Raw genomic sequence first — 144,179 nt, forward strand, 5'->3', positions numbered from 1 at the left:
AAAATCCTCATCATCCTTTTTCTTGGATGGTTTGGGAGGAAAGGGCATGGGTTTCTGAACCCATGGTTCCCTTTCTTTACCATGCTTCCTAGCAGCGAAGTCATTCTTATCGTATCTCTTATTCTTAGGCTGTGGGTTATCAATATCAACAGGTTCAATCTCCACATCCTTATCGTTGCTAGGTTGAGCATCATCATGAACACCACTATCGATATTATCGTTAGGCTCATGTTCATCACCAGATTGTGTTTCAGCATCAGAGATAGAGACATCGTTTGGACTCTCAGGTGTAACAGCATTAGGGTTGCTAGCGTGCAGGTTCCTATCATCTCTCTTCGTCTTTGTAGGATGACTAGGTGCATCAGTTCTAACTCCTTGAGAATCTTGTTCAATTCTCTTAGGATGACCCTCAGGATACAAAGGTTCTTGGGTCATTCTACCACCTCTAGTGACGACTCTGATAGAATTGTCTTTCAACTCATTGAGCAAGTCATTCTGAGCCTTAAGTACTTGTTCTACCTGAGTAGTAACAATAGATGCATGTTTACTCAGAAGCTTATGATCATTGACATTTCTGTCAACACAAGCACTTAAATGACTAAGCATACGAGCATTCTGTTCCAATTGTCTGCTAACATAATCATTGAAACTTTGTTGTTTGGCAACAAAGTTATCAAATTCATCTAGGCATAAGGTAGTAGGTTTATCAAAAGGAATGTCACTCTCATTGAATCTACGAACAAAATTTACTTCTACTACCTGTATCGGGTTATCAAGACCATGGATCTCTTTGATAGGTGGTAGATTTTTGACATCTTCAGATTTATTAGCTTCTTGCATATTCCAAGATTTGTTAGCTTCTTGCATATCTTCGGGACTAAGGAATAGAATACCTCTTTTCTTTGGAGTTGGCTTTGGAGGTGGTTCGGGAATAGTCCAAGCATTCTCATTGCACAAGATATTATTCAATAGGATCTCAACTTGTTTCACAGTTCGTTCCCGAAAAACACAACCAACACAACTATCAAGGTGGTCTCTAGAAGCATCGGTTAGTCCATTATAGAAGATATCAAGTATTTCATTCTTTTCAAGAGGGTGATCAGGCAAAGCATTCAGTAGCTAGACGAGCCTCCCCCAAGCTTGTGGGAGACTCTCTTCTTCAACTTGCACAAATTGTATATTTCCTGCAAGGCAGCTTGCTTCTTATGGGCAGGGAAATATTTCTCAGAGAAGTAGTAGATCATATCCTGGGGGTTACGCACACAACCAGGGGCGAGAGAAGTGAACCAAGTCTTAGCATCATCCTTTAGCGAGAAAGGAAACAGCTTAAGGATATAGTAGTGGCGGATCTTTTCCTCACTCGTGAATAGGGTTGCTATATCATGCAGTTTGGTATGATGGGCTACAACCGTTTCAGACTGATAACCGTGAAAAGGATCACATTCGACCAGAGTGATTAACTGAGGGTCGACAGAGAATTCATAATCCTTGTCGGTCACAAAGATAGGCGAAGTAGCAAACTTCGGGTCGTATTTCATCCTAGCGTTCAAAGTTTTTTCTTTCCACTTGCGCAGTAATTTCTCAACATCATAGCTATCCTTACACGCAAGAAAGTCCTCAGCTATCTCTCCCTCCATAACATAACCCTCAGGCATATCAGGCAATTCATATCTAGGAGAGCTAGTTCTAACAGGCAAAATAGCAGGTTCTACTTCAATAGTATCAGCAGTTTCAGAAGTATCATCACATCTAGCAGCAACTCTAGCAATTTGTGCATCAAGGAATGCACCTAGTGGCAAAGCAGTATCAAGCATAGCATCATCATAAGCATGATGGACAGCAGAAGTAGCATCATCAAGCGTAGGCGACAAATATAAATTTCGAGCAGGAGGTGGTGTCGCAAACTTACTCATAACTGAAGGTGAATCAAGTGCAGAGCTAGATGGCAGTTCCTTACATGTCCTCGTAGTTGAGGGAAAGACTTTAGTTCTTGGATCTTTCGGATTCCTCATAGTGATCAGCAGACGTAAATCCCAAGTGACTCAGAGAATATAGCTATGCTTCCCTAGCAATGGCGCCAGAAAATAGTCTTGATAACCCACAAGTATAGGGGATCGCAATAGTTTTTGAGGGTAGAGTATTCAACCCAAATTTATTGATTCCACACAAGGGGAAGCGAAAGAATATTCTCAAGTATTAGCAGGTGAGTTGTCTATTCAACCACACCTGAAAGACTTAGTATCTGCAGAAAACATCAGTAGCAGAGTAGTATGATAGCAACAGTAGCAACAGTAACCAGTAGCAGCAAAGTGACAACAGTAGCAACAGAGTAACAGTAGCAGCAGTGACAACAGTAGCGGCAAAGTACGTAGCAAGGACCAATACGAAAAACTCATAGGCATTGGATCGGTGAAGGATGATTATGCCGGATGTTATTCATCATGCAACAATTATAACACGGAGAGATATGTAATGAGCTCCAGTTCGTCAATGTAATGTAGGAATGTATTCCGTATGTAGTCATACGTGCTTAGGGAAAAGAACTTGCATGACATCTATTGTCCATTCCTCCCGTGGTAGCAGGGTCCTAATGGAAAATACAGGATATTAAGGTTCACCTTTTAATAGAGAACCAGAACAAAGCATTAACACTTAGTGAATACATGAACTCCTCATAGTATGGTCATCTCTCGGAGTGGTTCCGGCTATTGTCACTCCGGGGTTGCTGGGTCATAACACATAGTAGGAGACTACAACTTGCAAGATAGGATCAAGAACACACATATATTGGCGACAACATAATAGGTTCAAATCTGAAACCATGGCACTCGGGCCCTAGTGACAAGCATTAAGCATGGCAAAGTAGTAGCAACATCAATCTCAGAACATAGTGGATACTAGGGATCAATCCCCGTTAAAACTAACTCAATTACATGATAGATCTCATCCAACCCATCACCGTCCAGCTAACCTACGATGAGATTACTCACGAACGGTGAAGAGCATCATGGAATTGGCGATGAAGGAAGGTGGTGATGACGATGGCGATGATCTCCCCTCTCCGGGACCTAGAACGGACTCCAGATCTGCCCTCTTGGGGAAGAACAAGAGGTGGTGGCGCCTCCGTATCGTAAAACGCGATGAACTCTTCTCCTTGATTTTTTTCCGGACGAAAGGGACTAAATAGAGCTTGGATTGGAGGCGGTGGAGAAACATGGGACCCACAAGCCTGCCAGGCGCGGCCGGGGAGGGGGGGGGGCGCCTGGTGGGCTTCTGGGCTCCACGCTCAACCCCTCCGGTTGATTCCTGCGCCAGTATTTTTTATATATTCCACAAAAAATCCTCGTAAATTTCGAAGTCATTCCGAGAACTTTTATTTTTGCACAAAAACAACACCATCGTAATTCTGCTGAAAACAGCGTTAGTCCGGGTTAGTTCCATTCAAATCATGCAAATTAGAGTCCAAAACAAGGGCAAAAGAGTTTGGAAAAGTAGATACGACGGAGACGTATCAGTCACCGCACGATATGAACCCAAAACCAAGCACTTCTCCCATTGCAAGAATCATAGATCAAGTTGGCCAAACAAAACCCACAACTCAAAGAGAATTGCAAGGATATGAAATCATGCATATAAGAGTTTAGAAGAAACTCAAATAAGATTCATAGATAATCTGATCGTAAATCCACAATTCATCGGATCTCGACAAACACACCGCAAAAGAAGATTACATCGGATAGATCTCCATGAAGATCATGGAGAACTTTGTATTGAAGATCCAAGAGAGAGAAGAAGCAATCTAGCTACTAGGTATGGACCCGAAGGTGTATGGTGAACTACTCACGCATCATCGGAGAGGTAATGTTGTTGATGAAGAAGCCCTCCGTATCCAAATCCCCCTCCGGCAGGGCACCAGAATGTGGCCCAGAGGGGATCTTGCGGAGACAGAAGCTTGCGGTGGCGGAAAAGTATTTTCGTGGATCTCTCTCATGGTTTTGGATTTTTTGGGGATTTATAGGCGGAAGAAGTAGGGTAGATGAGCCACAGGGGGCCCACAAGCCTGCTAGGCACGGGCCCCCCTGGCCGCGCCTAGGGGGCTTGTGGCCTCCCCTAGTGGCCTCTGCCTTGGTTCTCACTTCCCCTGCGTATCTTCTGTTCCGGAAAAAATCATTTTAGAAGTTTTATTCCGTTTGGACTCCGTTTAATATTCTCCTCTGAAAAGGGTCAAAAACAAGGAAAAACAGGAAATGCCACTTGGCAATAAGTTAATAAGTTAGTCCCAAAAAAGATATAAAAGGCATACAAAACATCCAAAGTTTGACAAGATAATAGCATGGATCCAACAAAAATTATAGATACGTTGGAGACGTATCTAATACCGCCATGTAACTCCAAAATATGCAAAGAAGTTCGCCCTCAAGCCTACTTGCAAGAGGCCTCCTCTGGGTAATCAACAAGCTGCACATCCCTCAAGTGTTGAAACAATTGAGGATTACCGTAAGGACAAAGAAAAACATTTGTCTAAGCTACAGAAGAAAGCAGAAGTTGTAGTGAAGAAATTCAATGAGGACTCTGTAGCTGCTGCCCCTGTCGCCACCTCTTCAGCAGCTGAAGCCTGTCGTACAACAGTTCCTTAGAAGAAGACTGTGCCAAAGAAACCAAAGGCCTTGCTACCTCTTGAGCTTGCGTTGGTTTTTCCCTTGAAGAGGAAAGGGTGATGCAGCACAGTAGCAGTAAGTATTTCCCATAGTTTGAGAACCAAGGCATCAATCCAGTAGGAGTATCAAGCCAAGTGTCCAGAGTACTTGCGCAAAAACAAACAAGCTTGCACCCAACGCTATAAAGGGGTTGTCAATCCCTTCAATATTGATTGCAAACTGAGATCTGAAGGCGGAAAGTGCAACAAAGTAAAAGTGTAGGGCTGAAAATATGATGTGAAGTAGACCGGGGGCCATAGTGCTCACTAGAGGCTTCTCTCAAGATAGCAAATATTCCGGTGGGTAAACGAATTACTGTCGAGCAATTGATAGAACCGCGCAAAGTCATGACGATATCTAAGGCAATGATCATACATATATGCATCACGTCCGAGACAAGTAGACCGATACTTTCTGCATCTACTACTATTACTCCACACATCGACCGCTATCCAGCATGCATCTAGTGTATTGAGTTCATGACAAACAGAGTAACGCCTTAAGCAAGATGACATGATGTAGATGGATAAATTCATGCAATGGATATAAACCCGATCTTTTTACCCTTGATGGAAACAACATGATGCGTGCCTCGCTACCCCTTCTGTCACTGGGTGAGGTCACCACACGGTATGAAATCAAAACTAAGCACTTCTCCCATTGCAAGAACTGTAGATCAAGTTTGCCAAATTAAACCCACAACTCGAAGGGAATTACAAGGATATGAAATCATGCATATAAGAGATCACAAGAAACTCAAATAAGATTCATAGGTAATCTGATCATAAATCCACAAATCATCGGATCTCGACAAACACACCGCAAAACAAGATTACATCGGATAGATCTCCATGAAGATCATAGAGAACTTTGTATTGAAGATCCAAGGGAGAGAAGAAGCCATCTAGCTACTAGCTATGGACCCGAAGGTCTATGGTGAACTACTCACGCATCATCGGAGAGGCAATGGTGTTGATGAAGAAGCCCTCTGTGTCCGAATCCCCCCTCCGGCAAGGCACCAGAACGTGCCCCAGACGGGATCTTGCGGAGACAGAAGCGTGTGGTGGTGGAAAATTATTTTCGTGGCTCTCTCTCGTGGTTTCAGATTTTTGGGGGATTTATAGGCGGAAGAAGTAGGGTAGAGGAGCCAAAGGGGGCCACAAGCCTGCTAGGCGCAGGCCCCCCAGGCCGTGGCTAGGGGGCTTGTGGCCTCCCCTGGTGCCCTCGGCCTCGGTTCTCAAGATCCCTACGTATCTTCTGTTTCGGAAAAAATCTTTTGGGAGGTTTTATTCCGTTTGGACTCCGTTTAATATTCTCCTCTGAAAAAGGTCAAAAACACGGAAAAACAGGAACTGGCACTTGGCACTAAGTTAATAAGTTACTCCCAAAAAATATATAAAAGCCATACAAAACATCCAAACTTTGACAAGATAATAGCATGGAACCATAAAAAAATATAGGTACGTTGGAGACGTATCAAGCATCCCCAAGCTTAACGCCTGCTCGTCCTCGAGTAGGGAAGTGATAAAGACTGAATTTTTGATGTGGAATGCTACATAGCATATTTGTCCTTTGTAACTTCTTTCATGTGACATCAATGTTCAGATCCGTAAGATTCAAAACAATAGTTTTCTATTGACATGAAAACAATAATACTTCAAGCAAACTAGCAAGGTAATCATCAACTTTCGAAATAACAAGGCCAGAGAAAGTTATCCCTACAAAATCATATAGTCTGGCTATGCTTCATCATCACCACACAACGAATTTAAATCATGCACAACCCCAGTATTGGCCAAGTAATTGTTTTCGCACTATTACTTTCTCAAACCTTTTTCAACTCTCACGCAATACATGAGCGTGAGCCATGGATATAGCACTATAGGTGGAATAGAGTGTGGTCGAGGTTGTGAGGCAAAAAGGAGGAGATGGTCACATTGACTCGGCGTGTCAAAGGTCTATGGAGAGGCCCATCAATAGATATCAATGTGGATGAGTAGGGATTACCATGCAATGGATGCACTAAGAGCTATAAGTGTGTGAAAGCTCAAAAGGAGAACTAGTGGGTGTGCATCCAACTTGCTTGCTCACAAAGACCTAGGGCAATTTTGAGGAAGCCCGTCATTGGAATATACAAGCCAAGTTACATAATGAAGATTCCCACTAGTATATGGTGGTGACAAAACAAGAGACTCTCAATCATGAAGAACATGGTGCTATTATGGAGCACAAGTGTGGAAAAAGATAGTAGCATTGTCCCTTCTCTCTTTTTCTCTCTCTTTTTTTGTTTGGGCTCTTTGGCCTCTTTCCATATATTTTTTGTGGGAAACTTTGGCCTTTTCTTTTTATTTCCTCACATGGGACAGTGCTCTAATAATTATGATCATCACACTTTTATTTACTCACAGCTCAATGCTTAGAACAATGATGACTCTTATAGGAAATGCCTCCGGCAGTGTACCGGATGTGCAACGATCTAGCTTGGCGTATGACATTGAAACATCTCGCTAGATATCTTTCGATCAAGCAATGGCAATATGTAAATGACGGCACAAGTCATGAGACGGAATGGTGGGACTTGCTTGGAAATATATCTCGGAATGGCTATGAAAAGGCCATGATAGGTAGGTATGGTGGCTGTTTTGAGGAAGGTCTATGGTGGTTTTGTGTGCGGGCGAAAGTTGCGCGACACTAGAGAGGCCAGCAATGATGGAAGGTGAAAGTGCATCTATACCATGGACTCACATTAGTCATGAAGAACTCACATACTTATTGCAGAAGTTTTTATTAGTAATCGAAACAAAGTGCTAAACGCATACTCTAAGGTGAAGGGTTGGTAGGTGTTCACCATCGCGTGATCCCGACCGCAACACAAAGGATGAGAATAAATAAATCAATTATGCTCCGATTCCTAACATAGCGGTTCACCATACGTGCATGTTACGGGAATCACTAACTTCAACACAAGTATTTCTAGATTCACAACACCCAACTAACATGACTCTTAATATTACCAAATCCATGTCTCAAAACTAATTGAGAGGAATCAAACTTCTCTTTCTAATCAATGCACGAGAATATGGAAGTTTTATTGTATCCTCTTTGGATGCCTATCATCTTTAGGACTACTTTCATACCACAAGCCAACTACGAAGTTACTCAGAGAGAGCACTCTCAAAAAGGTATAAGTGAAGATCGAGAGTTCTTATTTCTCCAAAATATGACACCGCCGTGCTCTAAAAGATCTAAGTGAAGCACTTAGAGCAAAGTTATCAAGCTCAAAAGATATAACTGAAGCACATGTGAGCTAAATTGCCTAACTCAAAAGATATAAGCGAAGCTCAATGAGTATTCTAGCAAATCCATGATGAGTGCATGTCTCTCTCAAAAGGTGTGCAGCAAGGATGATTGTGACACAACAAAAATAAAAGACTCCTATAATACACGACGCTCCAAGCAAAACACATATCATGTGGTGAATAAAAATATAGCTCCAAGTAATGTTACCGATGGATTGAAGACGAAAGAGGGGATGCCTTCCCGGGGCATCCCCAAGCTTAGGCTTTTTGGTGTCCTTGAATTTGGCTTGGTATGCCTTGGGCATCCCCAATCTTGAGCTCTTTCCACTCTTTATCTCATAGTCCATGAGAACATCACCCAAAACTTGAAAACTTCACAACACAAAACTTAAACAGAAACTCGTGATATCATTAGCACAAGAAAACAAACTACCACCTCTTTAGGTTCTGTAGCAAACTTGATTTCTATTTCTATTGGTGTTAGATTACTGTATTCTCACTTTTCCAAGGCTAGTACCCCCTGATACTATCCATAGTTTCATCAAAATAAGCAATCAACACAACAAAAAAAGACTAGTGTGTAGCAATCTGTATACTTCGTATACTTCTAGTATATCAAAAATTATGAAACATTACGACAATTTGGGCAATTGGCATATCAACCAGCATCAAAAAGAATCAACTCAAAATCTCTTTCTGGATAAAAATGAAAAATAATTTCGTGAGCGAAAAGTTTCTGTCTTTTTCCAGCACGATCAAACAACCATCACCAAAACTAGTCATAAAGGTTTTACTTGGCTCAAACACAAAAAGAAACACAAAAAACACAATCATCCATGCCCTTCTTTAATGGAAATTGAAATCTAATATTCCCTTCCTTCATATCGATGATAGCAGCAATAGTCCTTAGGAAAGGTCTACCAAGAATGATAGGACATGTTGGATTGCAATCAATATCAAGAACAATGAAATCTATGGCTACATAGTTCCTATTTGCAATAATAAGAACATCATTGATCCTTCCCATATGTTTTTTAAAGTAGAATCTGCAAGATGCAAATTAAGAGAGCACTCATCAATCTCATTGAAGCCTAGAACATCACATAAAGACTTTGGAATCGCGGAAACACTTGCACCCAAATCACACAAAGCATTGCATTCATAGTTTTTGATATTGATTTTGATAGTAGGTTCCCACTCATCATGAAGTTTTCTAGGAAAAGAAACTTCCAATTCAAGTTTATCTTCAAGAGATTTCATCATAGCATCGACGATATGATCGGTAAAGGCCCTGTTTCGGCTATAAGCGTGTGGAGAGTTTAGCATGGATTGCATCAAGGAAATAAACTCAATCGAAGAACAACTATCATAATTGAATTCCTTGAAATCCAAAGTAGTAGTTTCATTACTACTCAAAGTTTTGATATCCTCTACTCCACTTTCAATGCTTTTAGCATCAAGATAGATGGACTCCGAATCATTGGGGCGTTTTTCAACCAAAGTGGATTCATATCCAGCCCCATCATCATTAGGTTTGATACTAGAAAACAAGGATTCAATGGGAGTCACACCAAGCACTTTAAGATCTTCGTGATTCTCATCACGAGAACACGCCTTTTTAAGCCATTCATGTCAAGCACGAATTTGGGCGGTTCTTTCTTTACTCTCATTCATGGAAACACGCATAGCTTTCAAAGTTTCATCTATATTGATTTTGGGAGGAGCACATCTCACTTTCAAAGCATCAATATCAAGAGACATTCTATCAACACTCCTAGCCAAATCATCAATTTTGAGTAGTTTTTCTTCTATGGATGCATTGAAAGTCTTTTGCAAGTTGATAAACTCTTTAATATTACTCTCTAGATCAAAGGGTAATTTATTGTAATTTCCATGAGCATTGTTGTAGGAATTGCCAAAGTTATTGGAGGGATTACTAGGAAATGGCCTAGAATATAGTTTCCTCTAAAAGCATTGTTGTTGCCAAAATTATTCCTACCAACAAAATTAACATCCAAGCTCTCATTCCTACTCTCAATCAAGGAAGACAAGGGCATATCATTTGGATCTAAAGGAGCACCTTTACTAGCAAACAATTTCATTAACTCATCCATCTTAGCACCCAACGAGTTAATTTCTTCTATAGCGTGCACTTTTTTACTAGTAGGTGACCTTTCAGTGTGCCACTGAGAATAGTTTGTCATGATATTTTCTAGGAGTTTTGTGGCTTCTCCTAATGTGATTTCCATGAAAGTTCCACCGAAGGCGGAGTCCAAGATATTTCTAGAAGCAAAATTCAAACCAGCATAGAAGATTTGTATAATCATCCAAAGACTCAAGCCATGAGCGGGACAATTTCTAATCATCAATTTCATTCTCTCCCAAGATTGTGCAACATGTTCATGATCTAGTTGCTTAAAATTCATGATATCATTACGGAGAGAGATAATCTTAGCTGGAGGAAAATACTTTGATATATAAGCATCTTTGCACTTGTTCCAAGAATCAATACTATTTTTGGGCAAAGATGAAAACCAAGTTTTTGCTCGATCTCGCAATGAGAACGGAAATAGCTTCAACTTAATGACATAATTATCCACATTTTTCTTCTTTTGCATATCACATAACTCAATGAAGGTATTAAGATGGGATGCGGCATCTTCACTAGGAAGGCCGTAGAATTGCTCTTTCATAACAAGATTCAGCAAAGCAGCATTGATTTCATATGATTCTGCACTAGTGGCGGGAGAAATCGGAGTACTAATAAAATCATTATTATTAGTATTCGAGAAGTTACAAAGTTTGGTGTTTTCAGTCATGGTGACTTCAGCAAGCACACAAGCACACAAGCGAACAGAAAGCAAGCGAAAGAAAAGGGCAAACGAAAAAGGAAAATATTTTTGTAATTTTTTTTTCAGAAGTGGGGGAGAGGAAAACGAGAGGCAAAAAAGTAAATGCAAGAGATGAGTTTGCGACGGTTACTTGGATAAGCTTCACTTAGAATAATGCCCGGTGCTAGAGACTGACACGTTGGAGGAAGACTATTCTTGACTTGATGCTCCCCGGGAACGGTGCGAGAAATTCTTCTTGCTACCTCTTGAGCTTGCGTTGGTTTTTCCCTTGAAGAGGAAAGGGTGATGCATCACAGTAGCAGTAAGTATTTCCCTCAGTTTGAGAACCAAGGTATCAATCGAGTAGGAGTATCACGCCAAGTGGCCAGAGTACCTGCGCAAACACAAACAAGCTTGCACCCAACGCTATAAAGGGGTTGTCAATCCCTTCAAGATTGATTGCAAAGTGAGATCTGAAGGCGGAAAGTGCAACAAAGTAAAAGTGTAGGTCTAGAAATATGATGTGAAGTAGACCTGGGGGCCATAGTGTTCACTAGAGGGTTCTCTCAAGATAACAAATATTACGGTGGGTGAACGAATTACTGTCGAGCAATTGATAGAACCGCGCAAAGTCATGACGATATCTAAGGCAATGATCATACATATAGGCATCATGTCCGAGACAAGTAGACCGATACTTTCTACATCTACTACTATTACTCCACACATCGACCGCTATCCAGCATGCATCTAGTGTATTGAGTTCATGACAAATAGAGTAACGCCTTAAGCAAGATGACAAGATGTAGAGGGATAAATTCATGCAATAGATATAAACCACATCTTTTTGCCCTTTATGGCAACAACACGATGCGTGCCTCGCTACCCCTTCTGTCACTGGGTGAGGTCACCGCACGGTATGAACCCAAAACCAAGCACTTCTCCAATTGCAAGAACTGTAGATCAAGTTGGCTAAATGAAACCCACAACTCGAAGAGAATTACAAGGATATGAAATCATGCATATAAGAGATCAGAAGTAACTCAAATAAGATTCATTGATAATCTGATCATAAACCACAATTCATTGGATCTCACCAAACACACCACAAAAGAAGATTACATCGGATAGATCTCCATGAAGATCATGGAGAACTTTGTATTGAAGATCCAAGAGAGAGAAGAAGCCATCTAACTTTGTATCATAAATCTACTACTCACGCATCATCGGAGAGGCAATGGAGTTGATGAAGAAGCCCTCCGTGTCCGAATCGCCCTCCAACAGGGCACCAGAACGTGCCCCAGATGGGATCTTGCGGAGACAGAAGCTTGCGGTGGCGGAAAAGTATTTTCGTGGCTCTCTCTCATGGTTTCGAATTTTTCGAGGATTTATAGGCCAAAGAAGTAGGGCAGAGGAGCCATAGGGGGCCAACAAGCAAGCTAGACGCGCCCCCAGGCTGCGGCTAGGGGGCTTGTGGCCTCCCCTAGTGCCCTCTGCCTTGGTTCTCAAGCTCCATGCGTATCTTCTGTTCCGGAAAAAATATTTTCGGAGGTTTTATTCCGTTTGGACTCTGTTTAATATTCTCCTATGAAAAAGGTCAAAAACACGGAAAAACAGGAACTGGCACTTGGCACTGAGTTAATAAGTTAGTCCCAAAAAAGATATAAAAGGTATACAAAACATCTAAAGTTTGACAAGATAATAGCTTGGAACCATAAAAAATTATAGATACGTTGGAGACGTATCAGGCCTCAGTGCCAAAAGAGCAATTGCCTCAGAAGGCTGCACCAGTTCCAAAACCTTCAACAACACCACAGTCCTCACAGCCTCAACAAAACCAGATAGTTAAGCATCAACCTGCTCATTCGAGCTCCTTAGTGCCATCTGCCACGAGCTTTCCTGCAAAGTCTTCACCGACTCTCTTGAAGACTAAAATGAGTGCTCGAAGAGGCATCAGGCACACTCCGAGCAAAGTCATCAACATTCCTTCTGCATCAAAAGGAAGTGACGAATTCGATGATGAAACCCTTCAAGCAATCATCAGAAACAAGAAGGAACGAGTTGCACAAGCCTCAGACATCTCTATTCTTCTTACCATGGACCCCAAAGTTCTACTAGACTTCATCAATCTCTGGTATGAAGATCCAAATACTCCTATTGATGACTTGAAGCTTCCCCCTGGTGTCAGTCACATGGTTGCCACATTCATCAATGAGGCAAAATGGAAAGAACAGCAAGCCAAGCAAGCAAAGGCTGCTAAACTGAAGAAGGAGAAATTCCTCAAGAAGAATCTCCTCAATCTGACGCCTGAAGCTCTTGTTTCAACTCAGGTTGAACTGAAAACCTTGACAGATAAATACACAAGCCTATGTGATCGTCAAAGTGCCAAGGTGAATTTCATCAAGCTTGCAATTGACGCAGTTGATGAATACAACAGGAAAATTGTTCCTCTTATGCGGCAAAAGCTACCTGAGTCTAGCTACACGGTTCAGCCGACATAAGCTGATGAAGCTTATGAACCTGCTGCTGAGGAAATTCCTCAAGATGCTCCAGCTGATGAATCTGCTCCAGCTGAAGAAAATGTTCCAGCTGAAGAAAATCCTTCACCTGAGGAAACTGCCAGGACTGTTCCTGCACCACCTCCTGAAGAAACAATTCCTTCACCTCAACCCTCAAATCTGAAGAAGATGATTCCGTCTGCATCACACGTGAAGAAGACCAAAGCTGCTGAGAAAGAAGAAAAGAAGAGAAAAGCTTCAATGACCTCAGAATCCTCAGAGGCCAAGCGCCCAAAGGTCAGTCAGACAGAGTCTTCAACTGCCCGAGTGGATGCTACGCCTCTGAATGTAGCTCCATCCTACTCACTGGTTCCCTTCGGAGTTGACTATGTCATCCCTGAAGATGATAGAAAATGGAAGATGCTAAAGTTGAAGAAATCATGGATGAGGAAATTAAAATTGATGACATTCCTCAACCCTCCATTCCTGAAAAGTCCTGTGATGACATTGCGGGTGACGATGAAACTGTGTACACCACTCCAGTCGTTCATGATGATTCCTGGGAAGAAACTCATCGCTCACCAAGGTCACCCAAATCCCTCCTACTCCTGCTGCAACAGAAATCCTCACATGATTTGATGGGAAGACCTTCCGTGAGGAATGTGCTCAAGAATCAGTTGCATCAGCTGAACATAATGGAGCGACCAATGCTACAACCGCCTCCTCTTCCAAGCAAATTCCTCAAGCTAAGGAAAATCCTCAAGCTGACGAAAATCCTCAACCTGAAGAAAAAGCTCAAAATGAAGAAAATGCTCCTGCCCCAAATACCGAAATTGCTATTGTTGTGGTCAACACATAATCAACAATGATAGTAGCTTCTCTTGAAGAACAGCATCATAATATTCAACCATAGCAAAATCAGCCTTTTTCAAAAAGGCCAAAGTTGCAAAAGGAAACATTCTATGAAGAACGGATGTACTTCACGCACTACTAGAATTGAGAAATTTGTCGTCTGCCTAGCCTTTGCCGTCTGCTGACGCATGGCAAAGATAGTCTTTGCCGTGAGATGGCACAATGGTGACGGCAAAGAGGTGGCTGATGGCAAAGGTTTTATGTGCCGTCGGCCACCTCTTTGCCGTCTGCTGGCACACGGCAAAGGGCCCCTATAAGGACGGCAATGGGCGGGCAGACGACAAATGTCCCCCCCCCTAAACGGCCGAAGCCCAACCCCCACCCACCCCACCCCTTTGGCGTCCGTCGTCCACCCTTTGCAGACGGAAAAGGGGATGTGGCCCTAACGGCTCCCCATGCCCCCGCCTGCTTCCCTAACGGCCGGCTCGCCCCTGCCCGCCCACCCCTCTCTCTCTCTCTCGCCATACCTCAAAGCCCTCCCGGCCCACCCACTGCCGCCGCCGCCCCTGTAGCTGCTCATCCCTAGCCACCCGCTTCGCCACCCTCCCGGCCACCGCCCCCTCACACCTTCCACCCGGCCTTCGCCACCCCCTCCCACCTCCCTCCCGCCCCCACCCACCTCCCTCCCGGCTGCCGCTCCCCTCCCACCTCCCTCCCTGCCGAGCCCCCCTCCCACCCCCCTCCCGTCCGCCGCCCCCTCCCACCTCCCTCCCGACCGCTGCCCCAGCCCCACCTCCCTCCCGACCGCCACCCCAGCCACACCTCCCATTTGCCGGCGACCCCGGCGCCCTCCGGTGAATGTTTTTCTTCTTTTTTGTTTTTGTTGCTATTTTTCTTCTTCTTTTTTGCTGCTTAATTGTTAGATTAGATTATGTATGTAGTTTAGTGCTAGGTTTAATGTTAGATAACATTAGGTTTGTGTTAAGTTTAGTGCAAGATTAGTTTAGTGCTAGGTTTAGTGCTAGGAAGAATAAGTAGAAGGAGGAAGAAGAAGCTGAAGGAGAAGAAGAAAAAGTAAAATAAGTAGTGGCCGACCCCGACGCCACTGACCCCCGACCCCCGACCCCCGACGCCCGACACCACTGACCCCAACCCCTGACACCCGACGCCAATGACACCCGACCCTCGACCCCCTACAACCGACGCCACTAACCCCCGACCCCCGATTACTGACTCCCGACCCCCGACGCCACTGACCCCCGACCCCCGACTCCCGACCACCGACCCCCGACCCCCGACGCCACTGACCCTCGACCCCCGACCCCACTGACCCCCGACCCCCGACCCCCGACGCCACTGAACCTTGACCCTTGACCCCCTAACCCTACCCCCGATCCCTGACGCCACTAACCCCCAACCCCCGACCCCCAACACTGATGATCCACAAGTGTAGGGTATCTATCATAGTCATTTCGGTAAGTAAGAGTGTCGAGCCCAACGAGGAGCAGAAGGATCTAACAAGTGGTTTTCAGCAAGGTAATCTCTGCAAGCACTAAAATTATCGGTAACAGAAAGTTGTGTGATAAGATGATTCATAGCAAGTAGCTAGTAACAAAAGTAACCACGATGCAGAAAAGTGGCCCAATCCCTTTTGTAGCAAGGGACAAGCCTGGACAAACTCTTATAGGAGGTAAAGCGCTCCCGAGGACAAATGGGAATTTCTGTCAAGCTAGTTTTCATCATGTTCATATGATTCACGTTCACTACTTTGATAGTTTGATATGTGGGTGGACCGCGCTTGGGTGCTGCCCTTACTTGGACAAACCTCCCACTTATGACTAACCCCTCTTGCAAATATCCACAACTACGAAAGAAGAATTAAGATAAAGTCTAACCATAGCATTAAACTAGTGGATCCAAATCAGCCCCTTACGAAGCAACGCATAAACTAGGGTTTAAGCTTGTTTCACTCTAGCAACCCATCATCTACTTACTACTTCCCAATGCCTTCCTCTAGGCCCAAATAATGGTGAAGTGTTATGTACTCAATGTTCACATAACACCACTAGAGGAAAAACAACATACAACGCATCAAAATATCGAACGAATACCAAATTCACATGACTACTTATAGCATGACTTATCCCATGTCCTCAGGAAAAAAGTGACTACTCACAAAGCATAATCATATTCGTGACCATAGAGGTAATGAATAGCATCAAGGATTTGAACATATAATCTTCCACCGAGTAATCCGACTAGCATCAACTACAAAGAGTAATTAACACTACTAGCAACCTTACAAGTACCAATCGGAGTCGGGAGATGCAGATTGGTTACAAGAGATGAACTAGGGTTTGGAGATGAGATGGTGCTGATGAATATGTTGATGGTGATGAGTCCCCTCCGATGAGAGGAGTGTTGGTGATGACGATGGTGACGATTTCCCCCTCCGGGAGGGAAGTTTCGCCGGCAAGACGACCCTGCCGGAGCACTAGATTGGTTCTTCTCAAGTTCCGCCTCGTGGAGGCGGCGATTCCTCCCAAAAGTCTCCTCTTGAGTTTTTCTGGAACGTAACCGTCCTTATAGCAAAAGAGGGGGGGGGGCAGAGGGCCAACTGGGAGCCCACAAGCCCCCTAGGCGCGGCCTGGGGTGTAGGCCGCGCCTAGCAGGCTTGTGGCCTCCTGTTGGCTCCCCTCTGGCACTTCTTCGGCCCAGTATTTTTTTATAAATTCCAAAATAAATCCTCGTTGATTATCACGGCTTTTGGAGTTGAGTAGAATAGGTATCTCAAACTTGCTCCTTTTTCAGGCCAGAATTCTAGCTGCCGGCATTCTCCCTCTTCATGTAAACCTTGCAAAATAAGAGAGAAAACACATAAATATTGTTCCGTGAAGTGTAATAACATCCCATAAAGCAATAAATATCAACATGAAAGCATAATGCAAAATGGCGAACCAACTCCCCCAAGCTTAGACCTCGCTTGTCCTCAAGCGGGAACCGTGATCAATAAACATGTCCACATGTTTAGAGAGAGAGGTGTCGACAAAACAAAATACGGACATGCAGGCATCATGATCATAGTCAGAAGGACAATACCATCATATAATATATGATGCTAAAGTGATAATTCCTTCACAAATAAAGTGAGGATCAAGAACCTTAATGAGAATTAACAACCGATAGCATTTAGTGATTGAAGCAATTGCAATTTATCATAACATCAAAAAGAGTCAAATAAGAGCTTGTAAAGCAAATCCACATACTCAATCATCTTTTCGTCCTCTACAATTGCTACAACTCACATGGTACTCATGAGATCAAAGTTTCAGTCGGACACAGAGAAAGATAGGGGCTTATAGTTTTGCCTCCAAACTACTTACCTCAAGGGTAATGTCAACAATAATAATTCATGAATACTTACTTCCAAGTTGACATATGAACATAGTTCTTTCCCTACCATATGACGTTAGCCAAGATAAAGGTGAAATAAGGAATTGGTGTGGATCACCATGACTCTTTCAAGGGCAAAAAGTGAAGGTACAAGATAGGCCCTTCGCAGAGGGAAGAAGAGGTTGTCATGCGTTTTTGAGGTTTGGATGTGTGACCTCTTAGTGTAAAGGAAAGTCACTCTATATTGCTTCCTGTGATATGGAACTTTATTATGCAGTCTGTCTCTTTTATGTCCTCCTCATCACAGGTTCGTACAAAGCAAATTTTCCACACACTAATAGATCATACATATTTAGGGAGCAATTTTTATTGTTTGCACCGATGACAACTTACTTGAGGGATCTTATTCAATCCATATGTAGGTATGATGGACTCTCATGGCAAAATTGGGTTGAAAGTTTATGGATGCACAAGTAGTATCTCTACTTAGTGCGGAAGTTTTGGCTGATATGGGGTGGAAGCAAGCGTCACATGCTAAGGGATCTCTAGTCATATAACATTTTTCGAAACCAAGCAAACATAATTCATTATGTTGTCTTCCTTGTCCAACATCTACTTCTAAGCATGTAATAGTTTAGTGAGTGTTTACAATCATATATGGTGTCAAAGATGATATATTTATATGTGAACCTCTCCTTCTTTATCACTTCCTATTAATTGCAACAATGACCAAGGTCTACGTTTGTCCACCCTCAACAAGGTTCAATCAACATTCTTTTTATATGTGAATCCATCACTTCCCATAAGATCATTACATGATCTTTAATGTTTTTGTTCTTTTATCATTCTCTTGAACATGGCATGAGGCAAGGCCCTTAACTAAAACACTTCTTATTATATGACTCGCGAACTCGAATACATCGGGGGTGACACAAAGCAAAACTCAAGCCTAAAACACTAATAACTTTATTCTACTTGAGAAAGATCAAACCAAAAAGGATCGAACTAAGAAAAGGTAAAGGCAAAAGATGTGATGGTGATACGATACCGGGGAACTCCCCCATGCTTGGCACAAGCCAAGGGGATGTCGGGACCCCGATCCTAAGCCATAGGAATCCAGCCTGTAACACATCGCATCCCTTTGCGGTCTCACGCACGGTTAACTCCACAGCTGCAGCCTTACCTTAGCCGGGACCGTTTGCGTCTTTTGACTCATGTATGCAATAGTGTCGCTAGCATTCCAACGTCAAAGAACCCGGATCAACATGTTTAGTCATAAACCAAAGTGGCAATACCGCACAAGGACAGGCATACATGACCCAACAAAGCAGGTGTCGGTCATCAACGAATGTAGACTAGTCGTAGCAAGCTACAAGGACTCCATTACATCACGTGACATTTCCCCAAAGGGGACAGACTCATCAGCTAAGAAGGACACATGCCGGTCAACCAATGTGTCCGGAGCAGTAGCGAACTACCAAGGCTCATTGGATCACAAAGGGGCATTTCCTTGTAAGGAGTGCTACTAAAGTTCATGACTAAGTAATCGAACCCCATACATATCAAGTACGACACACGTACGCATGGCATACCGATATGTATAGATACATCGATGGCATCACAACATAACCATAAACATACAACCTTTATTTAAGAGGCTCGGAAGAGCCACACATATAATATTACACATTAAAGTTCTCACGACCCATAATAGCAGTCATTCAGTTACAAGCCAGCGGAAGAATTTAAACTGTCTGAGTACAGACAGGGCAACTAGAAGGCACATGGCCTGACTATACTACAGATCCAACGTAGGGCCAGATCGTAGCTGGGACACCAGCTACTCGACGTCGTCGATGTCTACGAAGAACCCTCCATTAGGGTCATTAGCAACCTCTGCAACATTTATTAAGCAAACATGAGTACGAAGGTACTCAACAAGACTTTAGGGTAACTATCTCCTCATGCAAAGTGTCAATAAGGTATTGTGGGGTTTCATGCGGAAAGCCAGCATTTGACTCCTGGCTAGACAACTTGCATTTTGAAATTATTTTTGACAACTTGATTTCTCGCACACGTGTCCACTAACACCACAACAATACACCATCGTGGAATCATTCCGTCTCCATACGGAAAAGCCGTCCACGACACTCACGCTTATCTTGGCAATTTTATGAGTAGCCATTGAAGTTATCTATGAACAACATATGTCTCCAAGTAGTCCATATCCGCGGACGCGGCTATTCGAATAGATCATAACCCTGCAGGGGTGTACTTCGTCACACACGCTCTCGCCACTTATCGCCATGTGCACGTCATGCACCTCGGCAACCTTCAAGCGGAAGCCCAGCGAGGGAGTCAGCCACGACCGTTAACCACAGTAGTACCTAGTCCAGGTTTATCGCCTATCTGAGAGTAACCCGTACGGAAGTCCGGTCGAGGTTTCCGCCACGGCCTCAAACGATGTGCGTAGGGTTCCCAAGACCACCATCCGGGTGCCACTTGGTACACCGTGCCACTGCCTACCGCATCACGGCCCACCTCTCAGGTCAGCACCATGCACGGGCTCCAGCATTACTATAAACACCAGAAACTACTTGCAACTCCTGGACCGAGTACTACGCGATTAATAGGCCGAGCGGGGTCATATCTCAGGGCCCAGCATGTGGTAGTATCTAGTCTTGGATTACATACATGGAACTCAGTTCCTAAGGACAGTTCCAATGAAACAACCCGCCATGTACTCCTACACAGCCTTTCACCGGTACCTTTACCAAGTCAGGTTCAACACACAACCTTTGCTTACCGAACACATTCTCACAATTCTGTTCATCTCCCAGATGACAGACCATACACAACTCTAAGCATAGCATGCATAGCAGGATAAGGCACAACATAGCTCAAGCAACTACCAGGTATGCTAGGTTGCAAGGTTCGGCTATTTACTGTGACAAGCTTAGGTCATGCAAAGGAGGTGGGTTCAACTAACGTGGCAAAAGCAGTTGAAGCATTTGATCCTAATGCAATAAACAAGTGCAGGAGCAAGAACATGGGAATTATCGGGATGATCAAAAGGGTTGCTTGCCTTGTTGCTCAGAGGAGGGACAATATCCGTCAGACGGATATTCGGTGGAATCCGGGGGTGCGGAGCAACCGAAATGAATGGCAACAATCAATAACAATCATATGCAAGCAAGATGATGCATGAGCATGGCATGCAAGGTGATTAACTATTGTAATTAACATGTATTAGGTTTGTAATTGATTTGAATCATATTCGGATATCAAGTCAAACGAGGTATTCCCGGATACCTATTTAATTGATTCGACCTGATGCTCAGATCAACTTGATGTTAATATGCATGAAATATCATGTTAGGGTGCTGATTTGTAATTAGGACAGTGTGTGATCATGTCATTCATAATGAAATTTGAATATTTTTCCAAATTCCATTTATACAGTGATTATAAGAATTGAATTATTCATTATTCTACATGTTAGGGTTCTGTAACTTTTTCAAACATGCATTAAAATAGCATATTCAGATTCCTTGAATTTTTCTGATGCTTTTTCATATATAAATTATTTTCATTGGGGTTACAGATTAATTTCTATGATTTTTACAAGTTTTAGCAATTTCCTGGATTTATTTTATAAACAGAAATACTAATATTGCATCAATACTGACGTTAGCAGGTCAATTGCGCCTGGGCTAGGTCAAACCTGACCAGTGGGGTCCACTGGTCAGTGACCCAGGGGCTAACCCCGCGCTGACCAGCCCCTAATTGGGGTTTGACCAGGCGTGGGGCCCTCTGGCAGTGACTGAGGGAAGGGCAATTACGCCCTAATGGTCGGCCACGTCGACGCCCACCTGGAGGTGGTCGCCGGTGACCAAGCCCGCGGCGGAGGGCTCGCCGGAGACGACCTAAACGGCGCTACACGACACCAAATCGAGCACGGTTTGCAGCTACGGGACGCTGGCGAAGCAGCCGATCTGGCAGGGGCATTAGGAGAAGCTAGGGTCGCCGGGAGAGGCGCCGGCGACGAGCCGAAGCGGCGGCCGAAGCTCGGCCTTCTGCGGGTGATGGTTCCAGGGCACGGGGTTGGCAGCTGAAGGGCCCATCACCTTCCTGGCGGCTCCAGGAGTTCGATCCCTAGCTCGAGCACGTGGAACAGACACCACAGCGACGGTGACGACATGACCGGCGGCGAGGGGCTCTCGGCCTTGGTGGGGAACGGGGCTACGATGCACGGAAGAGCGTGGGGTGAGAGGGGAAATGATGACGAGCTCACGGCGGTTCTGATGGTGTTGTAGTAGGGATCGGGGGTGCGCCGGAGGGAGCGAATCGACGGAAGAGGTCCGGCGGCCGGAGGTGGAGAAGATGGCGGCAAGGCGATGACAGGGGGCCTCCAGGCTTGATTCCTTCTTCCAAGGGACGAGGAGGAGCACGGCGAGGCTTTGGAGCACAGCAGCTGGGCTGGAGGGGGCTCGTGGCCACGGCTATGATGATCGGCGGCGACAAGCAGGCTCGGCCATGGTGGGAGAGGGCGAGAGAGAGATGGAGGGGAGCCAGAGATGGGTGGAGAAGGGAGAGACGTGCACGGGGTACTCATCCCCGCCGTCTGCGTGGCTCGGGCAAGCAGGAGGTGGCCAGGCGACGTGGCCGCGCTCGCCGGCGCGTCGGCACGCAGCTGCTTCTCCTCCTGGCAGGAGGAAGAAGACAGCCGTGCCCCTAGTGGGTTGGGCCTCCTCAGGCGATAGGTAAGGGTTTTCTTTCTCTTATTTCTTTTCTATTTTGTTTCTGTTTAGCTAACTACTGTTTTGCTATTATTTCAGTTCCAAAATGGGTTGTAAAACTATTTTAAACACACCTGAATATTTGTTGGATTATTTCCAACTATTTCCAAAGTTTTCAACATTTTTGAAAATTTAAAGTTTCTGTTTTCAAATTTAAAACTTGAAACCAGTAGCTTTTTGCATTATTTTAAAATTCTTAAAGTGTCAAGAAAATAGTTTTCTCCAATGCTCATTTACTTTCATGATTTATCAGAAAGTTTGAACATTTCTTGAGGCCATTTTGGGTTCATTGATTTTAACTAGTTTGAGATCTCCTTTATTTAAAGTAGTGGCTAGGGTTTTGAGTTTTTCCTTCACCTCTTTCTTTGATCTTGTTGAAAATTCTTAGATGCAATGCCAAGAAGACATGAGCACAAGACTAACTTGCTTAAGGTGTCAGGGATGTGACAGGGGATTGCCCATACCCATGCTTAGTTGTCTTCCTTTGGAGGTGATGGTGGTGGAGTTGTTGCAAAGGTCTTGAACTTGTTTAATTTCCTCTTGAGCATAAAATTTTGTTCCTTCAGATCATTAATTTCCTCTTCAATACTCAACACCCTTTGACATAATTCATGCTTACTCTCCTGCAAAAGATGAGAAGGACTAAACAAAATCTTAGGCTTCTTCCTTGAGTAAGGGAGGCTTGACTTCTTGAACTCCACATGTGTGTCTCCAGGTGGGGGTAGAGGAGCCTCCTCTTCATCGGAACCTATTCATTCCTTCCCCTTGGGATCATAATCTTCTTCCTCATCAGTGGCCCAACCATCCTCCCCTCTGAATCTTGAGAAGACATCTTGCTCTAAATCTGCAGCAGAAACATGATCAAAACGAAAACATAGGAAATTTGTGTGATACGAGGGTCAGACCTTTCGGGAGAATATATAATGATTTTTTTCCGACCAGAAGGGGTACTCCACAAGAAAATGGAGTCCCGGAGGCACACGAGGTGGTCACAAGCCCCCCAGGCGCGGCCAGGGGGGTGGCCCGCGCCTGGCAGGATTTTCGCCTCCTCGTGCGCTTTCCGGACTACTTTAATTTTTTCTAATGTTCTAGAAATTCCTAAATGGAGAAAAATTCCTAGTGGAAAAGTTTTGGAGTCTGTTTAGTTACTGAATCACATACCTCTTCATTTTCGGAGTCTAAAACAGGCTGATAAATATCCCTTATGTACTCCTCCAGAGTTGTGGTATTGATAATATTGCTTTCAACATTTATGGGAGTACTTGAGATATAATGCTTGATTCTTTGCCCATTTACCACTCTCGGAAAATTACCTTCCGTGTTGTTGATCTTGATGGCACCGGAACGATATACTTCCTCAACAATGTAAGGACCTCCCCACTTGGAGAGAAGCTTGCCTGCAAAAAATTTTAAACGAGAATTATATAGCACGACATGAACACCTACATTGAACTCACGTTTTTGTATCCTTTTATCATGCCACCTCTTAACCTTTTCTTTGAACAACTTGGCATTTTCATATGCCCGAGCACTCCATTCATCAAGTGAGCTAATATCAAATAACCTCTTCTCACCAGCAAGTTTGAAATCAAAGTTGAGCTCTTTGATTGCCCAATAAGCCTTATGCTCTAACTCAAGAGGTAAATGACATGCTTTACCATAAACCATATTGTTCGGACACATGCCCATGGGATTCTTATAGGCAGTTCTATAAGCCCACTGTGCATCATCATGCTTCTTAGACCAATTCTTTCTAGACCTATTGACAGTCTTTTGCAGAATCTATTTAATCTCTCTATTGCTTAGCTCTACTTCACCACTGGACTGAGGATGATAGGGAGAAGCAACTCTATGGTTGACATCATACTTAGCAAGCGTTTTACAGAAAGCACCATGAATGAAATGTGAACCAGCATCACTCATTAGATATCTAGGGACTCCAAATCTAGGGAAAATAACTTCTTTAAGCATCCTGATAGAGGTGTTGTGATCAGCACTACTAGTTGGGATAGCTTCTACCCACTTAGTAAGGTAATCAACAACAACTAGGATATGAGCATACCCGTTGGATTTTGGAAAAGGTCCCATATAATCAAAGCCCCAAATATCAAATGGTTCAGTGACAAGTGAATAATTCATAGACATTTCCCGACGTTTACTGATATTACCTATTCTTTGACATTAGTCACAAGACAAGACAAACTTACGAGCGTCCTTCAAGAGAGTGGGCCAATAGAAACCTGATTGCAATACCTTGTGTGCAGTTCTGTCTCCCGCATGGTGTCCTCCGTAAGCCTCGGACTGACACTTCTGTAGAATCTATCCCTGTTCATGTTCACGTACACAACGTCTAATAACACCATCTACTCCTTCCTTATAAATGTGAGGATCATCCCAAAAGTAATGTCTCAAATCAAAGAAGAATTTCTTCTTTTGCTGGTATGTGAAACTAGGTGGTATATATTTGGCAACGATATAATTTTCATAATCAGCATACCACGGTGCACTACGTCAAGTATTGATGACATTCAGTTGCTCATTAGGAAAGCTATCATGCAAATCTAGAAAAGTTATCTGCTACTGGGTTCTGAGCACCCTTCCTATCGACAACATGCAAATCAAATTCTTGTAGCAAGAGAACCCATCTGATAACTCTAGGTTTAGCGTCTTTCTTTTCCATAAGATACTTAATAGCAACATGACTAGTGTGAATAGTGACTTTGAAATCAACAATGTAAGACCTGAACTTTTCACATGCAAACACGACTGCTAAAAATTCCTTTTCCGTAGTAGCATAGTTTCTTTGGGCACTATCTCGAGTTTTACTAGCATAGTGAATAAAATTCAACTTCTTATCAACTCTTTGTCCTAGGACAGCACCAACATCATAATCACTAGCATCACACATGATTTCAAAAGGTAAGTTCCAATCAGGTGTTTGAACAATAGGCGCAGTTATCAAAGCCTTCTTAAGTATTTCGAAGGCTTCCTCACAATCATCGTGAAAAACAAAAGGGATATCCTTTTGCAAGAGATTGGTAAGAGGCCTAGAAATCTTAGAGAAGTCTTTAATGAATCTTCTATAGAAACCAGCATGACCAAGGAAACTTCTTATACCTTTGATATCTGTGGGGCATGGCATTTTCTCGATCGCATCAACCTTAGCCTTATCAACTTCTATACCTCTTTCAGAAATTTTATGTCCTAAGACGATGCCTTCATAAACCATAAAGTGGCTCTTCTCCCAATTCAAGACAAGATTGGTATCTTTACATCTCTGCAAAACACGATCAAGGTTGCTGAGGCAATCATCAAAAGAAGACCGTAAACGGACAAGTCATCCATGAAAACCTCAACAATCTTTTCACAAAAGTCAGATAATATAGCCATCATACATCTTTGAAAGGCAGAATGTGCATTACATAAGCCAAAAGGCATACGTCTGTAAGCAAAGGTACCGAGAGGGCAGGTGAAAGTGGTTTTCTCCTGATCAGATTGTGCAACAGGTATTTGGGAGAACCCAGAATAACCATCTAGAACGCAAAAGTTTGTGTGTTTAGACAGTCTTTCTAGCATTTGGTCGCTAAACGGCAAAGGGTAATGATCTTTCCAAGTGGCTTTATTCAATTTCCTAAAATCGATCACCATCCCATAGCCAGTAATAATCCTCAGTGGGATCAATTCATCCTTATCATTAGGGACACCGGTAATACCTCCCTTCTTAGGGACGCAATGCATCGGACTCACCCAATCACTATGAGCAACATGATAAATAATACCCGCTTCTAGGAGCTTTAGTATTTATTTTCTTACTAACTCTTTCATCTTAGGATTTAATCTCCGTTGATGATCAACAACTGGTTTGGAATCAGGATCGGTTTTAATTTTGTGCTGGCATAGAGTGGGACTAATTCCCTTAAGATCATCAAGAGTATATCCAATAGCAGCACGGTGCTTCCTCAGAGTTTTTAGTAACTTCTTTTCTTCATGCTCTGAGAGGCTAGCACAAATAATAACATGATATATCTCTTTTTCATCAAGATAAGCATACTTAAGAGTATCAGGCAGCTGTTTAAGCTCGAACACATGATCACCCTTTGGTGGGGGTGGATCTCCAAGCAGTTAAACAGGCAAATTATTCTTAAGGATAGGACATTGTTCAAAGATAACTCTATCTATCTCATCCCTTTCATCCATATGCATATCATTTTCATGCTCAAGCAAGTATTGCTCTAAAGGATCAGTAGGAGGCACAGCAATAGATGCTAGGGCAATAGTTTCATCCTTACTAGACAACTCTTTTTCATGAGGTTGTCTACCAAACTTGGAGAAATTGAACTCATGTTACACACCTTCAAAGCCAACAGTGACAGTTTGCTTCTCACAGTCAATATGAGCATTGACAGTATTGAGGAAAGGTATGCCAAATATGATGGGACAAAAGCTATCTTGTGTGGTAGAAAGAACGAGGGAATCAGCAGGATACTTTGTTTTACCACACAAGACTTCAACATCTCTAACAATTCTCAAAGGGCAGATAGTATCTCTATTGGCAAGCTGAATAGTGACATCAATAGGTTCTATCTCGACAGGTGCAATCTCGTCTTTGATTTCATCTTATAAGGATCAAGGTATTGCACTAACGCTAGCACCCACATCACATAAACCATGATAACAATGATCTCCTATCTTAACAGAAACAACAGGCGTGCCAACAACAGGCCTATGTTTGTCTCTAGCATGAGGTTTAGCAATTCTTGCAGCATCTTCACAGAAGTGAATATCATGGCCATCAACATTGTCGGATAGGAGGTCTTTGATAATAGCAATGCTAGGTTCAACTCTAATCTGCTCAGGGGGTGTAGGTTTTCTAATGTAGCCCCTACGTATCACAGTTCAAGCTTTAGAATGATCCTTTATCCTAACAGGGAAAGGTGGTTTCTCAATGTAAGCACTAGGAACAATAGCATCATTATAGGCAATGACTTTCTCTTCAACAGGATTGGGTTTAACTACATTTACTTCCAAGGGAAGATGATATTTAAACCATTTCTCTTTAGGAAGATCAATATGAGCAGCTAATGATTCACACAATGAAGCTACTATCTCAGAGTCAAGTCCATACTTAGTGCGGAAATCACAAAAAGTATTTGTTTCGATAAAGGATTTAACGCAATCAAACTTGAAATTCATACCTGACTCCTTAACTTAATCAAACTCCCAATCTTTAGAGTTGCATTTAATTCTTTCGAATAAATTCCATTTGAAGTCAATATCTCTCTTCATAAAAGAACCGGTACAAGAAGTGTCGAGCATGGTGCGATCATCATAAGAAAGCCGAGCATAGAAGTTCTGAATGATAATTTCTCTCGAGAGCTCATGGTTGGGGCTTGAATATAACATTGATTTAAGCCCCCCCAAGCTTGAGCGATGCTTTCTCTATCACGATGCCAAAAATTATAAATATAATTCCGATTACGATGTACTAGATGCATAGGATAAAACTTTTGATGAAATTCCAATTTCAACCGATTGTAGTTCCATGATCCTGTATCATCACATAGCCTAAACCATGTCAATGCTTTATCCCTCAAATATAAGGGAAAGACATTCTTCTTAAACTCATCCTCGGGGAAACCTGCAAGCTTAAATAAACCACAAACTTCATCTACATAGATTAGATGCAAGTCTGCATGTGATGTTCCATCTCGTGTAAAAGGATTAGCCAGCAGTTTCTCAAGCATACCCGAAGGAAATTCATCGCGAATATTTTCAGTAGGTGCAGCAGGTTGAGGAGCAAATCCTTGTGCTTCCGTTCCAGGTGAAGATACCCTGAACAAGCTCCTCAAAGCATTAGTTTCCATAGTAACAAGTGAAAATAAATTTCAGCATAATATATAAATGTTTCCTTACCAAATTCCACTTACCAAAGGCAATTCACTCCCCGGCAACGGCGCTAGAAAAGAGTCTTGATGACCCATAAGTGTAGGGTATCTATCGTAGTCCTTTCGATAAGTACGAGTGTCGAACCCAACGAGGAGCACAAGGATCTGACAAGTGTTTTTCAGCAAGGCAATCTCTGCAAGCACTGAAATTATCGGTAACAGAAAGTTGTGTGATAAGATGATTCGTAGGAAGTAGCATGTAACAAAAGTAACTGCAGTGCAGCAAAGTGGCCCAATCACTTTTGTAGCAAGGGACAAGTCTGGACAAACTCTTATAGGAGGTAAAGCGCTCCCGAGGACACATGGGAATTTCTGTCAAGCTAGTTTTCATCATGTTCATATGATTCGCGTTCGCTACTTTGATAGTTTGATATGTGGGTGGAGCGGCACTTGGGTGCTCCCCTTACATGGAAAAACCTCCCACTTATGATTAACCACTCTCTCAAGCATCCGCAACTACGAAAGAAGAATTAAGACAAAGTCTAACCATAGCATTAAACTAGTGGATCCAAATCAGCCCCTTACGAAGCAACACATAAACTAGGGTTTAAGCTTCTGTCACTCTAGCAACCCATCATCTACTTACTACTTCCCAATGCCTTCCTCTAAGCCCAAATAATGGTGAAGTGTTATGTAGTCGACGTTCACATAACACCACTATAGGAAAAACAACATACAACGCATCAAAATATCGAACGAATACCAAATTCACATGACTACTTATAGCATGAGTTATCCCATGTCCTTAGGAACAAAAGTGACTACACACAAAGCATAATCATATTCATGACCACACAGGTAATGAATAGCATCAAGGATCTGAACATATAATCTTCCACTGAGTAATCCAACTAGCATCAACTACAAAGAGTAATTAACAGTACTAGAAACCTTACAAGTACCAATCGGAGTCGGGAGACGGAGAATGGTTACAAGAGATGAACTAGGGTTTGGAGATGAGATGGTGCTGGTGAAGATGTTGATGGTGATGAGTCCCCTCCGATGAGAGGAGTGTTGGTGATGATGATGGCGACGATTTCCCCCTCCGGGAGGGAAGTTTTCCCGGCAGGACGACCCTGCCAGAGCTCTAGATTGGTTCTGCTCAAGTTCCGCCTCGTGGCGGCGGCGATTCTTCCCGAAAGCCTCCTCTTGATTTTTTCTGGAACGAAACCCTCCTTATAGCAAAAGAGGGGGGCCAGAGGGCCAACTGGGAGCCCACAAGCCCCCTAGGCGCGGCCAGGGGGGTAAGCCGCGCCTAGCAGGCTTGTGGCCTCCTGCTGGCTCCCCTCTTGTATTCTTCGGCCCAGTATTTTTTATAAATTCCAAAATAAATCCTCGTTGATTTTCACGTCTTTTGGAGTTGCACTGAATAGGTATCTCAAACTTGCTCCTTTTTCAGGCCACAATTCCAGCTGCCGGCATTCTCCCTCTTCATGTAAACCTTGCAAAATAAGAGAGAAAAGGCATAAGTATTGTACCGTAAAGTGTAATAACATCCCATAAAGCGATAAATATCAACATGAAAGCATGATGCAAAATGGACGTATCAGACACCTCTTCGGCCTCTTGTTGACCGAGAAGACCCCCGACCCCCGACGCAAGTGACCCTCGACCCCCGATGTAACCGACACCCGACTACCGACGCCACTAACCCCCGAGGCTGACGTGGTCATAGTTTTGTAAATTATGAGTTAGGTCAGATATTTTCCGATTATGTTAATTATTAAAACATCATATTTGTGTTGACCGGGTGAATTTGAATGTGCAGTTGTTCGACAACCTCCACATCCGTTGGACGAGATCCACCCTTGCGTTTGTTGGTGAGCACAAATGACTTCTCCAGTTTGCTCTGTTCCGGTCTTCGTGCCGATGAAACTTGCTAGCTATAGGTTTCTTCAATCACGAGTATGCATGACCAACATGCGTCTCCCATTCGAAAGGGCGACATCTATAAATATGCATGTCTTTGCATATTTATAACCGTCATCCTTTCGAATTGTCCAACGTTATCCATGGACAACCCGAGTATGTGTAGATTGGGTTCGTTTTCCCGTATGTTGTGCTTCGGACCCGATGCGGAATTTCGTCAATGCCTCCCTGTTGTTCTCTGGGTACACATCCTCCCTACTTATTGCCGAGACTGAGTATCAGGAGAACAACGGGGAGGTGCTGCCAAAATTCTGCGTCGGATCTGGAGCAGAGCATGGGAAAAGGAACCCAACCTACACATACTCGAGTGGGATTAGGACCTATCTTTACCTATTAGCGTGTAGGTTGCATGGACGGAATAAAACCGACAAACTTGATTAGCGGACGAATATAGATGATGAATTATATATTTATTTCTTGTGCGTCCATAGGTAGCTAGGCAACACGAGTGATTGTGCTTGGATGTACACTGGTCACCCTAGTCAGAAAGACATGACCAATGAATGGTTAACAAAAACCAGGGGGTTTGTGAGAGCCGCATTTGCAAATGGCCAGCAAAAAACATGGTGTTGCTGTCCCAATTGCGACAACTGGAAAAAGCAGATAGAGTTTGGAATGGGTAAACACCTACAGAAGTGGGGTTTTATGCCTAATTATACATTGTGGACTTCTCATGGTGAGTCTGACCAACGTGCTGGAGCTGAGGTGATTCGTCCTCGCACCGATGAGTATGGTACCGGGATCGAAGACATGGTGCAAGACTTTGATGATGCTCGGGATTCGGACGATGAGATGGAGGAATCTTCAAAGTCCTTCTATGAAATGTTGGAGTCTTCAAAACATCCTCTCCACGAGCAGACTGAGCTTTGTCAGCTAGATGCCATCGCGCAAGTAATGGCTCTGAAGGCTCACTTCAACCTAGGCAGAGAATGCTACGACGCGATGATGACGATATTTGGACGCTTTCTACCCAAAGGCCATGTACTACCTGCAAACATGTACTAGTCAGAGAAAATCCTCCATGTACTTAAGATGCCCTATGAGAAGATACATGCCTGTGAGAATGGATGTGTCTTATTTAGGCTTGAGTATGCGACCTTGAGCTATTGCCCCATTTGCAATTCTTCCAGGTATATTGTGGTAGACAACGGTATGGGTGAGAAGAATCAGACCAAAATCCCCATTAGTGTTCTTTGGTATCAGCCAATCGTACCAAGACTTGAACGTCTTTTCATGGTCGAAGAGACGGTCAGACAGATGGCATGGCACAAATAGGGCAAAAGAACCGAACTAGATGCGGATGGGAACAAGGTGCTTGTACACACTTCAGATGGTTTTGCATGGAGGCACTTCGATGCATTACATAAGGATAAATCAGAAGATCCAAGGCATCCTAGAGTTTCCATCAGCCCGGATGGGTTCAATGTGTATGGTATGACGGCAACACAATACAGTTGATGGCCAGTATTTGTCATTGCACTCATTTTCCCACCCGGAGAGATTATGAAAAGAAAAAACATTTTCCTGACGTTGATAATTCCAGGGCCCAACTATCCGGGGAAGAATATGAATGTGTACATGCATCCGCTTAAGGATGAGTTGCAACAAGCCTGGGATAATGGGATCAAGACCTATGACGAGGCTACCAAAAAAATTTCAAAATGCATGTGTGGTACATATACTCGACGCATGATTATCTGGCGTTTGTGCTATTCGCTGGCTAGTGTGTGCATGGAAGGTTCCCGTGCACCACATGCAAGGCACCTCTTCGGTTCCTTGGTTGCAGGATGGTCGCAAGTTTTCTTGCTTCAACATGCATAGACAATTCCTAGATCCAGACCATAAGTTCAGAAAAGACAAGAAGAATTTCATCAAAGGTAGAGTTGTCAAAAACACTGCACCAGGTGCGTTGATAGGCCAACAGACTCTTGATCAGTTAAACGCTCTCGAGCCTGATCCTTTGCGTCGAGGATACTTCAAAGGGTATAATATGGAACATGCCTGCACTCACAAGTCATGCTTATGGGATCTGCCTTACTTCAAAGACTTCCTTTTCCCACACAACATCGACGTGATGCACACTAAAAAGAATATTGCGGAGGCCATTTTTGGTACATTGTTCGACACAGAGGGGAAGTCAAAAGATAATCCTAAGGATAGTATCGACCTAGAGGCTCTATGTGATAGACCGTTACAAAACATGCGACAATGAAAAGGAAAGCAAAGCATAGCGAAGCCAAAGACATGGTTCAATCTTGAAAGGCCAGCTATGAGTGAAATGCTATTGTGGGTGAAAATGCAGTTGATGTTCCCCCGATGGGTATGATGTGAATCTAAAGAGGGGAGCGAGTCTTGAAAAATTTAAAATATTTGGTCTCAAGAGTCATGATTGGCACATATGGATTGAGCGGGTAATGCCGGTGATGTTGCGTGGCTTTATCCCTGAGGATGAATGGCTAGTACTGGCAGAGCTGAGCTATTTCTTCCGTTCTCTTTGTGCGAAAGAACTATCGCCTGACGTGCTAGATGAAATGGAAGAGTTGGCGGCGGAGTTGATTTGCAAATTAGGAAAGATCTTTACACCGGGCTTTTTTAATCCAATGCAGCATTTGATTTTGCATCTCCCGACCGAGGCAAGATTGGGGGCCCCGTTCAAAATCGATGGTGCTACTTAACTAAGAGAATGCAGAAGACGCTTCGAGCTAAGTGTAAAAATAAATTTAGAATTGAAGCATCGATGGCCGAGGCATTCATTACTGAGGAGGCGGCAAACTTCGTGATAGCACACTACAAAGCTAAAAATCATCATTTGCAAAACCCGAAGCTTCGGTACAATGATGGCGATCCAAAAAAAGTTTGTTCCAACCTCAGCCTATTCAAAGGGAAGCTCGCACCATCCGGTGCTTCGAAAGGGAAATCGTTGGATGTCGAAGAATGGCGGACCATTTCATTGTATATCTTCACAAATCAAACAGAAGTGTGGCCGTACATCAAGTAAGTTCTCGGTAAATTATTGTTCCGCAACTTCTAATTCCTTTCAACTAGTCTTATTCCCGGATATTTGATATAGTCGATACATCACCGAATTCTCGATGGAGCGGTCATCGAAAAGGATTCCGTCGGAGAGTATGAGCTTCTCGCAAAGTATGGAGGTGACTATCCCGGTTTCATCTCTTTGTTCAAACAAAGGGTTATTAATTACCATTAATGTCCCATTTGATTTCTTGGTCCAATTTGCGGCTAATGCATCCATTCTTTCGTATTAAACTTGTAGGCTGATGCAGATTCTATGGACGCCGAGTTGAGACAAGTCGCTAATTGTTTTGACTATAAGGTCCGTTCATTTGACAAATACAACATCAACGGGTATCACTTTCGTACCTTTGGCAAAGAGATATCTATGCCCGACCTAAAGACTACAAATTGTTCTGTCTCTGCTATCGGGGAAGGAGGCACCGAGTATTATGGAAGAGTTGAAGCAATTTATGAACTTCTATTCTATGGTGAAAACCCACCGACCGTCGTAGTCCTCAAATGTTATAGGTTTGAGCCGAGGGAGACTAGAAGGACTCATGAACATATAGGACTAGTCGAAATCAACCAAAACACCCACTTAGATGTTCCCGATGTCTATATTAGGGCTCAACAGGCAACACAAGTTTTCTATCTACCGTGGGCCTGCTAAACTGATCCAATTCTCAAAGGTTGGGATGTCGTTTATGAAAAGCCACCATATTTTAGACCACCTACCCTCAATGAAGAGGATTACGAACCTCACATTAACCCAAACACATATGAAGGAGAATTCTTCCAAGAAACACGTATGTCCAAGAAATGTTTCAAGAACCGCTCTAGTTCACCCCACAACATTGAAGTAGATAGCGACAGTGAATCCGTCTTAACCCCCGAGCCCGAAGAGGAAGAGTTGGAAGAAGAAGAGGTTACTGCTGCGGATGACCTGTCACTTCTTGACTGATTACATAATTGTGGCCTTCCACATGTTCTTCCTGATAGTGATTATGATGATGCATTTATTGATGATAGTGATGATCATGATGCATTTATTGACCCCGAAGCATATATAGACGAGCACGATTGTTATTAGTTCATGTCAGGTATTCAACTATTACTATATATAAATTTTGAGTTCATCTTAGGTATTCAATTTTTATTAGTCATGTTGGTATTTATGACGATGATACACTTAAATTATATACATTTTATTACTCATGTTGGTATTTATGTTGTACTAATTTCATTTACTCTTTGTTATGACAGGTGTTGAAAGATGGTGGGAAAGGGTCAAAAGCACTCTGCGGCTCCTTCTTCGTCGGCGGGTGGTAGGATGGGTACTTCCATTCCTGCCCCGCCTCTTCGGAGAACGTTGCTCTCTACTCTGCATGGAGTGGCCGCTTCTTCGACTCTCGCGGCCCCCGTGAGAGGAGGTCGACCCCCCGCGAAGCCGAGAGGTACTAAAGGTATTACTCATGTTGGTATTTATGTTGTACTCATGTTGGTATTCATGTTGTAGGCATATTGGTATTTATATACATTTTATTACTCATGTTGGTATTTTTGTTGTACTAAAGGTACACGTGGCCGCAGGAGAGGTAGGTCGGTGGCTGCCACGCCTTCCTCGCCGCCACCCCAAGCTGATTCACCTGAGCACATGACTTCTAGGGTGGATTCGTCTAAGGTGGAGGCTACACAGTCTCCGGTTCACAAGCCTCAGGTCGATGAGCCTTCGACCCACGAGACTCGTGTCCCAGAGGCTTCGTTCCAGGCGACTCTGGAGCAAAGCAGGGATGAGGGTACGTCCCCAGAGACCCAGTGGGATACCTGGGTTGAGCCAAGTGGACATGCTGATAGTGACGAGGAGCTCGGTGAGGGGGCTACCATCTACCAGCGTGGTAGTTCATGGCTCCCGCTCATGCCGGCGACCCGCGAGCAAAGGTGGTCGATTAAGCCAAATGGGGACAAGTAAGTTAATTTACTCTTATTTAACCTTTTGCCTTCACGTTTTCTTAAATATCTAATGTTTTGGCTATAATTTGTCATACTCAGGGGTTGGATTGTTGCCAAAGGTGACCGCAAGCCGAACACCGTCCTTGGTGTGCTTTTCTGTCAAAACTTCCCAGGGTTTGTTACGTTGCCCGGTCGGGAGCGAGAGGTAGGAATGACCTGGGAGCACTACTTGGGTGCCCCGACATGGTTTTGTGCCACACGAGGGCCGACATGGTGATCCGACAGTTCTGGGTAATTTCTCATTTACATAATTATAAATCAACCATAGCTAGTTATTGTACTAATCGGTGTTGTCTCGTTTGCAGACGTACTACAGGTGTGAGGAGGGATACAAGGAGGATGCGGCAAAGGTTATCGAAACCGAATGTTGCCGCCTACTTCAAAACTTTCGGCATGAGGCTCGGGTGCAGGCTGTTTGAGACTACTATGCCTCGCGACGTATTAGGAAGGACAAGGCGAACTGCTGTGATTCGAAGATGGAGAAGGAGCATTACATGAAGGTAATTTCATATTATTTAGGCTTTGTAGTTAGTTTCTTTGATTTGGTTCTTACGCGCTCAAATTTCTCTTTATTAACTTAGGTGCCCCCGAGATGGTGTGTGGATAAGATGGATTGTTGGGAGGCCTTGGTGGACCAATGGTGCTCCGAAACGTGGGAGGCCAGCCACAACAACGCCAAGGAGAGGCGTGGCAAAATGGTTGGTGTGGCACACCATCAAGGGGCATCAACTTAATCCAATTTGGCGAGAACTAGGTATGTGGTTTGCTTCATGCCTCATGCAATTCATTCTTAATGCTATCTTGAGCCCTTTACTAATACAATTGTCCCCTCTCTCTCTCTCTTTTAGGCGCATCACAATAAGACGGAGGTGCCATAGATGTACGACCTGTATGCGATGGCCCATACTGCCTCGTACAAGAAGGTCAAGGCATTCTCTGAGTCTGACCTCGAGCATCCAGAAAACTTCACCAACATCTCCTCCCTCCATAGGCTCGTGAAGTACAGAGATCACGGGAAGGCAAGGAAAGGGGAGGACTTTAACCCGAGCGAGGGGCCTATTGGTCCGGAGCTGGTGATGATAGCTAGCAACGGGAGGCCCCATGGCTATATCTCCATTGGAGACGGCCTTATACGTTGTCGTAGCACTCTCTGGCAGATAAAGGCACGCCCAACGAGCTCTGTCCTGAGATAACACCTCGTCCACGGCCATCGAGCTCGCCATCGAGGTTAGTTCAATGGACTCAACTATCTTTCCGCATTATGTTGTGCGTTGGAACCAATATGATTACAATTCTAACAATGAGTTGTGTTGCAGGCTGCTATTCTGAATGAGAGAGGCAATGCAGGCGGTTTTGGCGGAGAAGGAAAAGGAGATGAAGGAGATGGAGGAGAGGATGACTGCATTTGTGGAGGCTGAGAGCGCACAGAATGATGCGTCTAACAGGGCCATATACGAGCTCTTCGTGGTAAGTTTCTTCTTCATATTATTTCAAATCTTGCATTTTAATGTCCGTTTCATTAATAACTAAAAAGTTTGACTTGTTGAACCCAAATGTACAGTCTATGTGCGAGAAGACCGGACAAGTCCCTCCGGCGATGCCAGTCATTAACATGGCAGGGACGGTGAGTTTCATTTCAATGCAGTGATCTTAAGAGTGTCATCATGCTAACGACACATTGCAAACGATGTTTGGTGCACAATATCTCACGAAACGCATCGCACGGACCTTCTACAGTGAGCCTTCTCCAAGGCAGCCTTCTCAAGGTGAAACAAGCCAGAGCCACCGTGCTTCACCGCCGTGATGACGATAATGGTATGTTATCCTCCTTCTTCTCTCCTCCTTCCTTTCCTTCTACTTCTCCTTCTTTTTTTCTTCTTCTTCTCCCCTTCCTTATCCTTCTCCTTCTCCTCCTCCTCCTCCTCCTTGTTCTTTTTCTTCTCCATCTTCTTCTCTTCTTGCTTCTTCTCTTTCTTCTTCTACGTAGCTTATTTTCCCCAACATAGACATACTTAGCCAATTGTCCTCCAAAATGACATAATTAGCTTAGTTAGGTAAAAACATCATAAGAACTTTGGTTAGGTCATTAAAATGACTAATTTAGCTCCAAAATGACATAATAAGCGCATAATGGCCTATTTAATAAAAAATGACCTATACTTACCTAATTATCCTCCAAAATGACATAATTAGCTCCAAAAAGGCATAATTAGCTAGTTTAGCTCGAAGAAGAGGACAAGAGGAGAAGAAAGAGGAAAAATGAAAAGAAGGAAGAAGAAGAAGAAGAGAAGAAGAAGAGAAGCCGAAGGAGAAGGAGAAGAAGGAGAAGGAGCTAGCCCCCTCCTTCTTCTTCTCTCCTCCTTCTTTTCCTTCTTCTTTTCTTCTTCTTCTCCTCTTCCTTCTCCTTCTCCTTCTCCTTCTCCTCCTCCTCCTTCTTTTTCTTCTCCTTGTTCTTCTCTTCTTCCTTCTTCTGTTTCTTCGTCTACGTAGCTTATTTTCTCCAACATAGACATAGACATACTTAGCTAACTGTCCTCCAAAAAGACATAATTAGCTTAGTTAGGTAAAAACATCATAAGAAACTTGGTTAGCTCATTAAAATGACTATTTTAGCTCCAAAATGAAATGATAAGCTCATTATGCCTATTTAATAAAAAATGACCTATACTTTCCTAATTATCCTCCAAAATGACATAATTAGCTCCAAAAAGGCATAATTAGCAAATTTAGCTCGAAGAAGAGGACAAGAGGAGAAGAAAGAGGAAAAATGAAAAGAAGGAGGAAGAAGAAAAAGAGAAGAAGAGAAGAAGAAGGAGAAGGAGAAGAAGGAGAAGGAGCTAGCCCCCTCCTTCTTTTTCTTTCCTCCTTATTTTCCTTCTTCTTTTCTTCTTCTTCTCCTATTCCGTCTCCTTCTCCTTCTCCTCCTCCTCCTCCTTCTTTTTCTTCTCCTTCTTCTTCTCTTCTTGCTTCTTCTCTTTCTTCTTCTACGTAGCTTATTTTCCCCAACATAGACATAGACATACTTAGCTAATTGTCCTCCGAAATGACATAATTAGCTTAGTTAGGTAAAAACATCACAAGAACCTTGGTTAGCTCATTAAAATGACTAATTTAGCTCCAAAATGACATAATAAGCTCATAATGGTCTATTTAATAAAAAATGACCTATACTTACCTAATTATCCTCCAAAATGACATAATTAGCTCTAAAAGGCATAATTAGCTAATTTAGCTCAAAGAAGAGGACAAGAGGAGAAGAAAGAGGAAAAATGAAAAGAAGGAAGAAGAAGAAGAGAAGAAGGAGAAGGAGAAGAAGGAGAAGGAGCTAGCCCTCCTTCTTCTTCTCTCCTCCTTCTTTTCCTTCTTCTTCTCCTTATTCTTTTTTCTTCTTCTTGCTTCTTCTTCTTCTTCTCCTTCTTCTTTTCTTCTCCTTCTTCTTTTCTTCTCCTTCTTCTTTTCTTCTTATTCTTCTTCTCCTCCTCCTCCTCCTTCTTATTTTACTTCTCCTTCTTCTTCTCCTCCTCCTCCTCCTTATTTTACTTCTCCTTCTTCTTCTCTTTTTGTTCTTCTACGTAGCTTAGACTCATCCAACAAAGACTAAATTGGCTAATTATCCTACAAAATGACATACGTAACTTAGTTAGGTGAAAACTTCATAAGAACCTTGGTTAGCTCATTAAAATGACAAATTTAGCTCCAAAATGAAATAATAAGCTCCAAAACGAAATAATGACTAATTTAGCTCATAGTTGGCTCGAAAATGACATATTTTACCCAAGTTAGCTCTAGAATGGCCTATACTTAGCTTGGCTTCCACCCAAATGACATAATTAGCTTAGTTATCTCCAAAATGGCATATTTAATAAAAACTGACCTATACTTAGCTAATTATCCTCCAAAATGACATAATTAGCTCCAAAAAGGCAAAATTAACTAATTTAGCCCGAAGAAGAGGACAAGAGGAGAAGAAAGAGGAAAAATGAAAAGAAGGAAGAAGAAGAAGAAGAAGAGAAGAAGAAGGAGAAGGAGAAGGAGGAAGAAGAAGGAGAAGAAGGAGAAGGAGGAGAGAAGCTCCTTCTCCTTCTTCTCCTTCTTCTTGTCCTTCCTCTTTTATTCTTCTTCTCCACTTGCTTCTCCTTCTCCTCCTCCTCCTCCTCCTCCATCTCCTTCTTTTTCTTCTCCTTCTTTTTCTCTTCTTGCTTCTTCTGTTTCTTTTTCTACGTAGCTTATTTTCCCCAACAAAGACATAGTTAGCTAATTACCCTCCAAAATGACATAATTAACTTCATTAGGTAAAAACATCATAAGAACCTTTGTTAGCTCATTAAAATGACTAATTTAGCTCCGAAATGACATAATAAGGTCAAAATGCCTTAATAATCATAGTTGTCTCCAAAATGACATATTTTTATCCAAGTTAGCTCTAGAGTGACCTATACTTAGCTAAGTTCTCTCCTAAATGACATAATAATTATATGTAGCTCCAAGATGACCTATTCCACCTAACTTAGCTATTAAATGTCCTATACTTAGCTAAGTTCTTTCCGAAATAACCTATACTTCTCTTCTTCATCTAGTATTCTTCTTCTAACTTTCTTATTTGTCATTTTGCAGATTACATTCACTTCACGGGAAGCTTGGATTATATTGATGGAATGCTTGAATATGGTTTCTTGTACCATGGCTTCACGGAATCTTGTATTGAAACTATTGTAGTATATGGATATAAATGAAACTTTGTATATGCATGGATGAAACTGGTGTAATATATGGTTTGGTACAGATGCAACTTGCATAGTATGTATGTACTATGGATGAAAGTTATTTTAATATGGTTATGAGTACGGAACCAAATTTTATTCTGTCAAATATATATATATCCTAATTATTGTGAAAATTGCTGGATATAATAGAAAATAAAATAAAAAGGGGCTGTTTTGAGCCTTTGCCGTCCGCCCACCGACGGCAAAGGCCATAGCGCAGACGGCAAAGGTGGGAGGGGCTGGGTGCAAAGGTGGAGGGGCTGGGGGCAAAGGTGGAGGGGCTGGGTGCAAAGGTGGAGGGGGAGAGGGGCTGGGTGCCCCCTTTGTCGTCGGCCCTAAACATGGCTCACAGCAAAAGAGGAGGGCAGACGGCAAAGGGAGGAGGGCTGACGACAAAGGTGGGAGGGAGAGAGGGGCTGGGTGCCCCCCTTTGCCATCAGCCCTAAACATGACTGACCGCAAAGAGGGTAGGGCAGACGATGAAGAGGAGAAGCCTGCCGTTACCACTTGACGAGAGCGGGTGTGGATTTGCCGTCCCATTTTATTTGTCGTCTCCCCCTCATGGCAAAGATTCTTTGTCGTCCGCCTTACAAAAGCAGACGGCAAATTACCTCTTCACCGGATATTTTTTTGCCGTCTAGTTTGCCGTCCGCTGATGGACGACAAAGCCTTTGTCATCCGGGGTTCGCCCCTTTGCTGTTAGCCATGGCAGACGGAAAATTCTCAGATTCCTGTAGTGACAGGCGCAAATCCGTATGATAAGATTCGCATCAGGCACCGAAAGTTTTGGACGAGGAATCAGCTCAGCTACTATGCCTCTGTGCTCTGTGGGAGGAACAAAATATTTCAGCACAAGCATATTCCTCACTTTGACATGAAAGAAGTTCCTTGCTTCACTCCAGTCCTCAATGTTCTCCACAAGCTGGACTGCTGCCTCTCTGCACTGACATAGGTGACTGGAAATGTGACATAATTCTTCAGTTTTACGCCACTCTGCATATCTCTGGCGACCCAAAGGATGTCAACACTTGGGTTTTGGACTGGATGACTCAGCACACACACTACAAAGCACCTATCACTGAATTGCTTTGAGCTCTTATAGTCTCAATTCCCTCAGAAAATGCGGTGCTGATGTATGATGAACGTGAGCTGCCCAACAAACTGATGGAAGTCCTCATGAAGCCTTTGGCCAAGGACCAACCTCCAAGGACTCGCTTTATGGTTGAAGACTTGAAATATGAACCACGAACAGTCTATAAAATCCTGGCGAATGTCATCGCTCCTATCAAAGGCCATGATGATGAAGAAGATTTCGTAGGCATCATAAAGAATATCCTTTTCAATATCATCCATTGCATACCAATAAACCTTCGTGACTTCTTCCTGAGGACTTTGGTTGATAATGCACTGTCGCCTTTTGACATGAAGATTTATGCTCCGTAGATCATGAGATTCATTAGAAGCAGGTCAGGCATCAAATACCATGCTTATTTTCCTAATCACATTGGATATCTGCCACACATCAGAGTCATCAAGAAGACATTTGAGCTTGTTGAAGGCAAAGGAAAATATGTTATTGATAAAGAAAATCGGCCCCTTGATGGCCAGTTTCGTGAAGCAGAGTCATATTCTTCATATGATGACACTGCTAACCAATATCCACCAAGCCAAACTACCCCAAGAGTGATGAATAACAGATAGCTACTCCTCGGTCTTCATCATAAGATCGATCTCTATCACAAATGGGTCAAACATTAATTCAGTGCCATTGTGAAAACCCTCAACAAGACTCAGAATGCAGTGAGGAAAAATCACTATTATCTTCATGAGGTGTTTGATCGTACCTGGGCCAGCTTGGCTCATCTGGAGACTCAACAGGAACTTGAGGAATTGGAGTTTACTCAATACTTCGACTGGTCGTGGCCTCCCAAGAAAAATTCAAGCCAATTCCAGTTCCTGACCTTGAGGACAGTTCTTTTTCTTCATTCCATAGTGCAAGGTCTGATGAAGAACCAGAAGACACTGCAACTGGTCCAAGGAAGAAGCCTGTCGCCAAGAATCATAACACCTCTTCATCAGCCAAGAAGTGAAAGTCTTCATGGGGCATTAGTCCTTAGTTTTGTCCATTTTCGTCACTTGATGACAAAGGGAGAGAAATCTGAGTTAGTCTTCACGCGGAATATATTTTTGGGCTTATGAACTATATTAAGTTACAAACTCTTGGTTCTTCTAAAGTGTTTTATGTAATAAGTTGTAACTTAAGCCCGATCGTACTCTGACTCTTTTGAACATTTTTCTTCGCATGCTTATTCCTCAAAATATATTAATGCAGGCATGCTGAAATTCGTCAGATACCATTTCTCATCATGCATTCTCAAATTCCTCATTTTATATATCAAATGTATGCAAGATTTACAAGATATAGGGGGAGATCTCCATGATATAAATCATCAATGCGCATCTACTGTGAAAAGCAATTTCCTCAAAATATGCACATCTTCAGGGGGAGTCTCTCAGTATCCTAATTTTCAAATTCCTCAAACTCAGTATTTACACTTCATATTTTTATCCCCGTTGAAAACTTAACCAAATTATCATCAACCACCAAAAAGGGGGAGATTTTAAGTGCATCTAGTGCCCTTAGTGATTTTGGTGGTTTGAAGATTTATAGGTTAACTAAGTAATGTGTTTATAAGTGTACACATGCTCTATAAGTCGTTGAGGAGTTTGAGTTATACGATGAATATCGAGCCCTAAAAATTTATGTCTTCGGCTGAAGAAATTTGTCTTATACTTAAGACTTTGATCGCGAAGAAATTGCGATGAAATTGATATTCCTCATGAAGATATTGAAGATGAGAAATTCGGTGTGTCCTGAAGAAAATCAGTCCGAAGACTTTGAAGCATGAAGATTTATCCTGTCTGTTTCATTTTCTTCACTCTTGAGTCATAGGAACACCATACTGTTAAAGGGGGTCAAGGTAATACTACGGAATGAATTTTTCATGATGCTCAACCCAAGCCTAAACCTACAAAAGCCTCAACTAAGGAAATACCCCAAACACCAAACCACAAACCAAAACCAAGGAATTTCCTCACAGTTGAGAGTTCCGACCGTTGCCGCGATTCGCGCCACCTCACCGATCTTATCCACACCAACGGTCATAATATTTAAGGGCATTTATGTCAAATCATGTCGGGATGCTCCCAGGCTATAAATAGCCACCCCCACAACCACTAGCTGGTTGGATGCTCCGTGAGAAACTGACACTTGTCATTTAGAGCAACCCAGATTACTCAGAGTCTTCGGGAGTAAATCATCAAGTGAGGAAATACCCCAAACACCAAACCACAAACAAAAACCAAGTGATTGAGCATCACTGAAGAATTTGTTCCTGTGTGGATCTGAAGCCTTTTACCTTTGAGGACTGTGCATCCTCCAAACGGTTAGGCGTCATGGTCTAAAGCATCCAGCAGTCAATTGTGGATTGCTGGGTGACCGAGTTTGTTAGGGTTTGGAAGTCTGCCCTGAAGACTTACCACAAGTGTTGGGCGAGGACTGTGTGTCCTTAGCTCAAGGATAATACGGTAGGAACTGTGTGTCCTTTGGTTTCAATACCAAGCCGCTATAAACCAGACATACGACTGTCACAACAGTTGGAACTAGGTCATCAACAACTGTCTTCATCGTAATACGGGTTCTATTTCTTCAACTCTTTCAATTCGTCAATATTGTATGTCGAAAACTTTCATTGTCACTGTTTGAAGAATTTGCTGAAGACTTTCTCTAATTTCCTCAACCTCAAATTCTTCATACGAGTTAATCTTCGCCTGCTTATTCTGTGCCTGCATACTATGCAAACCGATTCTCATAATCTTCATCAAGTAAACCGCTGTTGTAATCGTTCCACCTCTGATCCTGCGCTATTTCCGCTGCACCTTATTCATCAGTGAGGAATTTACTCAAAAGGAATTTCCTCAACTATGAAATTCTAAAAATCTCCTATTCAACCCCTCTAGTCGATATAACGCACTTTCAATATGCATGGTGATGATAACACGGAGTTGGTATCAAAGGTTTTACGAAAACCCCCTCGGGTGCCACTAATGCCCGAGGGTGATGGTGTTGAGGTGGATATCCACTTGAGGATGTAGTGGTGTACCGAAAGGTTTTGTGTGAGTGGTTTCAGAAATGGGATTAGATGTATGATGTGTCGACGATCCCAACCTTACATGTGCGACCACGATACCGCTTTATGGGATGGGGCTTTGTTGATTACGTTGGTCGGTGCTAGCAAAGAGCCCGCATTAATAGTGGCGGGAGTGATGTGGTCACTATCATGACGGGGTCGTACCAGGTATGTCGACTATGCCGTTTTTACGTGTTTCGGGCAAACCGTTGGTCCCCACATGGATGATACGGTCCACAGTTGGTGCTCGTAAGATGTACATCATGTGGGCTGGGTACCAATCATGTGGTATCTTTGTCTAGTGTCATTAGGGGAAAGGCAATGATCGGGTAGTTACCTCGGGTATGTTATATACCATGACTTGTGGATGACAAGGAAGTTTCTCGGATCTCATTGGTACAACGTACAACCTCTGTAGAGTGTCAAACTATTCGAATAGCCATGTCCACGGTCAAGAACAGTTGGGTAATCCTGCTTAAATTACGTCTAGTCATTTTCGTATAAACCAGGTGTGTGTGTGTGGTTGAAGAAAGTTGATATTGTCAAGTTCAGTGACTTGGCATATAGGCTGAACCTTAGGTGTTCGGCCCTCAGCAGATATATTTATATCTGTAACCCGTTCTTATGATTACCATCTAGCTTATGATGCATATCCATACAAGTAATTGACCATGCTTATTCTAGAGTAAAGCATGCTTTCCGCAAAGGAAGCTTATTACTTATTATCGTACCAACTACATTATCCATATCATGGGCTGTTTGCGAGTACATTCAAAGTACTCATTGGCTTGCCACTGGTTATTTTATTGACCAGACATGGAGGAATTAGAGTATGGAGAAGAATTCGTCGTTGGAGACGGACACAGAAATTAGGACCCTTCTCAGTCTGAATGCCTATTGGTTAAGGCTGATGGCATGGGTTCCCGTTTACTACCAAGTATTCCGCTAGTAGTTGTGACGGTGTCATTGGCCTTCTAGGCCCTATCTATGTAAGACTTGACCATGATGGTCCTTTATTCTGTCAGACGTTAAATTTGGATGTAAGACTCTTTATATTCAGTATCTATGTGATCAGTGAGCATTGATCTTTGGGATCGCTCTACATGTGCATTCGGCGATCTCGACGCGTAAGTTGGGGTCCCCACAGAGCTGGTATCAGAGCCATCCTGACTCAAGGAAGCCTTTGGTGACATGGACGATAGGTGAGACAAATAACACTCTCAGCCCTTACGCTTGAGATTTTCTACACCACTAACTTTTCATACCATCCAGAAATTTCTAACCCTCTCCTAAAAACCTTGTAGATGGCCGTCTTACCTGAGACGCTTGTGGAAACTGGCTTTCCCCTACTCTTGGGAGACAGCTTGGAGAAGTGTCAAGTACGGTGCACACCCATTTTTCTCTACCACGAGCACACGGTCAACGCCGACACAAAGGAATATCACGTAGATGTGATTATGAAGGAAAACGACTCCCCAGCTAGTTGGTTCTTTGAAGGACCACATATGGAGACTATGGTGTTGGCAGTGGGGACAGCAGCACGAGAGGCGCTCGTGCATATCCGCGATATCCTCCCCAAGATGGCCAATGAGCTGACTACTCGTCACCTAACTTTTGTTAAGGACGGACTTGACGGGAGCTGGACAATCAACCCATCCTCTGGGGACAGAACGCCACTCAGGTTTCAGACCTACTAGAGCCTCTCCGCCTAGACTCTAGCTCACATTCTGATCAAGGAATCCGTGACGCTCCGCCAAGAACTTGTCCATGTCAAGGACCTACTCCGCTTGGAGAAGATGAAGACGCGCAAGGTTACGAAAGAAGGAGCATCCGGAGGGAAACCTTCCATCGCCTTCCGAGGAGAAAGACCAGCACTTAAGGCCACTCCTATACAGAGTCGTCACCTGACCGTAGAGGAATACACCGATGAAACGTCACCGTGATGGAACTCTTCCTTCCCTCACATCCCTGAAGGAAGAAGATAACCACATAGATGAGGATCGAGAGGAAGATCATGAAGAACCTGCGTACGAGACCGAGCAATCCTTCGCTTAGATGGATGCCTTAGGACAAGTTAGGAGTCCCCCATACGAAGTCGAGTCCATGTAATGGTTCATATGAAACCACACATGTTTGTTGTATGTGTGCTTTCTGTTTGTTTCTCGATGCAAGCCGCGCTTTTGCCTTAGGCAACATGTAAGCGACTCCATCGTCTATCTTAATTAATGTATTGCATAGGGTTCTTCGACCCTTCTTGTTTGACACAATTGCACTATACCAAAGCCCCCTTATATAGGCACATCACCCCTTTATGCTTTCCTCTTGACCAATTCGGAGTATTGACCTGTCTGCTCCAAACAGGATGGTGATTTCTACTCGCACTAGTACCTTCGGCAACCCCAACACTGGCACTTCTAGCCAGCAGCCAGGAGCCGGTGGGTCTGCCCAAGTTGGAGATCACCCCGAGCATCAGCAAGGCGACATTCCCCTGCAACCGCCTCCTCCAGAGAGCATGACTGTGGCTCAGTTCCTCCAAGCTCTCCGAGAGGAACACCAAGCCAACAACGCCGCCATCCAGCAGATAGCTCAGGCCCTAGTGAACAACCCGCCACAGGGCGGAAATGGCATTGGTCCCTCCACTCTGTGTGAGTTGATGAGGACTATTCACTAAGAAAACTGAGCCTCTAGATGCCGATGACTGGATCCACACCATTGAAGACCTCCTAGTGTTGGTTAAGTGCACCTACGATCGCAAGAAAGTCCTTTATGCTTCTCACTGTCTCGGAGGCACAACCAGGGCTTGGTGGGACGGGTTCCAGATTATGCCAGAAGAGCATGCTATCGCTTCGGTTGTCTTCAAGGACGGATTCCGCGTTGCTCACATTCCCCCTAGAATGATGACTATCAAGAAGCGGGAGTTCCGTGCTCTGAAGCAAGGCAGCGGAACAGTCAAGGAATACTTGTAGAAGTTCAACCTCTTGTCGAGGTATGCGCGAGAAGGCATCAACAGAGAAGCCGCTAAGGTGGAACACTTCATGGAAGGGCTTCAGCAGTCGCTACAATATCAGCTTGTTTTCTGTGACTGCCGAACCTTCTATGATCTGCTAAACAAGGTTGTCATGCTCGAAGACAAGCGTCGTGCAATGGATGGTACTCGCAAGCGTAAGCTGATGGGCAATGGACGTTCCAGCAACCAGAAGACACATCCGTGCCAATCCGCCCTGGCAAGGCCTACCTATTAGCAGTAGCAGTATAACACTCCTGCATTTCGCCCAAACTATCAGCCTCAGCAGCATGCCAACCCATAGCCAACAATCAATCCGCACAACAACAGTGGGGTCAAGCCCAACATCCCACAGCAGGTCACCTGCTTTGGATGTGGTCAGCCTGGACACGACTCCAGGCAATGCCCTAACAGAAAGCCCGATTCACCGCGCCCCAATGCGCCAAATCAAGGACAAGGTCATGGAGCACCAAGCAGGAATCAGGCTCCCCGCAACCAGCTGTACTACAACAGGGGATGTGTGAATCACATCTTCTCTGAGGAAGCCCAGGTGAACCCGGACTGCATTCTGGGTACGTTCCTTGTCAACTCCACCCCAGCAGCACTATTGTTTGATTGTGGTGCTTCACATTCTTTTGTCACCCAAAAGTTTGTTGCAAAGTGTCGTTTGAAGACTACCCTCCTTAATGGGAAAATGGCAGTACATACCCCGGGAGCAGTGCTAAGGACCAACCTAGGATGTAGAGGAGTTGGGATCAGCATTAGTGGGATAGACTTCATAGCAGATCTCATCGTCCTTAAGTCGCAAGGCTTGGACGTGATCCTTGGTATGGATTGGTTGGCCAAACACCAAAGCATGCTGGACTGCACCAAAAGGGCTATTACGATGATAAGTGACCAAGGGGTCAAAGTCAAATACGTCCCTTAGCCTACCTCCTCTCAAGTCCCTCTGTTTAATTACCTTTCGGAAAAAGGTTTGGACCAAGTACCAATGGTATGCGAATACCCGGACGTCTTTCCTGATGAGCTTCCTGGGATGCCTCCTGACCAAGACATCGAGTTCATCATTGAGCTCATGCCTGGGTCAAGGCCTATCTATAAGAATCCCTATAGGATGTGATCCGAAGAACTGGCAGAATTGAAGAAGCAGTTGGATGAGGAACTCAAGACGGGATTCATCCATCCAAGTGCATCACCTTGTGGATCACCTGTTCTGTTCGTGTCCAAGAAGGATGGTATTATCATGCTCTGCATCAATTACCATTCCCTCAATGAAGTCACGATAAAGAACAAGTATCCACTCCCCAAGATTGAAGACCTAATTGACTAGTTAAATTGTGCCAAGGTATTCTCCAAGATCGATCTCATGTCTGGGTATTACCAACTAAAGATTCGGCCCAAGGACATACCTAAGACGACATTCATGACCAGGTACGGTCTGTATGAGTGCACGGTCATGTCATTTGGGTTGACCAATGCCCCAACATACTTCATGTACCTCATGAACAAAGTCTTCATGGAATACCTGGATTAGGTTGTTGTCGTCTTCATAGATGACATATTAATCTTCTCCAAATCCGAAGAAGAACATGAGCAACACTTGCGGCTAGTGTTGGAAAAACTTCGAGAGCACCAACTTTATGCCAAGTTTAGCAAATGCGAATTCTGGCTGTAAGAAGTTGGATTCTTGGGTCGTACCATGATGACAAATGGATTGGCAGTCAATCGCACCAAGATTACTACGGTAACCAACTGCGAGTCGCTAATTGACATGAAGGAAGTTAGAAGCTTCCTCGCACTCGCGACATACTACCGAAGTTCGTGGAAGGGTTCTCCCGCATCGCCCGAGCAATGACTCAACTCTTGAAGAAGGGCAACAAGTTTGAATGGACGTTAGAGTGTGAAGAAAGCTTCCAGGAGCTGAAGAAGAGATTGACCACCGCCCCGGTACTAGCCACTCCAGATATCAACAAGGAGTTTGTCATATACTGTGATGCCTCAAGAATAGGGCTCGGTGGCGTCCTGATGCAAGACAGCAGGGTCGTGGCATATCTGTCATGGCAACTACGCCCGCATGAAGAGAACTACGCTACTCATGATCTCGAGTTGGCAGCTGTAGTGCACGCCTTGAAGACATGGCGACATTACCTTTTGGGGAAGCGATCTGAAATATACACCGACCACAATGGTTTGAAGTATATTTTTACCCAAAGAGAGTTGAATATGAGGCAGTGAAGATGGTTGGAACTGATTAAGGACTACGACCTCAGCATTCAATACCACCCCGGTAAGGCCAACATGGTGGCCGATGCCTTTAGCCGGAAGGCTTGCACCTTGAATGCCATGAGCAAGGAAAGGCTACCCACCATGTATGAAGAGCTGGAGAGCTTCGGTTTAGAGCTGGTTGAACCAGGATTCCTGGCTAACCTCGAAGTCAAGCCCACTCTGGTTGATGACATTAAAGAGGCCCAGAAGGAACACGAGAGCATTGAAGGCAACAAGAAGAAGATCACGGAAGGCAATGCCCTAGGATTACCAATGGATGAACAAGGAGTTCTATGCTTTGGGAAACGTTTATGCGTACCCAACAAGGATGTACTCAAGGACTTAATCTTGCAAGAGGCCCACAACACACCCTACTCAAGCCACCTTGGTGGAACCAAGATGTATCAAGACCTCAGAGAAAGATTTTGGTGGCTCGACATGAAGCGGGAAATAGCCTCATATGTCACCAAGTGCGACGGATACCAGCGGGTCAAGGCTGAGTACGAGCGACCTGCTGGGCTGCCACAACCTCTCCAATTGCTCGAATGGAAGTTGGATAAAGTCTGCATGGACTTCATCACTGGTCTATCCAGATCCAGCAGAGGCCGTGACTCCATATGGTTCATTGTCGATCACTTGACCAAAGTCTCACACTTCATTCCTGTCAACACAACTTATGCTGGCGACAAGCTGGCCACTACATTGAGCGTATTGGGAGCCTCCATGGGGTTCCCAAGGAAGTTTTGTCCGATCGAGGCATGCAATTCACCTCAAGATTCTGGAAAAAGTTCGAAGAAGCTCTGGGAACCAAGATCTCCTTCAGCACCGCCTTCCACATGCAGACGGGCGGACAGACGGAGCGAGTGAATTAGATACTTGAGGATATGGTCGGTGCTTGTGTCTTCGCACATGGGACCAAATATGAAGATTGTCTGCCATTCGCTGAGTTCTCTTACAACAACAACTATCAGTCCAGTCTCCAAATGGCCCCATTCGAAGTGGTATATGGACGTAAGTGTCGCATTCCGCTAAACTGGTCCGAAACTGGTGAAAGATTGATTTTCAGGCCACACGTTCTCCATGAATCTGAAGACAAGGTGCAACTTGTCAGGGAACACCTAAAGGCTGCCAAGTCGCGGCCAAAGAGCCATGCGGATTCCCACTGCAGAGAAGTGGATTCAACCCCGGAGATCAGGTGTACCTCCGCGTCACACCTCTCAAGGGGACTAAGCGTTTCCACGTCAAGGGGAAACTTGCTCCAAGGTTCATTGGACCTTTTAAGGTCATGACAAGGCGTGGAGAAGTTGCTTACCAGTTGGAGCTACCTCCAGAACTTTCGGGTGTGCACAATGTCTTCCACGTGTCACAACTTCGGAAGTGCCTTCAAGCACCAAACCGTCCAGATATTTATAAGGACATGGACCATCAAGCCATTGACCTTCAACCTCACCTCACTTATCGTGAGAGACTGATCCGCATCCTAGACGAAGCCGAGTGTTCTACTAGAAGCTGCACCATCAAGTACTTCAAGGTTCAGTGGAGCAACCACACCAAAGGAGAAGCAACATGGGAGCGTCAAGACTATCTCCGATCTGAATTTCCGTACCTTTTTAGCACCTAGCTTAGGAATCTCGGGGATGAGATTCTTGTAAGGGGGATAGGTCTGTCACACCCTGTTTTCACTCCGTCTCAACTGTAGTCTTTTCAAATTTGTAGTTTATTAAAACTTTTTAAGAAAATGCTGAGTGCCATGATTGTCATAATTTCAGTATGCTTGAGTGTATGGATCTAAAAATAATTTTTATAACATAATATTTCCATAAAAATCCTTTTCTCATTTTTGTTAATTCAAAACCTTGCTTTGGGGTTTGCAGTATAAGTCCCTGATTTCAAGGGGGTGCCTTCACCCAAAGATTGTATTCTGATTTGAGCACTATTATAACTTTCCAAAATCATAAAATAATTATTTTATAAAATACTTTTCTATTTTATTTGCATGTCCTTTCCTGAGGCCAGAAAATATATTTGTGGGTTGAAAATTATTTTTCTACCTTAGAAAAATCTAAGAAAATTTGGAGATACTCAGAGGACATATATTTTCCCTACATAGGATTTTCAACCCCTATTTATGTTCAAAATATTTGAGCAAACCTTTGAAAACCTATTCTTTCTATTTTGGCTTTTGGAAATATTTCCAACGGAAATATTCTCAATAAACTCCGAGAAAAGTCTAGCTTGTTCCCCAAGCTATATTTGGTGATCATACCAAGTTTCAACTCATTCCAAGGTGGTTTGGTTCGCCAAATAATCCTAAAACGCTTCTTGTCCAGAATCAAGTTGAAGCTACTATGTATAGCAAAGTTTGTCCAAATGGCCTAAATATTTACAGGAGTGCTCAATACCCGAAATGAGGAGACCATGCCAAGAATTGGATTTGTGGGTATTAAATTGCTCACATTCTCTTTTAATAAGGCCTAAGTGTCCATTTGGGGGTGTTTTCAAGTTTACATTGTCAAACTTGTCCAATGGAGCTCAAATTTGGTAGAGCATCCTAATATTGCCTAAAACCCAAACCTATTAACTTCCAACATCATTGGTGAAGGTTAGCTGCCCCAAACCCATATCAAACACCTTCAACCAGATTGGTCAAACATCATCTAGCACTCTCTACACCCACACCCTTCTCTCCAAACTCCCAGCATAGGTTGCCAGCACCACTCCTCAACTACAGACAAGTGGCCCCTCCTTCGTTTGATGTGAGTAAGCAAAAATCACCAATTTAGTTTCTGGTTCAAGGCTGACAACATCTCTTTAAGGCACTCCCTGACCAGCCTTGCTCTTCTCGGTTCCTACTAATCGAGGGGCATCAAAGCCACCCCTCACGCAAGCTAGATAGGGCCAAAGCACGCCAGAGCGCGCCAACATGTCGTGGCATACCAAAGCTACACTCTCGGCATGCTACAGGGCGCACCCGAGGCAAAGGAGGCCAGCCCCGGCGGGTTCTCACTTCCCCTCGGTGTGTCTCCTCGTCCGCGACAACCACCCGACTCAGGGCAGCGTTAGGGGCCCCTTCTCCCCCTATCCGCTAACTCATGAGGCGCGTGCCCGCACGTGCCCGATTTGGTCAGTAGTGCGCGACCTCGCAGCATGCGCGCACAAAGGCTATGCTCCTCCCGTTGAGTCTCTCGAGTCTCAAACCACGTCCGCAAAACCGTGTGTTCGGCCACGAGCTCTCTCCCTCCCCTGCTGCCGTGGTAAAAACACCGACGCTCCCCCGCTCGACGCACCTCTGCTGGCCTATAAATAGGCCCTCCCCTTCACTCCAGCACCTCACCCCTCTCCTCCAGACTCTCAATCGGTCCCCTAGCCACTTCACTTGAGCAAGGAGAGCCCCGGTGCTCGAGATCGACCGAGGAGCCTCCGCTTCGGAGCTCAGTCGATCTAGGGGTACAATATAGCTCTCGCGCTCCTCTCACCTCCGCTGTGACCGTAGTGAGCTTGGGAAGCTTCTCCACCACTTCCCCGAGCTTTTCCCTGCCTGTAGCGCCCATCTCCACTGCCACCTGAGACATCTCCGCTGCGGCCACGTCGTCACCGGTGACTCAGGTCCTCCCCATCGGTCCTTCGACCCCCGCCAGGTAGGCGGTGATGCCCCGGTGTCGTTTCTCCATTCACCTAGCCACGAGGGTGTCGGAGCCGTCGCCGGCGTGCCTACCCTCCCTTCTGTCCAGAGGTTGAAGATGACCCCGATAGGCAGGCCCCAACTGTTGGCGGCCTGTCTCACCCCCTCTCTCCCCTCTCTGCCACTGACCGCAGGGGGGCACACGTCAGGTTTAAACCTGACGGCACGCGCGCACCTAGGTTGGCGGGTTGGCTAGCTGGCAGGTTGGCTAGTTGGGCCGGCCCAGCTGCTGACCGAGCCAGACCAGGGGTGAGCCCTCTTATTTATTCTTTAAACTGAGTTTTTAATTAATTTCTACAAGATTAAATATTTAGTTAAATTCAAATATTTTTCCACCATAATTCTTCTAAAAATGTGTAGAATTTATTAATGCCATTGTGCAAATTTTTACAAAGACTTTTATGCGCAACTTTAGTTAAATACCTAGTTTGAGTATTTTTAGCTTGTGTTAAATAGACTTTAAAAATATCTTTTTTACTTGAAAAACAGAAACAAACATTTTTTAAACTAAAGACATGATTTCTAAGAATAGGTTAACATTTTTAAAATGAGTTTCTGCTTTATTTTTGAGTGTGCTTCTTCTTATTATTATTATTACGACCCTAGATCACGCGTTTGACGAAGGACTTGGGCCCGAAGACCCGGAGACCCGGGATACATAGCTGATCAAGGCAAGCAGCCCTTTGACCATGTGTTAGAAAATGTTTTATGAATGACATGTTGATTATTTTATTCCAATGCATATGGTCAAGATTAATCAGTACACCCCGGCATGGTGTTACCGATGGCTCCTCCGGAGCACTTGCATTGAGCATGACCTTACCATCTATGAAGGTCACATTGACAAAAGTCGACAAGTAGATAGTAGTGCTATCCAAAGGATGAGAATATGCATCGTAATGGTAACACAGAGTTGATATCAAAGGTTTCACGAAAACCCCGTCGGATGCCACTAATGCCCGAGGGTGAAGGTGTTGAGCTGGACGACCACTTGAGAAAGAAGTGGTGTATTGGAAAGGTTTTCTGTGAGTAGTTTCGGAAATGGGTTTAGATTTATGATGCGTCAACCGACCAAACCTAACATGTGCAACCACGACACCCCTTTATGGGACGGGGCTCTGTTGTTTACTTTGGTCGAAGCTAGCAAAGAGCCCGCATTACTAGTGGCGGGAGTGATGTGGTCACTCTCGTGATGGGGTCGTACCAGGTAGGTCAACTATGCCGTTTTTCCATGCTCCGGGCACACTGCTGGTCCCCGCATGGATGATACGGTCCAGAGTTGGTGCTCGTAAGACGTACATCATGTGGGCTGGGTACCAATCAAGTGGACTCTTTGTCTAGTGTCGTCATGAGAAAGGCAATGATCGGATACTTACCTCGGGTATGTTATATACCGCGAGTCGTGGATGATCTCGTGGGTACATCGTACAACCTCTGTAGAGTGTCAAACTATTCGAATAGGCGTGTCCATGCTCAAGGACAGTGGGGTAATCCTGCTTAAACTACGTCTAGTCGTTTCCGCATAAACCAAGTGTGTGTGTGTGTGGTTGAAGAAAGTTGATATTGTCAGGTTCGGTGACTTGGCATATAGGGTGAACCTGAGGTGTTCAACCCTCAGCAATTATGTTGATATCTATAACCTGTTCTTATGATTACCTTCAAGCTTATGATGCATATCCATGCAAGTAATTGACCATGCTTATTCATAAGTAAAACTTGCTTTCCGCAAAGGCTGCATATTACTTATCATCGTACCAACTGCATTATCCATATCATGGGTTGTTTGCGAGTACATTCAAAGTACTCATTGGCTTGCCACTTGTTATTTTATTGACCATACATGGAGGAACCAGAGTATGGAGAAGAATTCATCGTCGAAAACGGACACGCAAACTAGGACACTTCCAAGTCAAAATGCGTGTTGGTTAAAGCTGATGGCATGGATTCCCGTGTACTACCAAGTATTCCGCTAGTAGTTGTGATGGTGTGATTCGAGTTGTAGGCTCTATCTATGTAAGAGTTGACCATGATGGTCCTTTATTGTATCATACGTTAAATTCGGATGTAAGAATCTTGCTATTCAGTATCTGTGTGTTCAGTGAGCATTGATCTCTGGTATCATTCTACATGTGCATTCGATGATTTCGATACGTAAGTCTGAGTTCCCACAACATGCGCTGAAACCAGAGGTGTCATCCATTCGACACTTTATCTAGATGTTCGTGATTGGATCACACGATGGATCATTATTGGATCACGAAGACATTCGACTACATCAACTGCCATTTCTCAACACTTCCTCTTAGTGATATACAAGGGTATGTAGATGCACTCCCCCTCTCATAGATGTTGTTCTCCATAGATTGTTCTTGGTGAGCATAGGAAAGTTATTGTTTCCCATGCGACGTTCCTGAACACTACATATATTTGACACACGAATAGTTCATTGTCATATGATTTTGTGAAAATAGTTGGGTCGAGTGAACTAGGTTTTAAGCCATTCTTCATGAGGAATTCCTTGAGAGTATCATACCACGCTCGAGTGGCCTGCAAAAAGTGCAAAAATTTCATGAAAATCAATTCCCTCAACCTGTGTGTAGCCATGTGCTACAAGACGAGCCTTATTCCTTAACACGTGACCATTTTCGTCTTGCTTGTTGCGGTAGAACCACTTGGTATGGATGATAATATGCTTTAGGGATTAAGCCGCTTGACAAGTTCCCACACATTGTTGAGCTTGAATTGATGTAATTCCTTTTGCATTGCTTGAATCCACATAGGCTCCATAAAGGCTCCATCAACTTTGAGGGTTCCGTGATAGACAGAAAAGAAAAGTGCCCACAAAAGTTAGTTAAATGTGAAGCTTTTGAGAGTGTGAGGGGACCTGGTGCATTGATTTCATCGAGGATTTCGTCAATGTGCACTTCATTTACCACCCTAGGATGAGAAGGTTGACGACTTTGTTGGGTTTGAGGATTTTCATGAGCGTCAAATTCCTCAGGTGCACCAATATGTTTTTCTTCATTGTTAGGGATGACTTCCGCACCAGGCAGAGACTCTTCAATGGGTATGATATCTTCAGTAGCCTTGAACGAAATGGATTCGCCAGGAGGCATTTGATCTAACAAAGGAGGCAGGTGCTCTGTTTGCTAGCTATTAGTTTCATCGAACCACACATCTACAGTTTCAACAAATTTGTTGTGGTGGTTGTTGAATACTCCGTAGGTATGCGAGTCCTTTCCATAACCAAGCATAAAGCTCTCATGTGCTTTCGGTGCAAATTTAGAACTATGGTGAGGATCTCTAATCTAGCATTTTGGACCGAAGGCTTTGAAATAAGTTACATTGGTTTCTTGTTAGTGAGGAGTTCATATGAAGTCTTCTTGAGGAATTTGTGCACATATACCCTCGTGATGATATGGCAGGAAGTATTGATTGCCCCAGGCCAGAAATGACGAGGGGTCTAATATTCTTCGAGCATAACTTGAGCCATCTCAACAAGAGTCCTATTCTTGCGCTCCATGATGCCATTATGCTCAGGAGTATATGGGGAAGATAGCTCATGAGTAATACCAAGTTCATCAAGATAATCATCAAGTCCAGTGTTTTTGAACTGAGTCCCATTATCATTCATGATGTTCTTGATCTTGAACCAAAATTCGTCGATGCCCTTGAGGAAAATCATGTGAAGACTTCCTGCACTTCATTTTTGTAACACATAATATGCACCCAAGTGTAACGTGAATAATCATCAACAATGACAAAGACATATAGAGATGAGGCATTGGTTAGTGTGGCATAATGAGTAGGGCCAAAGAGGTCCATGTGAAGCAATTCAAAGGGACAAGTGGTAGTAATGATAATCTTTGAGGGATGCTTGAATCTGGTCATCTTTCCAAACTCACAAGCCCCACACAAATGGTTCTTGAGGACTTTGACACCCTCGATGCTAATGACACGCTTCTTCTTCACGAGAGTATGCATGTTCCTCATGCCAGCATGACCAAGTCGTTAATGCCATAGCCAATCCTTTGAGGCTTTTACATGTAAACACATGGCCGGCTATGGACTTGTAGAGAAATCAACACTATATCGATATCCTCTCCTAAAGCCTTCGAAGACTTTGGATTTGTCAGATTCCATGATGACTACGTAACTATATTTGCCAAAGATGACAATCATATCAAGATCACAAAGCATTGAGACTGACATGAGGTTGAATCCAAAGGATTCAACAAGCATGAATTTGTCTATGTGTCGGTCCTTAGAGATTCCGACCTTACCTAGACCCAATACCTTGCTTTTTTCCCTTTTCTACGTAGGTGATATGCTTCAATCATGATGGAGTTAATGGAATGTCCATCAATAGATTCTTGTCACCTGTCGTGTGTACATCCACTGTCGACAACCCACTCAGTGTCTTTATGGGTATCATCATGCGGATGAATTAGTACAACTTACCATCACATATGCTTTAGAGTGAATAATATGATATCAAATTCATCAGACTTGAATTTCATCAAATAGTGTACAGTTAAGATAACATGAGGACGTGTGAAATGATTATCATTTCATCATGATTAGCATGCGTACTTTCAAGCATTTCCTTAGGTCTCCAGCAAATTCTTGAGACATTTAAGTTCGCGTGGAGACCTAACCTACATAAATGGTTAGTTCAATTTCTTCACCACCCACATCTGAATGGGTGGCAAAGAGTTCATCATTCTGCGAGCACCATATGAAAATTTAGGCATTGAAGTTAATGCACTTCGTTTCACAGCAGGGGTTATTGTACTCGAATGGATATGCATAGAAATTCTTCAAGGATTTGTGAACACAATGATTTGAAGAATAATGCACATATTCATGACCCTTGTAGTTTCCTTGCATAATAGAAGCATTAGCACGAGTATGACAGAAAATGACCATATGAGGAATTTGATCGTTGTGAAGACTTTGGTCCACTTGAGGAATTTGATTTGGGGTTCCTGTTCTACATGGGCGATGTCAAGAGGACATTCACCTAATGAATTTGCAAGAAGCTTTTGGGAACCGAGATCTTCCTCAAGGATGGTTTGTTCTAGCAGTTAGTTCCAACGTATCTAGCGAATACTTCACCATTCTGATTTTTGAATAGTTTATAGTTGGTGTCAAGTGACTCATCAGAGGAATATGAAGATTCACATGTGAATCCAGATATTGTAGATGGATAAACATGAGCTCCTTTTGTAGAAGACCAAGAGGTTTTGGGGTACAGCTTAGGTTTCTAGTATGATCCATCATCATTCAATTTCCTCTCAAATGCCTCCATCAGCATGGCAAAGTAGTAGCAACATCAATCTCAGAACATAGTGGATACTAGGGATTAATCCCCATCAAAACTAACACGATTACGTGATAGATCTCATCCAACCCATCACCGTCCAGCAAGCCTACGATGAGGTTACTCACTAACGTTGAATAGCATCATGGAATTAACGATGAAGGAAGATTGGTGATGACGATTGCGATGATCTCCCCTCTCTGGAGCCAAGAACGAACTCCAGATCTGCCCTCCAGAGGAAGAACAGGTAGTGGCGGCGCCTCCGTATCGTAAAACGCGACGAACTCTTCTCGCTGATTTTTTCCGGACGAAAGGATGTAAATAGAGTTGGAGTTGGAGGCGGTGGAGCTCCATGGGCCCCACAAGCCTGCTAGGCACGGCCGGGGGGGGCGCCTAGTGGGCTTGGGAAGCTTCTCCACCTCTTCGCCGAGCTTTTCCCTACCCATAGCACCCATCTCCACTGCCACCCGAGACATCTCCGTTGCGGCCACGTCGTCACCGGTGACTCAGGTCCTCCCCATCGGTCCTTCGACCCCCGCCAGGTAGGCGGTGATGCCCCGGTGTCGTTTCTCCATTCACCTAGCCACGAGGGTGTCGGAGCCGTCGCCGGCGTGCCTACCCTCCCTTCTGTCCAGAGGTTGAAGATGACCCCGATAGGCAGGCCCCAACTGTTGGCGGCCTGTCTCACCCCCTCTCTCCCCTCTCTGCCGCTGACCGCAGGGGGCCGCACGTCAGGTTTAAACCTGACGACGCGCGCGCCCCTAGGTTGGCGGGTTGGCTAGCTGGCCGGTTGGCTAGTTGGGCCGGCCCAGGTGCTGACCGAGCCAGACCAGGGGTGAGCCCTCTTCTTTATTCTTTAAACCGAGTTTTTAATTAATTTCTACAAGATTAAATATTTAGTTAAATTCAAATCTTTTTCCACCGTAATTCTTCTAAAAATGTGTAGAATTTATTAATGCCATTGTCCAAATTTTTACAAAGACTTTTATGCGCAACTTTAGTTAAATACCTAGTTTGAGTATTTTTAGCTTGTGTTAAATACACTTTAAAAATATCTTTTTACTTCAAAAACAGAAACAAACATTTTTAAAACTAAAGACATGATTTCTAAGAATAGGTTAACATTTTTAAAATGAGTTTGTGCTTTATTTTTGAGTGTGCTTCTTCTTATTATTATTATTACGACGCTAGATCACGCGTTTGACGAAGGACTTGGGCCCGAAGACCCGGAGACCCGGGATACATAGCTGATCAAGGCAAGCAGCCCTTTGACCATGTGTTAGAAAATGTTTTATGAATGACATGTTGATTATTTTATTCCAACGCATATGGTCAAGATTAATCGGTACACCCCGGCATGGTGTTACCGATGGCTCCTCCGGAGCACTTGCATTGAGCATGACCTTACCATCTATGAGGGTCACATTGACAAAAGTCGACAAGTAGATAGTAGTACTATCCAAAGGATGAGAATATGCATGGTAATGGTAACACAAAGTTGATATCAAAGGTTTTACGAAAACCCCGTCGGATGCCACTAATGCCCGAGGCTGAAGGTGTTGAGCTGGACGACCACTTGAGAAAGAAGTGGTGTATCGGAAAGGTTTTCTGTGAGTGGTTTCGGAAATGGGATTAGATTTATGATGTGTCGACTGACCCAACCTAACATGTGCAACCATGATACCCCTTTATGGGACGGGGCTCTGTTGTTTACTTTGGTCGAAGCTAGCAAAGAGCCCGCATTACTAGTGGCGGGAGTGATGTGGTCACTCTCGTGATGGGGTCGTACCGGGTAGGTCAACTATGCCGTTTTTCCATGCTCCGGGCACACTGTTGGTCCCCGCATGGATGATACGGTCCAGAGTTGGTGCTCGTAAGACGTACATCATGTGGGCTGGGTACCAATCGAGTGGACTCTTTGTCTAGTGTCGTCATGAGAAAGGCAATGATCGGATACTTACCTCGGGTATGTTATATACCGCGAGTAGTGGATGATCTCGTGGGAACATCGTACAACCTCTGTAGAGTGTCAAACTATTCAAATAGTCGTGTCCATGCTCAACGACAGTGGGGTAATCCTGCTTAAACTATGTCTAGTCGTTTCCGCATAAACCAAGTGTGTGTGTGTGTGGTTCAAGAAAGTTGATATTGTCAGGTCCGGTGACTTGGCATATAGGGTGAACCTGAGGTGTTCAACCCTCAGCAATTATGTTGATATCTGTAACCTGTTCTTATGATTACCTACAAGCTTATGATGCATATCCATGAAAGTAATTGACCATGCTTTTTCATAAGTAAAACTTGCTTTCCGCAAAGGCTGCATATTACTTATCATCGTACCAACTGCATTATCTATATCATGGGTTGTTTGCGAGTACATTCAAAGTACTCATTGGCTTGCCACTTGTTATTTTATTGACCATATATGGAGGAACCAGAGTGTGGAGAAGAATTCGTCGTCGAAAACGGACACGCAAACTAGGACACTTCCAAGTCAAAATGCGTGTTGGTGAAAGCTGATGGCATGGGTTCCCGTGTACTACCAAGTATTCCGCTAGTAGTTGTGATGGTGTGATTCGAGTTCTAGGCTCTATCTATGTAAGAGTTGACCATGATGGTATTTTATTGTATCAGGAGTTAAATTCGGATGTAAGACTCTTGCTATTCAGTATCTGTGTGTTCAGTGAGCATTGATCTCTGGGATCATTCTACACGTGCATTCGATGATCTCGATACGTAAGTCTGAGTCCCCACAACATGCGCTGAACCCAGAGGTGTCATCCATTCGACACTTTATCAGGATGTTCGTGATTGGATCACACGATGGATCATTATTGGATCACCAAGACATTCGACTACATCAACTGCCATTTCTCAACACTTCCTCTTAGTGATCTACAAGGGTATGTAGATGCACTCCCCCTCTCATAGATGTTGTTCTCCATAGATTGTTCTTGGTGAGCATAGGAAAGTTATTTTTTCCCATGTGACGTTCCCGAACACTACATATATTTGACACACGAATAGTTCATTGTCATAATATTTTGTGAAAATAGTTGGGTCGAGTGAACTAGGTTTTAAGCCATTCTTCATGAGGAATTCCTTGAGAGTATCATACCACGCTCGAGTGGCCTGCAAAAAGTGCAAAAATTCCATCAAAATCAATTCCCTCAACATGTGTGTAGCCATGTGCTACAAGACGAGCCTTATTCTTTAACACGTGACCATTTTCATCTTGCTTGTTGCGGTATAACCACTTGGTATGGATGATAATATGCTTTAGGGATGAAGCCGCTTGACAAGTTCCCACACATTGTTGAGCTTGAATTGATGTAATTCCTCTTGCATTGCTTGGATCCACTTAGGCTCCATAAAGGCTCGATCAACTTTGAGGGTTCCGTGATAGACAGAAAAGAAAAGTGCCCACAAAAGTAAGTTAAATGTGAAGCTTTTGAGAGTGTGAGGGGACCTGGTGCATTGATGTCATCGAGGATTTTGTCAATGTGCACTTCATTTACCACCCTAGGATGAGAAGGTTGACGACTTTGTTCGGTTTGAGGATTTTCATCAGCGTCAAATTCCTCAGGTGCACCAATATATTTTTCTTCATTGTTAGGGATGACTTCCGCACCAGGCAGAGACTCTTCAATGGGTATGATATCTTCAGTAGCCTTGAACCAAATGGATTCGCCAGGAGGCATTTGATCTAACAAAGGAGGCAGGTGCTCTGTTTGCTAGCTATTAGTTTCATCGAACCACACATCTACAGTTTCAACAAATTTGTTGTGGTGGTTGTTGAAGACTCCATAGGTATGCGAGTCCTTTCCATAACCAAGCATAAAGCCCTCATGTGCTTTCGGTGCAAATTTAGAACTATGGTGAGGATCTCTAATCTAGCATCTTGGACCGAAGGCTTTGAAATAAGTTACATTGGTTTCTTGTTAGTGAGAAGTACATATGAAGTCTTCTTGAGGAATTTGTGCACATATACCCTCGTGATGATATGGCAGGAAGTATTGATTGCCCCAGGCCAGAAACGACGAGGGGTCTAATATTCTTCAAGCATAACGTGAGCCATCTCAACAAGAGTCCTATTCTTGCACTCCATGATGCCATTATGCTCAGGAGTATATGGGGAAGATAGCTCATGAGTAATACCAAGTTCATCAAGATAATCATCAAGTCCAGTGTTTTTGAACTGAGTCCCATTATCATTCATGATGTGCTTGATCTTGAACCAAAATTCGTCGATGCCCTTGAGGAAAATCATGTGAAGACTTCCTGCACTTCATTTTTGTAACACATAATATGCACCCAAGTGTAACGTGAATAATCATCAACAATGACAAAGACATATAGAGATGAGGCATTGGTTAGTGTGGCATAATGAGTAGGGCCAAAGAGGTCCATGTGAAGCAATTCAAAGGGATAAGTGGTAGTAATGATAATCTTTGAGGGATGCTTGAATCTGGTCATCTTTCCAAACTCACAAGCCCCACACAAATGGTTCTTGAGGACTTTGACACCCTCGATGCTAACGACACGCTTCTTCTTCACGAGAGTATGCAAGTTCCTCATGCCAGCATGACCAAGTCGTTAATGCCATAGCCAACCCTTTGAGGCTTTTACATGTAAACACATGGTCGGCTGTGGACTTGTAGAGAAATCAACACTATATCGATATCCTCTCCTAAAGCCTTCGAAGACTTTGGATTTGTCAGATTCCATGATGACTACGTAACTATATTTGCCAAAGATGACAATCATATCAAGATCACAAAGCATCGAGACTGACATGAGGTTGAATCCAAGGGATTCAACAAGCATGAATTTGTCTATGTGTCAGTCCTTAGAGATTGCGACCTTACCTAGACCCAATACCTTGCTTTTTTCCCTTTTCTACGTAGGTGATATGCTTCAATCATGATGGAGTTAATGGAATGTCCATCAATAGATTCTTGTCACCTGTCGTGTGTACATCCACTGTCGACAACCCACTCAGTGTCTTTATGGGTATCATCATGCGGATGAATTAGTACAACTTACCATCACATATGCTTTAGAGTGAATAATATGATATCAAATTCATCAGACTTGAATTTCATCAAACAGTGTACAGTTAAGATAACATGAGGACGTGTGAAATGATTATCATTTCATCATGATTAGCATGCGTACTTTCAAGCATTTCCTTAGGTCTCCAGCAAATTCTTGAGACATTTAAGTTCGCGTGGAGACCTGACCTACATAAATGGTTAGTTCAATTTCTTCACCACCCACATCTGAATGGGTGGCAAAGAGTTCATCATTCTGCGAGCACCATATGAAAATTTAGGCATTGAAGTTAATGCACTTCGTTTCACAGCAGGGTTTATTGTACTCAAATGGATATGCATAGAAATTCTTCAAGGATTTGTGAACACAATGATTTGAAGAATAATGCACATACTCATGACCCTTGTAGTTTCCTTGCATAATTGAAGCATTAGCACGAGTATGACAAAAAATGACCATATGAGGAATTTGATCGTTTTGAAGACTTTGGTCCACTTGAGGAATTTGATATGGGGTTCCTGTTCTTCATGGGCGATGTCAAGAGGACATTCACCTAATGAATTTCCAAGAAGCTTTTGGGAACCGAGATCTTCCTCAAGGATGGTTTGTTCTAACAGTTAGTTCCAATGTATCTAGCGAATACTTCACCATTCTGATTTTTGAATAGTTTATAGTTGGTGTCAAGTGACTCATCAGAGGAATATGAAGATTCACATGTGAATCCAGATATTATAGATGGATAAACATGAGCTCCTTTTGTAAATGACCAAGAGGTTTTGGGGTATAGCTTAGGTTTCTAGTATCATCCATCAGCATTCAATTTCCTCTCAAATGCCTCCATCAGCATGGCAAAGTAGTAGCAACATCAATCTCAGAACATAGTGGATACTAGGGATCAATCCCCATCAAAACTAACTCGATTACGTGATAGATCTCATCCAACCCATCACCGTCCAGCAAGCCTACGATGAGGTTACTCACTAACGTTGAATAGCATCATGGAATTGGCGATGAAGGAAGATTGGTGATGACGATTGCGATGATCTCCCCTCTCCGGAGCCAAGAACGAACTCCAGATCTGCCCTCCAGAGGAAGAACAGGTAGTGGCGGCACCTCCGTATCGTAAAATGCGACGAACTCTTCTCCCTGATTTTTTTCCGGATGAAAGGATGTAAATAGAGCTGGAGTTGGAGGCGGTGGAGCTCCATGGGTCCCACAAGCCTGCTAGGCACGGCCGGGGGGGGGGGGCGCCTGGTGGGCTTGTGGGCTCCTCGCTCCACTCCTCCGGTTGATTCTTCTGCCAGAATTTTTTATATATTCAACAAAAAATCCTCGTAAATTTCCAGGTCATTCCGAGAACTTTTATTTCTATGCAAAAACAACACCATGGCCATTCTGCTGAAAACAGCGTTAGTCCGGGTTAGTTCCATTCAAATCATGCAAATTAGAATCCAAAACAAGGGCAAAAGAGTTTGGAAAAGTAGATACGACGGAGACGTATCACCTCCCACTTGCACTAGAGTCAATAATCTAGGTCACATCACTATGTGATTGTAATGAACCTAACACCCTTAGAATTATGGGGTTTGATCATATATCTTGCTTGTGAGAGAGGTTTTTAGTCAATGGGTTTGAACCTTTCAGATCCGTGTGTGCTTTTCAAATCTCTATGTCATCCTATAGATGCTGCTACCATGCACCATTTGGAACTATTCCAAATGACTGCTCCACTATACAAATCCGGTTTACTACTCATAGTTATTAGGATTAGTGTCAAAGCTTGCATCGACGTAACTCTTTACGACGAACTCTTTAATCACCTCCATAATTGAGAAAAATTCCTTAGTACACTAGTCAGTAAGGATAGCTTTTGACCGCTGTCCAGTAATCCATTCCTGGATCACTTCTATACCCCTTGACAGATTCATGGCAAGGCACACATGAGGTGCGGTACACAGTATAGCATACTATAGAGCCTACGACTAATGCATAGGGGATGACCTTCGTCCTTTCTATTTCTTCTGCCGTGGTCGGGCTTTGAGTCTTACTCAAATTCACACCTTACAAACAACCAAGAACTCCTTCTTTGCTGATCTATTTTGAACTCCTTCAAAAACATTTCAAGGCATGCATTTCATTGAAAGTTTTATCAAGCGTCTTGCTCTATCTCTATAGATCTTGGTGCTCAATGTTCAGGTAGCTCAATCCAGGTTTTCCTCTGAAAACACCTTTTCAAACAACCCTATATGCTTTCCAAAAAATTTACATCATTTCCGATCAACAATATGTCAACCACATATATTCATCAGAAATTCTATAGTGCTCCCACTCACTTCCTTGGAAATACAAGTTTCTCACAAACTTTGTACAAACCCAAAAGCTTTGATCATCACATCAAAATGCATATCCAACTCCGAGATGCTTACTCCAGTCCTTAGATGGGGTTAGAGATTGCATACTTGTTAGCATCCTTAGGATCAACAAAACCTTCTATTTGTATCACATACAACCTTTCCTCGAGGAAACCGTCGAGGAAACAATGTTTTGACATCCATCTGCAAGATGCAGCAACTGCTAACATAATTCCAATAGACTTTTAGCATCGCTACGAGTGAGAAAGTCTCACCGTAGTCAACTCCTTGAGCTTGTCAGAAACCTCTTTGCAACAAGTCGAGCTTTCTTAATGGTGACTTTCACCATCATTGTATGTCTTCTTTTAAAGATCCATCTGTACTTAATAGTCTTATGACCATCAAATAGTTATTCCAATGTCCACACTTTGTTTTCATACATGTATCCTCTCTCGGATTTCAAGGCCTCCAGCCATTTGTCGGAATCCAGGCCCACCATCGCTTCTCCATAGCTCTCAGGTCCATTGTTATCGAGCAACATGACCTCCAAGACAGGATTACCTTACCATTCTGTAGTAGCGCGTATCCTTGTCAACCTACGAGGTTTGGTAGTAACTTGATCCGAAGTTTTATGATCACCATCATTGGCTTCCACTTCAACTGGTCTAGGCACCACAGGAACAACTTCGTGCGCCCTTCTATCTCTGGTTGAAGTGTTGGTTCAATAACCTCATCAAGTTCCTCCATCCTCCCACTCAATTCTTTCAAGAGTAACTCTTTCTCGAGAAAGGACCCGTTTTTCTGAAACAAACACGGGGATCTGAGATAGGAGGTATACCCAACTATTTTGGGTATCTTATGAAGATGCATTTATCCGCTTTGGGTTCGATATTATCAGGCCGAAGCCTTTTGACATAAGCATCGTAACCCCAAACTTTTAAGAAACGACAACTTAGGTTTCTCCAAACCATAGTTCATACGGTGTCATCTCAACGGAACAATGTGGTGCCCTATTAAAGTGAATGTTGTTGTCTCCAATGCATAACCCTAAAACAATAGTGGTAATTTGATAAGAGACATCATAATATGCACCATATCTAATAGGGTGCGGCTATGATGTTCGGACACACCATCACACTATGGTGTTCCAGGTGGCATTAGGTGTGAAACAACTTTCACATTGTCTTAAATGTATACCAAACTCGCAACTCAGATATTTACCTCGACAATCACATCGTAGACATATTATCCTCTTGTCACGATGATCTTCAACTTCAGTCTGAAATTTATTGAACCTCTCAGTAATTTAGACTTGTTTTTCATCAAGTAAATATACCAGTATCTACTCAAATCATCTGTGAAGTAAGAACATAATGATATCCACTGCGAGCCTCAACACTCATTGGACTGCACATATCAAAATGTATTACTTCCAACAAGTTACTTTCTTGTTCCATCTCACTGGAAAAACGAGTCCTTCAGTCATCTTACCCAAGTGAGTCCAAACGATCCATCTGCATGGAGTTTCTTCATGCGTTTATACCAATAGGCATGGTTTGGATGTCTCAAACGTTTCAAAAATGAGTGAGTACTACGATCCATCAGTATGGACCTTCTTCATGCATTTTATACAAACATGACTCAAGCGGCAGTGCCACAAGTAAGTGGTACTATCATTACTACTTTGTATCTTTTGGAATCAATAGTATGAACATGTGTAGCACTACGATCGAGATTCAATAAACCATTGAAGGTATTTATTCAAGAAAATAGAATAACAATTATTCTCTTTAAATGAATAATTGTATTGCAATAAACACGATCTAATCATGTTCATGCTCAACAAAAACACCAAATAACAATTATTTAGGTTTAACACTAATCCCGATGGTAGAGGGAGCGTGTGATGTTTGATCACATCAACCTTAGAATTACTTCCAACACACATCGTCACCTCACCCTTGCTGGTATCCATTTGATCTGTAGCTATAATTTCGAGTTACTAACACTTTGTTATCTAATACCCTGGTGCTACTAGTAGTACTAGTAAGGTACACATCGATATCAGGTATATCCAATATACGTTTGTCGACTTTGCCAGCCTTCTCATCTACCAAGTATCTAGGGTAGTTCTGCCTCAGTGACCGTTCCCCTCATAACAGAAGCACTTAGTCTCGGGTTTGGGTTCAACCTTGGGTTTCTTCACTCGAGCAGCAACTGGTATGCCATTTCATGAAGTATCCCTTCTTTCCATTGCCCTTCTTGAAACTAGTGGTTTTACTAACCATCAACAATTGATGCTCCTATTTGATTTCTACTTTCGCGATGTGAGACATCGTGAATAGCTTAAGGATCATCATATCAATCCTTGATATGTTATAGTTCATCATGAAGTTCTAGTAGCTTGGTGGTAGTGACTTCGGAGAACCATCACTATCTCATCTGGAAGATTAACTCCCACTCGATTCAAGCAATTGTAGCACTCACACGATCTGAGCATATGCTCAACGATTGAGCTTTTCTCCCTTACTTTGTAGACAAAGAATCTTGTCGGAGGTATCATACCCCTCAACAAGGGCACTAGCATGAAATCCTAATTTCATCTCTCGGAACATCTCATATGTTCCGTGACGTTCAAAACGTCTTCGATGCCTTAATTCTAAGCTGTTAAGCATTACGTACTGAACTATCATGTAGTCATCAAAAAACGTGTATGTTAGATGTTCGCAACATCCACAGATGATGCTCGAGGTTCAGCACACCGAGCGGTGCATTAAGGACATAATACTTTTGTGCAGCAATGAGGACAATCCTTAGTTTACGGACCCAGTCTGCATAATTGCTAGTATCATTTTTCAACTAAATTTTCTCTAGGAACATATAAAAGACAGTAGAGCTACAACGCAAGCTACAACATAATTTGCAGAGGCCTTTTGACTCGGTTCATGATAATTGTGTTTAGCAAATCATATTACTAATAACTCCCACTCAAAATAGACATCCCTCTAGTCATTGGAGTGGCGAATGATCCAAATCCACTAACTCAAGTCCGATCATCGCGCGAGTTGAGTATAGTTTCAGTGGTGAACATATCCATGTTGATCATATCAACTATATGATTCATGCTGGACCATTCGGTCTCTTGTGTTATGAGGCCATGTCTATACATGCTAGGCTCGTCATGTTTAACCTGAGTGTTCCGCGTGTGCAACTATATTGCACCCGTTGTATGTGAAAGTTGAGTCTATCACACCCGATCATCACGTGGTGTCTCGAAACGACGAACTGTCGCAACGGTGCAGAATCGGGGAGAACAAAATTTTATCTTGAAATTTTAGTGAGGGATCACCTTATAATGCTACCGTCGTTCTAAGCAAAGTAAGGTGCAAAAAAGGATTAACATCACATGCAAATCATAAGTGACATGTTATGGCCATGATCTTGTGCTTCTTGATCTCCACCACCAAAGGACCGGCATGATCTTCATCGTCACCCGCGCCACACCATGATCTCCATCATCATGATCTACATCATTGCGCCACCATCGAGGTTGTTATGCTATCTATGCTATTACTACTAAAGCTACATCCTAGCAATATAGTAAACGCATCTGCAAGCACAAACGTTAGTTTAAAGACAACCCTATGGCTCCTGCCGGTTGCCGTAGCATCGACATGCAAGTCGATATTTACCTATTACAACTTGATCATCTCATACATCCAATATATCATATCATGTCTTTGGCCATATCACATCACATGCATACCCTGCAAAAACAAGTTAGACGTCCTCTAATTTGTTGTTGCATGTTTTACGTGGCTGCTATGGGTATCTAGTATGATCGCATCTTACTTACGCAAAGCCACAACGGTGATATGCAAATTGCTATTTAACCTTCTCCAAGGACCACCTTGGTCAAATATGATTCAACTAAAGCTTAAGAAACAGACACCCGTGCTACGGCAACAAAAGTCCTTCCCTGGCGCTTAGGAATTATTCTTCTTACTTCTCTGGTTTGCGTAGGTTTTTCCCTTGAAGAGGAAAGGGTGATGCAGCACAGGAGCAGTAAGTATTTCCCTCAGTTTGAGAACCAAGGTATCGATCCAGAAGGAGGGCCTCGTCAAGTCCAAAGTACCTACGCAAACACAAACAAGCTTGCACCCAACTCTTCAAAGGGGTTGTCAATCCCTTCAAGATTGTTTGCAAACTGAGAAATGAAGGCAGAAAGACCAACGAAGTAAAAAGTGTAAGGCTGAAAATATGGTGTGGAGTAGACCCTGGGGGCCATAGTGTTCACTAGAGGCTTCTCTCATAATAGCAAGTGTTACGGTGGGTGAACAAATTACTGTCGAGCAATTGATCGAACCGCGCAAAGTCATGACGATATGTAAGGCAATGATCATGCATATAGGCATCACGTCCGAGACAAGTAGACTGATACTTTCTGCATCTACTAGTATTACTCCACACATCCACCGCTATCCAGCATGCATCTAGTGTATTGAGTTCATGACGAACAGAGTAACGCTTTATGCAAGATGACATGATGTAGAGGGATAATCTCAAACCAATGATGAAAACCCCATATTTTTTACCCTTGATGGCAACAACACAATGCGTGCCTCGCTACCCCTTCTGTCACTGGGTGAGGTCATCGCACGGTATGAACCCAAAACCAAGCACTTCTCCCATTGCAAGAATCATAGATCTAGTTGGCCAGACAACACCCACAACTCGAAGAGAATTACAAGGATATGAAATCATGCATAAGAGAGAGCAGAAGAAACTCAAATAATATTCATAGATAATCTGATCATAAATCCACAATTCATCGGATCTCGACAAACACGCCGCAAAAGAAGATTACATCGGATACATCTCCATGAAGATCATGGAGAACTTTGTATTGAAGATCCAAGAGAGAGAAGAAGCCATCTAGTTACTAGCTATGGACCCGTAGGTCTATGGTGAACTACTCACGCATCATCGGAGAGGTCATGGTGTTGATGGAGAAGCCCTCCGTGTACGAATCCCCCCTCAGGTAGGGCACCAAGACGTGCCCCAGATGGGATCTTGCGGAGACAGAAGCTTGCGGCGGCGGAAAAGTGATTGCGATCGTCTCTTGATTTTTTGGGAATATTTGGGAATATATAGGCGCAAGATCTAGGTCATGGGACCTCCAGGGGGCCACAAGCCTGGATAGCGCGCCCCTCTTGGCCGCGGGGTGGTGGCTTGTGGGGCCCCTGGCGCTCCTGTGGCTGGGCTCGAAGTTCTCTAACCTTCTTCCGTTCAAAAAAAAAATCTTTTCAGGGATTTTCTGTCTTTTGGACTCTGTTTCAAAATCTCCTCTGAAAGGGGTCAAAAACATGGAAAAAACAGGAACTCGCACTTGGCACTATGTTAATAAGCTAGTCCCAGAAAATAAATAAAAAACATGCAAAACATCCAAAGTTTGACAAGATAATAGCATGAAACCATAAAAAATTATAGATACGTTGGAGACGTATCAAGCATCCCCAAGCTTAACTCCTGCCCGTCCTCGAGTAGGGAAGTGATAAAGAATGCATTTTTGATGTGGAATGCTACCTAGCATAGTTGTCCTTTGCAACTTCTTTCATGTGGCATGAATGTTTAGATCCGTAAGATTCAAAACAATAGTTTGCTATTGACATGAAAACAGTAATACTTCAAGCAAACTAGCAAAGTAATCATGAACTTTCAAAATAACAAGGCCAAGGAAAGTTATCCTAACAAAATCATATAGTCTAGCTATGCTCCATCATCCTCACACAACTAATGTAAATCATGCACAACCCCGGATTTGGCCAAGTAATTGTTTTCGCACTCTTACTTTCTCAAACCTTTTATAAATATCACGCAATACATGAGCGCGAGCCATGGATATAGCACTATAGGTGGGAAAAAGTGTGGTGGTGGTTGTGTGACAAAAAGGAGGAGATGGTCACATTGACTGCGTATCAATAGGCTATGAAGATGCCCATTAATAGATATCAATGTGAATGAGTAGGGATTGCCATACAAGAGATGCACTAGAGCTATAAGTATGTGAAAGCTCGAGAGGAAAACTAGTGGGTGTGCATCCAACTTGCTTGCTCACGAAGACCTAGGGCAATTTTCAGGAAGCCCATCATTGGAATATACAAGCCAAGTTATAAAACGAAGATTCCCACTAGCATATGGTAGTGACAAAGCAAGAAGCTCTCAATCATGAAGAACATGGTGCTAACATGAAGCACAAGTGTGGAAAAAGATAGTAGCATTGTCCCTTCTCTCTTTTTCTATCATTTCTTTTTTTATTTGGGCACTTAGGCCTCTTTTTTTCTTTTCTCTTTTTTTTTGTTTTTGGGATCTTTGGCCTCTTTTTTATTATTTTATTTCCTCACATGGGACAATGCTTTAATAATGATGATCATCACACTTGTATTTACTCACAGCTCAAAGATCACAATGATGATGGCTCCATAGGAAATGCCTCCGGCAGTGTACCGTGATGTGCAACGATCTAATACGATGATGCAATGGCAATATGAGAATGACGACACAAGTCATGAGATAGAACAGTGGAAGTTGCATGACAATATATCTCGGAATGGCTATGAAAATGCCATACTAGGTAGGTATGGTGGCTGTTTTGAGGAATGAATTTGGTGGATTTGTGCACCGGCCAGGATTGCGCGGCACTAGAGGGGCTAGCAATGGTGGAAGGTGAAAGTGCGTATAATCCATGGTCTCAACATTAGTCATAAAGAACTCACATACTTGTTGCGAAAGTTTTTATTAGTATTCAAAACAAAGTGCTAAACGCATACTCCGAGGGGAAGGGTTGGTAGGTGTAAACCATCACGCGATCCCGACCTCAACACAAAGGATGACAATCAATAGATCAATTATGCTCCGACTTCCTAACATAGCGGTTCACCATACGTGCATGCTACGGGAATCACTAACTCCAACACAAGTATTTCTAGATTCACAACACCCTACTAACATAACTCTCAATATTATAGAATCCACGTCTCAAAACTAATTGAGAGGAATCAAAACTTCTCTTTATACTCAATGCACATGAAGATGGAGGTTTTTGCATCCTCTTTGGGTACCTAGCACATTTGGGACTACTTTCATAGCATAAGCCAACTACCAAATCATGCACCGCCGTGCTCTAAAGATATAAGTGAAGCACAACAGCAAAATTATCTAGCTCAAAAGATATAAGTGAAGCACTAGAGCAAAAGTATCTAGCTCAAAAGATATAAGTGAATTACTATGAGGATTCTAGCAAAATCATGATGAGTGCATGTCTCTCTCTCCCAAAAAGGTGTGCAGCAAGGATGATTGTGACACAACAAAAATAAAAGACTCCTAAGATACAAGACGCTCCAAGCAAAACACATATCATGTGGTGAATAAAAATATACCTCCAAGTAATGTCACCGATGGATTGAAGACGAAAGAGGGGATGCCTTCCCGGGGCATCCCCAAGCTTAGGCTTCTTGGTGTCCTTGATTTCGGCTTGGGATGCCTTGGGAATCCCCAAGCTTGAGCTCTTTCCACTCCTTATCTCTTTGTCCATAAGAACGTCACCCAAAACTTGAAAACTTCACAACACAAAACATCAACAGAAACTTGTGATAACATTAGTACAAGAAAACAAACTACCACTTCTTTGGGTACTGTAGAAAACTTGAATTCCATCTATGTTGATGATGGGCTACTGTATTTTCACTTTTCCATGGCTAGTACCCCCCGATACTAACCATAGTTTCATCAAAACAAGCAACCAACTCAACAAAAACAGAATCTATCGAAAACAGACCAGTCTGTAGCAATCTGTCTACTTCGTATACTTCTGTTACCTCAACAAATCAGAAAAATTACGAAGGCCTGGGGAAAAAGTATATCAATCAGAAGAAAAAAGAATCAACTTAAAAGCTCTTTCTGAATAAAAATGAAAAATCATCTCGTGAGCAAAATGTTTCTGTCTTCTTCCAGCAGGATGAAACAACCATTACCGAGACTAGTCATAAAGGTTTTGCTTGGCTCAAACACAAAAAGAAACACAAAAAACAAAATCACAACAGAATTGTGAAAGTGTGGATGCACAAAAACAGAAAGAAAAACATAAATTCATTGGGTTGCCTCCCAACAAGCGTTATTGTTTAACGCCCTTAGCTAGGCATATAAGCGATAGAATCATGTATCGTCGTCTTTGGTGCTCAAACCATAAGTGGCCCTCATCATTTATTCATAAGGCAATCTTATTTTCTTTCTAGGAGATGTTCCATGCCCTTCCTTAAAGGAAATTGAAATCTAATATTCCCTTCCTTCATATCGATGATAGCACCAATAGTCCTTAGGAAAGGTCTACCAAGAATAATAGGGCATGTAGGATTGCAATCAATGTCAAGCACAATGAAATCCACGGGTACATAGTTCCTATTTACAATAATAAGAGAATCATTGATCCTTCCCATGGGATTCTTGACAGTAGAATCAGCAAGATGCAAAATAAGAGAACACTCTTCAATCTCATTAAAACCCAGAACATCACGTAAAGACTTTGGAATCGCAGAAACACTAGCAGCCAAATCACACAAAGCATTGCACTCATAGTTTTTGATTTTGATTTTGATGGTAGGTTCCCACTCATCATGAAGCTTTCTAGGGATAGAGACTTCCAATTCAAGTTTCTCTTCAAGAGCTTTTATCATAGCTTCGACGATATGATCGGTAAAGGCTTTGTTTTGGCTATAAGCGTGTGGAGAGTTCAACATGGATTGCATCAAAGAAATGCATTCAATCAAGGAGCAACTATCATAATTGAATTCCTTGAAATCCACGGTAGTAATTTCATTATTACTCAAAGTTTTAACGTCTTCTACTCCACTTTTAATGCTTTTAGCATCAAGGTAGATGGACTCCAAATCCTTGGGGCACTTTTCAACCAAAGTGGATTCATATCCAGCCCGGTAATCTTCAGGTTTCACACAAGAAAACAAATATTAAATGGGAGTCACACCAAGAACTTTAAGATCTTCGTGATTCTCATCACGAGAACACGCCTTTTTAAGCCATTCATGTGTAGCACGAATTTGGGCGGTTCTTTCTTGGCTCTCAATCATGGAAACACGCATAGCTTTCAAAGTTTCATCCATTTTGATTTTGGGAGGAGCACATCTAGCTTTCAAAGCATCAACATCACAAGAAATCATATCAACACTCTTAGCCAAATCGTCAATTTTGAGTAGTTTTTCCTCTATGGACGCATTGAAAATCTTTTGAGAGTTGATGAATTCTTTGATATTACTCTCTACATCAGAGGGTAATCTATTGTAATTTCCATGAGTATTGTTGTAGGAGTTGCCAAAGTTATTAGAGGAATTACTAGGAAAAGGCCTAGGAACATAGTTTCCTGTAAAGGCATTGATGTTTCCAAAGTTATTCGTACAAACAAAATTAACGTCCAAGCTAGCGTTGCTACTCTCAATCAAAGAAGACAAAGGCATATCATTAGGATCCAAAGGAGCACTTCTACTAGCAACCAAACTCATTAACTCGTCCATCTTAGCACTCAACGAGTTAATTTCTTCTATAGTGTGTACCTTCTTACTAGTAGGTGACCTTTCAGTGTGCCACTGAGAGTAGATTGTCTTGATTTTGTCTAAGAGCTTTGTGGGTTCTCCTAACATGATTTCCATGAACGTTCCACCTGAGGCGGTGTCCAAGATATTTCTAGAAGCGAAATTCAAGCCAACGTAAAAGACTTGGATAATCATCCAAAGACTCAAGCCTTGAGCGGGACAATTTCTAATCATTAATTTCATTCTCTCCCAAGCTTGTGCAACATGGTCATGATCAAGTTGCTTGAAATTCATGATATCATTACGGAGAGAGATGATCTTAGCCGGAGGAAAATACTTGGATATATAAGCATCTTTGCACTAATCCCAAGAATCGGTACTATTTTTGGGCAAAGAAGAAAACCAAGTTTTTGCGCGATCTCGCAACGAGAAAGGAAAAAGCTTCAATTTAATCACGTCATTATCCACATCTCTTTTCTTTTGCATATCGCAAAGCTCAATGAAGGTATTGAGATGGGATGCGGCATCTTCACTAGGAAGGCCAGATAATTGCTCTTTCATAACAAGATTCAACAAAGCGGCATTAATTTCGTAAGACTCCGCACTAGTGGCGAGAGCAATCGAAGTACTAATAAAATCATTATTATTAGTATTCGAGAAGTCACAAAGCTTGGTGTTTTCATTCATGGTGACTTCAGCAAGCAAGCAAGCACACGAGCAAACATAGAGCAGGCGAGAAAAAGGGTGAACGAAAAAGGCAAATTGGTGAAGTGGGGGAGAGGAAAACGAGAGGCCAGTGGCAAACAAAGTAAATACAAGAGATGAGTTTGCGACACCTACTTGGATGAGTTCTTGACTTGATCTTCCTCCCCGGCAACGGTGGCAGAAATTCTTCTGCTACGGCAACAAAAGTCCTTCCCTAGCGCTTAGGAATTCTTCTTGTTACTTCTCTGGTTTGCGTCGGTTCTTCCCTTGAAGAGGAAAGGGTGATGCAGCACAGGAGCAGTAAGTATTTCCCTCAGTTTGAGAACCAAGGTATCGATCCAGAAGGAGGGCCTCGTCAAGTCCAAAGTACCTGCGCAAACACAAACAAGCTTGCACCCAACGCTTCGAAGGGGTTGTAAATCCCTTCAAGATTGTTTGCAAAGTGAGATCTGAAGGCGGAAAAAGCAACGAAGTAAAAAGTGTAAGGCTAAAAATATGGTGTGGAGTAGACCCTGGGGGCCATAGTGTTCACTAGAGGCTTCTCTCATAATAGCAAGTGTTACGGTGGGTGAACAAATTACTGTCGAGCAACTGATAGAACCGCGCAAAGTCATGACGGTATCTAAAGCAATGATCATGCATATAGGCATCACGTCTGAGACAAGTAGACCGATACTTTCTGCATCTACTACGATTACTCCACACATCGACCGCTATCCAGCATGCATCTAGTGTATTGAGTTCATGAAGAACAGAGTAATGCTTTAAGCAAGATGACATGATGTAGAGGGATAATCTCAAACCAATGATGAAAACCCCATCTTTTTACCCTTGATGGCAACAACATGATGCGTGCCTCGCTACCCCTTCTGTCACTGGGTGAGGTCACCGCATGGTATGAACCCAAAACCAAGAACTTCACCCATTGCAAAATCATAGATCTAGTTGGCTAGACAAAACCCACAACTCGAAGAGAATTACAAGGATATGAAATCATGCATAAGAGAGATCAGAAGAAACTAAAATAAGATTCATAGATAATCTGATCATAAATCCACAATTCATCGGATCTCGACAAACACACCGCAAAAGAAGATTACATCGGATAGATCTCCATGAGGATCATGGAAAACTTTGTATTGAAGATCCAAGAGAGAGAAGAACCCATCTAGTTACTAGCTATGGACCCATAGGTCTATGGTGAACTACACACGCATCATCGGAGAGGTCATGGTGTTGATGGAGAATCCCTCCGTGTCCGAATCCTCCCCTCCGGCAGGGCACCAGGACGTGCCCCAGATGGGATCTTGCGGAGACAGAAGCTTGCGGCGGCGGAAAAGTGATTCCGATCGTCTCTTGATTTTTTTGGGAATATTTGGGAATATGTAGGAGCAAGATCTAGGTCAGGGGACCTCCAGGGGGCCCACAAGCCTAGATGGCGCCCCCCCCCCGCCGCGAGGTGGGGGCTTTAGGGGCCCCTGATGCTCCTCTGGCTTGGCTCCCAAGTTCTCCGATCTTCTTCCCTTCCAAAAAAAATCTTTTCGGAGATTTTCTTCCATTTGGACTCCGTTTCAAATTCTTCTCTGAAAGGGGTCAAAGACATGGAAAACACTGGAACTGGCACTTGGCACTGAGTTAGTAAGTTAGTCCCAGAAAATAAATAAAAAACATGCAAAACATCCAAAGTTTGACAAGATAATAGCATGAAACCATGAACTATCATAGATACGTTGGAGACGTATCAACACGCCAGTCGTCTTTATGCAACAAGTTGCATATCAGTCGATGAAAACGGTCTCTCGTAAGCGTACGATTAAAGTTGGTCCGGTCCGCTTCAATCCAACAATACCGCCGAATCAAGAAAAGACTAAGGAGGGCAGCAAATTGAACTTCAACACCCACAAACTCTTTTGTGTTCAACTCGAGATATCATCTACGCATGACCCTAGCTCATGATCCAACTGTTGGGGAACATTGCATGGGAAACAAAAAATTTCCTACGCACACGCAATACCTATCCATGGTGATGATCATCTACGAGAGGGGAGAGTGAATCTACATACCCTTGTAGATTGCTAAGTGGAAGCGTATATAACGAGGTTGACGTAGTGGAACATCTTTGCGATCCCAATCGGAGCCCATCCCGCGATCTCATCACGATCCTTCCCGATCTAGTGCCGAATGGACGGCACCTCCGTGTTCAGCACACGTACAGCTCGAGGACGATCTCCACCTTCTTGATTCAGCAAGAGGGGCGGAGAGGTAGATGAGTTTGCCAGCACGGCGGCATGCTGATGGTGGTGATGGTGCTATTCGAGCAAGGCTTTGCCTAAGCACCGCTGAAACTAGAGGAGAAACAGATCTATAGAGAGAGGGCAGAACGTGGTTGTTTTCTGTTGTCCCCAAAACCCTCAAAATCCTTAGTATATATAGGAGGAGAGGAGGGAGAGGGATGCGCCCTAGGGCAGCCCTTTCTTCCCTTGTGCGAGGAGGAGAGGAGGAGTCCTCCTCCAATCCTATTTGGAGTCGGATTCCTCCTTCCCACTTGGAAACTCTTTCCACTTTGTGTTTTTTGCTTCTCAAACCTTATGGGCCTTAGTGGGAACTTATTCCAGCGCACTAGGGGCTGGTTTATCTCTTCCCACAGCCCACGAGGCCCCTTGAGGCGTGACACCCCTCCCGATGGTCCCCGGCACCCCTCCCGGCACTCCCGGTACACTATCGATGAGCCCGAAACTTTTTCGGTGAGCAAAACAGGACTTCCTATATATCAATCTTTACCTCTGGACCATTCCGGAGCTCCTCGTGACGTATGTGATCTCATACGGAACTACAAACAACCTTCGGACACCAACACCTATAACTCAATTATACCGAAACGTCACCGAACCTTAAGTGTGCAGACCCTGCGGGTTCGAGAACTATGCAGACATGACCTGAGACACTCTCCGGTCAATAACTAATAGAGGGACCTGGATTTCCATATTGGCTCCCACATTTTTTACGAATATCTCTATAGGTTGAACCTCTATGTCAAGGATTCAGTTAATCTCGTATGCTGTTCCCATTGTCCTTCGGTATGTCACTTGCTCGAGATACGATCGTCGGTATCTCCATACCTAGTTCAGTCTTGTGACCGACATGTCTCTTTACTCGTTCTGTAATACAAGACCCCATAAATAACTCCTTAGTCACATTTCTTGCTAGGCTTGCTCTGATATTGTATTACCGAGTGGGCCCCGAGATACCTCTCCGTCACACGGAGTGACAAATCCCACTCTTGATCCATGCCAACCCAACAGACACCTTTGGAGATACTTGTAGAGCACCTTTATAGTCACCTAGTTACGTTGCGGCGTTTGATAACCCACAAGGTATTCCTCCGGTGTCAGAGAGTTGCATGATCTCATGGTCATAGGAACACACAATTGACATGGAGAAAACAGTAGCAATAATCTGACACGATCATATGCCACGTTCATAGTTTTGGGTCTTGTCCATCACATCATTCTCCCAATGATGTGATCCCGTTATCAAGTGACAACACTTGTCTATGGTCCGGAAACCTTGACCATCTTTGATCAACGAGCTAGACAACTAGAGGCTCACTAGGGACAGTGTGTTGTCTATGTATCCACATATGTATTTGAGTTTCCAATCAATACAATTCCAGCATGGATAATAAACGATTATCATGAACAAATAAATATAATAATAACCAATTTATTATTGCCTCTAGGGCATATTTCCAACACTTTCTGCTATCTCAGAGTTGAGGCTTTCCACTAAGGAATCTGAGGAGATCATGAGTTTCATGATCGAGGCTTTGTATGCGGCTTGTGGTAATTTGTGATGGACTAGTTGGAGCACCCCTTCAGGGTTAAATCTTTCAAAAAGCCGTACCCACGGTCATGTGGCAAACTCGGAAATTTGGTTAATATACGGTTCGAGATAAGTTTAAGTAAGCTTAATTAAGTATGCAAACTGTGGGCGTAACTGTGACTGTCTCTTTCGTGAGCTCCTTCTCCGACTGAGGACACGGTGTTATGTCTAATGTAAGTAGGTGTTCAAGATCATTCATTTGATCATCATTAGTTCACGATTTTTATACATAGTTCCTCCCCCTCTCTTATTCTTGTACTCGTAAGTTAGCCACTCAAATAAATGTTGCTTCGCTTGGTGCAGCCTCACCAATTAACTATACCTCACCCATTAAGCTTTGCTAATCTTGATACCTTTGGAAATGAGATTGTTGAGTCCCTGTCGCTCATAGATTACTACAACACCAGTTGCAGGTACATGTAAAGCGATACTATGACGCGAGCATGATGATTGTTCTATTTGAAGTTTCTTCTTCTTCTTCTTCGATCTAGGATGGGTTCCAGGACGACAGCCTGGAATAGCAAGGATGGACGTTGTTGTTTTATCGTTTGTTTTCGTGTGTAGTCAAATCCTGCTTTTCTTCATGATGGTTGATTATGTTGTTGTACTGATGTGAACTTGATGTAGCTTGTGGCGAGTGTAAGCCAATTCCATATACTCATCTTTTCAGTACGTGTACTTATAATGATATCTATTCTTGCAAAACGATGAAATGTGCTTCTATCCCTCTAGAGGCCCTCGCGCCAAAATAAGGATAGTGTCGGTCAATTAAAGACTGGGGTCCCTAGTGCCCCATACATGTGCACGGACGCAAAGAACCCCTGACAGCAGAGCGTGGCGGGTCCCAGACAAGATGCACCATCGAGATTACCAAGGCCCCGGCAAGCTTGCCTTGCCGAGATGATAACAAAGGCCACGCCCATTTAGTGGGCGTGATGAACTCACCAAGTCCAAGAGCTCGACAAGCCTCCCTTACCGGGACGACAGCCGAAGTCCCCGGCAAGCTCCCTTGCCGGGACGAGGACCCGAGGCCCTGGCAAGCCTCCCCTTGCCGGGAAGATGGGGCCAGGCATTGGAGGGCGACCGCTGATACGTCTCAAACGTATCTATAATTTTTGATAGTTTCACACTGTTATCTTGTCATCTTTGGATGTTTTATGTACCTTTTATATCTTTTTTGGGACTAACTTATTAATTCAGTGCCAAGTGCCAGTTCCTGTTTTTGTGTGTTTTTGGCTCTATTCAGATCTGATTTTTGGAACGGAGTCCAAACGGAATAAAATCCCCGAAATAAATTATACCCGAACGGAAGAAGATCAGGGGGCTTGAGGGACAAGCCAGGAGAGCTACAGGGGCCCACAAGCTCCCTAGCGGCCACCAGAGGGGCCACTAGGAGGCTTGTGGCCTCCCTGGCGCCCCCCTGACCGAGCTCCTTCGCCTATATATTCCCTAAAATACAGAAAAAAAATTAGGGAATCCACGAAAACACTTTTCCGCCGCCGCAAGCTTCCGTTTCCGCGAGATCTCATTTGGAGACCCTTCCCGGTGCCCTGCCGGAGGGGACTTTGGAGTTGGAGGGCTTCTACATCAACATAATCGCCCCTCCAATGACTCGTGAGTAGTTCACTTCAGACCTACGGGTCCGTAGTTAGTACCTAGATGGCTTCTTCTCTCTCTTGGATCTTCAATACAAAGTTCTCCATGATCTTCATGGAGATCTAACCGATGTTATCCTCTTTGGCGGTGTGTTTGTCGAGATCCGATGAATTGTGGATTTGTGATCAGATTATCTATGATATATATTGGAGTCTTTGCTGATATCTTATTTGCATGATTTGATATCCTTGTAAGTCTCTCGGAGTCTTGGGTTTTGTTGGGCCAACTAGATCTATGATTCTTGCAATGGGAGAAGTGCTTGGTTTTGGGTTCTTACCGTGTGATGACCTTTCCAAGTGACAGTAGGGGCATCAAGGCACACATCGTGTAGTAGCCATCAAGGGTAACAAGGTGGGATTTGATGTAGATATGAGATTGTCCATATACATCATGTCATCTTGCTTAAGGCGTTACTCTGTTCTTTTGGACTTAATACACTAGATGCATGCTGGATAGCGGTAGACGTGTGGAGTAATAGTAGTAGATGCAGAAAGTATCTGTTTTGGACGTGATGCCTATAGATATAATCATTGCCATAGATGATGTCAATTGCTCGACTATCAATTGCTCGACAGTAATTTGTTCAGCCACCGTCTACTTGCTTTCATGAGAGAAGCCACTAGTAAACACTACGGCCCCCGGGTCTATTCACACCTATCATTTCCACTTTCGCTTTTACTTTGCTTTGTTACTTTGTTGCTTTCAGTTCTCACTTGGAGAACAATCCATAAGGGATTGACAACCCCTTCATAGCGTTGGGAGCAAGCTTTTTGTGTTTGTGCAAGCACTTGAGATACTCCTTCACTCGATCGATACCTTGGTTCTCAAACTAAGGGAAATACTTACCACCGCTGCGCTACATCACCCTTTCCGCTTCGAGGGAACACCAACGCAAGGCTCCAAGACCACGGGGGAAATCCTTTTCATATTTTCCTAGGAAGTCCCATAAGGCGTAGCCGTAGCAGAAGGATTCCTGGTGCCGTTGCTGAGGAGTATCAAGACAAGAACAGTCTCCCGTCAGCACGTTTCTGGCGCCGTTGGAAGGTCTTTTGTTGCAGTAGAAGAAGTATTTCTGGCGTCGTTGCCGGGGAAGGAGAGATCTATCCAAGTAGGTCTCACAAACTCATCTCTTGCATTTACTTTTTTTTGCCAGTTGCCTCTCGTTTTCCTCTCCCCCACTTCATATTTGCCGTTTTCATTTGCCTTTCTCCTTTGCCTTTTTCATTTGCCTTTTTTCCGTTTTCCTTTGCCGGTTTTCTTGCTTGCTTGTGTGCTTGTTTGTTTGTTGAAGTCATCATGGCTGAAACCACCAAACTTTGCGACTTCTCGAGCACTAATAATAATGATTTTATTAGTACTACGATTGCTCCCGCCACTAGTGCGGAATCGTATGAAATCAACGCAGCTTTGCTGAATCTTGTGATGAAAGAGCAATTCTATGGCCTTCCTAGTGATGATGCCACATCCCATCTCAATGCCTTCATTGAGCTTTGTGATATGCAAAAGAAAAGAGATGTGGATAATGACGTGATTAAGTTGAAGATTTTTCCTTTCTCGTTGCGAGATCGCGCAAAAACTTGGTTTTCTTCTTTGCCTAAAAATAGTATCGATTCTTGGGATAAGTGCAAAGATGCTTACATATCCAAGTATTTTGCGCTGGCTAAGATCATCTCCTTATATAACGATATCATGAATTTCAAGCAACTTGATCATGAACACGTTGCACAATCTTGGGAGAGGGTGAAGCTTATGATTAGAAATTGTCCCGCTCATGGCTTGAGTTTGTGGATGATTATACAAATATTTTATGCTGGCTTGAATTTCGCTTCTTGCAATATCTTGGACTCCACCTCAGGTGGAATGTTCATGGAAATCACGTTACGAGATGCTACAAAAATCCTAGATAATATCATGACCAACTACTCTCAGTGGCACACTAAAAAGTCGCATGCTAGCAAAAAGGTACACGCTATAGAAGAAATTAACTCGCTTAGTGCTAAGATGGACGAGTTGATGAATTTGGTTGCTAGTAGAAACGCTACTGTAGATCCTAATGATATGCCACTATCTTCCTTGATTGAGAGTAGCAACGCTAGTTTGGACGTGAATTTTGTTGGTAGGAACAATTTTGGCAACAACAATGCTTTTAGAGGAAACTATGTTCCTAGGCCTTTTCATAGTAACTCCTCTAAAAATTATGGCAATTCCTACAACAACAATTATGGAAATCACAACAAATTACCCTCTGATTTAGAGAGTAATATAAAAGAGTTCATCAACTCTCAAAAGATTTTCAATGCGTCCATAGAGGAAAAACTACTCAAAATAGACGATTTGCCTAAGATCGTTGATAGTATGTCTTTTGATATTGATGCTTTGAAAGTTAGATGTCCTCCTCCCAAGGTCAACTTGGATGAAACTTTGAAAGCTATGCTTGTCTCCATGAATGAGAGCAAGGAAAGAACCACCCAAATTCGCGCTAGGCATGAATGGTTTAAAAGGGTGCGTTCTAGTGATGCAAATCACGAAGATCTTAAAGTGCTTGGTGTGACTCCTCTTGAATCTTTGTTTTCGCGTGTCAAACCTATTGATGAAGGGGCTGGATATGAATTCACTTTGGTTGAAAAACGCCCCAATGATTCGGAGTCCACCCATCTTCATGATAAAGGTGTGGAGAGTGGAGTAGAGGAAATCAAAATTTTGGGTTGTAATGAAACTCCCACTTTGGATTTCAAGGAATTCAATTATGATAATTGCTCGTTGTTTGAATGCATTTATTTGATGCAATTCATTGCAAACTCTCCACATGCTTATAGCCAAAGCAAAGCCTTTACCGCGCATATCGTAGATGCTATGATGAAATCTCTTGAAGAGAAGCTCGAACTAGAAGTCTCTATACCTAGAAAAATTCATGATGAGTGGGAACCTACTATCAAAATCAAGATCAAAAACTATGAGTGCAATGCTTTGTGTGATTTCGGTGCTAGTGTTTCTGCGATTCCAAAGTCTTTATGCGATATTCTTGGTTTTGATGAGATTGAAGAGTGTTCTTTTAATTTGCATCTTGCGGATTCTACCGTCAAGAAACCCATGGGAAGGATCGATGATGTTCTTATTGTTGCAAATAAGAACTATGTACCCTTGGATTTCATTGTACTTGACATAGATTGCAATCCTTCATGTCCCATTATTCTTGGTAGACCTTTGCTAAGGACTATTGGTGCTATCATCGATATGAAGGAAGGGAATATTAGATTTCAATTTACTTTAAAGAAGGGCATGGAGCACTTTCCTAGAAAGAAAATAAGATTGCCTTATGAATCTATGATGAGGGCTACTTATGGTTTGAGCACCAAAGATGACTATACGTGATTCCATCACCTTGTGCCTAGCTAACGGCGTTAAACAAAAGTGCTTGTTGGGAGGCAACCCAACGAATCTATCATTTTTATTTCTGTTTTGTCTTTTCCACACTTTCATAATTCTGTTATGATTGTGTTTTTTGTGTTTCTTTTTGCGTTTGTGCCAAGCAAAACCGTTATGATTAGTCTTGGGGATGATCGTTTGGTCATGCTAGAAAAGACACAAACTTTCTTCTCACGAAAAGAATTTTCATTTTTGTTATGTAAGTGCTTTTGAGTTGATTCTTTTTGCTGCTGATTTCTACGCAAATTCTTCAGCTGTCGTAATTAGTCAGAATTTTTGAAGTACCAGAATTATACGAAATATACAGATTGCTACAGACTGGTCTGCTGTTAACAGATTCTGTTCTTTGTTGTGTTGGTTGCTTATTTTGATGAAACTATGGATAGTATCGGGGGGTATTAGCCATGGGAGATTGAAAATACAGTAACCCAACATCAGCGTAAGTAGAATTTAAGTTTGCTACAGTACCTAAGGAAGTGGTGGTTTGCTTTCTTATACAATTCTTATCACGAGTTTCTGTTTAGGTTTCGTGTTGTGAAGTTTTCAAGTTTTGGGTGAAGTTCTTATGGACAAAAAGATAAAGAGTGGCAAGAGCTCAATCTTGGGGATGCCCAAGGCACCCCAAGAGATTCAAGGATGCCACAAAATCCTAAGCTTGGGGATGCCCCGGGAAGGCATCCCCTCTCTCGTCTTCAATCCATCGGTAACGTTACTTGGGGCTATATTTTTATTCACCACATGTTATGTGTTTTTGCTTGGAGCGTCTTGTATCGTAGGAGTCTCTTATTTTTGTTGTGTCACAATCATCCTTGCTGAACACCTAGAGAGAGAGACATGCACTCACCGTGATTTGGTCGAGCTTCACTTCTATCCTTTGGTAGACAATTCAGCTCACATGTGCTTCACTTATATCTTTTGAGCTAGATACGTTTTCTCTATGTGCTTCACTTATATATTTTAGAGCACAGCGGTGCGTGGCTTGGTAGTTGATCTATGCTTTGAAAGTAGTCTCAAAAGGGGTAGTTATCCAAAGGGATACTAAAACTTCCACCTTCATGTGCATTCAATAGTTAGAGATGTTTGATTCATCTCAATTAGTTTGAGTTGTGGTTTTGGTAATATTGAAGTTATGCTAGTAAGGTGTTGTGGATCTAGAAATACTTGTGTTGAAGTTAGTGATTCCCGTAGGATGCACGCATGGTGAACCGCTATGTGATGAAATCTGAGCACGATTAGTCTATTGATTGTCATCATTTGCGTGGCAGTTGGGATCGCGCGATGGTTTATACCTACCAACCCTTCCCCCTGGGAGTATGCGTTGAATGCTTTGTTTCGATTACTAATAAATTTTTTGCAATAAGTATATGAGTTGTTCATGACTAATGTTGAGTCCATGGTTTAGATGCACTTTCACCTTCCACCATCACTATCTTCTTCGTGACGTGCAACTTTCGCCGGTGCACAAAACCCACCATTAGCCTCCCTCAAAACAGCCACCATACCTACCTACTATGGCTTTTTCAAAGTCATTCCGAGATATATAGCCATGCAACTACCACCATGACATGTGCCACCACTTCTACATTGCCATTGCATGATCGTAAGATAGCTAGCATGATGTTTCCATTAATGTCTATGCAATGCCCAATCATTGTCACGGTACACTACCAAAGGCATTCCATATAGAGTCATCGTTGCTCTAAGTTTTGAGTTGAAAGTGTGATGATCATCATTGATGGAGCATTGTCCCATGTGAGGAAATAAAAGAGGCCAAAGATGCCCACCAAAAAAAAAAGAGGCCAAAGAGCCCACACACAAAAAAATGATGAGAGAAAAAGAGAGAAGGGACAATGCTACCACCTTTCCACACTTGTGCATATTAAGCACCATGATCTTCATGATTGAGAGTCTCTCATTTTATCACCACCATATAGCTAGTGGGAAATTTTGATTATATAACTTGCCTTGTATATTCCAATGATAGGCTTCCTCAAAATTGCCTTAGGTCTTCATGAGCAACAAAGTTAGATGCACACCCACTAGTTTTCTTTAAGAGCTTCCACATACTCTTAGCTCTAGTGCATCATTTGTATGGCAATCCCTACTCATTCACATTAATATCTATTGATGAGCATCTCCACAGTTCATTGATATGCCTAGTCAATGTGACCATCTTCTCCTTTTTTTTGGCTTGCAACCTCCACCACACCACTTATAGTGCTAAAACCATGGCTCACGCTCATGTAGTGCGCGAGAGTTGAAAAGGTTTGAGAAAGTAAAGGTGTGAAACAATTACTTGGACAATACCGGGGTTGTGCATGATTTAAATCCGTTGTGCAATGATGATAGAGCATAGCCAGACTATATGCTTTTGTAGGAATAACTTTATTTTGGCCTTGTTATTTTGAAAGTTCATGATTACCTTGCTAGTTTGCTTGAATTATTATTGTTTCAACGTCTATAGCAAACTATTGTTTTGAATCTAATGGATCTGAACATTCACGTCACACGAGAGGAGTTACGAAGGACATCTATGCTAGGTGGCATGAAAGCATCAAAAATTCATTCTTTATCACTTCCCTACTCGAGGACGAGAAGGAGTTAAGCTTGGGGATGCTTGATACGTCTCAAACGTATCTGTAATTTTTGATGGTTTCATGCTGTTATCTTGTCATCTTTGGATGTTTTATGTACCTTTATATGTTTTTTGGGAATAACTTATTAATTCAGTGCCAAGTGCCAGTTCCTGTTTTTCTGTGTTTTTGGCTCTTTTCAGATCTGATTTTGGAACGGAGTCCAAACGGAATAAAATCCCCGAAATAAATTTTTCCCGAACGGAAGAAGATCTGGGGGCTTGAGGGCCAAGCTAGGAGAGCTACAGGGGGGCCCACAAGCCCCCTAGCCGCCACCAGGGGGCGGCGCCTAGCAGGCTTGTGGCCTCCCTGGCGCCCCCCTGACCTAGCTCCTTCGCCTATATATTCCCTAAAATACAGAAAAAAATCAGGGAATCCACGGAAACACTATTCTGCCGCCGCAAGCTTCCGTTTCCGCGAGATCTCATCTGGAGACCCTTCCCGGTGCCCTCCCGAAGGGGACTTTGGAGTTGGAGGGCTTCTACATCAACACGATCGCGCCTCCAATGACTCGTGAGTAGTTCACTTTAGACCTACGGGTCCGTAGTTAGTAGCTAGATGGCTTCTTCTCTCTCTTGGATCTTCAATACAAAGTTCTCCATGATCTTCATGGAGATCTATCCGATGTAATCCTCTTTGGCGGTGTGTTTGTCGAGATACGATGAATTGTGGATTTGTGATCAGATTATCTATGATATATATTTGAGTCTTTGCTGATTTCTTATTTGCATGATTTGATAACCTTGTAAGTCTCTCCGAGTCTTGGGTTTTGTTTGGCCAACTAGATCTATGATTCTTGCAACGGGAGAAGTGCTTGGTTTTGGGTTCTTACCGTGTGGTGACCTTTCCCAGTGACAGTAGGGGAAGTAAGGCACACATCGTGTAGTTGCTATCAAGGGTAACAAGGTGGGCTTGGTCATAGATATGAGATTGTCCATGTACATCATGTCATCTTTCTTAAGGCATTACTCCGTTCTTTTGGACTTAATACACTAGATGCATGCTGGATAGCGGTCGACGTGTGGAGTAATAGTAGTAGATACAGAAAGTATCGGTCTACTTGTTTTGGACGCGATGCCTATAGATACAATCATTCCCATAGATGATGTCACGACTTTGCGCGGTTCTATCAATTGCTCGACAGTAATTTGTTCACCCACCGTCTACTTGCTTTCATGAGAGAAGCCACTAGTAAACACTACGGCCCCCGGGTCTATTCACACCTATCATTTCCACTTTCGCTTTTACTTTGCTTTGTTACTTTGTTGCTTTCAGTTCTCACTTGGTGAACAATCTATAAGCGATTGACAACCCCTTCATAGAGTTGGGAGCAAGCTTTTTGTGTTTGTGCACGCACTTGAGAGACTCCTTCACTGGATCGATACCTTGGTTCTCAAACTGAGGGAAATACTTACCACCGCTACGCTCCATCACCCTTTCTGCTTTGATGGAACACCAACGCAAGGCTCCAAGGCCACGGGGGAAATCCTTTGCATATTTTCCTAGGAAGTCCCTTAAGGCGTTGCCGTAGCAGAAGGACTCCTGTTGCCGTTGCTGAGGAGTACCAAGACAAGAATAGTCTCCCGTCAGCACGTTTCTGGCACTGTTGGAAGGTCTTTTGTTGCAGTAGCAACCACCCTCGCTACAGTGCCACCGCCCCCCAAAGTTCCAGCACATTCCACATGCGCCAGCGCAGTGCCCAGGTGTCGAAACACCTGGACACGTGTCTTCACCAGCACATTGCTGAGAACAACAAGACATGCGTTTAATGCACCTGCCAGCGGTAGATGGATAAGCATAGCCCTAGGTTCAGTGTAACTTCTTGTTAACCTACCACCAAGCACTGCAGGTGACCCCTTTGCCTATAAAAGAGGCCCTTAGCTCATTCACAAGAGGTTGGACTCTTTGGACATTGTCCAGAAGACGGTTATCATCAGTCCCTTTAACGAACAACAGAACGCTTAATACGACCAGACAAGTAGGACGTAGGGTTTTATGCGTAAGCGGCCCGGACTTGGGTCAAAAGGCTTGCCGGGTGTTGATCGTTAGCTCTGCTCTTGACCTCGTCTTTCCCCGCCCTATGATCAGAATGGTTTCATGCTGATTCCCACAGGTGTCAACCTAGCATCGCCGACATCTTTAGCACGGCAGGTAGGGGGTGCGCAGTTCTGCGTGAATCATAGCAAACTCATCACGAGATCCATTGAAGTTTGGGCACTACGCAGCGTTCCCCTGGAAACGGGGTACCACGGCGGACGCTCTGTTCTGCTATGACTTCCCAGGGTCCGCGTGAGCGCGTTGCTACACACGCGCACGGGGCAGGGTTGCGGAGGCTACAAGAGTAGCGTCGTCAGGCCGATGAGTCGCTCGGGGGCCAACACGCAAATGTCGAGGGCGTGCCTGGGTGCTTCACAAAGGCCCTGCCGCATACTCAGGCGGATGCACCTCCGCAGAATGATGCATAGTCGTTGAGGATGCACCACACGGTCCCGAAGCCCCGGCATGCACTGCAGTGTGAGTGTTGCGCCCGTGAGAGCGTCGCATCATCGCCCAAAGACGCGCTCGTGGGCTCGGCAAGCACAACCTAGTAAGAGAAAAGCAAAGGGGTTACACCCTGGCCGGATTTTCCCCAAACGACGGTAAAGGACCGTCGGCAAGAAGACTTTGCTGGAGGGAAAAGCCGTCGGGAGCGGTGGTTCCCAGTTTGTCGAGGGCTCCGACGCCCTGGAAAAAGACTCAAATGCCATCCAACCGCGGCGTGAGCAGATAAGTTTTTAAGTAGATAGATTCTTTGCTTCCCCTTTGAAAGTTTCCAATCTTTGTGTGTGGCGTTTGCGCATATTGGGACCTTCCCAAAGATCCGTGCACCTTGTCGTTGTTTCGAAGTCGTTCAAACGGCCTGAATGGCCACAGAGGGCCTTCAAACAGTTACGAACCTGATCAAATGAGCAAGGTGCTACGTAGCACCCGATCTCGTCTCAAGCTGCACTTGGCGAGTTCCATGGTTGAACTGAATGCAGCATGGAGCCTTGTCGGTATTTGTCAGCAAGCTCCCAGATTATGCCAAAATGAATCATACAAAGAACAGAATCAGAAAAGGGGAAAACAGTCTTTTCATTGATTTGTTTGGGGTATTCTCAAACATATTACATGGATGATATGATCTACTCTAACCTAGAACTTTTGTCCTTGGCGAGGAACTGCGCTCGCCGGGATGGAGTTTAGGAAGACTTGGAGCGGCCCTCCGCGCGATCCAGGCTGGTTCCTTCGGGACCAGCATTGCGCTGAGGAGAACGAAGCCTGAAGAGATGGAGGAGAAGAAGCCCGAGCGCTGACGGGAACATGAGGCAGCTCTAGTCGGTCCAGCGCGGAAGGGAGCGAGCGACAGATTGACGGCGATGGTACGGCCGGCGGTCAGCCCGACAACAAGTCCTCTTATGTAGACAATGTCCGCAGGGGGCCTCACCTGCTTCCGCTGTCGTCATCACCCATCCCTTCCTCGCCACTCCCACACGAGGAAGAACTTTTAGTCCCGCTCGAGCTGTCTTCGCAGCAACCGAGACACGCACCTGAGCTCCCATATAGCTTAACGGAGAGCGTGTTCTCCACTACCTTCTTGAAGGGGAGAATATGCCTATGCCAGAGGTTGTGGGCGCGAGCGAAGCTTTTCCACCCGTGGCCAAGGAACAAGATTCGAGTCCCAGTACGCTCCGCCACCACCGGCCTGGCACCATTGCCGCAACCATGCATGCAGAGCCACAGGGTCGGGGTCCCATCACCTTCCGTTGCCTCGGTGAAGATACCAGGGAGTCGGAGGCGGGATCGGATGGGTCCTTGTAGCTGGACAAGGAACTCCATCGGGTTCCGTCCGATGTGGGCCACTACAGGAGGAAGCCCCGGGGAAGAAGGAGGCGTTGGGGGTAGCGCTCCTCCTCCCCTGGCATCGACCTCCGCGACGATCGCGTCCCCTCGCCCTTCCTCCGCCATGGGCGTTCGGGCCATCTTCCGCCGTGGCACCCCGAAAAGTTGTGGCATGATCCGGACGGGATTCCCTCGCCGCACTGGCGGCCGACGGTGGCCGACCTCGTCCCCTAACCATGGTTAGGGGCGAGCGCCACGTACAGACTAAAGAATATTCTGAAGACCAGGATCAAGGAGTTGGTGGATTCAGGAGGAGTTGGGTGAACAAAATCCCTCGCAAACCCTCCCAATTTATAGGACGGGGCGCGAGGGCTAGCCTCCCTTGCTCCGGAAACCACCACCCCTCGCGCCCAATCGCGCAATCTCATGGGCGAACAGAGAACCGCCCTGATGCACAATAGCATGCACGGGCGGGCTGAGCCACTACTGCGCCTTTCAAGGCCTCATCTGCCACCTGTCCATCCATAACTGTGCATGCCACGCGTGTGGCAGAGGCGTTTTAGGAGGCGGAGAGGCCACTCCGCGCACGACCTCCCACGTCGCGCATCCGATGCATAGCATGGGGAAAAGCAACCGCCAGCAGATATGACCATGAAGGCCCGTGCACCTCTTTGGGCCTGGCTCAACAACGCTCTGCACGCGTGTGTGGCCCAGGCCCCGGGACTCCTATCGGTGCACTAAAGACTGGGGTCCCTAGGGCCCCAGACTTGTGCACGGGCGCAAAGAACCGCTGACGACAGAGTGTGGAGGGTCCCACACAAGATGCACCCCCGAGATTACCAAGGCCCCGGCAAGCCTACCTTTCCGGGAAGATAACCAAGGCCATGCCCATTTAGTGGGCGTGATGAACTCACCAAGTCCAAGACCTTGGCAAGCCTCCCTTGTCGGGACGACAACCGAAGCCCCCGGCAATCTCCCTTGCCGGGACGAGGACCCGAGGCCCCGGCAACCCTCCCTTGTCGGGATGACGGGGCCAGACATTGGAGGGCGACCGCATTCGCTACAGTGCCACTTCCCCCAAGTTCCAGCGCATTCCGCATGCGCCAGCGTAGTGCCTAGTTGTCGAAACACCTAGACACGTGTCTTGACTAGCACATTGCTGACAACGACAAGACGTGCATTTAATGCACCTGACAGCGGTAGATGGATAAGAACCGCCCTAGGTTCACTGAACTTCTCGTGAACCTACCACCGAGCACTGTAGGTGACCCATTTGCCTATAAAAGGAGGCCCTTAGCTCACTCACAAGAGGTTGGACTCTTTGGACATTGGCCAGAAGATGGTTATCATTCGTCACTGTAATGAACAACTGAACGCTTAATATGACCAGACAAGCAGGACGTAGGGTTTTATGCGTAAGCGGCTCGAACCTGGGTAAAAAGGCTTGACGGGTGTTGATCGTTAGCTCTGCTCTTGACGTCGTCTTTCCCTGTCCTACGATCACAATGGTTTCACGTTGATTCCCATAGGTGTCGACCTAGCATCGCCAACAGATAGGATCACATCTTGGGCGTTACAGGATGTGCCTTATTTAGGAAGGAGTATGCACACTTGGAATATTGTCGCATTTGCAAGTCTTGCAGGTATGTTATGCTAGACAACGGTATGGGTGAGAAGAGGCAGACCAATATCCCAGTTAATGTTCTTCGGTGTATGCCAATCATACCAAGGCTTCAACGTCTTTTCATGGTCGAAGAGACAGCCAGACAGATGACATGGCATAAATTGGGCAAAAGAACTGAACTAGACGCGGATGGGGATAAGATGGCGGTGCACGCATCGGATCGGGAAGCGTGGAAAGATTTCGATGGATTACATTTGGATAAAGTGGCATATCCATGGAATCCTCGAGTCCGCATCGCCACGGATGGGTTCAATCCCTTCGGTATGACGGCAACCCAATAAAATTGTTGGCCTGTATTTGTCATTCCACTCAATCTCCCACCCCTGGCAGATTATGCAACGAAAGAACATATTCCTGACATTGATAATTCCTGGGCCCAACTATCCGGGGAAGAATATGAATGTGTACATGCTGCCTCTTAAGGATGAATTGCAAGAAGGTTTGGATAATGGGGTCAAGACATACGATGCCGCTAGAAAAGAAAACTTTAAAATGCATGTGTGATACATGTACTCGATGCATGACTTGCCTGCGTATGCGCTATTCTCTGGATGGTGTGTGCATGGAAGGTTCCCGTGCCCCACGTGCAAGGCAGCTCTTCAGTTTCATTGGTCGCAAGCGGGTGGTAAGTAATCTTGCTTTGACTTGCATAGACAGTTCATGGATCCTCACCATCAGTTCAGAAAAGACAAGAAGAACTATACCAAAGGTAAAGTTGTCAAAACCTTGGCACCACCTGTGTTGATAGGCCAACAGATCCTGGATCAATTAAACTCCCTCGAGCCTGATACAAAGCGTCCAGGTTATTTCAAGGGGTATAATTCAGAACACGCCTAGACTCACAAGCCATGCTTGGGGTATCTGCCTTACTTCAAAGACCTCCTTATTCCACACAACATTGAAATGCTGCACACTGGAAAGAATATCAGAAAGGCCATTTTTGGTACATTATTCGACATATATGGTAAGTCAAAGGATAATACTAGGCTAGAGTCGATCAAGAGACACTATGTCATAGACCGTTACAAAACATGCGTGAATCGAAAGAACAACAGAACCGGTCGAAGCCAAAGGCCTGGTTCAATCTTATAAGGCCAGCTATGAGGGAAATTATCTTGTGGGTCAAAATTCACTTGATGTTCCCCGATGGGTATGCAGCGAATATAAAGAGGGTGTGAGTCTTGAAAATAAATAATCTTTAGTCTCAAGGGTCATGATTGGCACATATGGCTGGAGCGGGTAATGCCGGTGATGTTACGTGGCTTTATTCTTGAGGATGGATGGCTAGTATTGGCGGAGCTGAGCTATTTCTCCCATGTGTATTGTGCGAAAGAACTGTTGCCTCGCAAGGTAGATGACATGGAGGAGTTGGCGCCGGAGTTGATTTGCAAGTTAGAGAAGATCTTTCTGCCGTGCTTCCTTAATCCAATGCAACATTTGATTTTACATCTACCGACCGAGGCAAGATTGGGTGGGCCCATGCAAAATCATTGGTGCTTTGGAACTAAGAGGATGCAGAAGACGCTTCGAGCTAAATGTAAAAAATAAATGTAGAATTGAAGCATTGATGGCGGACGCATTCAGAACTGAGGAGGTGGCTCACTTTGTGACAACACACTACGAAGCCAAAAATTGTCATTTGCATAATCTCAAGCCTCGATACAATGTTGCCGACCCTAAAAAGGTGGATCCAACCTCAGCCTATTCAAAGGGAAGATCGCACGAGCCGGTGCTTCGAAACCAATAACGTTGGATGTCTAAGAATGGCGGAACATTTTGTTGTATATCTTCAACTACCTAACAAAAGTTCGGCCATACATCGAGTACGTTCTTGGTACATTTTTCTAGAACTTCTAATTCCTTTGAACTGCTCTTATTCATGAATATTCGCCAAATTCTCGGGTGGGGTGGTGATCCAAAATGATTCCGTCGAAGAGTATGAGCTTCTGGCAAAGCATGGAGGCGGCTATCTCGGTTTCATCTGTTGGTTCAAACAAACATTAATTATCAATAATGAACCAATTCATTTCTTGGTCTAACTTGCGGCTAATGCAAGAATCATTTCGTATTAAACTCGTAGGCTAATTCATAGTCTATGGACACCAAATTGAGACAAAACGCTAATGGTTTTGACTATAAGGTCCGTTCATTTGAGAAATACAACATCAATGGGTATCACTTTCGTACCTTTGGCAACGAGCTATCTATGCCCAACCAGAAATCTACAAATTGTTGTGTCTGTGCTATCGGCGAAGGTGGTATCGAGTATTATGGAAGAGTTGAAGCAATGTATGAACTTCAATTCTATGGTGAAAACCCACCGAACGTTGTAGTCTTCAAATGTTATTGGTTCTAGCTGAAGGAGACTAGAAGGATTCATGAACATATAGGGATAGTCGAAGTCAATGCAATCACCCATTTTATGTTCCCGACATCTATATTAAGGCTCAGCAAGCGACCCTAGTTTTCTATCTACCGTGGGCATGCCAAACTGGTCAGAATCTGAATGGTAGGCATGTTGTTTATGAATTGCCACCACATGTTAGACCACCACCCAGATGAAGAGGATTATGAACCTCACATTAACCGAGACACATATGACGGAGAATTCTTCCAAGAAACGTCTCTTTCCAAGAAACGTTTCAACAACCGCTGTGCTTCACCCCAGAACATTGAAGTAGACACCAACAGTGAATATGACTTCATCCCTGAGCCGGAACGAGCAGAGCCGGAAATAGAAGAGGTTACTGTTGTGGATGACCTATTAATGCTTGACCAATTACAGAAAGGCCTTCCACAAGTTGATGTCGTTGAACCCGATGAGCACGACATTCATGAACACACGCGTGATAGTGATGATGGTGATGCATTTATTGATCCAGGCTATTATTAGTTTGTATGCATCGCAACTAAAATTATATATGTACATATTATTATTCATTTCAGGTATTCGAATTTTTTATGTTGTACTAATTTATTTTACTCTTTATCATGGCAGGTGTTGAAAGATGGTGGGCGCGGGTCCAGATCGCTCGGCGGGGTCTTCTTCATCGGTGGCTCGCATGAGGGGTGGTACTTCCATTCCATCCATATCCCTCCGTAGAGCCTTGAAGGACAGTCTGACGACACCACCCGCGGGTTCTTCTTCGACAGCGGCGTTGCCCACTGCGAGAAGAGGTCGGGCAGGGAAGAAGGGGAAGGGTATTTGACATGGCCGTGGGAGAGGTAGGAGGATGCTATGCCATCCTCTCCACCACCACCAGCTCATTCACCCGAGCATAGGACTACTATGGTGGACCCGTTTGTAGCGGAGGTTACGGGGACACCGGTCAAGGAGCCTCAGCTCCACGGGCATTTGACCCACGAGACTCTGGTCCAGGAGCCTCGGGTCGATGGGCATTCGACCCATGAGACTACGGTTCCTGAGGTTACGTCCTAGGAGACTCCTGCCACATAGGCTTCGACCAACGTGGAGACGTCAGGATGGGGTCCCTGGCCGGATCGGACCGAGGGGCCGGATTGGACCAAGGGGCTAGGTGGCCATTCTGTTGGTGGAGGGGATGAGCCTATGGATAGTGAGGGCGACGTGGTGGACGCGGTCACCACGTACAAGTGTGGTAGTACACGTCTCCCAGTCGTACCGGCGTCCCGCGAGCAAAGGCCGCTGATTAGCCCTGAAGGGGAGAGGTAAGTAAATTTACTCTTTTTTTACCTTTTTCCTTCAAATTTCTTCAAATATCTAATGTGTTGACCTTGTCATACTGCACGGGTTGTAAAAACCCCGCTGGAGTCCGCAAGCCGAACACCGTCCTTGGTGTGCTTTGCCACACAAGTTTCCCGGGGGTTTGTCATGTTGCCCGATGAGGGTCAGGTTCCTACACTAGGATTTACCTGGGAGCATGCTACTGCAACAAAAGACCTTCCAACGGCCAGAAACGTGCTGACGGGAGACTGTTCTTGTCTTGATACTCCTCAGCAACGGCACCAGGAATCCTTCTGCTACGGCTACGCCTTAAGGGACTTCCTAGGCAAATATGCAAAGGATTTCCCCCGTGGCCTTGGAGCCTTGCGTTGTTGTTCCCTCGAAGCAGAAAGGGTGATGTAGCACAGCGGTGGTAAGTATTTCCCTCAGTTTGAGAACCAAGGTATCGATCCAGTGAAGGAGTATCTCAAGTGCGTGCACAAACACAAAAAGCTTGCTCCCAACGCTATGAAGGGGTTGTCAATCCCTTATAGATTGTTCGCCAAGTGAGAACTGAAAGCAACAAAGTAACAAAGCAAAGTAAAAGCGAAAGTGGAAACGATAGGTGTGAATAGACCTGGGGGCCGTAGTGTTTACTAGTGGCTTTTCTCATGAAAGCAATTAGACGATGGGTGAACAAATTAGTGTCGAGCAATTGATAGAACTGTGCAAAGTCGTGACGTCATCTATGGCAATGATTATATCTATAGGCATCATGTCCAAAACAAGTAGACCGATACTTTCTGCATCTACTACTATTACTCCACACGTCGACTGCTATCCAGCATGCATCTAGTGTATTAAGTCCAAAAGAACAGATTAACGCCTTAAGCAAGATTACATGATGTAGATGGACAATCTCATATCTACGACAAAGCCCACCTTGTTACCCTTGATGGCAACTACACGATGTGTGCCTTGTTGCCCCTACTGTCACTAGGAAAGGTCACCACACGGTGAGAACCCAAAACCAAACACTTCTCCCTTTGCAAGAATCATAGATCTAGTTGGCCAAACAAAACCCAAGACTCGGAGAGACTTACAAGGATATCAAATCATGCAAATAAGAAATCAGCAAAGACTCAAATATATATCATAGATAATCTGATCACAAATCCACAATTCATCGGATCTCGACAAACACACCGCCAAATAGTATTACATCGGATAGATCTCCATGAAGATCATGGAGAACTTTGTATTGAAGATCCAAGAGAGAGAAGAAGCCATCTAGATACTAACTGCGGACCCGTAGGTCTAAAGTGAACTACTCACGAGTTATTGGAGGGGCAATGATGTTGATGTAGAAGCCCTCCAACTCCAAAGTCCCTTCCGGGAGGGCACCGTGAAGTGTCTCCAGATGAGATCTCGCAGAAACGGAGGCTTGCAGCGGCGGTCAGGGGGGCGCCAGGGAGGCCAAAAGCCTGCTAGCCACCGCCCCCTGGTGGCGGCTAGGGGGCTTGTGGGCCCCCTATAGCTCTCCTGGCATGGCCATCAAGCCCCCTCTTCTTCTTCCGTTCAGGAAAAAATTATTTCGGGGATTTTATTCCGTTTGGACCCGTTCCAAAATCAGATCTGAAAAGAGCCAAAAACACAGAAAAAACAGGAATTGGCACTTGGCACTGAATTAATAAGTTAGTCCCAAAAAAGATATAAAAGTTACATAAAACAACCAAAGATGACAAGATAACAGCATGAAACCATCAAAAATTATAGATACGTTTGAGACGTATCAAGCATCCCCAAGCTTAAGTCCTGCTCGTCCTCGAGTAGGGAAGTGATAAAGAATGAATTTTTGATGCTTTCATGCTACCTAGCATAGATGTCCTTTGTAACTCCTCTTATGTGACGTGAATGTTCAGATCCATTAGATTCAAAACAATAGTTTGCTATTGACGTGGAAACAATAATAATTCAAGCAAACTAGCAAGGTAAGCATGAACTTTCAAAATAACAAGGCCAAAAGAAAGTTATCCCTACAAAAGCATATAGTCCGTCTATGCTCTATCATCATTGCACAACGGAATTAAATCATGCACAACCCCAGTATTGGCCAAGTAATTGTTTCACACCTTTACTTTCTCAAACCTTTTCAACTCTCACGCACTACATGAGCGTGAGCCATGGTTTTAGCACTATAAGTGGTGTGGAGTGTGGTGGAGGTTGCAAGACAAAAAAAAAGGAGAAGATGGTCACATTGACTAGGCATATCAATGAGCTGTGGAGATGCTCATCAATAGATATCAATGTGAATGAGTAGGTATTGCCATACAAATGATGCACTGGAGGTAAGAGTATGTGAAAGCTCTTAAAGAAAACTAGTGGGTGTGCATCCAACTTGCTTGCTCACGAAGACCTAAGGCAATTTTGAGGAAGCCTATCATTGGAATATACAAGCCAAGTTATATAATAAAAATTTCCCACTAGCTATATGGTGGTGATAAAATGAGAGACTCTCAATCATGAAGATCATGGTGCTTAATATGCACAAGTGTGGAAAGGTGGTAGCATTGTCCCTTATCTCTTTTTCTCTCATCATTTTTTCGGTGTCGGCTCTTTGGCCTCTTTTTTTTGCTGGGCATCTTTGGCCTCTTTTATTTCCTCACATGGGACAATGCTCCATAAATGAGGATCATCACACTTTCAACTCAAAACTTGGAGCAACGATGACTCTATATGGAATGCCTTCGGTAGTGTACCGTGACAATGATCTAGCATGGCATAGACATTAATGGAAACATCATGCTAGCTATCTTACGATCATGCAATGGCAATGTAGAAGTGGTGGCAAATGTCATGGTGGTAGTTGCATGGCAATATATCTCGGAATGACTTGGAAAAAGCCATAGTAGGTAGGTATGGTGGCTGTTTTGAGGGAGGCTAATGGTGGGTTTTGTGCACCGGCGAAAGTTGCACGGTGCTAAGAAGATAGTGATGGTGGAAGGTGAAATTGCATCTAAGCCATGGACTCAACATTAGTAATGAAGAACTCATATATTTGTTGCAAAAAATTTATTAGTAATCAAAACAAAGCATTCAACGCATACTCCTAGGGGAAGGTTGGTAGGTATAAACCATCGCACAAACCCGACCGCCACGCAAAGGATGACAATCAATAGACTAATCATGCTCAGATTTCATCACATAGCGGTTCACCATACGTGCATGCTACAGTAATCACTAACTTCAACACAAGTATTTCCAGATCCACAACACCTTACTAGCATAACTTCAATATTACCAAAACCACAACTCAAAACTAATTGAGATGAATCAAACTTCTCTAACTATTCAATGCACATGAAGGTGGAAGTTTTCGTATCCCTTTGGATAACTACCCCTTTTGAGACTACTTTCAAAGCATAGATCAACTACCAAACCACGCACCGCTGTGCTCTAAAATATATAAGTGAAGCACACAGAGCAAAAGTATCTAGCTCAAAAGATATAAGTGAAGCACATGTGAGCTGAATTGTCTACCAGAGGATATAAGTGAAGCTCGACAAAATCACGGTGAGTGCATGTCTCTCTCTCTAGGTGTGCAGCAAGGATGATTGTGACAAAACAAAAATAAAAGACTCCTACGATACAAGACACTCCAAGCAAAAATACATAACATGTCGTGAATAAAAATATAACCCCAAGTAACGTTACCGATGGATTGAAGACGAGAGAGGGGATGCCTTCGCGGGGCATCCCCAAGCTTAGGATTTTACGGCATCCTTGAATCTCTTGGGGTGCCTTGGGCATCCCCAAGCTTGAGCTCTTGCCACTCTTTATACTTTATCCATAAGAACTTCACCCAAAACATAAAAACTTCACAACAGGAAACTTAAACAGAAACTCATGATAACATTAGTATAAGAAAGCAAACCACCACTTCCTTAGGTACTGTAGAAAACTTAAATTCTACTTATGCTGATGTTGGGTTACTGTATTTTCAATCTCCCATGGCTAATAGCCCTAGATAGTATCTATAGTTTCATCAAAATAAGCAACCAACACAACAAAAGCAGAACCTGTTAACAGCAGACCACTCTGTAGCAATGTGTATACTTCGTATACTTCTGGTACTTCCAAAATTCTGAAAAATTACGACACTCTGAAAAATTTGCGTATAAATCAGCAGAAAAAAGAATCAACTTAAAATCTCTTACAGAACAAAAATGAAAATTCTTTTCGTGAGCAGAAAGTTTCGGTCTTTTCCAGCATGACCAAACGATCATCCCCAAGACTAATCATAACGGTTTTGATTGGCACAAACGCAAAAAGAAACAAAAAAACACAATCATAAAAACAATTATGAAAGTGTGGAAAACAAAAAAACAGAAAGAAAAAGGATAATTGGGTTGCCTCCCAATAAGCACTTTTGTTTAACGCCCTTAGCTAGGCAAAAGGTGATGGAATCACGTATAATCATCTTTGGTGCTCAAATCATATGTAGGCCTCATCATATTTTCATAAGGCAATCTTATTTTATTTCTAGGAAAGTGCTCCATGCCCTTCTCTAAAGGAAATTGAAATCTAATATTCCCTTCCTTCATATCGATGATAGCACGAATAGTCCTTAGGAAAGGTCTACCTAGAATAATGGGACATGAAGGATTGCAATCTATGTCAAGTACAATGAAATCCGCGGGTACATAGTTCTTATTTGCAACAATAAGAACATCATCGATCCTTCCCATGGGTTTCTTGACAGTAGAATCCGCAAGATGCAAATTAAGAGAACACTCTTCAATCTCATGAAAACCAAGAATATCGCATAAAGACTTTGGAATCGCGGAAACACTAGCACCCGAATCACACAGAGCATTGCACTCATAGTTTTTTATCTTGATTTTGATAGTAGGTTCCCAATCATCATGAAGTTTTCTAGGTATAGAGACTTCTAGTTCGAGCTTCTCTTCAAGAGATTTCATCATAGCATCTACGATATGCGCGGTAAAGGCTTTGCTTTGGGTATAAGCATGTGGAGAGTTTGCAATGGATAGCATCAAATAAATGCATTCAAACAAGGAGCAATTATCATAATTGAATTCCTTGAAATCCAAAGTGGGAGTTTCATTACTACCCAAAATTTTGATTTCTTCTACTCCACTCTCCAGACCTTTATCCTCAAGATGGGTGGACTCCGAATCATTGGGGCGTTTTTCAACCAAAGTGGATTCATATCCAGCCCCTTCATCAATAGGTTTGACACGCGAAAACAAAGCTTAAAGAGGAGTCACACCAAGCACTTTAATATCTTCGTGATTTGCATCACTAGAACGCACCCTTTTAAACCATTCATGCCTAGCGCAAATTTGGGCGGTTCTTTCTTTGCTCTCATTCATGGAGACACGCATAGCTTTCAAAGTTTCGTCCAAGTTGACCTTGGGAGGAGAATATCCAACTTTCAAAGCATCAATATCACAAGACATCCTATCAACGCTCTTAGCCAAATCGTCTATTTTGAGTAGTTTTTCCTCTATGGACGCATTGAAAATCATTTGAGAGTTGATGAACTCTTTGATATTACTCTCTAAATCAGAGGGTAATTTGTTGTGATTTCCGTAAGTGTTGTTGTAGGAATTTCCATAATTGTTAGAGGAGTTACTAGGAAAAGGCCTAGGAATATAGTTTCCTCTAAAAGCATTGTTGTTGCCAAAATTGTTCCTACCAACAAAATTCACGTCCAAACTAGCGTTGCTACTCTCAATCAAGGAAGATAGTGGCATGTCATTAAGATCTACAGTAGCGTTTCTACTAGCAACCAAATTCATCAACTCGTCTAACTTAGCACTAAGCGAGTTAATTTGTTCTATAGCGTGTACCTTTTTGCTAGCAGGCGACCTTTCAGTGTGCCACTGAGAGTAGTTGGTCATGATATTGTCTAGGAGTTTTGTAGCGTCTCCTAACGTGATTTCCATGAATGTTCCACCTGAGGCGGAGTCCAAGATATTGCGAGAAGCGAAATTCAGGCCAGCGTAAAAGATTTGTATAATCATCCACAAACTCAAGCCATGAGCGGGACAATTTCTAATCATAAGCTTCATCCTCTCCCAAGATTGTGCAACGTGTTCATCATCAAGTTGCTTGAAATTCATGATATCGTTACGTAAGGAGATATTCTTAGCCGGCGGAAAATACTTGGATATGTAAGCATCTTTGCACTTATCCCAAGAATCGAGACTATTTTTAGGCAAAGAAGAAAATCAAGTTTTTGCGCGATCTCGCAACGAGAAAGGAAAAAGCTTCAACTTAATCACGTCATTATCCACATCTCTTTTCTTTTGCATATCACAAAGCTCAATGAAGGTATTGAGATGGGATGCGGCATCTTCACTAGGAAGACTAGAGAATTGCTCTTTCATAACAAGATTCAACAAAGCTTCGTTGATTTCATACGATTCCGCACTAGTGGCGGGAGCAATCGGCGTACTAATAAAATCATTATTATTAGTGCTCGAGAATTTGCAAAGTTTGGTGTTTTCAGCCATGATGACTTCAACAAACAAACAAGCACACAAGCAAGCAATAAAACCAACGAAGGAAAATGGCAAAAAGGCAAAAGAAAAAGGCAAAGGAAAAAAGGCAAATTAAAATGGCAAATGTGAAGTGGGGGAGAGGAAAACGAGAGGCAACTGGCAAAAAAAACTAAATGCAAGAGATGAGTTTGTGAGACCTACTTGGATAGATCTCTCCTTCCCCGACAACGGCGCCAGAAATACTAGTGCTACTGCAATAAAAGACCTTCCAACGACGCCAGAAACATGCTGACGGGAGACTGTTCTTGTCTTGATACTCCTTAGCAACGGCACCAGGAATCCTTCTGCTACGGCTACGCCTTAAGGGACTTCCGAGGCAAATATGCAAAGGATTGCCCCCGTGCCCTTGGAGCCTTGCGTTGGTGTTCCCTCGAAGCGGAAAGGGTGATGTAGCGCAGCGGTGGTAAGTATTTCCGTCAGTTTGAGAACCAAGGTATCGATCCAGTGAAGGAGTATCTCAAGTGCCTGCACAAACACAAAAAGCATGGTCCCAACGCTATGAAGGGGTTGTCAATCCCTTATAGATTGTTCGCGAAGTGAGAACTGAAAGCAACAAAGTAACAAAGCAAAGTAAAAGCGGAAGTGGAAACGATAGGTGTGAATAGACCCGGGGGCCGTAGTGTTTACTAGTGGCTTGTCTCATGAAAGCAAGTAGACGGTGGGTGAACAAATTACTGTCGAGCAATTGATAGAACCGCACAAAGTCGTGACGTCATCTATGGCAATGATTATATCTATAGGCATCACGTCCAAAACAAGTAGACCGATACTTTCTGCATCAACTACTATTACTCCACACATCGACCGCTATCCAGCATGCATCTAGTGTATTTAGTCCAAAAGAAAAGTGTAACGCCTTAAGCAAGATGACATGATGTAGATGGACAATCTCATATCTACGACAAACCCACCTTGTTACCCTTGATGGAAAATACACGATGTGTGCCTTGATGCCCCTACTGTCACTGGGAAAGGTCACCACACGGTAAGAACCCAAAACCAAGCACTTCTCCCATTGCAAGAATCATAGATCTAGTTGGCCAAACAAAACCCAAGACTTGAGAGACTTACAAGGATATCAAATCATGCAAATAAGAAATCAACAAAGACTCAAATATATATCATAGATAATCTGATCACAAATCCACAATTCATCGTATCTCGACAAACACAGCGCCAAAGAGGATTACCTCGGATAGATCTCCATTAAGATTATGTAGAACTTTGTATTGAAGATCCAAGAGAGAGAAGAAGCCATCTAGCTACTAACTACGGACCCGTAGGTCTGAAGTGAACTACTCACGAGTCATTGGAGGGGCGATGATGTTGATGTAGAAGCCCTCCAACTCCAAAGTCCCCTCCGGCAGGGCATCAGAAAGGGTCTCCAGATGAGATCTCGCGGAAACGGAAGCTTGCGGCGGTGGAAAAGTGTTTTCGTGGATTCCCTGATTTTTTCTGTATTTTAGGGAATATATAGGTGAAGGAGCTAGGTCAGGGGGGAGCTAGGGAGGCCACAAGCATGCTAGTCGCCGCCCCTGGTGGCGGCTAGGGGGCTTGTGAGCCCCCTGTAGCTCTCCTGGCTTGGCCCTCAAGCCCCTGATCTTCTTTCGTTCGGGAAAATTTTATTTCCGGGATTTTATTCCGTTTGGACTCCGTTCCAAAATCAGATCTGAAAAGAGCCAAAAACACAGAAAAAACAGGAACTGGCACTTGGCACTGAATTAATAAGTTAGTCCCAAAAAAGATATAAAAGGTACATAAAACATCCAAAGATGACAAGATAACAGCATGAAACCATCAAAAATTATAGATACGTTTGAGATGTATCAGAGCACTACTAGGCTGCACAGTCCTCGCTGGAGGAGATTATAGATGGTGTCTTGTGCCACACAAGGGATGAGATGGTGATCAACACCTTTTGGGTAAATTCTCCTTTTTAATTAAAAATATAGCTAATTATTGTACTAATCGATGTTGTCTCGTTCAATTACAGACCTTCTACATGTGTGAGAAGGGATATGAGGAGGTAGTAGCCAAGGTTCTCGAGGCCAAGTGCAGGCGGCTATTTCTTAACTTACGACACGAGGCTCGGTTGCAGGCTATTCGTGACTACTACGCTACGTGTGGTGTTAAGAAGCACAAGAAGGAGTGCCGCGGAAAGTATGTGAAGAAGGAGAAACACATGAAGGTAATGACATATTCTTAAGGCCTTGTACGCAGTTTTCTTGATTTTATTCGTAGGCATAGCACTCAAAATTATTGTTACTAACTTATAGGTGCCCCCGAGATGGTGTGCGGATAAGATGGATTGTTGGGAGGCGTTGGTGGATGAGTGGTGCGCAGGCTACTGGCGAGACGTGCATGACAAGCGAAGGATCAGCATGCCCAAATGGTTGGTGTGCCACATCGTCAAGGCAGTGCGAATTTAATTCAGTTCGGACGAAACTGGGTATGTGGTTTGCTTCATGATTCATGCAATTCATTCTACATGCTAGCTTGAGCCCTTTACTAATACTTTGTTCCTATCTTTTAGGCGCATCACAATAAGATGGAGGTGCCAGAGTTGTACGACCTTTATGGCATGGCCTATACTGCCTCCTACAAGAAGGCCAAGGCATTCTCTGAGTATGACCTGGATCATCTGGAGAAGTTCACCAACATCTCCTCCCACCACAATCTCGTGAAATATAGGGACTTGAGGAAGGCTAAGAAAGTGGAGAACTTTAACCTGAGCCAGGAACCTTTGGATCCATAGCTGGTGATGATATCTGGTTGCGGGATGCCCCTTGGTTCGATACCAATTGGAGATGGGATAATACATTGTACACTCACTCTCCCGGAGATCAAGGCACGCCAGTCGAGCTTCTGTCCTGAGATAATGCCTCGTCCATGGCCAGTGAATCTCGCCATCGAGGTTAGTTATACGGACTTAGAAAACTTTCATCCATTTGATTGTATGTGTGGTCATCAATCATTACAGTGGTAATGAGGAGTGTTGCTGCAGGATGCTCTTCAGAAAGAGAGAGCGGCAAACCAGGCTTTTGTTGAGAAAGAGAGAGCGGCAAACAAGACTGCTATTCAGGTGATTCTGGAGGAGAGGGATCGGACCACGACTCGGTTCTTGGAGGAGGAGAGGGCCCGGAATGAGGCGGGTCACCTCGCCATATACGAGCTTTTTGTGTTAAATTTGTTTTTCACATTACCCAAATCATACATGTAATTTCTATTTCATTACTAACTAATACAACCAACTCTTCAAAACCAAATGTACAGTCTATGTGCGAGAAGACCGGTCAGGCCCCTCCGTCGATGCCGGTCTTTTCTGCGATTGGCACGGTGAGTTTCATTTCAATGGTCATTAAAGACTAGTATTAATATTTTAGTGTCGTCATGCTAACGAGACCTTAAAAAATATCTTTTCTGTAGAATAACTCCCGAGCGGCATCGCACGACCCTTCTCCACGGCAACCGTCTCCAAACGCACCCGCCCAGAGCAACCTAGTGCTTCTCCTCCTTGATGACAATGACGGTAAGTTTTCTCTAGTTCATTTATGACATAATTAGCTTATTTAGTTAATTTATGACATAGTTAGCTAATTTAGTTCATTTATGACATAATTAGCTTAGTTATGTAAAAAACATCACAAATACCTTGGTTAGCTCATAACATAGCGTATCTTCCTCCTAAATGACATAATAAGCTCAAAATAAGAAAATTATTGTGAGCATCCTCTTCTCCTCCTCCTTCTTCTTCTTCTTATTTTCTCTTCCTCCTCCTCCTCCTCCTTCTTCTTCTTATCCTTCTTCTTCTCCTCCTCCTCCTCCTCCTCCTCCTCCTCCTTCTTCTTCTTCTTCTTCTTCTTCTTCTTTTCCTTCTTCTTCAACTCTTTCTTCTCCTCTTTCTTATTCTCCTTAGATTATTTTCCCCAAGAAATACATACTTAGCTAATTATCCTACAAAATGACATAATTAGCTAATTTAGTTCATTTATGACATAATTACCTTAGTTAGGAAAAACAAATATAACAAGAACATTGGTTAGCTCATAACTTAGCGTATCTTCCTCCTAAATGACATTATAAGCTCAAAATAAGAAAATATTGTAATCATCCTTTTCTCCTTCTTCTTCTTCTTCTTCTTCTCCTCCTCCTCCTTCTTATCCTTCTTCTTCTACTTCTCCTCCTCCTCCTCCTTCTTCTTCTTCTTCTTCTTCTTCTCCTCCTCCTCCTCCTCCTTCTTCTTTTCTTCTTCTTCTTCTCCTCTTTCTTCTTCTCCTTAGCTTATTTTCCGCAAGAAAGACATACTTAGCTAATTATCATCCAAAATAACATAATTTTCTTAGTTAGGTAAAAAACATCACAAGAACCTTGGTTAGCTCATAACTTAGGGTATCTTCCTCCTAAATGACATAATAAGCTCAAAATAAGAAAAGTATTATAATCATCCTCTTCCTCTTCGTCTCCTTATTCTTCTTCTTCTTCTTCTCCTCCACCCCCTTCTCTTTCTTCTCCTTCTTATTCTTCTTCTCCTCCTCCTCCTCCTCCTCCTTCTTCTTCTTCTTATTCTCCTTATCCTCCCCCTTCTTCTTCTTATTATTATCCTCCTCCTCCTGCTCCTCCTTCTTCTTCTCCTTCTCCTCCTACTCCTCCTTCTTCTTCTTCTTCTTCTTCTTCTTCATCTTCTCATTCGTTTTCTTCTTCTTAGCCTTCTTCTTCTTCTTCTTCTTCTTCTTCTTCTTCTTCTTCTTCTCTTTCTTCTCCTTCTTCTAGTCTTCTTCTTCTTATTCTTCTTAGCTAATTATCCTCCAAAATGACACAATTAGCTTATGTAGTTCATTTATGACATAATTTGCCTAGTTAGGTCAAAAATGGCATAAGAACCTGAGTTAGCTCATAAATATTATATACTTAGCTTGTTTTCCAATAAAATGAGATAGTTAGCTTAGTTAGGTCAAAAACGGCATAACAACCTTGGTTACCTCATAAATGTCATATACTTAGCTTATTTTAATCCAAAATGACATAATTAGCTTAGATAGGTAAAAAATGGCATAATAACCATGTTTAGCTCAAAAAGGTCATATACTTAGCTTTGTTTCCTCTAAAATGACATAATAAGCTCAAAATGTCATATATTGTTCTTCTTCTTCTAACTTTCTTATTCCCATTTTGCAGATTAGATTTACTACATGGAAGCTGGCATTGATGGAGTGCTTTAGTTTTTGCTTTGATTTGTGTTGATGAACAATGTGGAACTATATGTATATATATACGGATGAATAGTGTAAAACATTGTATGTTGGTTCTTCAGATCTATGTGCTGTGATTGATGAACAACTAGTATTGATGAACTTTATATGTATATCATATATGTGTTGTGAACTATATACATGTGATGTGAACTATATATCATATATGTGTAAAACTTTAGAGGGAAATAACATAAAAGAAACAAAACAATGACAATATGGACACTTTGCCGTCTGCCAGCTGATGGCAAAGGCCTTTGTCGTCTGCCAGCCGACGGCAAAGGTGCCACATGGCAGCCAGCTGTGCAACCTGGGGCAACCGACAGCTGACCCATATGGTCACTTTTCCGTCTACTGCCCCTGCCAACAGACGACAAAGGGCCGTCTTAGCAGAGGGCATAGGCCTTCACGAGGTAGACAACAAAGAGCCGCCACCTGGAGGCAGCAGGTGGCTGCCCATGTTGACGGCTAGCAGACGACAAATTCACACCAAAAGCAGACAACAAAGGAGCATCACACAAGGCACACAATAAATACTGCGTTAGCCACCTAACGGAGTACTTGCCTGTCGTCTACCGTCTAAGGGATTTGCCGTCTGCTTGCCACGGTAGGCTAACGGCAAAGCCCTTTGTCGTCCGCTTTCGACATGAAAACGACAAAGAAGGGCCTTTACCGATGAAAGTAGTCATAGAAGTTTTGGTGACCGGAGGCTGACGACAAAGGCCTTTGCTATCTGTGAACTGCCCCTTTGACGTCTGCTATGGTAGACAGTAAAGAAGTTGATTCCTATAGTGCATGATGCATCCTAATTGTTGTATCCATAGTGTGCATTTGCTACAACCAGCATACTAATTTTGTAATGCCCCAAGAGTGTATCTTTCCCTATTTGGAACCTTCTCTATGTGGGTCCAACCTGTCATTGATATGGTAGCCACATGTATTTGTTATTTCCTGTGTGTCACCTTGCCTTGCCATGTCTCCTTTTGCATTCACGCATCCATTCGTCCATGCTTTGTATTTGTTGTTCTTGTGATTGATGTTGTGATGTGATGAATATGTGATGGTGTGGTGTTATGTGAAAATATGTGAATGCATTTGAGAGTAGGAGAGACTATGTTGGTTGCACAAGGGATTTAAAAACTTCCTCCTCTCTTTTATCTCAAGGTCAAGTTTCACTTGATCCTTTCCTGTTTTAAAAATATCCATGTTTTAGCATGTTTTGTGGTGGATATGAAGATGTGGATTTGCTGTTTTGAAAAGGTGTTTTAATGGTGCTAATAATTACAAAATAGATCCAATAATACTGTTTTGTAAATATTTAGTTGCTCCAAATATTCCTTTTATAATTTATTCAAATAGGTCATAATTTCTTATGACCAGGGGTATTTTTGATTTATTTTTAGCTTTATCTCGTTAGCCTGTGCATTTGTTTTCTTTGTCTGGTCTTGGTTTAATAGATAAACCCCCAGGGATTCTTTCTCTCTTCCTATCACCTACATGGTCTTGCTTTCCCATCGGTGAGGCCCAGTCCTCCTCTCTGTTCCCCGCGGGATCCCACCTTGCGCGTCCGACCCCTACCTCCTGACGCCGTCGGCTGGTGTTGCTTTCCATCAGAGTCTGCAGAGAGAGACCGAGAGGCCTGACACGGTCCATCCCATCCGCAGCCCCATAAAGCCTTGGCGTCCATGCCCCCTTCCCCTAGGGTTCCGCGTGTCCCCATCTAGTGCCGCCACCTCCTCCCTCCATCTCTCTTCCTCCCCCAAGGTAAGATCTATAGTTCCATCTAGCAGAGAGAGAGCGAAGAGCGTCGCCGTCGTCCACCACACGTTCTTCGTCTCCGGCACCGGCAGCCATGTCAGGGGGCTCGGGGCAGGACCCCGCGATCCATTCTCGCCGTCGTTGAGGTCGGGGCGCGACCACAGTGACTAGCAGGACCACGTCTCCAGCGTGTTCTCGGTGGACTCCCTCCCTGCTTCAGTTCGGCGACATAACACCTTCAGTCTTCTTCGGGTCTGCATCTGGTTCTTCTCCAGGCGGCTCCCTCCTCGGATCGATCCCCTCCCCACTCCTTCCGCTGGGTGAGACCTAGCTCCTTCCTCCTTCCCCCTTTGTAGACGTGTAGTAGAGATCGAGGCTGGCCTCTGTGATCGGAGATGAGCAGGGCAGTTCCTGTATATGTGTGTGTGTTCGTGATGTGGTGTGCACGGGCTTGTGCAATGCAACAGCGCAGTAGCTCGCCATAGTTATTTCCCCTCTCTAGCGTAGAGCAGCAGTAGCTAGTTCGGGCATGCTCCGGCGATCGTCACCGTCGGCATCTTTGTGGGCAAGCAGAGCATCATGTTGTCTTGGTAGGTTACCTTGTAGAGATCCCATGTTCTGTCAAGATCCTCATCGTATCGTAGTGTTAGGTGCGGTGTGGAGTTGTGTTGATGGTGCTGGGTTCGAGTCCAGCATCATAGCAGTTTGAGAATCTGCTTATATTTTCTTCTCATGTTGTTGTGCTTGTAGAAGTCCATGTGTTGGGAATCAGCCCTTGCTTTCAACTAGAAAGTTGTAGCTTTTGTGTTTGTCTAGCTCTCTGTCAATTTTCATTACATTTGGAGTCCTGTAGATATTGTTTTGGGTGCTGTCAAAATGCTTCAGAGCATAAACAACTAGTGAGAATCTAGAATTTTCACTAAGTCCCTGAAAACTGATATTTTTGGCCAAGTTAGCAGCTGTGTAACTTCCTGTGTGTAACTCCTTTGAATTAGCGTGTTGCTCATGCTTGTAGTACTTTTGAATAGCTTCTTCCACATATCTTATTTGGCATATTTAGGTGGCTGTAGGTGCTTTGCATTTAGCCCTCAAACTGCTATGATGCTGGTTATGGCAGATTGTGTAGTTTTGATGTTTTGATGCTTGTGAGTGCATAGATGATGTTGTGGTGATATTTCTTTGCACCACCCCATCCATTCTTGTTGGTTTTTGTCTTGGAAACCTGGGAATACCAAAGATATGCCATTGCAGTGTGTGGTGGTGGATTTGACACGTAGGACTTCATTTCTTGTTTTGTTGTTTCCGGTTGATCCGTAGCTCCGTTTGAAACGATCTTTATATGATTTTGCATCGTTTTTGCGAGACGCATCTGTTCATGTCATCCTCATGCATGTCAAGATAGACTAGAGTACAGTTCTTTCCAGGAACTTGTATTTACTTCTCATGCTTGTGCTAGTGACTAGAATAGAGATGCATGTTCATTTTCATCTCATGCATCGTGTGCTTGTTGCATCTTGAGGTGTTGTTGTTCATTGGATGCTATTTTTATGTTGGTTTGCACCGGGATCGGAGAACGAGTACGTGGATCCGGGAGAGTACGTGAAAGACGAACAAGACCAGTTCCTAGCTGAGGACATCACCGGCAAGATGATATGACCTTGATTTCATATTTAGACTTGTTATGCTAGATTCATGTTTCTTCGTCTTATGCTTGCTTCCTACCACTGAAATTATTGCCTCCTGATATTGCCATGAAACCCAAACACTTTTACCCTCCTAGCAAACCTTGAATCGGTAAGTAGGCTTTGCTAAGCTTCTAATGTTAGCGTTGCTAGTTGCAGGTGCTAATGTCTCATGTGATAACATCAGTTTGATATCATTATGTTAAATCTGTTATTTAATTAACACACCTATATACTTGGTAAATAACGGAAGGCCTAGCCTTTTGCCGGGAGTTTTGTTCCGTTATTGCCGCCATAGTTACCGGCTACCGGTGTTTGATTCCATAACTGGTCGCTCCTAACACGTTCGGGGTTGTTATGGGACCCCCCTTGATAAATCGTGTAGTGTTAAGACTTGTCCGGCCGGACCCAACATTGGTTTTAATTTGCTAATCAATTAATAATAATCTACATAGGTAATAGCTACCCCGAGGAATTTAATCAACAACCCGGGCCAGTGCTCCTCATGAGTGTTGGTCCACCAACCTAGCAGTCCGCAATACCACCTCGGGGAAACTTGATGTTTGGTCATTGTCCACTATGCATAGACGGTGTTGTCCTAAGACTGAGATACGCGGCTCTTATCAGAGTCGTCGACAAACCGGGAGGTCCTGCTAGTCTTTTCTTACCTTAGCGATATATCTTGTGTATAGGAATCCCGGTGAAGCTTTGGTTCTCCCCAGAGTTGAGGTTTTGCTCTAAGGAATCCAACGAGATCACGAGTTTCGTGATAGAGGATTACTTTGCGGCCCGTGACCATTTGTGATGGACTAGTTGGAGCACCCCTAGAGGGTTTAATCTTTTGGAAAGCCGTGCCCGCGGTTATGTGGCAACTTGGAATATTTGTTAACATCCAGTTATAGATAACTTAAACATAGCTCTAATAAAATTTCCAACCGTGTGTCTAACCGTGAATGTCTCCTTCGAAGCCCTCTCTTTGATCGGGAACACGGTGGGGTTATGATTCACGTAAGTAGGTGTTCATGATCACTTAGTGATGAGTTATACATCGAACGCTAGTATAGACCACCTTCAATACTTGTTCTACGTAAGTTAGCCACCATATATGCTTAAGATGCTGCAACCTAAATACTCCACCTTCCTTACCTAATAACTTGACTAGTTCTGGCACCGAGGTCATAGATTGCTGAGTCCCCGTGGCTCACAGATTCCTTCAAAACACCAACAGGTTCAGGTACCCCCGAGACAGGTGATCCCGACGGCACGCAGCTGGCGTCGCAGTACGATGAGGAGAACGACCGCCTGTACGTGAACTATCCAGAAGACTGAGGCGTGGTCGTGATCGTGGGCAAGCATGCAGGGTAGCATAGTCATTTCTCATGTTTTCTAGTCCGTAACGGAAATACCTTGTTTGGATGCGTGATGTAACTCTGATATATTTATGAGATGGCAGTTGAATCCCTAATTTTCATTCTACTATTATTATGTATGTGCTATGTTACCGTGCTTGCGAAACGCTTAGAAGCGCTTCTTTCCAATTCGGGGCCTCGTTCCCTAAATCGGAAAGGACCGCATCTTAGTCGTTACAAGTTGGTATCAGAGCCTTACGACCATAGGAGCCTTTGTGTGATCATACTTGGCCGAGTCAAGTCTAGTAATATGTTTTGAGTCTTAGTTATATCGGAGAGTAGGATTCTATTTTTCTCCTCTTCCGTGCTCTGATGAGGTTCCCGACTTAGGAAATCTTAATTCTAGTCCTCTTCTCGCTCAAAAAAAACTTTAGGATCACGCGGGTATTTGTGAAACTTATATGATTTCGATGTGATGGAGTTCTGTCTTGGTGCCTCCTGTCTGCCTTGATTTCTTCCGGGGAATTGAGCTCCACGGGATTCTTGCGCACATCGCCATCATTCAGATTTCTGAGTATCTAAGAACGAAGGATATTCGTAATTGCTTCAATACTAGTAGTGGCGAGATAACCCCGATGTCCCCAGTACTGGTGCAGATTGTTCGGGAGTACTACCATACTCTGTACCGTTGTGATCACGAGGGTTTGTTGTAGATGAAGGTCCGAGATTCTGGTTATGTGTTGACGGATGCGACACAGAGGACGGGTTGTTATAAGAGTTGTATGAATATTACTCCTTGTATCCGTGTACTAGATTGCATAACCAGATATTTCGGGAATTCATAGGTGGGATATCAAGTAGTAACTTGTAGGACAATCTTCTACAGATGCATGATGTGAGGATGGGATTCGACATTTAGTGGGTATGTTTGTTCACGGTTGTCTTACATCGGTTCTCGTTGTGTCTTAAAGACTCCTTGTAGCTCGCTATGACTCGGGGATACTTCGTAAGTCGTGTGCACTAGCTTGCACAGGATGGCTACTATAAATTCGAGCCAGTGCGATCTTATCCACGAAGATATCGGATGAAATCTCGATCATATGTTTGTTCCGAGAAGTTCTAGCTCATACTTGTTTCTTTAAGTGGTATTAATTAGAATTTTGTCAATCGTCACTTTCAAGAAGCATTCTTACTATTTTGTTCGAGTGCAATTGCTAATATTCCTGTTCAGATATTCCTGCCATTTTGATTCAGCTATACCTTCAATTTATTCAGTGGCCTAATGTGTTGTCCGTCTTTAGGATGGCTCCACCAACTCATCAGAATCCAGGGCGTGAGGATGTGCCGCCACTACCTCCTCCTCCAGATAATCCTCCTCCATCGCCGCCTCCTCCTGCAGAGGCTTGGCAAGCGGTGATGGCTCCTACAAATGCAAACACTCAGATGCTACTACGGTTGTTGCAAGAGAGGGCTAATCAGCAGCAAGGCAATTTCCAGCATGGTGGCAATCAGTTTGCTAATCTGAGTCAGTTCCTCTCAAATCAGCCGAAGACTTTCACTTCCTGTGACCAGCCGTTTGATGTTGAGGATTGGATCCATGACATTGTGTCTTAAAGAGTCCTTGTAGCTTGCTACGACTCGGGGACGCTTCGTATGTCGTGTGCACTGCCTTGCACAAGATGGCTACTGTAAGGATCGAGCCTGTGTGATCCTGCCATGAAAATATCAAACGGAAATCTCTCTCATGAGTTTGTTCTCGATAATTTGCAAGCCTCACCCCTTGTTTTTTTAGAACATCGTAATTCAATTTGCTTCGATGTCAAGTGGTGATTTCAGATCTTTTCTAAGCAGTGTTCTCATATTCGTATGAGAGTGCTAATCCTTTTGCTTAATCAATTGTCTTATCAATTCTTGTCAACCGGAGTTGTCATGTAATTCTTTTCCAACCGGTGTGCTTCTCTTCAAGTGAATTCAATCCTCTCCAATATTTGCAAATCATTCTCTCAATTCTTAACGGAGTTTGTCTCATCTGTCCCAAGTTGTCTTTTTTTTCCCTGCCCTCCCTCCCTTTTCTTCAGTGATTAGATTTCATCAAAGTGCATTTCATTTCATTATAGCTTCCGCTATCTTCTTCCGTTTTGTATCCGGTGATTCATTGTGAAGATTCTCAGGAGATTCGTGTCATATTTGTTCATTCTTGTCATCTTTACCGGTGAATTAAATTCAGTTATCCGTGTTTATCATATCCTTTTCATCCTTAAATTATTTCCCTTGTTGGAAAATTTTATCAACCTAACTTGTTATTCATTTCTCTCTAGTCTATCCGGAGTGCTGAAGTTGTCTCAGAAGTTCTTGTTTTCAATTCTTTATATTATTTCAAGGTGCTCAGCCTCATCTAGTTTTCTTATACCGGTGCATTCAATCTTTCTTTCAATCTTTTCAAAGGTGGTTTGTTTAAGTGGGCCCATAACCCACGGGTTTTTCCCAGGATCTTATATGTCTCTTCTATTTTTTCTGGAGATCTCTAAATCTTTTCAAATGTGACATAAGAATGATTTCCATCAGTCACATCCCTTCTCCTAGATCAATTTGAATTGTTTCTCGTCTTTGGCTCAACCTTTCATTCTTCTTTATTCCGGAGTGTCTCATTATCCCTGGTATTGTTTCTCGTCATCATTTTCAGCTTAGAAGACTGAAGGAGTGTTCTCTTAAATCTTGGTTCATTCTCTTGGAGATTCCTCATTTTAGTCTTGTGGCATCATCTTGAATTGTTACGAATCATGAGTAATTCCTTTCTTGCTATCCGATGCATTTCTGAGTTGTGTTCATTTCTCGATCCTCCGAAGGCCAGCATTTCAGAAGATTTTTTCGTTCTCAGCTTGCAGCTTTCATTCTGAAATTCTTCTCAATTGTTGTCTCTTCATTCGTCTCTCTATTATTCTGGTCTCTTTATTAAGTTTTCTTCTCTTAGGTGGCTCATGATCTCTTCATTCTCATGTATCTCCATTCATGCATGGTTGCCTCATTCGTTTCAATTCTTACCGGTGTCTCCTTCAAGATTTCTTCAGTTTGTGCTTTGTCTTTATCTCTTCAACCTTTTCAAGAAGAATAAGTGCTATGTTAATCCGTTGCTTGTCATCAATTAAACTTGATGAAGGATAAGCATAACATAATTCTTATTCATGTTCACAGTGATTTCAATTCTTCTTCCGGAGTGGCTCATGATATCAATTCTTTGTCTCAAGGTGTTATTCATGTTCTTGTGGTAGTAGTTCTCAATTTCTTCTTCGTTCTCTTCTTGCAAGGAGCTAGTAGCTATTCTTTCTAACGGAGGCCTTGTGATGTTGCCCTCTTCAATATATCATGTTGTTCTATCAAGATCATGGTGTTCCCTTGTTCTATTTAGTTGTTTGTTATGAATCTTGTCTAGTTTTCCTATCTTATCGAATTTTTGTCCCCTTTTCCTACCGAAGTGCTGCCGAAATTTTCTGTGAATTATTTCTTGTTTCTCATGTCATTCTTCATCTCTTTGCAACTTTCAAGGATCGTTGGTTTCACTCATTTGTCAAAGAAGCGGCTAAGTTTTATCTTGCTCTTTCTCTTCCTCTTCCCCTTTCATTCTTGGATCTCGGGTCGAGATCCTCATGTAGTGTAGGAGAGTTGTTATAGCCCAAGACCGACGTTCCAGAAGATTCCCCCCTTTATTCCATTTTTGTCGTGTGTTTATTTTAATTGTCGCATCTTCATCGCATCATTCGCATCAACTGCATTGCATCGGCATCTCCGTTGCCGCCAGTTTCCAAAACTTGCATCCGTTGTTAGTTGCCGATTCTCGTCGTTGTCCGTTCTGAGCCCGACCATGCATGCACACGCCCGCGGCATCGTCAAATCGCTGTTTTTAAAAGTGTGTATAAAACTTTCTCTGATTGGGTTGGAACTTGACGTGCGGTATTATTTTAATATAGCTAGGCCGCTTGTCGAATTTAGTCGCAATCGGAGTCCGTCTGGCACCCGAACGGTCGACCGTAGCGGCACCGTATTCGGTCTATCGTCGGACGTCTTTCAGTGTTTTAAATCGCGTTGCCGCGCCGCACCGTTTCCCGCTCTTCCCAGGCTAGCCTACTCTACACGTCCACTTAGCCCGTCCCGCATTCGGAATTGTTTGATTCCGACCGCGCGGTTGAAACCAGGGCGAAATTCTGCTAAACCTAGCCCCCCATTGTATATAAATAGACCCCCCCTCGTGCATTTTAGACCGCAATCCCTCTCTCTCGCTCGGGATCCGCGCCCCTCAAACCCTAGCCAGCCTCCTTTCCCACCTCCTCTCTCCTCCAGGCCCGCCGGACCGAGATCTGGCCCGCCCGGGCCCGATCTGGGCCAGCACCAGCCACCACCTGCTCTCCCGAGCTGCTGCCCGAGCAAATCGAGGAAGGAGCACCCGAACACCTCTCGCGAGCCAGCACCTCGCTGCCGGCCATCATCGCCTACGGCCCCCGTCGTCTCTCGCCGCCGCCGGTCGGATTGACCCTCACGTGGCCCCGCCGTGCTGCCCCGTGCCGACCTCCGGCCGCCAGCCCCGTCGGCCTCGGGAGGTCGCTGACATCCCCCGGTCCGATCTAGATCCACTACAAGAATCAGCTTCTTTGCCGTCTGCCATCACAGACGGCAAAGACAAAATACCAGACGGCAAAGACAAAACAGCGGACGACAAAGATTCTCACGGCCAGCTAAGATTCTGAGTCAGCCTACGATGGCATAGGACCTTCTTTGCCGTATGCCCCCCCCAAAGCGGATGGCAAAGCTCTTTGCCGTCAGCTTTCCTTAGGAGCAGTCGGCAAAGTGCTCGAGACGGCAGCCGACAGGCGTTGCCTCCGTTAGGGGTTAACGGAGGCTTTCCCGTCTGCCTCTCCCTTTATCTTTGCCGTCTACCTACCCCTTTATCTTTGTCGTCTGACTCCTCCTCCTCCCCCCCTCCACTCTTTGCCGTCTACCTCCCCCTCCATCTTTGTCGTCTGCCTCCACCTCCCCTCCCCCCCCTCCACTCTTTGTCGTCTGCGTCTCCCCCCCTCCACTCTTTGCCGCCTGCCTCCTCCTCCCCCCTCCTCTGTGCCCTCTTCTTTGCCGTTTGTCCCCCTGGAAGCAGACGGCAAAGATACTATATGGCCAGCTGCTACTGCCCAGGTTGCACAATTAGGCGCCACGTGGCACCTTTGCCGTCGGCCAGCTGACGGTAAAGGCCTTTGCCATCAGCTGGCAGACGGCAAAGAGCCTATATTGTCACATTTTTGTTTATTTTTTCTATTTCACAACACATATACATATAATTCATAGCACATATATGATAAATAGGTCACAACACATGTATGATATACATATAAAGCTCATCAATGCCATTTGTTCATCAACGTACATCCCACATATCAAAAGAACCAACACATACAATGTTTCATCCATATAGACATAAATATAGTTGCACATATATTGTTCATCCATATATACATATACATATAGTTCCACATTGTTCATCAACTCAAATAAAAACGGAAACTAAAGCACTCCAATGCCAACTTCCATGCATGTAGTACATCCAATCTGCAAAATGGGAATAAGAAATTCAGAAGAAGAAGAAGAAGAACATATGTATGACAAATAAGCTAAACTGAAGAAGAAAGAGAAGAAGGAAGAAGAGAACAAGGAGAAGAAAAACAAGAAGGAGGAGGAAGAGGAGGAGCAGGAGGAGGGGAAGGGGAAGGAGAAGTAGAAGGAGGAGGAGAAGAAGAAAAAAGAAGAGAAGGAGAAGGAGAAGAAGGAGGAGGAGAAGGAGGAGAGAATAAGAAGGAGAAGAAGGAGGGCTCCTTCTACTTCTTCTCCTGCTTCTCCTTCTTCTTCTCTTCTTCTCCTCCTCCTTCTTCTTCTTCTCCTTCTCCTTCTCCTTCTCTCCTTCTCTTCTTCTTCTTCTTCTTCCTTCTTTTCATTTCTCCTCTTCTCCTCTTCTTGGAGCTAAATTAGCTAACTATGTCTTTTTGGAGCTAAATGGGCTACTTATGTCATTCTAGAGGAAAACAAGGTAAGTATATAATACTAATGAGCTAACCAAGGTTCTTATGCCATTTTGAGCTTATAATGTCTTTGAGGAGCTAAATTGGCTATTATATCATTGTTGGGGAAATTAAGGCAAGCAAAATATGAAAGAGGAGAAGAAAGAGGAGGAGTAGGAGAAGAAGAATAAATAAAGAAGAAGGAGGAGAAGGAGGAGGAGGAGGAGATGGACTAGAATGTCCTTGTCATTCTCCTCCTCCTCCTCCTCCTTCTTCTCTTCTCCTCCTATACTTAGCTTGTTTTCCTATAAAATGGGATAATTAGCCCATTTAGCTCCAAAAAGACATAATTAGGTAATTTAGCTCCAACAAAAGGAGAAGTGGAGAAGAAATAGGCAAAACGAAAAGAAAGAAGAAGAAGAAGAAGAAGAGAAGAAGAAGGAGGAGGAGGAGGAGGAGGAGGCCAAGGACCTTCTAGTCCTTCTCCGCCTCCTCCTTCTCCTCCTTCTTCTTGATTTCTTCTTCTTCTTCTCCTCCTCCTCTTTCTTCTCCTCTTTCATATTATCCTTGCTTTAATTAACCCAACAATGACATAATTAGCCCATTTAGCTCCAAAATACCACAATAAGCTCAAAATGGCATAAGAACCTTGGTTAGCTCATGAATATTATATACTTAGCTTTTTTTCCTCTAAAATGGGATAATTAGCCAATTTAGCTCCAAAAAGACATAATTAGGTAATTTAGCTCCAACAAGAGTAGAAGAGGAGAAGAAATAGGCAAAATGAAAAGAAAGAAGAAGAAGAAGAAGAGAAGAAGGAGAAGGAGGAGGAGGAGGAGGAGCAGAAGGCCAAGGACCTTCTAGTCCTTCTCCTCCTCCTCCTTCTCCACCTTCTCCTCCTTCTTCTTGATTTCTTCTTCTTCTCCTCCTCCTCCTCTTTCTTCTCCTGTTTCATATTATCCTTGATTTAATTAACCCAACAATGACATAATTAGCCCATTTAGCTCCAAAATACCATAATAAGATCAAAATGGCATAAGAACCTTGGTTAGCTCATGAATATTATATACTCAGCTTGTTTTCCTCTAAAATGGGATAATTAGCCCATTTAGCTCCAAAAAGACATAATTAGGTAATTTAGCTCCAACAAGAGGAGAAGAGGAGAAGAAATAGGAAAAATGAAAAGAAGGAAGAAGAGGGAGAAGAAGAAGAAGAAGAAGAAGAGAAGAAGGACAAGGAGGAGGAGGAGGAGGAGAAGGAGAAGGTCAAGGACCTTCTAGTCCTTCTCCTCCTCCTCGTCCTCCTCCTTCTACTCCTTCTCCTCCTTCTTCTTGATTTCTTCTTCTTATCCTCCTCCTCCTCTTTCTTCTCCTATTTCGTACTATCCTTGCTTTAATTTCCCCAACAATGACATAATTAGCCCATTTAGCTCCAAAATACCATAATAAGCTCAAAATGGCATAAGAACCTTGGTTAGCTCATGAATATTATATACTTAGCTTGTTTTCCTTTAAAATGGGATAATTAACCCATTTAGCTCCAAAAGGCATAATTAGGTAATTTAGCTCCAACAAGAGGAGAAGAGGAGAAGAAATAGGCAAAATGAAAAGAAAGAAGAAGAAGAAGTAGAAGAAGAGAAGAAGGAGAAGGAGGAGGAGGAGGAGGAGAAGGCCAAGGACCTTCTAGTCCTTCTCCTCCTCCTCCTTCTCCTCCTTCTTCCTGATTTCTTCTTCTTCTCCTCATCCTCCTCTTTCTTCTCCTCTTTCATATTATCCTTGCTTTAATTAACCCATTTAGCTCCAAAATGCCATAATAAGCTAAAAATGGCATAAGAACCTTGGTTAGCCCATGAATATTATATTCTTAGCTTGTTTTCCGCTAAAAATGACATAGTTAGCTGAAAAACATCATATTTTGTTCTTCTTCTGACTTTCTTATTCTCATTTTTGCAGATTGGATATACTACATGCATGTAAGCTGGCATTCATGGAGTTGAACAATGTCGATGGATGAACTTTATATGTATATCATCTAGTTTTCATTTGAGTTGATGAACAATGTCGAACTATATGTATATGTATATATTGATAAATAGTGCAATACTTTGTATGTTGGTTCTTTCGATATATGTGGATGTACATTGATTTATATGTATATCATATATGTGTGGTGAATTATATATATGTGTTGGCAAGTATATGTGTGGTGAACTATATATCATATATGTGTGGTGAATTATATAAATGTGTTGTCAAATATATATATATATGTGTGTGTGTGTGTGTGTGTGTGTGTGTGTGTTGTGAAATAATATAAAACAAAAAAACAGGTACTATATGGGATCTTTGCCGTCTGCCACCTGATGGCAAAGACATGTGCCATCAGCTGGCAGATGGCAAAGGTGCCACATGGCACCCAGCTGTGCATCCTGGGGTGTCTATATAGGCTCTTTGTCGTCTGCCTCCAGGGTGGGCAGACGGCAAAGAAGAGGGCACAGAGGAGTTGTGGGGGGAGGAGGAGGCAGACGACAAAGAGTGGAAGGGGGGTGAGAGGCAGACGGCAAAGAGTGGAGGGGGGAGGGGAGGAGGAGGCAGACTGCAAAGATGGAGGGGGAGGCAGACGGAAAAAACTGGAGGGGGGAGGAGGAGGAGGCAGACGGCAAAAATAAAGGGGGAGGCAGACGGCAAAGATAAAGGGAGAGGCAGACGACAAAGCCTCTGTTAACCCCTAACGGAGGCAACGCCTGTCGGCTGCCGTCTTGAGCACTTTGCCGACTGCTCCTAAGGAAAGCTGACGGCAAAGAGCATTGCCATCCGCTTTGGGGGGAGACGGCAAAGAAGGTCCTATGTCGTCGTAGGCTGACGCATAAATTTTGTCGGCCATGAGAATCTTTGCCGTGTGCTGTTTTGTCTTTGCCGTCTGTGATGGCATGCAGTGATTAGCTAAATTACGCCTTAGTTCCAGCCCGGTTAGTTAATTTAGGTTATTTTCGGAATTATTTAAATTCCAGAAAATAGACGTATATTAGAACTCCCGTATCTTTTAATCCGCGTGTCGGTTCGCGACGTGTAGCATATGTATCTTGGGTAGTTTTGTGCCTAGAATATGTTTTTGTAACTTGCATAAATGGTTGACGTAGTTTGACCCTCCGAATGCCATGTTTTGCGTGCTGTCACAATAGGAGAATTGCCCGTATTTATTTTTCGTGCGTGTCCGGATTGCTCGAACACCGTACATAAAATGTTCATGTTTTAGGAACCCTTTTGACATATATTTTAGAGTAGTCATTGGTATTTTTGCATGTGGGGTTTAGTCGCTAGTTATTATTCCGTGTTTAGGACAAAATCCCGCATTTACGTGTGGCAATATTCTTGTGTTGCAGCCCCTCATGTTATATATGTGTTCGGGGTAGAAAAATCCATAGAATTTAACTGTCTATTTAGTTTTAGCTTTTGAGCAAGTTAGTTCGCGTGATATTTTGCCATGTTGTCTTTTGTTTATTTTGTGGGTTTTATTTCGTGCGTGATATGAAGGAGTTATGAATTAGAGTTTTGCCCTTGGATATGTATGCTAGTCCCTGGTAATTTTGGTTGCAATAGAAATCCATGTTTAGGTGTGGTTTGCTTGTTCTTTTATTGCTAGGAAATAGTGGTGTTTTATAGATGCTGAAATATTTCTAAGTCTGAATCTGTTATATTTTGTTGTTGTCTTTGCATGAGTTTATCTGGTGATCTGTAGCTCTTTTGAGGTTGGTGCAATGGAATTAGTTATAGACTTTGGGTTTCTCTAGAAAGCTGTCAATTTTCATGCCATTTGGAGTCTTGTAGCTTATGGTTTTTCTGCTGTCAATATGCCTTCAGATCAAAAACTGCAGTTTCTTAAACTGTTATTTTCACTAAGTCTGAAACTGTGTGTCAGAAGCCATTTTGTGACTTCTTTTCCTAGTGTTCCATGCTTCCATGCTAGGGGTTCTTAGTTGTATGTGGTAGTTCTTCTTGCCCTCTATCGTGCCATGCCTTGGTTGAGTATATTGGATTTGTGTAGCTCGTAGTTGTGGGGTGTAGAAAATGCTATGTGACTGATTTTTGCAGTTTGTAGTGATTTCTTGTTTAGCTCGTAGTTGTTGAACCGTTGCTCCGTTTTGATTGTGTCCTATATGAAATGTTCTTGGAGTCTGATGTAGTTACACACTATCTTGCTAGTTCTATGTTTTGAAATGTTGTGGATGCCATTTACACACATATTGCATTCATGCCATCATATCTTGCGGTGTTCGTATCTTTTGAACTGTAGCTCCGTTGGAAATGTTCTCTATGTGTGGATTGATTGTAACGACGCGTAGAATCACGTGAACCTACTTGGTTTCCTGTTTGACAAACATTTAAACGTGTTAATTCAGATCTGGACAGAATTGTAAATTAACATGTGAGGTCGTTTCGGAGGTGCTATATGTCATTTCCGACCTCATTTAAAATGCCTACATAGGTAGCTTAATTACGCTTCACCTCTTGCCACGTTTAACGACATTTAATATTGCCGAGTACATAATCGGAATGCAACTAAATAATTAAACATGGAGTTTCATCAATATGCAACTCGTTGCATATTGACCTTCACTTAATGTGTAGCGTTTGCTTGTTGTGAATTGCCGTGCCATGTCTTGCATATATTCACCTGTTCATGCATCATATGTGGATTGCATCTTGTCGTGCATATGCCGTGGTGAGTATCTTGTGTTGATTCTTGTTTCCGGTTTCCTCCGTCCGGACAGAGTTCCGCAAGCGTGTCGGATTGTGAGGACACGTTCGACTAAATCGGTTCGTCTGCTTCATGGAGTCATTCTTCTTCCAAGCGGGATCTCAGGCAAGATGACCATTTCACCAGATACCATTACTATCATTGCCATGCTAGTTTTCCCGTTTCTATCAATTATGTCTCGTTGCCTACCACCTGCTAAATATCAACCTCCCAACATTGCCATGAAAACCTTCAACCTCTTCACAACCTAGCAAACCACTGATTGGCTATGTTACCGCTTGCTTAACCATGTGTTAGCGTTGCTAGATGCAGGTGCAGTCGCTTCCATGTGATAACATGGGTTCCTTGTTATATCACCATATTAATGCTATTTAATTTAATGGACCTATATACATGGTAAAAGGTGGAAGGCTCGGCCTTTCTAGCCGGGTGTTTTGTTCCACCTTTGCCCCTTAGTTTCGTCTACCGGTGTTATGTTCCATAATTGAGCGCTCCTAACACGATCGGGGTTGTTATGGGGACCCCCTTGATAATTCCTTTTAGATTAAAGGTGGTCTGGCAAGGCTCAACTTTGGTACTACATTTGCCTAATAACCTAATAAAATTGCATAGAGACTTTCCGGACCCCGAGGATAATTAATCAACCCCCGGGCAACTCGAGAGTTTGGCAACCGTCCACTATGCATAGACGGTGTGTCCTGAGAACGAGATACGCGGCACCTATCGGGTTCGTTGACACACCGGGTGGCCTTGCTGGATTAGTTTCATCTTTTATGAGATATCTTGTGCATCGGGATTCCGGTGATGCTTTGGGTAATCTTAGAGTTGAGGTTTTCCACTAAGGAGTCCGACGAGATCGCGAGCTTCGTGATCGGGATTTCTATGCGGCTTGTGGTAATTTGTGATGGAATAATTGGAGCACCCTTGCAGGGTTAAATCTTTCAAAAAGTCGTGCCCGCGGTTATGTTGCAATGTGGAAACTTTGTTTAACACTAGTTCTAGATAACTTGAAGTTAACGTAATTAAAATATGCCAACTGAGTGCGTAACCGCGACTGTCTCTTTCGTGAGTTCCTTCTCCGATCGAGGACACGGTGGGGTTATGTCTGACGTAAGTAGGTGTTCAGGATCATTCATTTGATCATTAGTAGTTCACGTCCGTTATACGTAGATCATCCCCCTCTTTATCCCCCTCTTTATTCTTGTACTTGTAAGTTAGCCACCTCATATATTGCTTAGTCGCATGCTGCAGCCTCACCACTTAACCATACCTCACCTATTAAGCTTTGCTACTCTTGATACCTTTGGAAATGAGATTGCTGAGTCCCCTGTGGCTCACAGATTACTCCAACACTAGTTGCACGTACAAGTGAAGGTTGCTTGACGCGAGCGCGTTGATTGTTCATTTGGAGTTGCTTCTTCTTCTTCTTCATCGCTCTAGGATGGGTGCTAGGCCGGCAACCTCGGATAGCAAGGATGGACGTCGTTCTTCTTTTCTCGTTTGTTTTCATCCGTAGTCGTACCCTGCTCTTCTTCATGATGATTATGTATTGTATTGATGTGACTCTGATGTAGCTTGTGGCGAGTGTAAGCCAATTTTGTATATCTCTTCTTTTCAGTACATGTACTTGTAACGATATACATTCTTGCGAAACGACGAGATGCGCTTCTATCCCTGACGAGGCCCTCGTGGCGAATTGAGGATAGGATCGCATCTTGGGCGTTACACCTCACTATCCCACAAAGGGCTGGTGCGCCACCCTAAGGCTACTGGGCTCACTCCTCGGTGGGTGGGCCCCTCCCGGTGAATATCCGGAACCCACTCGTCACTCCCGGTACACTGCCGGTAAGGCCCGAAAACTTTCCGGTGACCAAATGAAACCATCCTATATATAGATCTTCATTTCCGGACCATTCCATAAACCCTCGTGACATCCTTGATCTCATCCAGGACTCCGAACAACCTTCGGTCACATACACATATAACTCAACTATACTAAAACGTCACCGAACCTTAAGTGTGCAGACCCTGCGGTTCGAGAACTATGTAGACATGACCCGAGACACTCCTCGGTCAATATCCAATAGCGGGACCTGGATGTCCATATTGGATCCTACATATTCTATGAAGATCTTATCGGTTGAACCTCTATGCCAAGGATTCATATAATCCCGTATAACATTCCCTTTGTCCTTCGGAATGTTACTTGCCCGAGATTTGATCGTCGGTATCCCTATACCTATTTCAATCTCGTTACCGGCAAGTCTCTTTACTCGTTCCGTAATACAAGATCCCGTGACTTACACTTGAGTCACATTGCTTGCAAGGCTTGTATGTGATGTTGTATTACCGAGTGGGCCCCGAGATACCTCTCCGTCACAAGGAGTGACAAATCCCAGTCTTGATCCATGCTAACTCAACGGACACCTTTGGAGATACCTGTAGAGAACCTTTATAGTCACCCAGTAACGTTGTGACGTTTGATACACACAAGGTATTGCTCCGGTGTCAGTGAGTTACATGATGTCATGGTCATAGGGATGAATACTTGACACGCAGAAAACAATAGCAACAAAATGACACGATCACATGCTATGTTCATAGTTTGGGTCTAGTCCATCACATGATTCTCCTAATGATGTGATCCAGTTATCAAGTGAAACACTTGCATATGGTCAGGAAACCTTAACCATCCTTGATCAACGAGCTAGCCAACTAGAGGCTTGCTAGAGACATTGTTTTATCTATATATCCACACATGTATCTATGCTTTCATTCAATACAAATATAGCATGGATAATAAACGATTATCTTGAAACATGAAATATAATAATAACTATTTTATCATTGCCTCTAGGGCATATTTCCAACAATTCATCCATCCAAGTGCATCACCTTGGGGATCACCTGTTCTGTTCGTCTCCAAGAAGGATGGTATTATCAGACTCTGCGTCGGTTACCGTTCCCTCAATGAAGTCATGATAAAGAACAAGTTAAGTTGAAGACCTGTTGAAAACCTATTCGACCAGTTAAGTTGTGCCAAGGTATTCTCCAAGATCGATCACAGGTCTGGGTATTACCAACTGAAGATTCGGGCCAAGGACATACCTAAGACAACATTCATGACCTGGTACGGTCTGTAAGAGTGCACGGTCATGTCGTTTGGGTTGACCAATGCTCCAGCATACTTCATGTACCTCATGAACAAAGTCTTCATGGAATACCTGGATAAGTTTGTTGTCGTCTTCATACATGACATATTAATCTTCTCAAAATCCGAAGAAGAACATGAGCAACACTTGAGGCTGGTGTTGGAAAAACTTCGAGAGCACCAACTTTATGGAAAGTTTAGCAAATGTGAATTCTGGTTGCAAGAAGTTGGATTATTGGGTCATACCATGACGACAGATGGATTGACAGTCGATCCCACCAAGATTACTACGGTAACCAACTGGGAGTCGCCAATCGACGTGAAGGAAGTTAGAAGCTTCCTCAGACTCGTGGGATAGTACCGATGTTCATGGAAGGGTTCTCCAGCATCGCCCGACAAATGACTCAGCTCTTGAAGAAGGGCAAAAAGTTTGAATGGACGCCGGAGTCTGAAGAAAGCTTCCAGGAGCTGAAGAAGAGATTGACCACCGCCCTGGTACTAGCCGCTCCTGATATGAACAAAGAGTTTGTGATGTACTTTGATGCCTCAAGAAATGGGCTCGGTGGCGTCCTTATGCAAGACAGAAGGGTCATGGCATATGTGTCACAGCAACTGCGCCCGCATGAAGAGAACTACGCCACTCATGATCTCGAGTTGGCAGCTATAGTGTACGCCCTGAAGACATGGCGACATTACCTTTTGGGGAAGCAATGTGAAGTATACACTCACCACAAGAGTTTGAAGTTTATTTTTTACCCAAACGGAGTTGAATATGAGACAGGGAAGATGGTTGGAACCAATCAAGGACTATGACCTCAACATTCAATACTACCCCCGTAAGACCAACGTGGTGGCCGATGGCTTTAGCCGGAAGGCTTGCACCTTGAATGACATGAGAAAGGAAATGCTACCCACCATGTATGAAGAGCTGGAGAGCTTCGGGTTAGATCTGGTTGAACCAGGATTCAGGCTAACCTCAAAGTCAAACCCACTCCGGATGATGACATGAAAGAGACCGAGAAGGGACACGAGAGCATTGAAGGCATCAAGAAGAAGATCAAGAAATGCAAGGCCCTAGGATTCTTAATGGATGAACAAGGAGTTGTGTGGTTTGGGAAACGTTTATGCGTACCCAACAAGGCTGAACTCAAGGACTCAATCTTGCAACAGGCCCACAACACACCCTCACTACTGGAATTCACTTATTTGCCGTCTGCCAGAAATGTGCCGTGTGCTGGCTGATGGCAAAGAGTGTCTTTGCCGTCAGCTTCCACAAAGCGGACAACAAAAAACTGTGTGATGGCATATAACTTCTTTGCCATCTGTCACTTCTTTACCGTCATCCGGAGACGGGAAAGAGCCGCACAATAGACGGCAAAGCTACAGGTGGGGACCACCTGACTGCGAAGACGTTAGGTCAAACTAGAATCACTTCTTTGCTGTCAGCCGCAGACGGCAAAGATCAGAACAAGAGACGACAAAGCTAAAGGTGGGGCCCACCTGACTGCGGGGACGTTAGATCGAACTCGGATCTCTTTTTTCCCATCAACCACGGACGGCAAAGAGCCACCAGCAGACGACAAAGAGCCAACGTCTGTAACGGCTCTTTGCCCCCACCCTGCCCCCTCTCACTCACGTCCCACACGCTCCACCGGCCCCTCTCTTCCACTCCTCTCCCCGACACCCACCGCCGCCACCACCGTCGCCGCCTCACCGGCCCTGTCGCACCGCCGCCACACCGCCCCCGGCGCCGCCCCGGTGCCCCACAACCCCGGCGCCGCAGCCCCACGCCCCTGGCGCCGCCCCGCCGCCCCAACACCCCAAACGCCCCAACACCCTGGCGCCCGATAGCCCCCAACGACCCGGTGCCCTGACGTGCCCACGACGCCCTAGCCGCCCCCGCCGGTGAGCCCCCCGCACGCATTTTTATGGTTAGGTTTGTTTATTAGGTTTAGGTTAGTTAGTTAGCTTGTTAAATTAGTTAGGTTAGTTAGTTAACTTTGTTTGTTAGGTTAGTTAGTTAGTTAGCTTAATATAAAGAAGAAGAAGAAGAAGAAGAAGAAGAAGAGGAGGAGGAGGAGAAAAGGAGAAGAGGAGGAGGAGGAGAACAAGAAGAAGAAGAATAGGATAAGAAAAAAAAGAAGAAGAAAAGAAGAAGAGAAGAAGAGAAGAATAAGAAAAGAAGAAGAGAAGAAGAAAAAAAATAAGAAGGCGAAGAAGAGAAAAAAGAAGAAAAGAAGAATAATTAGAAGAAGAGGATGAAGAAAAATTGAAATAGAAATAAGTGGTAGAACAAGAAGAAGAGGGGGAAGAAGAGAAGAAGAGGAGGAGGAGGAGGAGGAGAAGAAGAAGAAGAAGAGGAGAAGAGGAGAAGAAATAGGAAAAATGAAAAGAAGGAAGAAGAAGGAGAAGGAGGAGGAGGAGAAGGAGCCCTCCTTCTTCTTCTCCTTCTTCTCTCCTCCTGTCGACAGAAGAAATAAGAGAAGAAGAATAAGAAGAAGAAGAAGAAGAAGAAGAAGAAGAAGAAGAAGAAGAAGAAGAAAAGGAAGAAACGGAAGAAGAAGAAAAGTAAGAAGAGGAAGAAAAGAATCGGCCAAAGTAGAAAATGACACCCTGACACCCTGACATGAAGCCCCGACACCCCGACACGACATCCTGACACCACAGCACGAAACTCCGCACAACTGTTAATACGTAGTGAGGTTTGATGTAGCACGAAACTCCGCACAATGTGTTAGGTCGCATATTTTTCGATTTTATTAATGAACACAAAATATTTGTGTTGATCGGGTGGATTTAGATGTGACAGTTGTCTCGTCGTTGTGAGGTTTGATGTGTGAAGACCTCCCTGTACATTTTATGAGCTCCGCCCCTGCATTCGTGGGTAAGTATAAATGACATCTCCTCCTCTCCCCTTCATTTACTGTGGGTCGGTTTTCGGATGACACTTGCTAGATGTAGGTAACTAAATTAATTTATCAATATCCATGACTAGTATGCTCTCTCGTTCGAACGGGTTACAATTATAAATATGCATGCATTTGCTTATATTTGTAACCGTGATTCTTTCGAATTGTACAACGTTATCCATGGATAGCCGTAGTATGGTTCGTTTTGCCGTATGCTTTGTTCCGGATCCGATGCATAATTTCTTCAGTGCCTCCCTGTTGTTCTCTGGATACACATCCTCTCTGTTTATTGCGGAGACGTATATCAGGAGAACAGCGGGGAGGTGCTGCCGAAATTTTGCATTGGATCCGAAGCAGAGCATGGGAAAACGAACCCAATCTACACATACTCGAGTGGGATTAGGACCTATCTTTACCAATTAGCGTGTAGGTTGGATGGACGTAATAAAAATGGAAAACTTGATTAACTGATGAATATATATGCTAAATTATATATAAATATATTTCTTGTGTGTTTAGTAGCTTGCCAAGATGAGTGATCGTGCGTGCATATTCACCGGTCACCCTAGTCAGAAAGAGATGTTGAAAGAATGGTTTCTAAAAACCAAGGAATTTGTGAAAGCCGCATTTGCAAATGGCTAGGAAAGAAACTATTGCCCCTGTCCTGGATGTGACAACTATAAAAAGATGACAAGGGCTTTAATGATTAAACACCTGCAGAGAGGGGGGTTTAAGCCTAATTATGCGGTGTGGACATTTCATGGTGACTCTATACAACGCACCAGAGCTGAGATGGTCCGTCATCGCACCGACGAGCATGGTACGGGTTTCGAAGACATGGTGCAAGACTTTGATGATGCTCGGGATTCGGAAGATGAGATGGAGGAATCTGCAAAGGCCTTTTATGAAATGTTGGAGTCTACAAAATGTCCTCTCCATGAGCACACTAAGCTATATCAGGTGGATGCAATTGCACAAGTAATGTCTCTCAAGGCTCAGTTGAACTTGGGAAGAGAATGCTACGACGCGATGATGACACTATTTGGACACTTCCTACCCAAAGGCCATGTCATGTGCGGAAACATGTACCAGTCAGACAAAATACTTCGTGTACTTAAGATGCCCTATGAGAAGATAGATCCATGCGAGAAAGGATGTGTCTTATTTAGGAAGGAGTATGCACACTTGGAATATTGTCCCAATCGAGGGACAATAGATCCATGCGAGTCTTGCAGGTATCTTATTTAGGAAGGACTATGTCCCTATGAGAAGATAGATCCATGCGAGTCTTGCAGGTATCTTGTTGTAGATAACGGTATGGGTGAGAAGAGGCAGACCAAAATCGGAGTTAGTGTTCTTCGGTATATGCCAATCGAAGCAAGGCTTGAACGTCTTTTCATGGTCGAAGAGAGAACCAGACATATGACATGGCAAAAAATGGGCAAAAGAACCGAACAAGATGCGGATGGGAATAATATGGCGGTACATACATCGGATGGAGAAGTGTCGAAACATTTCGATGGATTGCATCAGGATAAAGCGACAGATCCAAGGTATCCTCGAGTCTGCGCCGCCAAAGATGGTTTTAATCCCTTAGGCATGACGGCAACTCAATACAGTTGTTGGCCTGTATTTGTCATTCCACTCAATCTTTTCCCGGGCAGATTATGCAAAGAAAGAACATATTTCTGACGTTCATAATTCCAGGGCCCAATTATCCGAGGAAGAATATGATTGTGTACCTGCAGCCGCTTAAGGATGAATTTGAAGAAGCTTGGAATAATGGGGTCAAGGCATACGATGTCGCTAGAAAACAAAACTTCAAAATGCATGTGTGGTACATGTATTGTATGCACGACTTGGCGGCGTATGCGCTATTCTCTAGATGGTGTGTGCACGGAAGGTTCCCGTGCCCCCAATGCAAGTCAGCTCTTCAGTTTCATTGGTTGCAGGAGGGTCAGAAGTATTCTTGCTTTGACTTGCATACACAGTTCCTGGATCCTGACCATCAGTTCAGAAAAAGACAAGAATAACTTTACCAAAATTAAAGTTGTCAAAAACTTGGCACCACCTTTGTTGACAGGCCAACAGATCCTGGATTAGTTAAACACCCTCGAGCTTGATCCAGAGCATCCAGGGTATTTCAAGGGGTATAATTCAAAACACGCATGGACTCAGAAGCCATGCTTCTGGGATTTGCCTTACTTCTTAGACCTCCTTCCACACAATATCGACATGATGCACACTGAATAAAATATCGGAGAGGCTATTTTTGGTACATTGTTCGACATAGATGGGAAGACAAAGGATAATACTAAGGCTAGAGTCGATCAAGAGACACTATGTCATAGACCGTTACAAAACATGCGAGAAGGCAAAGGAAAGCAGAAGTGGTCGAAGCCAAAGGCCTGGTTCAATCTTGAAAGGCCAGCTATGAGGGAAATTATCTTGTGGTTCAAAATGCACTTGATGTTCCCCGATGGGTATGCAACGAATCTAAAGAGGGGAGCGAGTCTTGAAAAAATATAAATCTTTGGTCTCAAGAGTCATGATTGGCACATATGGCTAGAGCGGGTAATGCCGGTGATGTTATGTGACTTTATTACCAAGGATGAATGTCTAGAACTGGCGGAGCTTAGCTATTTCTTTCGTGTTCTTTGTGCGAAAGAATTTTCACCTGGCGCGGTAGATGACATGGAGGAGTTTGCACCGAGTTGCTGTGCAAGTTAGAGAAGATCTTTTCGCCGGGCTTCTTTAATACAATGCAGCATTTGATTTTACATCTACCGACCGAGGCAAGATTGGGTCAGCCCAGCAAAATCATTGGTGCTATGCAACTGAGAGGATGCAGTAGACGCTTCGAGCTAAATGTAAAAATAAGCTTAGAATTGAAGCATCGATGGCTGAGGCATTCTTTACTAAGGAGGTGACAAACTTTGTGACTGCACACTATGAAGAAAAAACTTATCATTTGCATAATCCGAAGCCTCAGCACGATGATGCAGACCCTAAAAAGGTGGGTACAACCTCAACCTATTCAAAGGGAAGGTTGCACCAGCCGGTACTTCAAACCAATAACGTTGGATGCCGAAGAATGGCGGAACATTTCGTTTTATATCTTCAACAACCTAACAAAAGTGCGGCCGTACATCGAGTAAGTTCTCGGCACATTTTCCCGTAACTTCTAATTCCTTTGAACTGCTCTTATTCCCGGATATTTCATACATCCAATACGTCGCCAAATTCTCGGATGGAGCGGTGATCCAAAGTGATTCCGTCGATGATTATGAGCTTCTGGCAAAGACAGGAGGTGGCTATCCCGGTTTCATCTCTTGGTTCAACCAAACGTTAATTATCAATCATGGACCATTTCATTTCTTGGTCTAACTTTCGGTTAAGGCAACAATCGTTTCGTATTAAACTTGTAGGCTAATTCAGAGTCTATGGACACTGAATTTAGACAAGCCGCTAATGGTTTTGACTATAAGGTCCGTTCATTTGGGAAATACAACATCAATGGGTATCTCTTTCTTATCTTTGCCAAAGAGCTATCTATGCTCGACCGAAAATCTATAAATTGTGGTGTCTCTGCTATTGGCGAAGGTGTTATCGAGTATTATGCAAGAGTTGACGCAATTTATGAACTTCAATTCTATGGTGAAAACCCACCGAATGTCGTACTCTTCAAATGTTATTGGTACCAGCCGAAGGAGACTAGAAGGACTCATGAACTTATAGGACTAGTCGAAATCAATCCAAACACCCATTTAGATGTTCCCGATGTCTATATTACGGCTCAACAGGCGACCCATGTTTTCTATCTACCGTGGGCATGCCAAACTGATAAGAATCTCGAAGGCTGGTATGTTGTTTATGAAGTGTCGCCACGTGTTAGACCACCTCTCCCAAATGAACAGGATTATGAACCTCACATTAACCCAGACACATATGATGGAGAATTCTTCCAAGAAACACGTCTTTCCAGGAAACGTTTCAAGAACCGTCGTGCTTCACCCCAGAACATGGAAGTAGACAGAGACAATGAATCCGACTTCATCCCTGAGCCGGAACCAGCAGAGCTGGAACTAGAAGAGGTTACTGATGCGGATGACCTGTCAATGCTTGATTTATTATGGAAAGGCCTTCCACAACTTCATGCCGTTGAACCCGATGAGCACGTCATCCATGAAGACATGAGTGATACTGATGATGATGATGCATTTATTGATGATGATTATTAGTTTGTAAGATTTTGTACATATTATTATTCATGTCAGTTATTCAATTTTTTATGTTGTACTAATTTATTTTAATCTTTATCATGGCAGGTCAGCACGTGTTAAAAGATGGTGGGCACGGGTCCAGATCGCTTGACAGATTCTTCTTCGGCGGCCCGCAAGAGGGGTGGTACTTCCATTCCACCCCTATCTCTCTGCAGAGCCTTGGCAGACAGTTTGACGACACGACCCGTGGGTGCTTCTTCATTGGTGGCATTGCCCACTGGGAAAGGTGCAGGTCGGGTAGGGAAGAAGGGGAAGGGTATAGGGAGAAGTGGTGGACGCGGAAGAGGTAGGCGGACTGTTGCGCCGTCCTCGCCACCACCACTAGCTAATTCACCCGAGCATAGGACTACTATGTTGGACCCGTTTGAGGAGAAGGCTACGCGGACTCCGGTCCAGGAGCCTTGGGTGGACGGGCATTCGGCCCATGAGACTCCGGTCCAGGATCAGCCTCTGGTCGAGGTGCCTTCGGCCCACGAGACTCCGGTTCCTGAGGCTATGTCCCAGGAGACTCCTACCACACATGCTTCGACCGACGTGGGGAGGTCCGGATGGGGTTCCTGGTCGGATCGGACCGAGGTGCCGGATTGCACTGAGGTTCCGGGTGGCTGTTCTGTTGATGGCGGGGATGAGTCTACGGATAGTGAGGGCGACGTGCAGGTGGACGGGGCCACCGTGTACAAGCGTGGTAGTACACGTCTCCTGGTCGCGCCGGCTACTCGCAAGCAGAGGTCGGTGATTAAGCCTGAAGGGGATAGGTAAGTACATTTACTCTTTTTTTAGCTTCTGCCTTCAAGTTTCTTCAAATATCTAATGCGTTGACCTTATCATACTGCACGGGATGGAAACACCCTGGTGGAGTCCGCAAGCATAACAGCGTCCTTAGTGTGCTTTGCCGGACAAATTTCCCGGGGTTTGTCACGTTGCGTGTTGAGGGTCAGGTTCCTACACTAGGATTTACCTGGGAGCACTACAAGGCTGCGAAGGCCCCGCCAGAGGAGATTATAGATGGTGTCTTGTGCCACACGAGGGCTGAGATGGTGATCAAAAACTTTTGGGTAAATTATCATTTTACACAATCTAAAATTATCAATATAGCTAATTATTTTACTAATCGGTTGTCTCGTTTGATTGCAGACCTTCTATCTGCAATCAAGGCCGAGTGTAGGCGGTTATTACAGAACTTACGCCATGAGGCTCGGTCGCAGGCCATTTGAGACAACTACGCCACGCGTGGTATTAAGAAGGAGAAGAAGGAGTGCCGCGGAAAATATCTAAAGAAGGAGTAGTGCATGAAAGTACTTACCTATTCTTAAGGCCTTGTACGTAGTTTTCTTGATTTGATTCATAGGCGTAGCGCTCAAAATTCTTTCTAATAACTTATAGGTGCCCCGAGATGGTGTGCGGATAAGATGGATTGTTGGGAGGCGTTGGTGGATGAGTGTTGCACATGCAAGTGTAGAGCCGTCCACGACAATGCGAAGGATCGGCGTAGTGGTTGGTGTGCCACACCATCAAGGCAGCGCCAACTTACTTCAGTTCGGACGAAACTGGGTATGTGGTTTGGTTCATGATTCATGCAATTCATTCTTCATGCTAGCTTTAGCCCCTTACTAATACTTTGTTCCTCTCTTTTAGGCGCAGCACAATAAGACGGAGATGCCAGAGTTGTACGACCTTTATGGCATCGCCCATACCGCCTCGTACAAGAAGGCAAAGACAGTCTCTGAGTCTGACCTGGATGATCCAAATAACTGCACTAACATCTCATCCCACCACAAGCTCGTGAAATAGAGGGACACGGGGAAGGCTTGGAAAGGGGAGGACTTTTGAAAGTGCGTTATATCGACTAGAGGGGGGTGAATAGGAGATTTTTAGAATTTCATCACTGAGGAAATTCCTTTTGAGGAAATTCCTCACTGATGACTAACTTACAGCGGAAACAGTTAAGGATCAGTTTTGCAATCGTTCACAATGGCAGTATTACAGAGTGAAGATTATGAAAACAGATTGCACAGCAAGCAGGCACGGAGAATACAGATGATGATTTACTCATGTGAAGAATTTGGGGTTGAGGAAATTCAGAGAGAGTCTTCAGCAAATTCTTCAAACAGTAACAGTGAAAGTCATCAACACATAATACAGAGAATGTAAAGAGTTGAGGAATTAGAACCCGATTCTTGGTGAAGACTGTCGTTGATGACCCAGTTTCAACTGCTGTGATAGTTGTACATCTGGTTTGGAGCGGCTTGGTATTTAAACCAAAGGACACCCAGTCCCGGGACACACAGTCCCTACCATATTCTCCTTGAGCTAAGGACACACAGTCCTCGCCCAACACTCGTGGTAAGTCTTCAGGGCAGACTTCCAAACCCTCACAAACTCGGTCACCCGGCGATCCACAATTGACTACTGGATTGCTCTAGACCATGACGCCTAACCGTCTGGAGGATGCACAGTCCTCAAAGGTAAAAGGCTTCAGTCCCACACAGGAACAACTTCTTCAGTGATGCTCAATCACTAGATTTGGTTTGTGGTTTCGGTGGGTGGTGTATTTCTTCACTGATGATTTACTCTCGAAAGCTCTGAGGAATTGGGTTGCTCTTATGACAAGTGTCAGTTTCTAGCGGAGCAGCCAACCAGCTAGTGGTTGTGGGGGGCGGCTATTTATAGCCTGGGAGCATCCCGACATGATTTGACATTAATGACCTTAAACAATATGACCGTTGGAGTGGATAAGATCAGTGACTTGGCGTGGCTTATCGAAACGGTCGGGACTCTCAACTGTGAGAGTCCTCATGTCACTCATATTCCTCACTTGAGGCTTTTGGTAGGATTTGGCTAGGGTTGAGCATCATGAGGAAATCCATTCCATAGTGTTACTTTGACCCCCTTTAACAGTACGGTGTTCCTATTCATCAAATGCGAAGAAAGTAAAACAGAAAGCGTAAATCTTCACGCTTCAATTTCTTCAGAACGATTTTCTTCAGGAACCACCGACCTTCTCAATATCAATATCTTCATGAGGAATATCAATTTCATCGCAAATTCTTCGCGATTCATTTCTTCAGCTTCAGACCAATTTCTTCAACTGAAGACATATATTTTTAGGGGTCGATATTCTTCAAATATCTCAAACTCCTCAATGACTTATAGATCCTGTGTACACTTAAAAAAAATTAGATACTTAACCTATAATTCTTCAAACCACCAAAATCATTAAGGGGCACTAGATGCACATACAATCTCCCCCTTTTTGGTGGTTGATGACAATTAGGTTAAGTCTTCAACAGGGATCAAAAATATGAAGTGTAAATGCTCATTTGAGGAATTTGAAAACAAGATTCACAGAGCCTCCCCCTGAAGATGTGCATACCTTGAGGATTTTGCTTTTATAGCATATGCACATTGATGATTTATATCATGGAGATCTCCCCCTGAATCTTGTAAATCATGCATACATATAACATATTATATGAAGAAAATGAAGATGCATGATGGCAAATGGTATCTGACGAATTTCAGCATGCGTGCATTAAAACTTGAGGAATAAGCATGCGAAGAAAAACGTTCAAAAGGCGTCAGAGTACCATCGGGCTTAAGTTACAATCATTACATAAAAACTTCAGAAGAGCCAAGAGTTTGTAACTTAAATATAGTTCATAAGCCCCAAAAATAAATCCCGTTCGAAGACTAACTCTCAAGTTTCTCCCCCTTTGTCATCAAGGGACAAAAAGGGACAAACTGAGGACTAACGCCCGTGAAGACTTCATTGCTTGGCAGTTGATGAAGATCCTTGGCGCTTCTTTGGTGTAGTCTTCTTCCTTGGGCCTGTCGCGGTGTCAAGTTGTTCCTCATCAGATTCGGCGGTGCGGAAGGACGAGAAGGAACTGTCTTCAAGATCTGGCACAAGAATGGGCCTGAACTTCTTCTTGGGAGGCCACGACCAGTCAAAGTCCTGCTCAAAGTTTAATTCTTCAAGCTCAGTCTGGGTCTTCAGATGTGCAAGGGTAGCCCAGGTGCGATCAAAAACCTCATGCAGATAGTGATGATTAAGCTTCACACTGTTCTGTGTCTCAGTGAGGGTTTTCACAATGGCACCAAACTGGCGTTTGACCCATTTGTGGTTGTGATCCACCTTCTGATGAAGATTGAGAAGAAGTTCTCTGGTGGTTAGCACGCGAGGAGGAACTGGGCTTGGCGGACGAGTCTCAGTGTCATCCCATGAGGAATATGCATCTGGTTCTTTGAACTGGCCATCAAGGGGCCTGCTTCCTTCATCAATCACAGACTTTCCTTTTCCCTCAATGGGCTCGAAAGTCTTCTTGTTGACCCGGATAGGAGGCATATAACTAACGTGGTTCTGGAAATCTGCGTGAAAGTTGATGCCTGTCCTTGTCCTGAGGAATCTCATGATCCATGGTGCACAGATTTTGTGATCATAGGGGCACATTGCATTGTCAGCCAAAGTCCTCAAGAAGAAATCATGGATATTCATGGGGATACCGTGAATGATGTTGAAGAGGATGTTTTCATGAGGCCGACGACATCTTCGTCATCATCATGGCCTTTGATTGGCGCTAGCACACTGCAGAGAATGCGGTAGACCGACCGTGGTGTGTACTTTAGCTCATGGACGAGGAATGTGGTTCTTGAGGGTTTTCCTGCAGCCAAAGGCTTCATGAGGACTTCCATCATTCCATTTGGCAGCTCACGCTCACCATAAAGCTTCACTGCCCCTTCTGAAGGAATTGGTACTGGCAGTTCTCTGAGGAGTTCAGACGCTGGAGCCTTGTAGTGAGTATTTTGGGTCATCCAGTCGAACACCCAAGTGTTGATGTCATCAGCACTGCCCGAGATGTGCAAAGTTGAATAGAACAGAAGAATTAGCTCACTATTCCAATCTGATATGTCGGAGCACATAGAGAGCAAACCTGCATCATGTAGTACACTGAGGACTGGTTCCATGCAGGGAATTTCTTCAAGGTCAGCATGAGGAATGTGCCTGTGCTGGAATATCTTGTTGCGGCCACAGAGCACAGAAGCATAGTAGTTCATTTGCGTCCTTGTCCAAAACCTCAGATGCCTCATTTGAGGCTTGTCATAAGGATTCTCTCTGATGAAATACATACGTTCCTCAAAGAAATTCTCTTTCTGAAACTTTGGCCTCTTCGAGAATGGCAGGCGCTGAACTGGATTGAGATTGTGCTGAGGAATGGGAGGGGAAACAACCATGGCAGATTCTGGGTTGAGGACAATGAACTCATTGTCAGGGGCGGGAACATTTTCTTCAGCAGTTTCTTCAGGATGAGGAATTTCTTGTTCTAGCTGAGCATCAGGCTGAGAAATTTCTTCATCCTTCTCAGCTTGAGGAGTTTGATCAGCTTGTTCAGTGGGAGGAGCCTTCTCAGACTGGACATTTTCTTCAGCTTGATTTTCATCAGCTGACTTTGTGGCAGAAGCAGATTCATCAGCTGCTTCAGCTGAGGCTTCAGTAGTCTCTTTCTGAGGAATACGAGGTTGAGGACTGTCATCAATCTGTATTTCCTCATCAGTATGCTCCTCAGAGGCAGCATCCTTCATTTCCTCATCTGCCCTCGTAGTGTGGTCACCAACGACGACCATTTCAAATGAGGGTGCAACATTAAGAGGCACCGGGTCCAGTGGGGCAGATTCTTCAATTTCCTTGAGGCGTTTTGCCTCAATTTTTTCTTCTGCTGAGGAAGCTTTTCTCTTCTTCGCTTCCTTCTCAGCAGCCCTTGTCTTTTTCGCGTCTGATGCAGACGGGATTAACTTCTTCACCTTTGATGTTTTCGGGGAAGGTGTATTCTTAACAGATTCTTCAGCTGGCAGTGAGGAACCAGCTGGAACATAGTCATCAGCCTGCTTTGGTGAAGCAGCTGGATAAATAGCAGTTTCATCAGGAGCAGTCTCAGTGATGATTTCTTCAATGGCCGGCGCATCAGCACGACGCTCTTGGTGTTGTTCCTCAGCTTGAGGAATTTCCTCCTCAACAGGAGATGCATCTTTTGGCTGTTCAACCAGGGGCTGAGGAGTTGGTGCTGGTGGGGGGTGACGTCTGTTGTAGTCATTAACAGTACTAGTGGCTAGCTTGATGAAATTGCTTTTGATGCTTGTGCGATCTGACAGTTTCTCACACTTGTCAGTCAAGACTTGCAGCTCTGCCTAGGTGGACACCAATGCTTCAGGCGTCAGCTTGAGAACATTTTGCGTGAAGAATTTCTCCTTTCTGGCCTTTGCAATTTTTGCCTGCTTGGCCTTCTGTTCCTTCCACTTGGCTTCGTTTATGAAAGTAGCCACCATGTGGCTGACACCAGGAGGAAGTTTCAAATCATCAATGGGTGTGTTTGGGTCTTCATACCACACATTGATGAAATCGAGGAGGACCTTGGGGTCCATCGCCAGAGGAATGGCACTGCCTGATGCTTGTGCTACCCTTTCTTGTTTGTTCCTAATGATGGCTTCCAGAGTTTCATCATCATATTCTTCACTTCCCTCTGATGCAGACGGGACTGTGATGATTTTGCTTGGGCTGGGCAGAGGTGCAGGTTCAGTAGTAGCCAAAGTCTTCACATGGGGTGTTGAAGACTTTGTCTCCGAGCTAGTTGCAGCTGGGAGTGAGGAGCTAGAGCTGGCAGTCGTAGTCTTCACGACTTTCTTCTGTACTGGCTTTGGAGGTGGAGCTGGGGACTTTGGTGTAGATGAGATTGGTGCTGAGGGTTTTGGTGCTGATGGTTTTTGTGTGGACGGTTTTGGAACCGAGGGTTTTGGAGCTGAGGGTTTGGTGACTGAAGCCTGTGCAAACTTTTCTTGGGGTTTTGAAGCTTTTGCCTTTGCTGGCACAGACTTTGGTTGAGGTATCTCGGAGCCTGAGGTTTCTGCTGCTGAGGAATGAGCAGCACCGGAGGCAGCAGCTGAAGATTCATGAAATTTCTTCACTGTTGTTTCTGCTTGCTTCTTGAGCTTGGCCAGATGCCTTTCTTTTTTCCTCTGGGTAGTCATCAAGTGTCATGAGGCTTGAGGGATGAGCAACTTGATGATCCTCAAGTGGGGCCCTTCTGCCAGGAGGCTTCAAGGCGAATTTCTTCGCATACTTTGGAGTCACAAACCTGTACTCCTTCCACTCCTTTGCCCATCTGCGTTCAATTTTCTGCAGCCTAATCTTCCTTTTAGGCATAGTCTCAGGTTCATCATCAGGCGTGCAGTAGTCCATGTATATGTCATCAGGAATGTCCACAGCTGTGTTCTGCTCCAGTTTCTTTCCTCCCCTCTGTTTCCTTTCTTCCTCCATTTTCTTCAGACGAGGAACTATCTGAGGATTTTGAACTCTTGAGGATTCTGATGAGCCTTGAAGAGTTTCTTCCAGAAACGCTGCAAATGAGTTAATGTGATGAGAACCGAGAGATTCATCAGCTGACATGTGTGTACCTGTGAACAGAGTATAGTTGCGAGGAATTTGGAGAGGTCATATGCGTTCTCAAATTTGAAGAAAAAGGAAAGGTTTGACAGTTTGAGAAATATAACCAGTGGTTGAGGAATTTGCTTGAGCATTCTGTTCTTGGGTTCCAGAGTTGTACAGATCCGAAAATTCGCACAATTGAGGAATCTCGTGAAAATATTAGATTCTTAGCTAGTTCATCAATGATTGTGGTGATGGATAGTGTGTGAGGAATCATGTGCGCATCGTATCTTGAAGAAAAAACAGATTTCACAAGGGAGAGGTAAAATTTTAGATCTAATCTGTTGTAAAAATGGGATATATTTACCCTGGAAGGTGCGAACGAAGAACACAAAAAGGTGGCGTTGAAGAGGCTCTTCGGTCAAGTGTCAAATGTACCCTAACTTGGCAGCAGAGGACGTCTACGGCGGCGGCGGACGTAGATGTTCCGTCTCCGGCGTGATCCTGGCGGCGAGAAGGTTGAGGCAGTGAAGCTCTTACTTGCTGGCGTCAAGACTTCCAGCGGTGGCGCTAGGGTTCGGTGTGCTGTGGCAGGAGAGCGATGACGCGAAGAAGATGATACCGAGGGGGTTAAGGACATATTTATAGCCCGAAAGTTACTATTTGGCACGAAAGTTTCGGACCGAATAGCCCTTGCCTCTACGTCTCCGCAGGACACGTGTAGCTCCCGTACGATGCGGTGGAGATAGTGGAGATCGTGGCTATCCAATCGTGGGAAGTGGGGGTTCAGTTACTGTTCCTTTGAAGAAAACAATTTTTCGAAGATTTGAGGATTTTCGTTACAAATTCATCAGCTGACAAGGATGCAGTGAGGATTTGGAACAAAGTTTCAAGTAGAACGCATATGAAGAATTGAATAGACTGGATAAGTATAGCATAGAGGGAAGATCGGGTCCGATCACATTCACTTAGCAGAAACATCAACTTGAAGAAATAGCAATAAGTGAATGCTGTTGAGGACTAGAAATCTCAGTCTACCTAGGCAAATGAAAGTCATCAAGTGTTTTTGAAGATTTTGCAATAGATCATCACAATGAAGAACAACTGTTTTGAAGAAAAATGCATTGTGAGGAATTTGATCATTTGAAGAAAATCAACTTGAGGAATTTCACATTGGGCGGTGGCGTTGCCCACCATAAAAGAAAGTTGATTACAGACGCCGCGTACAATTGTCGTAGGGCCCTGAGAATCAATTTCTTCGTTAATTTCTTCACATTCAGAGTGACTTTCTTCATCGGTTGAAGAAAATCGTTTCATCATGTGTTGCACATCTAAGTCATCAACTTTGCATAAGTGTTAGGATGTGTGCATGTTTTTACAAAACATTTGAAGACTCTAAGATATTTAGCTCACACCGCAACTTGCAAAACCTTTTCTCATCCAAGGGCTTAGTGAAGATATCAGCCAGTTGATCATCAGTCTTCACATGGTCGATGAGGATATTGCCCTTGAGGACATGGTCCCGAAGAAAATGATGACGAATCTGGATGTGCTTGGTCTTCGAGTGTTGTACTGGGTTGTAGGCAATCTTGATAGCACTCTCATTGTCACAGTAGAGAGGCACATTCTTCATGTTGATGCCGTAGTCCTTGAGGGTTTGCTTCATCCATAGTAATTGAGCACAGCAAGAACCAGTAGCAATGTACTCAGCTTCGGCACTGGAGAGTGATACGCAGTTCTGCTTCTTTGAGGACCAGCAAACAAGTGATCTTCCGAGGAAATGGCATGTGCCAGATGTTGACTTGCCATCCACACGGTCACCAGCATAGTCTGAATCAGAATACCCTACCAGATGAAGATTGGAGCCCTTGGGATACCATAATCCTAGTGTTGGTGTGTGAGCTAAGTATCGAAGAATATGTTTCACAGCCTTATGGTGTGATTCCTTCGGTTTTGCTTGAAA

The sequence above is a fragment of the Hordeum vulgare genome, chromosome 4H (assembly GCF_904849725.1).
Source record: "Hordeum vulgare subsp. vulgare chromosome 4H, MorexV3_pseudomolecules_assembly, whole genome shotgun sequence".
Lineage (NCBI taxonomy): Eukaryota > Viridiplantae > Streptophyta > Magnoliopsida > Poales > Poaceae > Hordeum > Hordeum vulgare.